The sequence below is a fragment of the Cydia pomonella genome, chromosome 7, assembly GCF_033807575.1.
Source record: "Cydia pomonella isolate Wapato2018A chromosome 7, ilCydPomo1, whole genome shotgun sequence".
Classification (NCBI taxonomy): domain Eukaryota; kingdom Metazoa; phylum Arthropoda; class Insecta; order Lepidoptera; family Tortricidae; genus Cydia; species Cydia pomonella.
Genome location: NC_084709.1, coordinates 13,645,543 through 13,789,721, shown reverse-complemented (window position 1 = coordinate 13,789,721; position 144,179 = coordinate 13,645,543). Strand labels below are relative to the sequence as shown.

General features: G+C 37.9%; 4 protein-coding genes and 3 non-coding genes across 11 annotated transcripts; 3 read left to right on the top strand and 4 right to left on the bottom strand.

Annotated features, from left to right (window-relative positions):
* Positions 1 to 35,036: 35,036 nt before the first annotated feature.
* Positions 35,037 to 36,009, bottom strand: LOC133519867 (ubiquitin carboxyl-terminal hydrolase-like). Its single transcript, XM_061854027.1, has one exon. The coding sequence runs from the start codon at positions 35,809 to 35,811 to the stop codon at positions 35,128 to 35,130; it is 684 nt and encodes a 227-aa protein (XP_061710011.1). The 5' UTR covers positions 35,812 to 36,009; the 3' UTR covers positions 35,037 to 35,127.
* Positions 36,010 to 42,522: 6,513 nt separating this feature from the next.
* On the bottom strand, positions 42,523 to 141,574 carry LOC133519864 (dedicator of cytokinesis protein 4). 5 transcript variants are annotated; one of them, XM_061854019.1, is made up of 36 exons: positions 141,383 to 141,574; positions 139,398 to 139,481; positions 135,413 to 135,606; positions 127,935 to 128,083; positions 100,310 to 100,424; positions 97,904 to 98,191; positions 90,489 to 90,701; positions 89,229 to 89,328; positions 86,659 to 86,894; positions 85,837 to 85,996; positions 84,798 to 84,921; positions 83,895 to 84,046; positions 81,476 to 81,644; positions 71,406 to 71,540; positions 69,361 to 69,607; positions 68,793 to 68,979; positions 68,331 to 68,578; positions 67,618 to 67,779; positions 66,413 to 66,541; positions 62,977 to 63,121; positions 61,089 to 61,317; positions 60,548 to 60,565; positions 59,758 to 59,914; positions 56,963 to 57,076; positions 55,920 to 56,048; positions 54,685 to 54,879; positions 53,904 to 54,045; positions 53,384 to 53,544; positions 53,022 to 53,129; positions 52,540 to 52,853; positions 52,315 to 52,404; positions 51,860 to 51,959; positions 48,372 to 48,550; positions 47,985 to 48,082; positions 47,074 to 47,235; positions 42,523 to 46,363 (listed from the first exon to the last, which is right to left on the bottom strand). In XM_061854019.1, the coding sequence occupies exons 1-36, from the start codon at positions 141,417 to 141,419 to the stop codon at positions 46,188 to 46,190; spliced, it is 5,646 nt and encodes a 1,881-aa protein (XP_061710003.1). In that variant the 5' UTR covers positions 141,420 to 141,574; the 3' UTR covers positions 42,523 to 46,187. The 5 variants fall into 5 exon arrangements, with proteins under 5 accessions (XP_061710003.1, XP_061710005.1, XP_061710006.1 ...); XM_061854021.1 differs by having other exon boundaries at positions 42,523 to 46,357; XM_061854022.1 differs by having other exon boundaries at positions 48,378 to 48,550.
* Positions 64,963 to 65,155, bottom strand: LOC133520227 (U2 spliceosomal RNA). Its single transcript, XR_009799731.1, has one exon. It is a non-coding gene; the product is annotated as a U2 spliceosomal RNA (small nuclear RNA).
* Positions 72,217 to 72,420, top strand: LOC133520228 (small nucleolar RNA U3). The gene has a single exon (XR_009799732.1). It is a non-coding gene; the product is annotated as a small nucleolar RNA U3 (small nucleolar RNA).
* Positions 82,467 to 82,628, bottom strand: LOC133520226 (U1 spliceosomal RNA). The gene has a single exon (XR_009799730.1). It is a non-coding gene; the product is annotated as a U1 spliceosomal RNA (small nuclear RNA).
* Positions 91,851 to 93,799, top strand: LOC133519865 (uncharacterized). Its single transcript, XM_061854025.1, has 2 exons — positions 91,851 to 92,365; positions 92,760 to 93,799. Exons 1-2 carry the CDS (start codon positions 92,107 to 92,109, stop codon positions 93,797 to 93,799), a joined length of 1,299 nt encoding a protein of 432 aa, XP_061710009.1. The 5' UTR covers positions 91,851 to 92,106.
* LOC133519866 (innexin inx3) lies at positions 107,972 to 127,132 on the top strand. The gene is made up of 9 exons (XM_061854026.1): positions 107,972 to 108,244; positions 112,765 to 112,937; positions 121,452 to 121,666; positions 122,426 to 122,548; positions 123,072 to 123,167; positions 123,496 to 123,606; positions 123,929 to 124,065; positions 124,560 to 124,707; positions 125,400 to 127,132. The coding sequence occupies exons 2-9, from the start codon at positions 112,775 to 112,777 to the stop codon at positions 125,583 to 125,585; spliced, it is 1,179 nt and encodes a 392-aa protein (XP_061710010.1). The 5' UTR covers positions 107,972 to 108,244; positions 112,765 to 112,774; the 3' UTR covers positions 125,586 to 127,132.
* Positions 141,575 to 144,179: the final 2,605 nt, after the last annotated feature.

Genomic DNA, 144,179 nt, shown 5'->3' with positions numbered 1-144,179 from the left:
AACGGAAAACTCAGGCTCGACATCGGGACTGATTTCGGGCCCGATATCAGAAAGTGTGGATGTAATTGGCCCATAAGCGTTGAGTAGCGTAAGAGTTGCCAAAGTATGCAGTGCGTCAGGTTTAGTAGATATTAGTGATTTTCAACCATACCTTGTTGCGAAGTTAACTTGCACCTTAATAGAAAATTTCTCTTGGCGTGTTAATATGTAAGTATACCCCATTTCATTTACCATAGCGGGATTTCACTTGAGACAGTCATTAGGCGTAAACAATACGAGTAGTGACATCACAGGATACCTGGCAAACTGTTATTGCGGCGTCGTGTCTTGCATGTAACTGTCCAGTCTTAGGTATGAATACTTCCCGATTCGCCAGATTCCTGTTTCGTCGGATTCTTGTTTCGCCGGATTCTTGTTTAGTCGGATTCTTGATTCGGAAATATTAATATACAATAAAATCACCCAGGCAAAGGAAACATGCAGGTTTTAACCGTGGTACCACGGCTTTAGTACCACGGGGGACCACGGGTAATTTTTTTCCCCGTATTTTCCCCGTAGACCCCCGCTGCTCCAGTTTTAAGTTTCAATCGGACATGCCCTTGAAAAGTTAAGATAAGTTTTTATTTTGGTGCTTTGTTTTACTAAAGCTAATAAACTAACCGGCCAAGAGCATGTCGGGCCACGCTCAGTGTAGGGTTCCGTAGTTACTCTTCCGTCACAATAAGCTAAACTGGAGCTTAAAGTATAGTAAATTGTTAACCAAGGGATGAAACGGTACCTTTCACCCGAGTTAAATAAATAGGCAAATTTGCATAATCAGTACCTAATTAAAGTAAGTCTTTTTACTATGAAGGGAAAACTTTTTGCGATAACTCAAAAACAGCTAAACTGATCATGTCCGCTATAGTTTTCATTTAATGTCTTTCTTAAGCTCTACTTCCACGATTTTATTCATATTTTTTGGACCTATGGTTCAAAAGTTAGAGGGGGGGGACACATTTTTTTTTTCGGAGCGATTGACTCCGAATATATTCAATTTATCAAAAAATGTTTCTTTCAAGACCTTTCCAACGATACCCCACACCCTAGGGTTGAAGCGAAAAAAAATTTCACCCCCACTTTACGTGTAGGGGAGGTACCCTAAAAAAATTTTTTTTTTTTACATTTTATTGTACGACTTTGTCGGCTTTATTGATTTATATATCCATGCCAAATTTCAGCTTTCTAGCACTAACGACCACGGAGCAAAGCCTCGGACAGACAGACAGACAGACAGACGGACATGGCGAAACTATAAGGGTTCCTAGTTGACTACGGAACCCTAAAAATGTAAACAATTAAAGCCATTTTAGTTCATACAAAGATTTATTTAAGTCTCAGACATTTTGGACACAATTCACTAACAATTGGACCGAAGTGTTTATGGAGTGTGCGTTTCTAAAAATAAGAAATACAGCAGCAAGATGTTGTTATAAGAAAAATGCAGCTACATTGCCCCGATGTTACACAGTTGCGTCGAATTAATATGACAAAATATCGACAAGAAAGGGGCATAGTTAATGACTACGTCGAAGGAAGAATAACAGTCATAGAATGTTTAAACAGGTTATGCCAATTATATTAATTAAGTTACCTAATTACGTAATTATTAATTAAATGAATAACAAATAAACATTTTTATTAATGTAACGATGTGTCTACCTTTTATTTAATAGATAGGTAAAGCCGCGATATTTCTATAGTATTTCTTAATCAAAAAAATGTGGCGAATCAAGAATCCGACAAAACAAGAATCCGGCGAAACAAGAATCCGGCGAATCAGGAAATATTCTTAGGTATTGATATTTTTGTGTTATTATTTGATCATTCGCTGGCTTTGAAGAGCAGAGCTCGTAAAGCAATTGTTAAACAATCAACATTATGGTTCTCTTTGTGCAGTTTCTAGTGGAATCTCGCCATGGTAAATGAAATGGGGTATAATTAGGAAGGTTTTTTTGGATAAATGTATTTTTCTAATTACATATATAAACACTGCCATTGTTCGGAAAGTAGGGAACTGCTTTAGTAACCGTCATAACTTATTAACCAGACTTCTGGACTTAGTCTTATCAAACACTTATCAGTGCATTAATTAATAATCAATAATTAATGTTTAAACATGACCCTAATGAAAACAAGTTAGGAAGAAAGGGGACGACAAAACGAGCGTTGCATTTGCGTTGATGTGATGAAGTGTTACACTCGGTGGCAAAATTTGTTTAATTCTTGTGCCTTGAAACCCTCGCAACACTCGAAATTCAATTTTTTCAACCACTCGGTTTTGGAATCATTCGCTTATAAGCAATATTAGCACGAACGGTTAAACAAGAGCATATCCTCCTTGTAAAACAAATAACTATTAAATGGTCCTAACTCTTATAATACTAAATTAAAAATTCGAAACAGATGTAACGAAAGGGCATGTGGAAGGTTTGTATCAATTAGTGTTAAAATATTCTCAATAATTTTAATATTCACAGAGAAAACGTGGTTTTACGCGGTCGTCGACTTTCAACTTGTGGGGAGACTACAAGTAGGTACCCCGGGAAGAAAGTGCCTAAGTACTTAGTCAAGTAACCCTTCATCTGCAGTAATACATATGAGCATCATCAATGAATTCTGAGCTTAATAGATTCGTCACTTAGTTATAAGTAGCAATAGTTTATAGCATTACGAAAGAGGCCCGAAATCTGAAAGGTTTGTCAAGATGATATCTGCCTAAAATGCCTAGTCATTGTGTTGACGATTGGGTTGTAAACACTGGATCATTTGAAATTTTATCAAACCTTAAATCAAAGCTTGTCGGAAAAATCTTCATGCAAAATATAATGAGTGGAGTACTATTGTCTGAGTCTTACTGCCTATTGTCAGGCGTGCCTATTGATACAAAGTTAATTAGGTAGCTATCATCGACGCAGCCTCCCACAATAGTCTGTTGCAACTCGCTGCGTTTGTTTTTCATAACAATTGTTGTTTTTACAAATTTACATGCGGCCCCGGCGCGACGCAACAATACGAGCGGAGGAGTCGTGTTAATACCACTGAGAATTACCCGGGAGTGGATTGTCGCGCACTCGACTACAATAAACAATACAAAACGAAGCTCGGCAAAAACAAACTATACAAAAGCCAACAAGAAGAATAGGAAAATTGCTTTTGTTTAAAAAAATCTATTTGTTCGCGTTTCGAGATGAACGCGCCTACGGTGCGTCGGCGGCGGGCCAATCGCCGGCTGGCGCGCCGCCCCCGCGCGCTCGGCCAATCGCGGCGCGGCCCACCGCCGCAAGAGCAGTTTCCTTTTTTAAAACTTCGCCTTCGACTTCCATCGGATTTCCCGCCTCGACTTCTTTAAGTTATGGACAGTGAAAAAATCCGTTGATTTATTTATTGAGACACAACTTTTTGCCACATTAAATTATGATGTTGCCTCGCCTGAAGACTTGGCTCTCGGTGAGCTCTTCAAAGTTTTTTACGGTTTCACGAATGGCAAGACAGAGTGGCCGCTATATTATAATTTAATTGAATTTTTATTGAAGCTTACGTGTGTGCAATGAGCAAGGAAGCGAGATGAATCTATGTGATTTGCCACTTTCTTCGGTCAGTTCCCACGTTAACTGGCCGATCAGCAGTCGGCGCACATCCTCGATGCTCACGCGCATTCACGACTGTCTTCGAGGTACAGCAACGCACGTCTTTTTACCTGTGTCACTTGCGCTTTCCACGTCCCTAAAGTATGATAATAATTTCTTTAATAAATACTCATTGAAAATGACATTCGGAAGGCGCCTCAAATCAATAAATGGATAGTGACATCACCCATTTCCCGATGCTGTAACGCCGCGTCAGCAACACTACCGCGATAACGCTTCGTTTGCCATCCTAATGTTACTTCTACTACTCCTAGTCACCACCAACTTGTTATAAGAAAAAGGAATGTCTAAATGAAAATTAAAAGTAGGGGAAAAAAAACGTCAATTAGCAAGTACAGGTTATATTCGAACGGCGACTGCAGCAACGTTACTCCTGCAGCGTCGAGGCGGGCGATGTCACTATCAATTCCCTTCACAAATTACACGTTAGTGTCATGGTTAGAATGTTGTCCGTCACCCATTTTATCAAGTACTACACTTTCAAGACCTTCTTCTACTTACTTTCAAATTCAGGAATAAATACCAGCGTTTGGACCATTTCATTCCAATTTTAATCATTGACATCGCAAACGTTGACATCAGATACAAGACTGAATAGCTTCAATGTCGTAAGTTAGGTATTGATTTCCGTGTTTCCTAGCAAACAGACGTCGTATTAATCTTCATGTCTGCTTTCTGGCCAATGATGATGAGATTTTATCGACTAGATTATGACTATTACTCCCCCTTACAAGCTAACCTCTTACAGATATTTGCCCCCAGTAGAAAACGTGTAGAAGTGTTGATATAGTTTGAACTCAGCACACATCCGGCTCGTTTTAGATCAGTTGCAGCTTGTAGGTATGTAACTTCCGGTTATATTCATTGGGCCAGTGAGTTTCGGCTTTTCAGTGTCAAAGCCTACTTTTCAATACTAAACTTGATCAAATCTACTTTTGCGATAAATTTCCCGTTGAAAGGGTTCAGGCCAGATCTCTGTCTTTGCTTCCCAATTCTTTATGGTACTGAAATTTTCATTTGTGTGGTCATTCTTACAACTTAATAACACCAATTCACAAAACATACGCGTTAATACAATTTCTCGGATTTAGAATGTCGTAGCAAGCGAGGAGCAAATTATTAGCAAAAGGATCATTCATACATATTTCTTAGTATGGTTAACTCGTACGCGTCTTACCTGTAGACATAGCACAATTAAAGAAATCTAAAGCTAATTATTTCCCTACACCCGTACAGACTGATGTATCCCACATTATTTTGGGTACTTGAGACTCAATAGGGAGTATTACTGCAATGTTCTGCCGCCAGAGTGCAGCACTAGCACCTTTCATAAACCATAGAGTAACTTATACATACATTCTCTGCATTAAAATGTTATTTGACATGTTTTTACAGATAATAGATTAGATTAGAATTTCGAATATGCAAGAGTGATAGAGAGGTTAGATAACGAAATTTCGATTTTCTTGTTTCACGGTAGGTGTAGTACAATGTATACGGTAAAAGAGTAACTGACTTTCTACTCCCACATATACTAAACACCTTACCTAAGAACTTACTGTATAATCTCATTAACACTGAGGGAAACCATGGCAAATGTATGTCAATACTAAAAAAATACTACCTAAATCTAGAGAACCTAATGTATATTACATATAAATACAGAGATTTAATGTTTAAAGATAAATTAAATTTACTGATCACCTGTAAGAGCTGTCGTTGTAAATTTATTCTACTGTCTCATACATAAGGTCGGTATTTAAACCCTTGATCTGACAACAATAACAGCTTCGACAGGAAAATATAACTACCTTACGCTGTGGGAATGTAAAAAAACTTAAAAAATAGTTATTTGTTTTACAAGGGGGCAAAGTTGTTGTTTAACCGCTTGTGCTAATATTGATACCTGAGCAAGCGAAAGATTCCAAAATTGAACCACGAGCGTAGCGAGTGATTCGAGAAGTGGAATCTTGAGCGTTGCGAGGGTTTCAAGGCACGAGGGTTAAACAAACTTTGCCTCCGAGTGAAACACAACATTTTTCACCACACCAAAACGCGAGGAAAATACTAACTATGAAATACCAAAAAAAATCAAACCAAATCAAATCAAAATGAACTTAACCCTTTACCAGGCTTACAGTTCATAAATGACAATCGAATGTCAGTCTTACTCATCGAAAATAGAACACATGTTCGAAGAGCCGCATGTGGGAAATATATCCCTTAGCCTGGTAAAGGGTTAATTAAACATTTATCATCGAAAATCATTATTTAAAAGTCAATTCTACCAGCTAACATAAGGAAACGATTCAAAATTTGCATCCGATTACTTTGCCCCACATGTGGATAAAATGCAACTTTCTCATTAGTTTTTAAACAATCAAGAGGGCCTTTACCAGTTGGTGTGGTTAAAAGAATATAGTACCTTTTTATTTCAAAACTTTTTCTCATCCCAACCGTAAGTGACGTTCGAAACTCATTATTTATTATTTTATTGAATAAATATTATCTTATCGTCATTTGACATAAAAAAATTCATGTTGATACTGATTTTCCAAAGTCTCTTAGGGCTGTTATTACCTACTGGTAGGGTAGTAAATAAACCACATTCTACATTTACTACAAATATATTGTACCTAATACATTTTATATACCTATAATGTTTCGTTAACTTGACAGCCCTTTTTCATTTTCTGTAGACTTTATAAAAAATATTCTAGATAGCCCGGAACATCGATCAACTATTTCAATTTGTATTGTCATATCTCCGCAATAATCAGGTATTATCGGCATACCTTAGCCATATAATTATATTATTTGACACGTTTACTAACAAAAATCAACATATTATCACCGTAATATCGCTCTGTAGTTTTTCTATTCAGTCAGTACCAATAAAAAAAATACTTTTATAGTTCCATTAAAAAATAAGGTCATGTTAAATATTTATACCTACACGCAATTTGTCGTCGAAGAAATGATTGCTGGGAACTGTGGATAAAGGAACCAATAATTAGAGGTTAATCAGCTCTAATCCTACCACAAGTTGCCTACCACAGCTGTACGTCGGTAAAAACTGTTTACATTATATAATTACGAATAACATAGATAGCTGTTCGATAAAAAAAAACTGTTTTTTTTTTCAAGTTTCGGTAATATCTAAATAAAGTAGGTAAATTAAAAAAATTCGATATACTCATAATTACAATGTATGAATATTGCCCAAGCTGTCATTTACTTGAATAATATAATTGCTATCAATGTTAAATTTTTAATCTATTTTATTTATGCCATCTCGCGCATGAGAGGAGGCCTGTGCCCGGCAGTGGGACGTTATAGGCCGAATTATTATTATTTATTTATTTCTAGGCGTGTTTATAAAACATAATTTAGATACATACATCTAAATCTTAATTTAGGCTTATATCCATTCAACATTTCAATTAATATCAAGCACAACATTCATTAGTGATTATAATAGGTAACAACAATAACTGATAATTTAGGTGAGATGTGAGATCTTTCATGGACTAAGTTCGCATTAATACTTAATGTAGTGAGAGTACTTATTTATTAAGCTTTCTCTTAAAAACAGTGTTTTTCAGTCTATACCCGTTTTATTTTAGGATTTTATTAAGTGAGAAAACAATAAACAAGTTAAATATGTACGATGCTACAAAATTATAAAATTAAAGAATTTATAAAGACTTTGGTATTGCAGAGATTTTGTATGTCTAAGGGATACTGATCTACGATGCAAATTAAAATTGGTGCAATGAAACATGATTATTGATTAGGCATTAGAAAATATCAGCTGAGTACCTAATCAGCAAAAGCTAAGCTAAGCTACTAAACCTAAATTAAGTTATCTAAGCTGCTTTCTGTAAAATATGGCTATTGTAGCCGTAATTATTGTGATGAGATTAGGTTAGAATTAGGAAGAAATATATGTTACAATGGTGGTTAAGAAACACCAGAAAAAGTACCGACAGTTTGATATTTTACGTATAATTCGTTTAATTATTACAAAGTAGCCAACAATAAAATAAATATATTTGAAATTTTATTTATGTTAACATTTGGTAATAGTTTAAAATGCCAATGAGTAAGAAATGTTATTTTTACGCTTATTAGGTACTCCTAAGTAGTACCTAACTACCTAATTTACCTATGGTAGTATGCATGTCAAGTAACATTCATAAAAATTATTACAAACAAAATTTGGTTCATTGGCACTATTAAACTCTCCAAAAGTTTACTTTAAGTATTTGCTGTGTTATAAAATTCAACATTATTTTAATATTGAACCTCGCGCAGAATGAAAATTAAGTCATGAATATTATTCAAAGTAACCTGAATAACTGTTCTTATTAGTACTTAGTCCGTTTAGAATTATCGTATTTTATAGAAACTGTACCCGCTGTGCGCTTACCACGCCACCACGCCATAAAAGTTATAAGTCACTAAATCACGGCATTCATGAAATAGAAACATTCAAAAATGAACGCCAAAGTAAAACCAGCGACAAGTTAGCCGAGCCATTAAGCCGATTAACCGCCTTCAACAATCACAACACCCAATTAAAAATCAATCAATAAATAGCAAACTCGCTATCTTCATCATCTTCTCTCGAAAACACATATCATTTACCTAATTAGATTGGGCGTTAAATCGCCCAACATCCATTTATAATCAGTTCATTTAAAAATAATACAGCATAAAAAACTCGTCAAAGATATTGTCAGGAGATATCGGCCGTACTCTGTTCGCAGGCTTCGCTTGAAAAAACTTAAAAAAACTCACTCGAGGCGATCCGTGACTCTTTTTTTGTTTTATTATTTTTAATTCATATTATCGTACGGCTATCCCCTTTAATTTTGTTTTTAAGTATGGGCCTCAGTGTGCTGGCAGCTACGTTTATGGATATTCTGAATTCCGTGGCGGATCGTCCACGGGGCGATTTCGTTTTATGTAAATGCGAGATGGCGCAGGTGTAACCTACGCCGTAATCGTCACAACCGACAATTTGGCTACGCATAGAAACTAGAACAAATTACAGCGGCTGCTTGAAATGAGTACATCAACGCTGTTTTTGTTTTTCATAGAATCAAATCGCCCAAATCATTTTTAAGCCACTTACTTTCGGCACGCAGGTCACTGACTTAAAATGAATACTTAATTAAATAGGCCTTCCTACTAATAACCCCGAGTCCCTGATTTGGTTACTATAATATAAAATTATATTAGTCGCATATTTGTTTATTAACAGATTTACAGTATCATGTATTCATAAATGCCTTTACATGGATTAATTTATATCAAATTTTAGACTCAATTAAGTTGATCTCTTTACCTCACTGCTTAAATGTATTCATCACATCTTTTGACGTTACGCTCTCATCTGTTTATTAAATAAAGTGGAGAAATATATCGGGACACATCCTTATTTCTATGGTAACAAAGTTGTATTAGATGCTGACTGTATACCAGATGTAATATAGAAGAAGAATCTAGTCTAATGCTAATCTTATAGCTCTTTGTGCTCACCTAAATAGCTTTAATCTACTCAATATAGCAACTTTTTGAATAAACAAGTACTTAAGGAATTTCAAGTTCAGGTTATGATGTATCTGCCCCACTAGTAGTAAGCACACGTCCTACCCCTGACGTCAATATTTTATTTTTCTTTACACAACACAAGACTTTTTAGTAAACACTCAATACTTAAGGGGCTCCCTGGCGCCAATGACCTTTGATCTGAATCCCTTAGTTTTCTAATGGTTTTTGTAGCAGCAACGGCTTTGAAGTCTTTGAACAGTATAGTATCCCATATTTACTTCAAAGTTCACTGTCTTCAAAATATTTGGCATCACAGTTGAACAATTTTAGGCCAAAAAACTGGAGTTCTGGCCATAATTTTTGTGTTAATTAGTTTAAAATTATATCTCTGACCAGTTTATAGACACGTCAAAGACGAACCCAAATACATATGTAGATTTCGTATATGTGAGATCCTTCACATCAATCGAGTTATGAAAAAGTGACAGTTTGACAATGATTAAAAAAATCATAAAAAAATAAGTAATAATAATAATAATATGCCAGCGGCACCCTAGGTTAGGTTTTTTATCATGTGTTTATATGTTTTTGTATTGTATTGTAAGTGTTTTTATATTTTACTTTTATATTCTTATTGTTAAAAACCTAAACTAAGACCCAAAATAAATAAATAAAGGGAATAATAATATTATTATTACTTATTTTTCATAAAAAATAAGTATTTAAGTATTAGTTTTAAGTATTAGTTTTTTTATAAAAAATAAGTATTCATTGATTTCGAAATCCGGCAGACAAGAATGGAAATAAAAGATTGAAGAACCGGTAGCCTTTTGTCTTATTAATTGTATCTGTAGTGCAAATGTAAGAGTAACGGCTCAAAACTTGTCAAAAATCGATGATAACCGCGGGGTGCCCCTAAACTAAATTTGTGATCAGTACTAATAATATTGATCACAAATATTGGTGGTAAACAAGTTCTTTTTTCTTAGTTATCCCCAGTGGTAACCTCTTTTGTATGTTGTCAGCAAAGTGAAGTTAGTGGTAACTACGTAGATTTTTTTTTGTTGACAAAAATTTGTTAAAGTAAATCTTAGTATGTAAATACTTTCAATTAAATTTAAAGCGATCATGATCGGTTAAGCCGTTTTCGGGTTTTTGCAAAATATCTTCCCTTCTAAGTGTTGCGCTTCCCTTTTGTTTCTTATGCATGTACCTGATACTTACTATTAGCCCTCGTTCAAGGCAGCCTATTGTGTTGGACGGATATTTACGAAAACGTAGACTGAGCATGGCTCGACATGCTCTTGCCCGGTTTCATCTATGAAAACAAAGGCAATGTCGACTTACCACGTAATAAACAGATTTTCTTTTAAAAATCCAACCTCTTTATCATTATCAGAGTTATTTACTTTAAGTAAAACCATTATTTTTTTAGGAAGCAGTTCATTGAGAGGGTCAACTTTGAACTGTTAGTTTGACAATCTAGCATGCAAATTCATGCCCGCCCAGTGTGGCTCACCTAAAGCATATGCAGTAGATTATATAATCTCTTATTATTTTCAATCGCACGATACAATTTGTGTGTGTAGTTTATAAGAAATTATAAATTTTTGTCCCTATTCACCTCGCCATCCCTATTCACCCCGGTAGACGGGACCTAATATATGACATGCGAAACACATTATACTTACCTACTTACTCATTGAAGCGTGCAAGGTTTACGATAAAGCATGATAAAAATTATTTGTCAACAATCTCATGTGCGTACTTTTAGAATAATAGCTATCGATAGTCATACTAACAGTACCCACCTAAAAGTCAAAAACAATAAGGCAACTAAAAGCTATATCAAATGACAGAACATTCCCGGTATATCGCAGAGATGACTCGACTGCAACAAAGCCCGCATAAAGCATACATACATTTAAAATATTGGTAATGCAATGTTAACGAGATCGCGCTTATGTAAAGATGAATTTACTCGTATTTTGCATTTAATAAGGGCCGTACATAGCGAGAGCGCGTGGCCAAAGGCGAGAGATGGATCCGCAGATACGTAGTATGACTCTTCGATGCTGCCTCGAGTATGAAATTATTGGAAAACACCATTCGTGCACGATGCATCTGCCTCAGACGAAGACGGCTAATGCTCCTCGCGAACGGTCCGAGCCAAGTAGGTTTTAAAGATAAATCTGTGCGATAGGAGAAAGACTTAACTTAGTTCTGTGTTCCTTGCATATAGAAGATCCTATCGGATGCAACTGAAATGCACAGTTCGCGAGGAACTTTTGCCATCTCGAACGATAGTTTTTTGTTCGTTTTCCGATCAGCACGATAGTTTTTCAAATTTAATTAGATAGACCCGATCTAAATATGGCGGCAATGGTGAGCAAAACTTCTAGTATTGTATAAATTAATGGTTAGTCAATAAATGTGTATAAAGTTGGAACATTTGAGGCCGTGCAAGTGGTTGGACGCGAGCGCAAGTGTCGAGGCCCGGGGCCGGGGCGGGCCGCAGCACCTGTACCGTACATTTGAATATTCCTCCCAAACCGATATTTCATGTGATCGGGCTCGTCTGTAATTAAGGTTGGATATAATTCTGCCTCGGATTGAATGTTCACGCCTAGGCGTTAGGCGATGGTGCTGCTCCCTAACACATTTAAAAGATTCATCGAGTCGTATTTGTTTTGATAGCTTTTTAAATAAATATAAAATTATACAATTTACTATTTAATATCGTTATCTGCAAAAAACTCGAATTCACATAAGTTTTTCTAACTAAAGAAAATAAAAGTCAAATGTCATCATTCTTGACATAATGATGATCACAAATATAGAAATATTTCATATAAAATAGATATTGTAATGAAGACATTAGACTACGAGTTCTCTTTCTCTGTACATACCTAATCCTACTTTAGTGAGAAAGGTAGTTCGAAATGGGGTAAGTTCCTTTGTGCTATTTTTATTTTCCTTAGATAAAATTCATATTCAAAAATCAACAATTAAGATACTTAGAGACTCAATTGTGCAATGCCCCTAACGTGTATAGTACCGTAAGGCTATTTTCACAATGGTAAGTAAGAGTATAGCAAACATCTGAAAATGTATGATAATATCGTGAAGATGTAATACCGAGCTACGGCGGCGGGCCCCGGCCCGATAGAGCCTCGTCGCATACAATAAACATGCTCATAAATAAATAAATAAGGCCGAATTTAATAGCAAGCTCCGACCTAAGTAATGGCCGCCAGAAGGCAGTGTTACATATATTATAAGTTCGGAATTTTATAACTTTTACGCACATTTCTTAGCGTTGTATTAAAACGTTTAAACACTATAATTTAGGAGGACGGGTCGTACCGACGGACTTTTTTTACAAAATCAATGATCGATCTGGCTTAGTCATGTTCAATTAAATAATTGATTATTGTTAATTATTAGGGATCGAACACATACTCTTTGCATTACCTACAACATTATAAGTACCTCTGTTTTATCTCATGTCATTTGTCACCTTGAGCCATGATTAAAATGTAAGCCTATAACTAAAGCCAGAAATATGTTAACGTGTAAATTCATAAATCATTATGTCTAGAGAGTCAGGCCAATCTTTTTTCATAGAGTCTGTGCCATCCAATTAGCTGCCAACTTAGCTTAGTTTGACTGTCGGTAGTTCACGGGGTAAAAGATATTACTACAGCTTCCAGTTTCGTGGTTAGTGTCCGTTTATCGTTATCACCTCATACAGCCCACTTTGCTTGTGTACGCTTTTGCCTAGGTGCTAGAGTGCTGGTAGAATGCTTAAAATAAAATTGTATTGAAAAAACTAAAATGAATGATTTAAGCAAAAAACTGTTTACAATTTTTACATGCAAATAACAATCACAATGAAAAAATTAAAGATGATCAACTTTGGCAAACGTGGGACTCGAACCTACATCTTTTGATTGCTGGTCAATGTGGTACGTCCCACAATAAAAAAGGAAATAAAAATATTAACATGTACAAAACTATTTCATGAAATATTGAGCTACAATATCATCTTTTATTAATGAAGCCCTGCTAAACGGATACCATCTTCAAACTTAAGTTTATTTATGCCAATATTACCAATAGAATTGTTAAGTAATACATTATGACACCTTTATTGGTCTCAAGAGAATTCATTAGTGATTATTACTATTGTTATTCGGCGAGTATATAATAGCGTTCGATGTATCCAGTGTAATTAACGTATATTTCCGATTAACGTGAAGTCATTCAGGCTAAATCAGGCATAGAAAAAATTAAGAATGCTGTTTATTATATCCACGATGGGCTTCAAATTGTGTTTAAAAATGCCTTGCCACGTCGACGTGCCGATAACGATGCGCTCCGTGCGACTTCGGTCAAATAAAAACCACTTTTAGTCATTCCAATACATGCAATTAAGCTAAGTTTTCATCACGTTTGCATGACTTGTTTGCGACGTGTTTTACCAGTGACAACTTTGACTGTTTTATACAACCTGCCAAATGCGAAGCCACTGACGTGCTTTAAATAATTAAACATTTTTGGTAAAAACGGAACTATAAAAAGCGTCGTGTGGCAACAATGGACCGGCGCAAAATTCTTTTAATTTGCAAGCTTGTACGTTGGAGTGTAAATCACGTGTGCCTTGTTTGTCGGCACTCACAAAGCAGATTTGAATAAAAAAATACATTACACATGGGTTGCGTTGCGACGATGCGCTTGCGTTGGCTAGGATGCCTTCACGAGCGGCGCGCCGGCGCAGCGGCCATCGCGGTGTGTTCCGCTTGTGTTTACAGAGTACGTACAATTTCAGTCAACAATTTTATTACAAAATGAAAACTGCACTAAATGTTAGATTACAAGATTGGAGCATAGATGATACTAATGATCTAAGCGGACTGCCACGATCTTTAATGAGAAGGTGAAAAAAAACCGATACACTGAAAAAAATAGATAGCCGAACTGGTTTTGTAACTTTACTAAATAACAAAACTACGGTTATAAGAAAATAAACTTTGCATAAATTTACAAACTTATTTTGTAGTGTATACCCAGTACCTGAACACTGATAGCCAAACACGGTTTTGTAACATATAACACATAGTTCGCAAGTCCCAATTTTTGTGTAAACAGTAACCAAAATTTGGTTACAGTTATGCAAACCATTTCTTTCAGTGTAGGTAAGTAGATTTAGATTTGAACTTGCGGAGTCCATCTCTGTCCTATTGAAGTGACGATCGTGACCACGCGACAGCGACAGCTACCACACAAAAATTGCTGTCACTATCAAAATCATCGCGTATCGGGTATCGCGTTGTGTTATCACAGGATAACGGGAACTTTGGCTACGTACGAATAGACAACAAATAAAAGTTTATATAGGGAATTTTCCAATAAAAATCAAACCACATGTTTTCTTTCAGTTTCCTTGAAACCTGAGGGTTTCAAGCATATACATATCCTAGAATAGAGTGTAGGCTGCAGTGGAGTGATCCATCTTGCTGTGTTTTTCAAAGGCATACCACATGCGGGCATGTCGCCGGTGAGGACTTTATCCGTCGAGCATGTCTTTGGCGCGCGCACCGCGATCTAGATCCCGCGGCGCGGCGCCGCGGCACGATGCTATCGCAAAACGTCCGCGACAATTCGCACCCTTGAAACTAAAACGCCGCAATCCACTATAGATCCCATTGTCAGATACGACGTTGTTCTTCTACGACGAGAATTGTTAAGGCCGACACCGCGCCGGCGCCGCAACAACGCGAATTATTCCCGACTATTCCCGATTACTCCCGACCGTCTCTGTGCCGTCCGCAATCACTGATGACATACCTATTCCCTCTACAAATAATTGATATCACGAGTTAATCGTGCGCACAGAGCAAATCTCTGAGACCGTGCTAACTTGCAGATTATTGTGCGACATGGTAGGTAGGTTAGGTATTATACACTTAGTTCTTGTCGGCAGTTTGCAAGCTATCAAAGATACAAGATCTAGCTATCAAGATTTAGTTGTGAGCTATCAGAGCTCTTTCGGTTATGGAGTACTTACCAATTTTACGTCGCTGTAAAGCGTTCCTTATGCGGGGGATTTCGTAATTTTACTTTGATTATATAAAAGAGATTCCAAAGTTTATAGATTCATTACAAAATCACTATAATTTAAATTAATATATAAATATCTATGCTCCGGGTGCATTTCGAGCTTTCAGGCCCGCTACTAAGATCACTTTAATTATAGAATTTCATGTGTAACTTGCAACTACTAAGTATATAATATTATTATTAATTCGAACCTATTATTTTTAAAGATCCTGTTTTCGACGCCTTAGATTTATGGTTTATTTATAGAGTGTTGGCTACTTTTTATACTAAAAACATATTTGTTATTAAAGCTAGTTATTAATTTAGTTTAGTATTTGTATAGCTACTGTAATACCTCTGTATATATCTATTATGTAAATAAATTGCATATGTTTTTTTATAGAGTAAGTCATCATTCGCTTGCCCTTATCCCATTCATTTGGGGTCGGCGTAGCATGTCTTTTCCTTCCATATCTTTCTGTCACCCGTCATCTCATCGTTCACTCGCGTTCGTTTCATGTCATCTCTCACACAATCCATCCACCGTTTCCTAGGTTTTCCTCTGCCGTTCCATCCCTCATTTTTATAGAGTAAGTAAATAAGTCATTTGAAAATGGTAACCAAAAATACAAAAAGTAATTAAAGTACGATAGACGTACGTTCTTACATTTTCATCAAACATAGACTATTAGTCTTCCGTGGCTCGTTTGCGTGTGGAAGTAAGGTAGAGCAGCGAGCGTGCAAACTCTGCGCGGACGCGGCTATCAGATGCGGCGTGAGGGCACGCCCAGTCCACGTTCCTAGAACATCCGTAACATACGACAATGTACAAGAACCTTATTGCAATCATTTTAAGCGCCACAATCGAGTGGCATAATTCTGAATATTATAGGACATGAACGCGTCTCCACGTCGCTTCGCAGGACGTGCGTTACATCTTTCCCGAAATTTTACATCTATGAAGCACATTCTTTTGTGATGCCTCATATCCACGTATTTATATATCTTGTACTTAAAGGTATATCTATTTTAAACTTGTTAGAATGTCCATTCGTCCGCTGTGAAATTTTAAATCTTTCAGCCAGTTAATATTTCCTATTCTTCGGACTTAAAAAAGGTACTTCGCTATGTAGTTTAAAAAGATTAAAATTAATAATCACAATACGAATTCGAAGTAGGGAAAAAGCGTCACGCGCAGCGAGACCGCCGGGCGCGCCGAAATCCGCGCATTCCCTTTTTTCGCCGCGCGCACTACACTGATCCGACGATCGCCTACACAGATGCCAGATTCGACAATCGTTCGCATTTGATACCGACTCCTATTGTATCTGCTTTGGTTCTTATAAACGATTTTGATATTCGTTCGCGCCAGAATTCATATATGGTAGCTTCACTCGTTTGAAGCACGGATTTATTTAAGTATATAGGGAGATTAGGTTAAGATATAACTAAAGGATTTAATTACCAACGAAGCATGACAAGGCGGCCGTAGCCACCTAAACCTACATTTCAATAAAAAGTCTGACTAGCAGTTTTACTAAAAATCAAGGAAAACCCTTGCTTTACAGTGCGACACTGCCAAACAAGTACCCATCTGACTCTTACAAATCTAGTACAAGCATAGGTACTTAGATATGATACCCATATGAATATGGTCCCTAAGAATTCCATTCATTAAAGTACTCAAGTCATTAAACTGCAACTTCTAACTTATCTTCGTTAAAAACGGCATAAATAAAAAAATATTTGGGGACAATCTTACAGAAATCGACCTAGTCCAAACTAAGCAAAGCTTGTACAGTCAGCATCAAAAGTAGCGGAACAAATAACGCTTCATAAGTATCTATCTACCATTCTGTAACGGCTTAACAAAAAGTGATGTAAAAGATATAGTTTTGAACGCGAATTTTAGAAATTTATCTATATTTGGAAAAGTTATCTGGGATGTCAGATACTTTTGGCGCATTATTTCAACCGCTACTATTGATGCTGACTGTACTATGGGCACTAGCCAACGATATAGTCGTATATAGATAAATACAAACTTATATATGTACATAGAAAACATCCACGGCTCAGGAACAAATATATGTGTTCAACAAAATGACCTTATGTGAACTCGGGACTAGTGTCACTACTCGTACCTACTAGTCTCAGCTATTCAAGGTTGCATCCGAAAAAGCTCGAGGTTCACTTGGCAATCTAATCTAAAAATTGGCAGACACCGGCCACCTCCGGTTTGTAAGCTTCTTCAAAGCCTTTGGCTACTGGTGCTCACAGGCAAATAAGTGCATATTGCAAAATAAATCCAACCAGTAATCGAACCCATTTCTACGCTGTACCCAACTACCGCTCGACCGCAGTCCGGTTAGAATATGAATAAATTGCATAAATATTTATCGGCACGCATTATACCGGCACCACCGGCGTCTAGAGGCCAAAACAACGACAGAATACGATACAAATACAAATACATACAACATTCCGCGGCGACATAATTGTTTTTGCAGATTGGCCCGGCATGCAGCGCCGGCGCACGGCTAGTGCCAGTTTTGAGACGATATTCTTCAACGAGAATGCCTGTCTATTATTGATTTCTTGTTATAACTACATACTAAAAAATACTAAAATTGTGTAATGCTTTTCTTATTAGTTTTGGAAACCTTAATTAATAGGAGAAGAAGGGAAGGTGAATGGGACATTTTGAACTTTAGGCAAAGTATTTATTTATTGAATAATTCGCTGGAATTATTTGAAAAATTATAGATGGTCAGATATTTTTATTCCATGCATTACTTAACTTCTTAACTTTCTTACATATTCACTTATTTCGTCATGTAGTGCCGATGCCTTAGGTGAAAAATTCTGGTTTATTATGGTATGGCCCATGTATGGCCCTATAAAAAAGAAATCTTAGAATGTTGATTTTGTAATATGACGTAGGTAATAGGTATATTGCATTATACTTATTATAAAGTTAGATACATTGCAGTCAATCGATTATTGTAATAGCGTTAGAGTAGAGTCGTATTTTTGCTTTTTCACAAGCTTACAAAATTTAGATAACATTTTTACGACTAACGTTAAAGCTACTTACTAGCATAAATTACGTGTCTGAAATAATTCTGGTATCTAATCATAACTAATTTATTATTCATAATAATCATTACATATAATTTTAATCAAGGTCATATTCGCATGTTTTTTAATCTATCACTATTTTGTACAATAATTTTCGCAAATATTTAGATACCACATTTACACTCACTTGACTTACTTATTCACTCTCACTTCGCTTCACTTGAATCAAAAAATTTTAGAATATGTCACACAAAAATTTAATTTCAAATGATTTTCCTCATTGGGTATCACAGTAGTTGTGTTTAAATGTGTATTACCGATTGCAACTTAAGTGCAATAGGTAAGTACCTTTTTTATCAGCAATATCAGCATATTATATCAACGTGAAAGTTTAACTGACTAATATTTTAAAAGACAAACTCGTGAAAACGATTTTACCACCAGTGAGAATTGAATAGGTCTATTTCTATTATATAGGTACGAGTAGGTAGGTACCTAAGGAGATAGAAAGCTGAATCGCAAAATACAATCACATACGGGCCTCGATGTCATGTCAAACAATTTCGCAAAATAGAATCACAGATCTTGTTCAAGCATTGCAATTGTAAATCATAAGGCTCGTTGGTCTATCCGTCGTCCTCAGTTCCGCCCGGCGCCCTGCTGTTTACGACAAGCCACGAATTTACGAGCCTCCAGCCTTCAGCCTTTCTTCGCATTACTTCAACAAAATATCGTGATTTATGTAAATCTCGTATAAGTGCGCTTTTGTTTTGAGACGCGTAGCGTGCCTTGGGAGACCTATTCAGTTATTGAAACCGAAACGTACTTATTAAACCTTATCGTTGAAGTTGCTAATCTTATATTTACGATGGTATTTATAATGTTGTTTGATTATTTCTTATCAGTTTTGCAAATACAAAAAACAAACTTTCAATAAGTTAAAATATCTCAGGATAGTGACTATCAATATTCAAAACCCGTGAACAACTCGCGCCAGGAATCCACGCATATCCATAATTCGCGAGATCCGCCACGTCCAAACTTGCACGACGCGAGCACGAATAAATATTCCTTTTATTCCAATTTGTCAGCTAAGCCACTCTCAGCAGCGAGTTATCTTCGTATCCAACGGTAAGCTCCCGCCAAAACAATACGGCTGTATCGTTAAAAAACGTGGTCGAATACAGCATTTATCATCGGTGATTAAATACCATTGTTTCGTATCGGCAGTCAGGGGACCCCGGCGTCGTGGTCGTTTTGCGTCGACCATGTCTGCATTGTAGCTGCGCGGAGACAATAAGTCTGTTAAATTGGCCCCCTATACTCGTTATATTATGTGCCAGCACAGTTTGTATTTATGCCCGTGCCCATGCCCGTACCGACGCATGCTCGTGCTTGCTTGCCTTTGTCTTGTAAATTCTTGAGAGGCGAAGTTTTCATTGAAATTGGAATCATGATTTGTACTAATCAAACAATAGAAGACATGTTTTGATTTATCTGTTAGTTGTATATTTAGTATTTTCTCATACCCTGTTTGGTTCTCTTCACATATCAAGTTAGCTTTACCTCGATGCCTTCTGGAGTCTTCTCAGTCGCATCGATTAGGTACTCTGGCTGGATAACGTTGGTTGAGGTCAGTTTTAGGATGGGTGATCGATTTGAGTTACTTAACGCTTTGGAAGGTAAGTCTAGCCTTTGATTTTGGTTGTAATCTTAGACAGTTTACCACTACTACTACTACTGCAATTGGCTCTTAAAAAGTTTACCGACCCCTGTGCTAGCGTATCATAAAAAAGTTGCACGCATATTATGGGTCCGTATTCCTAATGGAATGAAACACTACTTATTGAGATCATAAGACAAGTAAAGCCGACACATGTCATAAGAACTTGTTATTGGAGTGCGCCTATTTCTCTTATATGCTGTAGCTGTTTACAAATTACGATTATATTCTTAAAAGGTAGTAAGAAATATTTGAACACCATAGGTATATGCAACTGACGTGCTTGAGCGCCTGAACATTACGCGGCGCGCACAGTCCGCAGGTGCCGCAGCGTGCGTGCCCAGGTTTCCCAGTTTTTCCACAGATAGGTCGCGACAACGTCAAAGACTACACATCTCTCTTATACCGATAATACATATTTATTAACACCTGACTCAAAAAAACTTGTAAGCCTTTAAACGGCTACGGCGCAACAGCACTAAACCCATAATGAACAGAACTTCTTTGAAATAAGAAGTTCTTTCGCACATGAATCAACGCATAAATCCTTTGCTTATCTTAACGACGTCAAATTCTAAGCTAAGAAAACCTCTTTCAGATCGGCGCACATTAATTATAGTAAAATCAAACATATGAGAAAATATGACATAAATTATGATGAACTTCAGCTTTAAATCAATCAATAATAAAAATATGAACGTCTGTCATAACTGAGTCCCAATTAGGAGCTCGTGCGGTTCATCTCGATGCTCGTAATTAATTTTAATAAATTAATTACAAAATATGAACTAAACGAAGCGGAGATCGCGCCGTATCGAGAGCGCGTCGCAAAAAGGGGTATGTTGGAGTTGGTAATAAAAATGTAGTTCAGACAAATATGTAAGTGCCAGTTGGGAGAAAAACCTAGCTCGCTCGAGCGTCGTATTAACATGGTTAATTAATTTATTAATTAGCATCAATTAATCGTGCAGAAGCGGCGGCGGTGATGCGCCTTCGATGCGCGCTGATAGTTTTTCCGACGCAGGTAAGTTTTTTGACGGCGATTAGCATGCTGCTATTCGAAGTCATTGCTGTGATCGCAGGCGCCGCGCCGGCGTCTGATGCTGCGCGTTAACTGGATATCGATAGAATAGAAATCTTAGAAAAAACTATTCAAGCTGGAAAAACATGATATAGTTATTAAGAAACATTGATTTCTTATTTAATTTTAGGCACCTATAAATAAAAAATACCTATATATAAGAAATCTTGAAATACGAGTAGGTATTAAATTATAACCTTTTCCCAGTACAAAAAAGCTACAAATAACTTGCTTTATTTGAAGCCAGCTGAAGGATATCCCATGGATAAAAACCGTTCTTATAAATCCTGAATTGAGAAAGCTGTTAACATGATGTATGATTGACTAGTTTGTAATTACTGCAAGTAAGTAGGTGCCTATATTTAAAAAAAAGCTCTTACAATAGCATTAGGGTTATTATGTAAGCACTAACCTTTGTAATGATAGTTAACAATGAAGTGGTAAGGAAATGGGTAAATGTTTTTATTGTGTTAGATATGTAATAAAAGTTAGAAAAAATAAAAAAGTATAAGGTACCTAGTGGTTAATTTGTATACTTTAGTTGATTACTAACTTATAAATTACAAAATTTAACTAACTACAGAACTGATTCTCTCACTCTTTCTTGATGCAAGGATTAGAGTCACAAATGAAAATGTTGCTACCGTTTTCAATTGCCACTATAATAAATCATATCATATTATTTATTTATTCACAGACAACAATTATCCACACAATATTAATTACAATTAAAATAGAAATTACAATGAAAATTAAGTACTAATTAGTTATAAATTAAATTAAAATTCATAACATTTGCTAGTCAATTGCTGGCCCCCGTACGTGAACACTTACATAGTGACTCATATATATAAGAGCTAACTTACTAACTCGGCGAGGCAGGGGTCCTCTCAGCAACCTAGATTTGGCTCAGGCAATAGTTTTTACGAAAGCGATTACTATCTGACCTTCCGGGCCATAACAGAATTAGTCAGGTTTCCTCACACTGTGATGTGCGACATGGATTATTAGAGATTATCAATTTGGTACTTCAACCTACACTTTAAACGGCAACATAAATCTACAGATGTGTAAGTTGCGGAAAGTTTCCAAGAAATTGAAAAAGTTCTAGGAAAATCAAAGGAAACAAGGGAAATTTTCATTTTGGAAATGGAACAAAAAATGTAAAGTTTCCGATATGCTTCCATGGCAATTTTGAAAACTTTTGAACGCGAGGAAAATTCGAATACTAAAACGTTACACAAAATCAAACCAGATTTGGTTGAATAAAGAATAAAGATGAACGTCATTAAATATTTCTCATTCAAATTCAAAGTCAATTCCACTAGCCAACATAACAGCTCAAAATTTGCATTAAATTACTTTGCCACACATGTGGATAAAATGCAACTTTCTCATCAGTTTTCGAACAATCAAGAGTCTTTACTAGCTGATGTGGTGAAAAAAAAATTACCGGATGCCACCACCGCAAACTCACCACTCCAGTTGAAAATATTCGCAATCGATGATGCGTCGGCCGAAGTGGACATTGACAAATAAAGAGCTGTCAACACTGTCGGACGGACGGACGGAGCCAGTGGCCCGTTATTAATAACCAGATTGGAGATGCTTATTTATTCAAGCTACCTGTGTTAGTGTCCGGCATGCGTTCCTATGATGATTATCAATTGAAAATTTGAAATATCTAATTACATTTTTTTGAGTTCCGTATCTTAAATAAAAAGGGCTAACGAGGGTTCATCTAAGTCCTAACTCTGATAGCAACGCAATGCTATGCATAAGTAGAAATATAATTATCATTTTGTAAATTACTCCAATGTGAAGCAATCACTCGATCGAGCTAGCTAAATGATAGTTTTATTTTCCAGATAGAGATCGCAGCGTAACGTTATAGTCAGACCAAGCCAAGTCTGCAACGATATTAATAGCACACGCAGTGCAAGCGTTATTTTGAACGTCACACTTCTTTGAAATTATGACGTATAAATAACACTTGCACTGCGTGTGCTATCAAAAACGTTGCAGACTTATCTTGGTCTAACTCTAGCGACCTAAGTTAACTGTGGGTAAAATATCTGGAGCTAAATTAGAACCACTTCCTAACGTTCGATTGACAATAATGAAAGGTCGGTACCTAACAATGCAATATGATGAAGTAATCATGGAAACCGAAGGTGGTTATATGATCGAGGTTATAATTGATACGTGATAAAATAACAGCACCTCATTGAGTTTGGGTTTGTTTGTTACAAGAAAAGTACAGTCTGCGCTAAATGTGTAAACATGTTTTGTTTTCTGATTTAAAAAAAAACCTAAACTTTAGCTATAGGTATACCTTCAATACAGTGTAGGGTTGACGTTGACGTATGTCATGGTGAACACACGTGACATGTAACCTCAAACGTGGCCGATTTATTTGTTCGCCTGCCCACGTCGGTCTAGGGTTGCCATACGTCAGAATTTCCCCTGACATATCAGGATTTTTGGTTGTTTTTTCAGGATTTCTGGGGGACTTTGCGAGTGTCATGGTTCTATAGAAACTCCAATAACCACTGGAAGCCAGCTAAAAGATTTTTAGATACATATGGCAACCCTACCTCTATCCGACGCAACTCTCACGTCAACGCTGAGCTAAACTCCACAAGGTCGCATTTTTTATAGCATTTTTACAGCCGATTAGCATAAAATTTTGCGTCTTGCCATTTCGTTTTTATTGTGTTAGGTACTTTATGTCCCGCGTTATAAATAATATAAATATTGGCAATTTCATCCTCGCTAGTACCTATCTCGCGATTAGGAGCTAGCGTCGCATTTTTTAGACTCATTTATGGATCGTATACTTGGTTTATCGACGCTCCGCTCTAGATAACGGTATATTGATGGCTTTTAGATTAGGCTTTCGGTAGGAGAGCGTAATAAGGCGGTGGATGATCAATAAAATTAGCGCGCACAATGTCCCCGCCACAGCCGGTTGGTAAGTGCCTATTAGCTGCTCGGTTTATTCTCTCGCCGCCGGAATGCTCGAATGTCAATCGCACGTTTAATAAAATGATGTTCAATAAAGTATGGAGGTTACGGTGGTGTGAGTGACCGCTCATTTGGCTACCGTCGCGTATCAGATTCGGTAGCCGAGGCTCTATCTCGACCATTACCTTATCGTCACTTATCGATGGCCCGTACGTTCCGAAGCGAACGTCCCGACGTATCTGTCGATGTTTAAATATGATAGATAATCATGATGCTTTTATAGCCGGGTCCCAAAAAACAAACATTGCCCGTCTATCTGAATGATCTGTGTTGGGCTCCGTAACTAGAGGTTAGAATTCGAAGACTTCAAATAAAAAACAAGGCATCGTTAAAGAAATTCTTTGCATGTTCTTGGTTGAGATATGGACACTCTGAATCTATTGAAATACGTTTGCGGCTTCTGAAGCCCCAGAAGATGAAATATTAAAATAATAAGTGGTCATCGTTACTTAGAGTTAATTGTAAAAACAATCCATTCCTGCACTATTGTTCTGATATAATAATGTTGTCCTACTGGGACAGCTGACGATAGTGAATATGAACCGCTGAAAAAGGTAAATTTCGAGAAAGATCCCATTTATTTAATTATCTCTACATAAGTACTCTCAGAAAAGTAATTTTCAAGTTAATCAAATCTGGTGGGTATACAGATTGCTGGACAGGTGATGGAGGCAGACATGCATGTTACCGACTTTTTAAATACGTTTTTAATTATAATTGTCAGCTAATTATCATGCATTGGATCAGTAATGGGGCGCGAGTGTCGCGGTCGGCGGGGGGCTGCGCGGGCGCTACCGGGGCGGCGCGGCAGCCCCGGGGGGCGCTCCCACGGTCCCACAAGACTCAAAACATACGAAGAATGTTGTTTTTTTTTTTCATAGACATCTATTTATTCCTAACATACGGAAGTCCAAAAAATTATAAAGCAGTAAAAAACAAAAGAATGGTAAAACGGTGACAGTTCACAAAAGTTATGATGCTGTTAAAAAATTTCGTAGAACAAAAGATTCATTGTGTTTGGTGGTTCTCCTCGATGATTTACCATTCTTGATTTAATAAATTATGTCACATAGAGGCTGTTTCTGTACCCCTTATAGTAAATGCACACAATTGTAATGCGTAGAGGCGGTTCCCAGAATCGTCTGCCCTAAGCCTCGGGAGTAACGAGCCCGGGGGACGGGTCATCACTCATGGCTTTTCACTTATAATGATGTTAAAAATGTTACCTAACAGCCGTTCGTGTCCACCCATTGTAGCACTGCTCAATACCCAAACAACAAAAAAAAGAGACACTTTTAAAAAATGACTCCCAATTTATTTCAAGTATAAAAAGTCACATTTCCCATGACACCGGCCTGGGCGATCTGCCTGTTGCCGTCCGAGCGCCATCCTTCTTTATTATATTTATTTTCGTATTCGTTTTTTATTTGAATCACTTTGACATTTTGGAGTCGGTCATTAAATTAGCCTTTGTATTTAAATGAACAATTAATTACTGTGTGAGGTGCTCCTGGGCTTCTGTTTTGTGATAAGATTGTGCTGCATGGTTATGTGATGCACGATGGTGTATGCGTGTGGAAATGGAAAGGGTGGACTGTCCAAAACATATGATGTATGTAGGTATGTATAATAACGTAACATCAAATTGGACATATTCCTCCAAGGAAATTAAGTATCATTAAATAGTACAGTTAATTTGCAACAAATAAGTCCCTATCAACTGTTCAGCCAAATATGATTACTAAATGAATTATTTAGGTTGGGACAAAATTACACAAATCGACCTAACCCAATAGTAAGCTCAATAAGACTTATTCGATAGCTAAAAACAACGATATATATTATAATAAGTAGTTAAATATACAGGATGATCGATCCAAAACGGTCAGTATGGAGAAGTCAGAAACTATGAGAGATAGCCACATCTGTTCTTAGGAAATATGGCTTCGTTTTTAAATTTAATAACAATGACATTCTATCTTTTTTTTAATCGCTCATACATAACCGGGAATCGAACCTGGTCAATCTTTATATAATCTCGTGTAAATAGTATTTGTTTGCATAATTGATCCTGAAAGTATAAGTAAATATAAAAAAAGATTGAATGTCATTATTATTAAAGCCATGTTTCCTAAGAACAGGCGTGGCTATCTCCCATAGTTTCTGACTTCTCCATACTGACCGTTTTGGATTGATCACCCTGTATATTCGGTATTATAAAACACATTAACTCTAAAAAAATGTCCGTGCTTATCACGGAAATAAATTTGAAGAGCTTCGTAGGGCTAGGTTTAGGATTAAATAAATCAGGGTCTCATATAATAATGAATAAGGGGCAATAAGGCTCTGTTTCAAAGGACCCATACTTGTTTAGGTAGCATGCAGATTAAATATAGTTTGCTCTTTTACGGCTACGCTTAATAAAATTATAAGTACCTCTACTAATAAAAGGTTTAGGCTTATTTGTTCTCAAGACGAATGAGACAAAATTAGCCTTTCAATTTAATGATTAGCCGAGCTTTAACTCAAAAAACGCCACATATCAAAATCAAAGTGCTCAGTCACTCAGATCAGTTCCCATGACCGATCCCTCAATAGCACAACAATATAAACCGTCGGGACAAACAGGTAAGTAACTGATGTCCGACATTAATCCTAATGTAGCAACCTACTGGTTAAACGACGTTTAATCTAAACAAAAATATTTCAATGCGCCCAATAAAACTATGGAGCGGAGAAAAAACCTCAACCGAGTGGGCCACGGTGCTCGTAAGGCATTCGATGAGTATGACTTCTGAGAAACAGTGCCCGCGAGCACTGTCATATCACGGAGGTAGGGCTGCCCGTCGAGCAGGTGTCGATAAAACCATAGAGAGACGGGCTCAAGTTAGGTACTAATGCTTATAAATAGCTTATTAGATGTACAACATGACACAGCTCCGGGCCTTGTGCAGCAAATGAGGCTATTGGTATGTGAATATATTTTATCAATAGATATCTCGAAGCGCCTTATCTAGATTATAGTCGGATTTGTATAGGCTGAATACCTAAGAAAACTTTTTCCACGTTACTTTTTTGTCAAATAACAACCTAGTGAAAATGTTCAGAAAGGCCAAAGCTGGCAAAGAAGTAGAACATTGGCCTTTCAGCAGATACGTACATTATAGCATGTAGACTCCACTAGCGAGAAATTTCTGTTTTGCACTTCGTATAAGTTTGGCTCTCGAAGTTTTCCTCTATCTGGGAGGATCATGAGAAGACATGGGCATGCGTATTATATGCCAAAGAGGAATAAAATGACGGATAAAGATGGTTTGGGTGCGATTCTGTTCGCTGACCGTTTTTTATGTATGCCACCGCTCATATGTCATGTGCCATTTCTTAGCCTAAACAAATATCGACAACACCATAGATGTACCAAACCATCGCGACCCTAGTCGCGAGCGCGCGCGCACGACAGATGATCAGTCATGCGCCAGATGCTGCGCGATAAGCCCGCGGTAGCCGTTCATTAATCTACCCGTTCCCCCTCCTCCACCCCGCCACTCACCAATTAACCTGACACAGCGATACGTACACAGATTCGAGGAATCTTCGGGCTAATCCAAAACTATTTTGTTAGGATTAACTGATTGGTAGTTAATATGCGTTAGATAATATAATGGGTATAAAATCAGACGAAGAAGGTGTAACCTATAGATTTCATAATGGTTATGTTTACTATACGAAGTTAAACACTCAAGATGGAACTTGCTGACAATTTACTATAATATTCACTTACCCTTTGTAAGGTATAAACATGTATAGAAATCTAATAAAATACCGAATTTTATTATTATTTTAACCGTGCGACTAAAGTCCATGTCGCGGTGTGATGTTAACGATTATTTGACTGATTTAAATAAAGGTATTTAACCGTAACGACTTTAATATTATGCAGATCTCGCATCGAGTCAAAGGTGCCCAGTGCGCGACATTCTCGAAGTGGTCCAGTAGCGACCATAACGCGAACGTCGCCCGGCCGTTACTTGCCGAGGATTTATCAATCAAAAGCGGAGTTTATGAGTCCTGTCGAGCTAATGCAGTAAACGCAGTAAATGCTGTTTGTTTTAAATGGAATTAATTCGAGCTATAATTGGGGGAAGCGCCGCGGGCGGCCAGTAGTGGCCTGATAAGTACTCTGTGTACCGAGTTACCGACGGATATCCGAAACTACAAGTTGCAGCGATATGCTTCATGAGAGATTTATTGGGCGCCAATTTGACTGATTAGAAGTTGGAATAAGATGTATTAAGTAAAAAGCAGATTGATATTTCCATTATTAGTATAAAACCCTCCATTCCATTATTAGTACTTTACTCCGGGGCAAAGACTGTTGCTATATAAATCGCAAGTCAGACCCCATATGGAGTATTGCTGTCACCTTTGGGTAGGAGCACCTGCATGCCAGCTTGGACCATTCGACTCAGTCCAAAGGCTCGCTGTACGAATCGTCGACGATCCCAAACTCACAAGCGGTATTAAACCTTTAAGTCTAAGGAGAGACTTTGCCTCCTTGTGTTCTACCGCCTGTACAATGGGCTGTGCTCTGAAGAATTGTTTGACATGATGCCAACGGCCGCTTTCTATCACCGCACCGCTCGCCGTCGGCAGGGTGTTCATCCTCACACCCTAGAACCTAAATGGTCGCGTACTGTGCGGTTTAAGAGGAATTTCCTCCCGCGAACGCTTCGGCTGTGGAATGAGCTTCCGAGGTTTTCCCGAGGGCCTACAGTATGGGTTTCTTTAAAAAAGGAGTGTACAGGTTTTTAAAGGCTCGGCAACGCGCATGTAATGCCTTTGGTGTTGCGGGCGTCCATAGGCTACGGTAACTGCTTACCATCAGGCGGGCCGTATGCTTGTTTGCCACCGTCGTGGTATATAAAAAAAAAACACGTTAATGGTGTCGCGCCGTTGGCTATTCAACTCTTATTTAGATCCTGATATTCCTCTGATATTGACATAACAAACGGTATTGTTTTATAAGTAGAAGTTAGGATCCGGGTGTAGATTACAACTGGGCACATATTTAGGATTTTCCGTGTTTGTGTTATCATCCGTTGGCTCGATTTTTACTCAAAAATTGATGAAGAAACCCTTACTAAGTGGTTCTCATTATCTGAACATAATTTTATGCTTTTCTCTATCATCATCATCATAGAAGAGTGATGAATAAGTAAACCATTCTAAAAAACATAGACTTCGAAGGGAAATACTAAGGCGTTTCATAACCGAGAAAACTTCATAGCCATGCAGGTTTCACGTGACACCACCTATAAAGAATTTAAGAAATGACCAGATGAAAAAACGTCATGATAACATTAAATCCAATCTCACGTCACGAGCGGACATCTACCTACATTTAATTTAGACAATTTACCGTTTCCGCGTCGTGCCTTACCGCTGCCGTTCGTGGAAATCGTAAACGCAGCGCCGGCGCAAGATATCATCCCACTTCACATCTTTACTTTTACACCAACCTAACTTCCTTCGACAAGACTTCCAATTTTAAGCTTTATTTAAACGGCGATGGGTTGCTTTTCTAATCATCTAGTCTTAAAAAATAGGAGGTTGAGTAAGCAAGCAGTAGGCTTTCTACATACCCGTATATTCGGCAATGGAGAAGATGTTTTATTCATAAAGACGGTAATGTTCGTTGCGAATCCGCGATGTCGTACAACTATGATAAATTCAGCGACGATTTATAAACGTTCGCGAATTTCTGGTGGGTTCGTTGGAAAAAGCTTAAGTCCGATGGACCAATAGAGTTAGATGAAAGCTGTTCTACTGGGACTTAGGCAATGGGGAATTTTCAGTGAAGTCATTGGTATATACAATATACAATATATTTTCAAAAAATTAAAAACAAAAACATTACTTGGTACTCATTGGCATATTGGCCTATATTTTCTGAAGTCACTTCCTTTTTACAAGCTTTTAAACCGACTTCAATTTCATAGAAGTATGAGGTTCTGTATTCGGTTGTGGCTATTTTTTTTATGTTCTGTATTCGGTGATCGTACTCACCGATTACTCCGACACCCGTGGTCCGATTTAAGTAATTATTTTTGAGCTGAATTTTTGCATACATATGTAGATCGGACGACGATGTAATATTGTGATGATATGGAGCTGATCGGATGATGGAGACAGGAGGTGGCCATGGGAACTCTGTGATAAAACAACGCAAACTAAATTGTGTTTGGGTTAGAATTGCCTCAATAAATAATAAATAAATAAATTATCATTTATTTCGACCATCTCTTTCATTTTATTCTATTAGTTGCCTGTGGAAAGAAAAGTACAGTCAGCGATAAAAACTTGTACCAAAAATTATTTTTTTGTACTAAAATTTAGAACTCAACTACCCTTCCTTCGAAGAATATTTAAGTAGAAAGTTCACGTAACTACCTACTACTCCCCATAATTGGAAACCATTCAACCACTCGCTCATTCAGACACCACACCAGAAATCAATACACACTGCTTAAACGTTTCCTAGCCACATGATTAGTATTACACCTAATACGCAGATGGACAAGAAAGTTAAATCATATGAAATATAACGTCTTTACTACTATTTTACACTGAAGTGGGCCTCGAGCACAGACAGCTTATTAATACGCACTCGGTCAAAAGTTAACCGGGCTTAAGTCGCTCGCATCGCCCACGAAGATTCATCACAATCGTCATTATTCACACACAAATTATGTAATTTCAATAAATGGAGCTTATTGAATAGTGATGAGCGTCGGTAGGCCTGCGTAGACTCCCCGTCGCGAGCCCCGCGCTGCGACCCCAGCGCCTACCACCCGGATAATACCTCCTGATTTCATTAAATCCATTGCCTCTTCAATACTGCTATTCAAAATTTTAATATTTTACCCGTCTGCAGTGGAAGACGTACAATTCAAAACTTTGTCAGATTCAAGTCTCATATTTCAATGGTAGTTAACTCTCCCAATAAGCACTTAGATCCTCATTGTGGGTGTTGTGTCTAAAATAAATGTGTTTTGTTTGAATAAATCGAGCGGGTGCCGGCAGAGGTCGCGGCGAGTGTTAATGAAAGCCCACTTTAGGTACTTTGACTAATAAAAACGATGAAATGAACTACATACTTACACTACTTACTCAATAATACGAGATAACGGTTTCTATAAAAATACGAACAAAAAAAAGTTCAAGGGATTTTTCGTTGATAAAAGTAGATTATAATTTTTGGAAAGTCCAATCCGCCATCTGCCATCCACTTTTAAATAAATATTTAAGTACATTTAATAGCATTTTGTTGAGGTCGCCTTAATATATATATTTATATAATATAATATATTTAAGTATTTGTTTGTAAATGTTGTGGGGTTTTAGAAAAAAGGTGCACCATTTACTTTTTTTTCGCAAAACTAACAAATTTTGAGTAATTTCCACACAGAATCTTTTGATTCTGACGTGACGTGACGAACTTCCTATTGATAAAAAGTGGCCTAAGTTTACCATAAAAAAATAGGAAGTCAGATTGTGTGTTGGTAGGTATAGATTGTTGTTGCATTGTCGAACTACCTTCTCTTTTCAGTAAGATTAATTGTGACTTAAGAGCTATTTGCAACTGGACTTTTGATTTCGGGTTACAATTGAACGCTGAAAAATCACAAGCCATTGTCATTGGCAGTCCACATTTTGTCTCCAAACTAACTGATATGGTGTTACCCAATAAATAATAATAAATAAATAATAAATAAATATTATAGGACATTATTACACAAATTTTCCCACAGTAAGACTTGTGTTGAGGGTACTTAGACAATGATATATATAATATATAAATATTTATAAATACTTACATAGAAAATACCCATGACTCAGGAACAAATATCCATGCTCATCACACGAATAAATGCCCTTACCAGGATTTGAACCCGGGACCATCAGCTTCGTAGGCAGGGTCACTACCCACTAGGCCAAACCGGTCGACTTTGATCTCCCTTTCCTCTACTGTGAAGAACTTGGGTATCATCCTTGACCAGACACTCATGGACGCCGCATATATCGGAGGTCAGTAGGAAGTTGTGTGCTTCGCTACACTCTCTAAGGCGAGGCAAAACTTTCTTCCTCTTTCTACTAAAATCTGTCTTGCTCACTCTCTACTGCTGCCACTCCTCGATTATGGGGACATTGCTTTTGTGGACCTCAGGGAGGAGCTGCTTGACAAGCTGGAGCGTTTGCAAAATGTCTGCATTAGATATATATTTGGGTTACGAAAGTATGATCACGTGTCTGCCTTCCGCTCGCAGCTTGGCTGGCTTCCGATACGTTGTCGTAGGGATGTGCATGTGCTGTCATTACTCCTCAACGTGTTATTTAATCCCGCATCCCCTACGTATCTATCAGAAAGATTTAGTTTTCTGACTACTGTTAGCAGTCACCGTCTGCAATCTGGTGCAAATCTGACTTTAGCCATTCCGCCGAAAAAGTCGCGTGTGTACTCTAGATCTTTCACTGCCTACGCATTTAAGCTGTGGAACGATCTACCAGTGGATGTAAGGAAAAAGTTGTGGTTATTAGACTCCTGATATTAGAACTGAGTACTTTATATATATATATATATTATATGTTTATGTATTCATATATTTATTTATAATATACATGCTATAATATGCATGTGTTGGGCCCTAAAAGTGACGGATGAAAAGAGATTGCACGTAGCGGAAATGAGAATGTTAAGATGGATGTGTGGTGTCACAAGAATGGATAGGATAAGGAATGAGTATATAAGAGGAAACCTGAAAGTTGCAACCATAATAGATAAAGTAAGAGCGAAACGCCTAGCGTGGTATGGGCATGTGATGCGGAGGGATGAAAGTCATGTGACGAGAAAGGTATTACGAATGAATGTGGAGGGATGGAACGGGAGAGGAAAAATAAAGTGACATACATACATACATATATTGTAAGTAAGAAAATTGTACACTAAAAAAATGCCCATTAACAGTGTCTCTTTTTATCCATGACAAAGCGAGGGAAAAAAATTAGGAATGGGAAAAATTTCGTAATTTCTTTTGTTGTGTTGTGTTTTAAGAACGATAGAACTAAGCGAAAAATACCTTCAATAAAAAGACTCAACTTATATGAATAAAACGAATAATACTTAATCTGTTTTCACTACGCGTTATGACTGATGACCGTGGCCAACACGGTTTGAGGTTGTGCTTATTTTTCCCTTCCGTAATATTAATACTCCGTATCCATAGTTATACTTTTGCTTTAGAACTCTTGCTATGCATTAAGTTAGGTATTTATTTACTGATAGGTAGAAAACACGAACTGAGTTTTTTTTGTAGTCAGAAATTGTTTGCCTGATTTTTATAAGCGTTTTTAAACTTACAAGACAGTGAAGGCATCAGCGCCTGCGGTCATGGAAATCCGTGGATAATCTGAAGCAATTTGTGTTTTTATTTAATTTAAAACTACCCTTAAGTTACATGTTGTGTTCAGGAATTGTGGTTTTCAGAAATCAAAAACAGCCGACGTACAGTTGTTTCTGATTTATATGTAAGCGTAGCGTTATTATTATTGTGAAGCTGTGCATACTCCGATATTCTATGGATTCTTGTTTTAACCCATGAATTTAGTTTAATATAAACACGATCCTCATTCAAGATGCAACTGCCTCAAGGAATCCATCGAATTCCTCGCAGCGGCCGCGTATCGATCACCGCTGTACGCGGAGTGTAAACGTCAACAAAACGTCGTGCGCCCCAACCGTCACACTTATCAAAACAGTACAAAACGCGGGTTGTTATCGATAGGGATCACCGCGACAAGCCTCTAAATTCGTTTTTTGTGGGTTGACATCGCGCTAATAATACTCATGAGAAAAATGCGCGCCGGACCCCCGTCATCCTCCTTTTGTTTTTAATTTCTACCTCAGTGGCACCGATTTAATTGGGCTCAACTCGAGCGAGCGCACCTCCGTATTTCACCTCGGCTCGCTTCATTTGAATATTTAAAGCATTTTGGGTCCCCACCGTATTATTTTCTTTATTTACACATATTTATATATTTATTTCAGACTCGGCATCATTTATTTGGTGACGTGACTTACCGATGTCGCGTCCTTCCCAGTATCGACATAGTTAACGCGTTGAATTCTCTCGCGTTCCATTTAAAAGTTTGAATTTCTCCGTAGTTTTTCTTTTTGTCGCGCCGGTTGCGGCTGCGGAGGCGCGGCGCGGGCCCGGCCGCGTGTGGCGCGCTGCTCTTCGTTGTTTTCTCGTTCTCGCCAGCCTTTATCTTCAACAAGATTGCTCGTTTTTAAATGAAGTTATATCGTCCCGATTGAACACCGGACCAAGAAGGCGAGGCGAATTTTTAATTAGTTTCCAAAGATAGAGAATTCTAAGGAGGAATGCAGGAGCCATGTTGCAAGAGTGCGCCGATTTCTTAATTGAGACGTGAACATAGCGTTTCGAACACCGAGTGGCGATTTGTTGAATACGGGAAGATTAATTATGAATGGAAGTCTTAAATCGACGGCCGGTGCAAGCGGCCAAGTTGCGCGTATTCGCTAATGAAGAGAATTAATGAACGCCATTTTTCGTAGTGCCATATCGAAGAATCGCGTGACGATGACGCCGGCAAGTGCACGTCACGACTGCCGACGATTATTTCATTAGCGATGATACTTTCATCGCAAAAGGATAAAAAAGGGTTCAGTAATGGCTACACTAAATAAAATTACTTTAAACACATCATAATACGTGTAATAAGCGCGTTTAATTTATAATAATGCATTAGGGAAGAAAAAGAAATAGGTATTTAAATGAGTGCTATTACTGAGCCGGCACTAGAGCCACAACATTGAAGCCAATGTTGTCGGGTTCTCTTTCGATAAATTCACGGCACACCTTAGCGGCGTCCTCCAGGAGCCCTTCTGCAGTGGTGGGTCCATGGTCGATAGGTCGGTCCTTACGCCCGTCCAACTCGTACAGATGGCCGTCCTTATGAATGAAGGTGACGAAGTGGTAGTTCACAGGTTCTTCAGTTTGCTCAGCTTCATGGCTAGAGCTACGGACTAATTCTTTGTATGCCTCGAGGATCGCAGTAGATTTCTCCAGCAGCTCTCCTTTGGCCGCGGAGTTCAGGCCTTGGGCTTCATTAATATAATTCTTCAGAAGTCCATCACCAAGTTGTATTTTATTGACGTTGTTAGCGATACTGTGTACGAGCGCAATTGTGCCGCACACGTTACTTAGGACTTGTTTAAGGTGGAAAACATTTTTAGGGGGCTCCTCCTCCGTGGTTCGCAATGCGGTCTCTTCTATGGTACGGTGCACTTCGTAAGCTTCCGAGAGCGGGAACAACAGGACCACGGCAAGAACAGGTCGCGGCACCCATCCCAGGGCCTCGTCTTCTAGCCCTATAACGTCCACCATCCGCCAGTTATCGGGCACCCCTAACTTTTGTAAATACTTGTTCATGGTATCGGGATTCGACTCCATTGGAAGTGCTTCCATTTTTATTGCAAATTAGGTGTTTGTTATCGTGAAATAGCAGCAAAATATGAACTCTTTTTTTTCAGCAGTTTAAAATTGTCAATGTCAATCAGTTTGTCCTTTATATTAATATACTGTTTGCTTAGAATGAGGCTGTCAGGTTTGATACAAATTAAATCCAACAAAAAGGTATCGATATTTTATGCGCCACTTTTTTACAAGAATGTTTTTATTTGATTTTTTGTTAGTTCTACTCAGAATCATGAGCTCTTTCGATAATCCAGTAACTTTATACGTTAGCGTTTACGTCTAATCCGATAGTTCCGATTTTATGCAGACTTATTTTATTATGTTGGCCCAATGGATAATCCAACTTTAAAAGTAGGTATGAATATAATATTTTCGTCCCTAAACTATACGGAAATGATATATAACTGTAGCAACTAGGGCACTAGTATATAATTATAAAAAATATAGCATAGATTGGACCTGGTGAGCTGATCCTTAAAACCCCTTTTGAGTGGTAAGCACAGTACGATCTCGTGGCCACAAATCAGCTCTGTGTTTGCACCTAAGAAACAATCGTGCCCAGCGGAACCGCCTGAGACAAATGTGTATACTCACTGCACTTACTACTAATTCAAGTTCGAAAAAATTATAAACTTTGAAAGGCTTTATCTCAGAAACTATTAGGTCTATAGAGACAATTCTAGCAAATTTAGACTACTTTAAAAACTCCTTAGAAAGTACTATCAAAAACTATTCCTAGGGTTAGCTCGGCTAGTAGGGTTATAGTCGCCTAAATCTTAAAAAAAAAAAAACAGAAATTTTCGCGGGTTTTTTTTTTAGATTTTTTATAAAATTGCGTTCGACGCTCGAGGTCACAAACTTGGCTTATTCATTTAGCCAACATCATAAACAAGTCTGCAAACAGAACAGCCGGATTTGGCGCAAATAAATTTCATTACAAAAGGCGATTTAGTCTGCTTAAAACGACATAACTCTTGCCGAACGTTTAATCAGAGAAAAATTTCAAAATATATAAAAGGTCTGAAAATTCATTGATTTTTAAGAATTACACAATAACTTTCAAGGTCAAAAACAGAGACTGAATTGAAAATATTGGAAACAAGAGCATTTTGTCACTATTAACATAAAAAAGAAAGCCTTGTTTAAAGCAAGGTGAAATGACATAGACATAGACATAGAAAAGTTTTATTTAACATCACAAATATCGCATTGATACATTTGAACATCTTAAAACTACTAAAACAATTTAATATTAAGATGCGTTGACTGGCATATAAACAGCGTGATGTTAAAAAGGGGCTCGACTCAGCATAAATGTACTGCAACGCTGGTTTTCAGTCGGACCCTAGTAATAAAAACAAAACATAAGAAAATACATTTCATTTTTTTGTATATATAAGTTAGGGCCGGTACAGACGGACTGCAACTCGACTGCAACTTGTATGGGAACTGCACGTCGACGTTGCAGTTGGAGTGCAGTCGGCATGCAGTTCCCATACAAGTTGCAGTCGAGTTGCAGTCCGTCTGTGCCGGCCCTTAGAATAGGATATATAGTTGAGTGTGAAGTGCATTTGTATGTATTAAGAATATAGTTAATGAATTATGTTTGGCTGGGCTATTATAAGAGATAAGAAGGTATAGCTCTACAGCCAAGAGCGCATTTTGGTAGTGCATTTTGAATCTGTAGAAGGTGTCGCTTAAGTCATGTTTTAAAACTATTAAGACTATTAAAAAATCTGTAATGGTTGCGGGATATTATTCCAGCACTTAGTGGCTGTGTATTTAAAACTACCTCGAAAAGCAGAGGTGCAGTGATGAGATGCTACCAATTTGTTGCTGACCGATCTAAGGCCATACTTCATAGCAGTGTTTGAGCGCCAGGTGAGCTTTTCAAAGAGGTACTCGGGTTTTGAGAACTTTAATACACCAAACAAAAATGAAGATAGATGGAGTTCTCTTCTGTAAGCCATTTTGACAATTCCTGATGCATTTAAATAAGGACTCAGATGCGCTCGCGGGGGAATTCTAAAACAATAATGCGCACATGCGTTTAATGCAGCAATTAAATGGGTTACTGCGCGGTGTGAGAGGACAAACTGTTTTAAGTAAGGCATGGCTACATTAAGTAGGTAGTACCTATAACCTAATGGTGTGATATTTAACGCCAAGGTAAATAAATACAATAAAATGGTACTTACATGCAGCAAAACAAGCGTGGATGGTCACGATGTAGCGTCTACCTATAAAACGGCAATAAAACTAATGAATTCAGAATCATTTTATTTTTTATAGCTGTGAGATGGGCCCGCTTACAAGAACTGAAAACACATTTCTAAGAAACCAAATAAAACTAGGAGGTACCATTTGTGTAAATTATAATTTCTCAAACTTGTAATAAAATGTTGACATGACTTACTTCAAATACCACAAAAGATCCATTTTATACAATCAACGGTCGCAAATGTATGAAAGTCCGACTATAGCCTTTGTCGTTTTTTTTTCCATATAATCTTTAAAAATCACAAATATTATAAAGAGAAATTAAGCATAGGTAATTTGAAAAAAGCTTAGATTTTGCTAAGGAACCGCATTAACATACTAAATAGTAAAGAAAATATATATTTTCGCTCAAAATTTAATTTTCTACGGTATTTTTATTGCAGTTGTGCTGTTATATTTCAGAGTTCCTATCATCTGCCGTGTCAATCAATACATCACCTAGCTAAGTTTTCCAAACTTCTTGAACTTCAAACAGGCACAAATAGCGGGTACAAATATTTTTTGATGCGATATGTTGTCCAGGATGTATATTGGAATAGGGAATATTGCGCAAAGCTCTGCGTAGGGGGCGCCACTAGCACAAACTAAACAAACCGCCTTGATGCATCAATGTCATATTTATTCGTAACAAATAATGTGGTTTACCCTATGGTTTACGGTTTGTGTTAGTGCTGCCTCTAGCGGCAGAACATTGGAGCATTACTTCCTATTGCGCTATTATATTTTAGAGTTCCTACGGTCATCTTCTGTGTTCATCATCAAAACTTGCTAGGTTTGCCAAACTTCTTGAACCTCAATCAGGTACAAGCAGGCGGGTAAAAATATTTTTTCAGAAAAAACCTGATTACTAAAACAATAATTAAATTCTTGTTTGATAATTAATGACCCAGCAGTGAAAAATAATTGACTTTTCGTAGCCAATTCACTACGAACACGAAAAAAAATCTTATTTCGTAGTTAACTACGAAACTCGGTTATGAAAACAGCAAATAAATTCTTCTTTGATAATTAATTATGAAACAGCGAAAAATAATTCCACTTACGTAGCCAATTACAAAATCGTAATTATGAAAACGAACTAAAGGAAATTGTCCAGGATGTATAAGTATAATAACTTGCAATAACGAATGGGCAGCTAGGCATACCAACCTACAGAAAAGGTAATAACCGCTCGCACTATACACATGCTTTACCTAAATCTGTCTCGAAGACAAAACGAAAAAAAAATTATGGTTTACAAAACTTACCAGAGCAGCATTCTATTTCAAACAATTATTCCTTTTCTGTCAATAATCGTACTTGGTGCGATCGAGTTCACACGGATCACAGTAGATAGCGCATTGATGCGATCTTATCACCGTATTGACACCAGGCATAATTGATATTAATTGCAAGATGCAGGTGCTTTTTGCCTCGTCACGTGCTCGACGGTTTACTTATGAAAATTCGTTTTTATTAATTTGCTGTTATTATGCGTTCAACTGCTCCCATTAAAGGTGCACGTTTAGTTTCGAGGACAAATCGCAACTACCCGTAAGTATTCCTATACTTTTAATTTTCAAATATATATTTTTTAATTTTCAAATCTTTTACTTGCTTTGCTTGCTCAGACCGCTTACCATGATTTGCGGTGTCAAGTGCGACTTCAACTATCGAGTCGCGCGCGATAATACAAAGTCAAGGTAAGCGGTCAGGTAAGCACTAAAGGTAAACAAAAACGTTGCCCCCTTGTTTCAAATAACTATTTATTTTCTTCTTGTTTAGGTAGCTACCGTTCCTCAATCCACCAACAGAGCGGCAGCTAACGTTCAAGAGGCTTCATGACACATCTACCTTATAAGTTATCACCCGGGAAGAACATAGTCTACTATGGATTGACTAGTATAGGTATCCTCCGTGATCATCATTGGCCACACCATCTGTTGTAGATGCTTGTTGCGGCGCTTGTGGGTTTATGGCGCTGGGCATCGCCGTTGGTGGCTATAAAGTCCTATAGCAGCGCGACATTTCTTTCCGCATTTCTTTCCTTTACACTTAAGTTCACTTATTGAATCTAGAAGCGTAGGAAAAAAAAGTGGCTACATGGAGCAGAAGATAATAGATTACCAAATCAATGGCGATGGCTGGCTCCAAAATAAGTATAACTTGCACGTAACTCCGATTACATTACACCGTGTTGTAACACCGGGTCAGAGCTTCTCTCTTATTAAGGCGTCACATTTTGTCAAACAACGTCCATTAGGACAGCCGGGGCGGGGCTGCAGGTAATAGTCATCATTAGAGATAACTTAATATTAAAGACTGTTAATCTCCATACCACGAGTATACCTACCTAAAGCGAGTGTGAGCTCTACGACTATAGTGCAGTTCGAAAGAAAGCAACAAATCCATGAAATGTGTGTCTCACTTACAAAAGTTGTTATTTATCTCATCTCATATCTCACTTACCTTACTCAAAACGAGATGCAATTGTTGGCCGGTAATGAGCTTGATATTGACACATGCCTAAGTCATTCCAGAAACCCCAGCTTACATGGCTATCATTAGTTAATAACGACCTGAAAGGTCTAATAAAAATAAAATGCTCGTAAAAATAAAAGTTAATCTTCATACAAAGTCGTGTGCCTCGTACTTAATTGTTATAAGTAAAAGGAAGCTCCTTAATTGAACTGGTTTAGAAATGTGTAATAATGTAAGAAATATGCATGTAAAAATGCAATTCCGTCTATTATTTTAAGCCTTCGTAGAAAGTTCTCTAGATCGTGTTGCCCTGTTTTTTCTTTTCATATGTATGACACGTCGATAAGAGACACACTTGCTTTTCAAGTTTTCATTTTAGTGCAAAATTGGTACAAACAAATGCAAGATGACTAGGTTGTAAATGTAACCAACCGAAGTAATTTTAAGACGAAGAAAATAAATTGATTCAGGACACTTACAGACTTTACATTATTAAAACACTTATAAATATATACACCGTGTTTTTTTTTCGTTAATTTCTAGGGCGCATTGCCGAGCTTAAATTAAGTAACTTCTTCAAAGACACCGGTATCTAATTAACTCCATTTCGGCACTAAATAATATTTTTTTTTTAACTTATAAGTACCTTACTATCGTATACACTTGCCTTAGGGCCTGTTTATATATTAATTAGTGTTTAGTACGAGTGTATTTGGTACTAAACGTAAGTACACAATCTCGAACGATCGATGTTCGAAATTACATTGATATTTAACAGTTTTCAATTGTTTGGTTGAATCAAATGTAATGCGTGTGTTACAACAACGCTTTATGCAACATATAATTATTTTTTATAAAAAAAATATTCTTTATTTTTGAAAATTAACTATGCCATTTAGTTTCCTTAAACGTAATCACCCTTACCCCGGAATTAACAGAATTCAATAAAAACACGGTATATGTAAAACATAACCGTTTACATTTTTTGTATCTAAAATACAAGCAAACAAGACACGCGACTTATTAACACTATTAACAGTCTTCATAAAGACTTGTCTCTACTCCTCACGTACCTAAGAACAAAGGTCTGCAGATGACTTACTTAAGTATACATCCAGGCTCCACTTAAAGAGCTTGTAAAGAAAATTATAATGTTTGAGTAGCATGTGAGTAGCCATTTATTTACCTTTTTCTGCAATTATAGCTATCGACGTTTTAAAACCTGTTGTTGGATGGACTTAACAGTGCATCTAATTTAACTCCTTCGGATAAGCTTCATGATTATTAATGAAACAAAGTTCTATTTTATGAACTTTATTTGACCTAGCTTCGGAAGAATAGGTATCTAAAACCTTAATTTTGTACGTTTAGACATCTAATATACTTGACGAAAAACATTTTTTTTTTCAATTACCCTATAAATAATGTAAGGGTCGGCAATACGCAGGGACACTTCTGGAGTTGCAGCCGTTCATTGGACTGGGACATAGCGAATTGACAGTCGTTTACTTACAGAAAATGACAAAATACGCATTTTTAAGGTTCCGTAGCCAAATGGCAAAAAACGGAACCTTTATGGATTCGTCATGTCTGTCCGTCCGTATGTCACAGCCACTTTTTTCCGAAACTATAAGAACTATATTGTTGAAACTTGGTAAGTAGATGTATTCTGTGAACCGCATTGAGATCTACACACAAAAATAGAAAAAAAAAACCATAAATTTTGGGGGTTCCCCATACTTAGAACTGAAACTCAAATTTTTTTTTTAATCAAACCCATACGTGTGGGGTATCTGTGGATAGGTCTTCAAAAATGATATTGGGGTTTTTAATATAGTTTGCGCGAGAGACACTTCCAAAGTGGTAAAATGTGTCCCCCCCCCCCCCCCCTCACGCCCCGTACGCGTTTGCAACAATTTATTTGGTATATTGTAACACTGAGATTAAAATCAAACAACTTGTACGATCCATTCTATATATTTATTTCGACCGTTTGAATTACAAATGGCTACATGTCTTCACTATTTAATAATTTCCATTTAATTTAAGACTAAGCTTTGTACTTAACATTGCATTGGCCTCCACTAGACGCTAGTTTTTACACCAATCATTCCATCCACATTCTACACCAATCATAAACAGTGAAGTTCAAGTTCGTACAGCCAAACAAAATGTTATTATTATTTTATAATATCATTAATACTGATTGCGACTTATATCAGTTGGCGATTTGTAGGTATTTCTTGATTGACTTTTAATGTATAAATATTAATGTCAATTAATATTTCAAACACAAACAGACAAATCGTTATGTCGCCTCGCTGCTTTTACACTATTTTAATATAACGCTGAAACATATTATTGACAATACAAATAGTTACTTTAAGTGCAACATTCAATCAGTGCCATATAAATAGCCGATAGGAAGTTTGAATAGTCCGAAGAAATCTTAGTGGAAGACCGTAGCATCTATGCGAAATAATCGGTTTATTTTCTAAATAAGGAATCCAAAGAATAGTTAAGATTATAAAAATAGCCCAATATTTTTTTGGTTTGATTACAAATAAGGTTTTAGCTATATGGAATAATGATAATAGTCTATCCTAATGAGATAATTCATTAAAGTAATACAATAATCACTTGTGTACATACAAACTATCAATAAGATCAGTCAAATTCATCCCAACTTAGGTAACTTAGTCATTATTAAAAATGTTAAGCCTGACACTATGCACAATAACATAAATTCACATTTAATTGAAATTTCATTGTATAATCCATGAGTTAGACATATTAAGCACCGGGCCCAAAAAAACAATCCATCCTTGTAAATCTATTTTTAATAAATTAATTTAAATAATAACAGTATTTTTCCACTGCCAAGGCTAAACAAGGATAAATATATATTTTTTTATATTATCTTTCAGTTACTGGAAAACAAATTTATTTCTACTTGTTTTTAATTTATTTTTTTCAACATGCATGATTCTGCGCATAATATGTCTGACTGCATTTACAATTAATGATTTATAAAAAATAGATATACTTTTTTAAGTTTGTTTCCAACCTAATCTTAGACGCGGGCTGATGGCTTTACTTACAATATGTTGAACCGTTTGAAGGTTCCTGTCCTGCTTACAGCAGTACCACGTAAATTAGACGATTTCGGAGGCATTAGTACGGCACTTTTCTAGTAGATGGTATCTTGGCATGGATCAAGTAAATCTAGTTTACCACCTTTAACAATTTAGCTGCCTAGTTAGCTCAGACAATTTATTGTCTTTTTCAAAACACTATTGTTGTTTTACGTATTTCGAGGAGCTTTGATCATCATCGACAATTTAGATGGCTCAAAGAAACAAACTTAAAAAAATCACATTTAGGAACACCTTTTATTACTTTGTTATATGATGCTGAACATCAAATGGTGTTCACTGCTTACTAACTATACCAACATGCATGTACTAACCAAATTGTATGAGTTACAAGTGTATAATAACATATGAATAAACATGTATGTATATTGTTCGTTGAAATCGTCAACTTAACAGCTAAGTCTTAAGAGTACAAGATAAAAAAACTACAGTATCGAATAGAAACGTATCAAAATATCACGTTATTATGAAAACCTGTGTAAGAAGAAGTCAGAAATATGTGTTATTTGCATATTTTATGTTAAATAATCCCTAAAAATGTTTTTTGTATAAATGCGTTAATTTAAAGTCATCTCAAATAGAAATTCATAAAACGTTCGAGATCTAAACTTAGCCGAAAAAATTAATGACAATCCTATTTATCTAAAACTAAATCACTTTTAATTTGGAATATCTCACATCAATATTTCAATATCGTTAGAACATTAAATGTAAATAAAACGATCGTATAAGTTCGTCAAAACGCTATGAGAAGTTCATGTATAAAATAATTAAAACATTGCACCATTTTGAGGTCTATAAATTGTGGACATTGTCCATACGTTCCATAAAACGAAAGACATTGTTATAACACTGGGTACTCGTGATCAAACTCGTAATGAGTACTCGGACGTATAGAACATACGGGATGCATAGTTACCCTTCATTGATTGCTTTGCTGCCAACAGAGCATTCTCAAGCAAATGTTAAATGTTATATTTAAACCCTATTGTATAAATTTAATGCTGCCAATTTCTGAATATTATGAAGACTTCATTATTACCTATATTGTTCTGAAGCAATAAAAAAATGCGTGTAAACGTATCCAAACTGCTGTTTAATCAGCCTTAGTGGAATGGTACGAATTTACTTGAGCTACTGCGGAAATTTTAATGAAATTAAATAATATTAGATAGTATTGTCACAAAGTAAAACTTTCTTATAATTAACTACATAATTGATTGCGCGGTAATAATTTTATATAAAATGATTATAAGAAAATCTGCATTCAAGTCGAACTTGATACCGTGAAACCTGCCAGCGTTTACGTCTCTGAAATACTGTTTCTCACTTCAGCGTAATTTTACCTTGTACATTATCAAATGCCTTGGTTTATTAAGTTGTTAAAAGAGTATCCATATTTTCGTGTTTGAGAAACAATTATTAATATAAACGGCCAATGTACTCGTACCTACGTTAAATTGCATACTAAGTACCATTTGGTAAATGTACATTTTACTTCAATTGCTTTTTTCTTATTAAATAATTAATTAAAAATACTTAAAAAGTTATATTATTTTACCTTCAACGGTGTAGTGTAGAAAAATAATATAGCTACGTTAAAATGGTAATTAACGGGCATCGGAGAATATTTCAGCAAACAAGTAACAATAGCTTTTGCAGGTTTGACGGTGTACACGTAGTCTATACATATAAATTATATTTAAAAAATCTCCAATAGAAATACATTTTTTCTCAAATAAAATAAAATATTAAAGTAAAATGTAATAATAGCATTTGTGCACATTATAGTGAGAAAAAGCTGCACAAATACTGAAACAATTCCTATTACAAATCTCCATGTCATAATCTTCTTATATCTACTTAATAAATTCTCAGAGCTACCAGTTAAATGCTTTGCTACCACAACTTAAAATAGCGGAATTTCACGTATCTACAATAGTGGAACGATTTATTCGATTTTGGTTATGCATCTCTGAGTTTTTATTTTATTCTGTATCACGTATCATATGGCCCCGGTTGAAAACTAAAGGTCTAAGAAATAAATTGCCACAAATCACACTTCGCAGCTACATCTCTAAAATGAATGATATGCACGCCTATTTAAATAATACATTTACTAATGCTATATTTCTAGCGAATACGATATTACCTAGTAAAAAGGAATATCTCATAATACAAGCTTAAAGTTACGAGTTGCAGGATGTGACGGAGTAAACTTGAGAAGCAATGAGCCGCCTCAAAATCATTGCTATATATTTTTTATAGGCGCTAATCGTTCTAAAGATTCTAACGGGAAGCAACTTTGAACTTTAATCTCGATGTCACAGGATCTAATTTGAAATATAGTTTGGCAGGATATTTTAGATTAAAGCTTAAGCTGGAGCTCTAGCGTATTCAAGGAAGCTCTAGCCTTGTTTTTTTTGTGAAGAAGAAGAATAAGTTCTCCTAAACAGCTCACCTAGTAGGGGCCTAGCAGTTGGTCTCGCCGTTTTCATGGTGCCCAGAGTCGAAGCTGCTGAGGTGGCCGAGCCCCTTGGGCGGGATGGGCGGCGGCGTCTCGCCCTCGTCGACGCGCAGCGGCTCCGACATCATTGAGATTATTTCCTCGTAGCGCAAAGATTCCACAGTTAGGTCGAAATCTGAAACTAAATATGTTTATTCGTTTCACAGAAGCGGATTCGAGTATTTCACCCGCGCAATTTTTTTTTTTTGAGGATGGAATCATTGTCAAGTTATTATTCATTAGTATAGTAGTCCAAAGTCTATTAAAGTAAGGCTGTGGGTTGTAAACACCTATTACGGACGCACTAAAAAGTTATTGATTTCGACAACTAAGTGATTTTGCTTATTTCATGACGATTAAATTTTACTTTTACTATTTACGGTAATGCCATTTTTTTACTAAGTAAATAATAATTATGTATCGGCAAACCTTCCATGACATCATATCACAAATTCTAAATCAGGATTATATATCCAAATAAATAACTACTACATAATTACGTTATGGTCCGAAAGGTGGAAATTGTATTTACATTCCCAGCCCAGCCCAACTGGAAGTGGGAATATGTAGGAACTGTTATATTTATTCAGGTATAAGGGTAAGATGGAAACGGATAGGGAACCAATGCGCTGACATGCTGATGTAAAAGGTAGTGTGACTTTTAATCTAGAGGACGTGGGTTCAAACTGCGGCGCATATAGGGAGCAAGCACACCCCGAGCTCTGTAGCTGCTATGAACCATGGCAAAAAGCCGAAACAGTGCGAGGAAGATGATGAGCGTAAGATCTGGACGGGTGTCGGCGGTGATCGTCCTGCCCCCGGAGGTGAGGGGCGGTCGGGCCCGGCACTGACCGTGGTGGCGGCGGTGGTCGTCGGCGTTGGTGTAGCTGTGGTCGGCGGCGCCCACGCTGACGCCGGAGTCGCGCGCGTCGTCGGCGCGCAGCTCGGCGCGGGGCTCGTCGCGCGCGCGCCGCGGCACCGCCGGCGGCACCTCCGTCCAGGACCGCGCTGAACCTGCCACAACATCAACAATAACTAACCCCCTTATTCATAAACGTCTACTAAACTAGACAAGCCGCTAATAATCGTTTGTCCCTTTCCATAATATCGATACGTCGGAAAGGGACAGACGATTATTAGCGGATTGTCAACTTTAGTAGACGTTTATGAATAAGGGAGTAATAGTATTTCATACAAAATAGCTCCGCTCGACTAAATATTGATCGAATCGCAATGAATTAGCGACGCGATGTCGGAACGTTGATTTCTTTTGTAACTATGACGATAGTATTTTGTGCAACAGGTACATAATAAGAGTCCTTAATGAGCCGAGCCTGAGAATGCACATAAATCACACAATATTTTTTCTAAGACAGCGTCAAACATCTAAAGTTATAAATAAAATCAAAGTAGGTCTTGGCCTAGAAGCCAAAATAAAATAAAAAATACAGGTGTATTGTATGCATATTCCTAAGCACAAGTGCTTTCAGTTTAGGATCCTATACAAGGGCCGGGCCACGCTACAAATAAAAATGCTGAAGTAGAAACAACAACGGCAATCCAATACTTTCCGGCCTCAGTAGTAATGTACTTATAAATAAATTCCCACTGACTAGCCCATTTAGATAAGACCTCAAGAAGTATAAAACTTGCTTCACTCTGAACGCAACGTGCTGCCCACTCCTAAATGTATTTTCCGCCTAATGCAAGAACGTAATCGTGTACTGTGCCGTGTGAACTGTGGACAGTGTAACGACATGTACCCGAGACGCGCGGCGGCAGCGGCGGCGCGTCGCCGGGCTCGCTCCACGACGCGCGGCTGTGGCGGCGCGGCTCCACCGCCTCGCCGTCCAACGACTCGCTGGAAATATTACACTTCATTTATATATCCGCTGTGACGAGTAATACGTGTCATAATTGCCATAAAACATGGGAGATTGAAAACTTGTACAGGTGAGATAAAGTTTATGAAGTTGTACTGAACTGCTGAAGAGTAGAGCGTAGATTCCCCCTGTGTTCGAAAATCAGACAGTCGCTTTCGTACAAATCTACGTGCCAATAATATATTAATAGGATTAAGTTGTCAAATATGACTTCACACTCTATTAGGATGTCTCTGGAAAAACACTAAGATAACGAGAAGTTAATACCGATACTTGTCGAGTGGAGGCCGAGTGGGACTCCTGGGGTCGCCGGACTTGGGCCTCGATGGTAGAGGCGGCGCGGACTTGATCATGGAGTCGTCCCCGTCACTCTTCTCGCCGCTCAATGGTAAACTCGTTGACATTATGCTCTCCGGCCGGTGCTCGACGCAGTCCTCTAGTGAGTACTGAACAAAGTTACATTGATTGAGTAAGATATGTACAAGACAATTTCGTGCTTCGAATTTGACAGGTAAACGAGATGGCGCTATTAGGAGCGTGCATGATGGCAGCGCCGCTTAGCGTTCGCAACTAATTATTATTATTATTATTATTTATTTATTTAATATTAGCACTAACAGATAAACCTTACATGCTAACACTCAGATTACATTTAGGTGTATTTACTTCTTAACTTATAATAGCAATATACAATACATTTCTTTTTTTTTTTTTTTTTTTTAGGTAGTTTGTTACATATTTAATTTTAACAATTTGAAATATAATTTAGTTTATAAAGGCTTAAAGTATAGGTATGTTTATTTTGTGTTGGAAGGTAATAGGTAATTATATTAGAAGGTAATAGAACTTTTTGTGACTAGCATCTCCAGGTAATGGCTTGATGCAACCAAAAGTTTTGATTCAGGGGTAAAAAAAACATCCAGGGAGCTGTCGCTGTTTAGAATATTGTTTATAAGCGTCAGAGCTAGGTGCAGGGGGGAGGAGGAAAGAGCGCGCGTGCGCGCCGGCGGGACGGCTAACAGGCCGCGTTGCCTCGCGCGCAACTGCATGCCACTCGTACGCGGGACCCTCAATGGGACTAGGGCAAGTAGTTCCGGATTAATTGTTAGTCCTCGGATCAGTTTTAAAAAGTATTTTACTAAATACATATGCCTTCGAAACTCGAGGGACGTGTAGTCTACCATTCCGAGGACGAAGAGAGTTGGGTAGAGGTACGGGTAGCGTCCATACATTTTGTGGTACAAAAAGCGCACAAATGACTTTTGTACTTTTTCCAATTGGAGCGTATATTGGTGTTCATGGGGATTCCAAATGGCGGAATTCGTTTCCAACTTGCTGCGCACATATGCATTATATAAGACGCTAATAGCGTGCTGGTTGGTAAACAATTTGGCTTGACGAATGACAAATCCTAAACACTTTCTAGCTTCATTGCAGAGCTTGGCAATATGTGGGTTAAATGTAAGTCGAGCGTCAAACCATGTGCCAAGGTCTTTTACTTCATTTACATATTTCAAAGATTTAGCGTTAAGGGTATATTTAAGATGTGTGATAGGCTCTCGAGCACGTGTGTACGACATCACTGAGCACTTATCCTCATTGAGGGTGAGACTATTCTTTTGGGCCCAGACATGTACAGAGTCGATATCCGATTGAAATTGGATGGAATTGTGAGGGGTATCAATAGGTATTGCCAGCTTTAAATCGTCGGCGAACAGCAAACAAGTCGAACAAGTGACTACTGCCGGCAGGTCATTAATGAGGACAAGAAACAGCAAAGGGCCGAGGTTGCTGCCCTGCCCTATACCTGACCTCACCAGGAATTGTGCTGACCGTGAGTTCTCATATTGCACGAACTGTTGCCTGTTTGAGAGATAGCTGGCCACAAATTGGAGCAGATCAATAGAAAAACCAGCCATACACAGCTTCTTGAGTAAGATATCGCTATCAACTCTGTCGAAGGCCTTCTGGAAATCGAAGTACGCAACATCTACTTGCTTCTTCTGGTCTAGGTTCTTGGCTATTAAGGTCACAATATTAAGCAAGTTCGATGTTGTTGAACGATTTGGCAGGAACCCGTGTTGTTCGTCGCAAAACCATCCGTTTAACTGTTTGTATATTTTTGTGTATATAATTGACTCAAATACCTTTCCGAATATTGAAAGTACTGCGATCGGCCTATAGTTATGGATGTCAGACTTGGGTCCTGATTTATGAATAGGCAGTACTTTACTTGTTTTCCATGCCGACGGGTAAGTTTTATTTAGTAATGACAAGTTAAATATATATTTTAATGGCAGGATGAACGCTTCACGACAATCTTTGACAATAAACTGGGGTATTCCATCTGGCCCCTGAGTATGTTTGGGCCGTAAACGATTTATGGCTAAGCGAATATCTTCATCACTGATGAGGTCAATGATGAGACTAATGGGGAGCTGTCAAATAATGAGCTCAACAAAATAAAGATTATTCCTTAAAAATGTTTACTATAATACCAATGTGCAGAATCTTTTCGTTTTTAATGTTAAACACACTTGACTTTTGCTTTACTGAAAATAGTCAGAATTATCTGTGTATTTTATATTATTTGATTAATTTTCTTCGTCGTTGTTTCGTTACAAATTCAATGAAAAAAATGTATGTTTCATTATGTTTTGATGGCCCACTTCGTGATCCTCTCCCTGGGGATACGAATGATGCTTTCAAGTAAAAAAGTTTTGCCCTTCTTCAACTCATTTTATGTTAAAACATATGTTATTTCGCTTATCAAAACGTTTGTTGTGACAGACGACAGACAAGTCTGCGTGCCAAAAGTATGTTTCTGACGGGCTTTTAGTAACTGTCATTATAACTAATATTACAATTACCTAATGTTGGTACACCATATTAGCCATACTATTTTATTACCATTCAAGCAAAACTCTGCGTTGACATAGACTAGATAAAAAGTTTAGCCGTTACGTTGATAAGCCTGAAATAATACTATATGATATAAAAGACCAAGTTCTAGCTCGATGTTGGAAATATATAAAGTTTACTATTACTGTTTCGTCCAGTATTATTGCAGTTTACCATTTATCAGCTATCGTGACCTATTTTTATCGTAAATATGATTTTAAAGCAAAAAACGTGAACAAAATAACGGAATAGTATGGGAATTGACAGAAACACACGTAGTAAGTTTGCCATATTTGGCCACATCAAGCGCTGTGATCGTTCCGGCTTCCCCCACCACCCGCTTTGAACGCTTCCAATACAGCTCCAAACATTTTGCGGTAACTTCTGACTGTCACAAGTTGACGCTTGATAATACAGTGACCGCACAATATATGGCGCAGTACAGCGCCATCTGTTTTGGATGTCAAACATGGTTAAACTAAGGGTCACGTTTTTTTTTCTTAGACTTTAAGACTAGAAAAATAACATAACTTATGTACTGGTCCGAAACCAAATGACAATTGATTTCAAAAATGTATCTTGATGACTGAATCAAACGAAAAATCACGTGACCATTTACTTCCATACATTGTTTATGTTTTGATTGGCGTTCTCTATAAACGGTACAGCTACCCGCTACCCAGTACCACTGGGTAGCGGGTAGCTGTACTAGACGTGTAGGCAAAAGGGAGCGTGCGTGAACTGCGGCATTGTAACTTTGTATTGGCCACAAGATGCACCACACCTAATTCTCGTAACGTTTAGAATATTAATAATAAATAAGATTGTATGAAGTGGATGAATGAATTACTTACGATAGGTTTGTTATAGAGATGGCCATCCTCATAGAAATTATCGTTCTGTTGTATACTCTGCGATCGTTTATCCATTTGCGGCACTGGTGGTAGCGGGGTGCTGAAATATAATCACAAAAGCTATAATAAAAAAAAAAAGTTTGATTCATGTTCATTCGTCAGTAGGTTTGCGTCCAGTCTACAAGCAATAAGAAGTATTAAACAAAACAAGTATAAACGAGGCGCTAAATTAGAAATCATATTGGATACGTCTCTGCGCTATGCATTCCGGATAGGTGGGCGTGTGGAGCCACCAAGTGCCAGGGGGAGGCGGGCGGGAAACTCAAACGAAGATGGCACAACTCGGACACCTTTCTTATCGGAAGTTGGCCAAAAGAAGCATAAAATCGGTAGTCGAGGGAAGAGGTATTCGCCAAGTAACGGGACAGTCAAAGAGGCCAGGAAAAGGTACTTACTTGACAATGCTCTCTGACATCTGCCGCCTAGCTCTAGCCAAGCCGGGCCCCAGGTTTTGCCTCAATTGATTGAATCGTTCCACGAGTCGCCTGCAAAAAGACCAATTTCATTACCTTCATATATTTACGTGATTACGACACAAACGCACGCGCAAGTACAGACTTCGTTTGCAACTATCACAGAGTGAAATTGGCATCGTTAGAAATGTGAATGATTGAAGTCACCTATGCAGAGGCTTGACATCCTCCGGCGCCAGCCTCCCGTGCAGAGCCAGGCCGGCGTCCACGACCGCCAGCTGGTCGGCCACGAGGCGCCGCAGCCGCGCCGCCGCGGCCGCCTCGCGGGGCGCGGCGCCGCGCGCGAACTCGGCCGTGAGGAAGGCCTGCTCGTACTTGCTGATGCCGCCCTGCACGTTGGCGTCGATGGTGCCCTGCAGCCGCATGGAGAACGGGTTGATGTTGCGCGTCGGGTCGGCGGTGTATTGCGATATGAGGCCGCGGAGCTCGCGCTCCGTCGACTCCATGGTTTCGCAGGCGAACTGGAAATTGGTAAACGATGTAGTGCAATTTCAATGTAGATAACTAGACATACTGTTTACGGTGGGTGCTTCGTAGGGTGCGCAACGTAGGCAATGAGTGTTGCATTATGCGATGGTGCGATGTGGCCTAACTAATAGGCGTTCTTATACATTTCAAGTTTTACTTACTTCAACAGGTGGAATTTCTTCAACTGATCTTGAAACAACTTCAGACCACCTCAGAATTCCAGGAAGCGTGTTTTCGGTGACCAATGTCGTCCTTTCAATCCAGAGACTCTGCAAATGAAAAATAAAGGAAACATTTTATTATAAGGGTAGATTGTTTGAAATTATGTTAAATATTTAACTTGACTGTGTGCAGAGCTTCGCGTACGTTTCGCAGATATTTACTCAAAATAAACTGAACATAGAAAACTTGACTGGTAAAAAAGAAATGTCTCATATTGTTAGAATAGCAATAAGAGAAGCGTAGATACAACACAATTTATCCGAACCGTGACCTTCGACAGGGAATGCGACAGGGAACCCACCTTGAACTCGTTGTCCTTGTCGATGGGCGGCTTGTGCAGCGGGCGGTCGCACAGGAAGGTGTTGACGTCGTTGCAGGCGTAGAAGCGCCGCGCCTGCTCCGGCGCGCCCGAGCCCCACTGCCGCCGGGCGGCCACCGGCTTCACGTTGCAGATCTGGATGTCTGCAAGGCCCATATTTAACTAGATACATTATTTCCAGAGAACCATTTTATCGTGCATAAAGCCTCAGTGCGTCAAGAACCTCCGATATATTGTCCACAGCATGCGACAGAAAGAAACTACTTATGCAAAATGATCGAAATAAAGAACAGGTTATAGTTATAAACGTTGACCTCATCTTCCATTGGTATGAAAGATTTTCGGACATTAAAAATTTTCCAATTTTTAAGTAACTTCATGAAATATTTTCAGATAATTTCAAGGTCTTACTATGTGAAAAGTCATAGTTTCATCACCAAAGAAAAAATATCACCTTCCGACATTTTGTATCAAAAGGTGTAGTTAATGTGCGCGTACTTACATTGCGAGTCGTTAGCAATGATTGAGTCGTCGGGTGGTGTGTTACGCATCATAATGTGTGCAGCGACGTATTCGGACTGCAGACGCTGCGTAAAAGCGCCAATGCGCTCGTAATCGTAGCCGCGATAGACGAACTGCTTGTTCTGTAAATACAAATGGTACATTATTGCAGAGACCATGAAAGGGCAGTTCATGGGTGAGTTTCGATTTTGTCGGACAACGCAAAGTAGTATTCGCACGATCATACATGACGGTCTTGTAAGAAGAAGACAGATGTAGTCCTTTCCCATCGTTTTCTTTTTTGGAAACGTACGAACGTGTCATGCTATTTCAGTCAGTCTCAGTACAAATTGTTGACTGAAGTTGCATGACAAATACGAACGATCCCGAGGAAATACGATGGAAAAAAAATATTCACTACATCTGTAAAGATATCTTACTATCTCACTCTATCCTATAGCTTGAAATGATGCTGACCGGGTCGTGTAGACGCGGCCCGCGCACATAATTATTGGCTGTTTGCGTTTTTCTTAGCAGATGCGTGTTTTTATATAGTAAAAATACAATACAGTAATGAACTTCCCATCCGTTAAACACGATTCGAAGCATATTGGTGAAAAAGTGTTTATAGTTTAGCAGTAAATTTATAATCCTATCATGAATTCAATCTTCCCTTCCGGACCCAGAACTTTATCAAAGTACTTGCAGGCAGTGATCGAGTCACATGTAGTTTTAGATCGTACAAGTTTGTAAATGCAAAGGGAAATATATTCATGACTCACCCTCACAAACAGCGGGCATCCTTTTCCATAGAAGCCGACCCTGAAGTACTCAGGCTCCGGGCGAAGTTGCGTCAGTATTGAGTCCAGGAAAGTCGCGTGGGTCCGCAGACAGTGAGCGAGTCGTGCGTAGTCGCAGAGCTTCTGTTCATAAAGGGTTGCCAGTTCTCGCAGTAATGGTAGACCTTTTTCCCAGCACTGAAAAAATATACCAATTTTCTATGATATAAAGGACCATGCGTCAAAATGAGCCCAAAACCAACAAACATGATAGTTGGGCTATTAAATATGTATTTAAATCTACTTCATTTAATTCTATGGGCACCAAGCGAAATTCCATTGCAGAACTGAGATAGTAAGTAAGTAAGTAAGTAAATATTCTTTATTGCACCAACAATTATACATTTTACATACATGTAAAACTACAAATGAATTTTAAAGGAAAATAGAACCAGGTAACAACAGGTGGTCTTATCGCTAAAAAGCGATCTCTTCCAGACAACCTTTAGGTAGCAGGAAATAAAGATAGATATTTATATTTTAGTCAAAATGTCATCACCCTTATTACCCAGGCAATAGAGTCGTTCGCTGGGCGAAATTCGCCGCGCTCGCAGCGCAAACATCTACCCTGCAGCAATTGCTTTACTTACTTGGACTCTATTGCGCAGGTAATTAAATTAGGGTGATGACATTTTGACTAAAATACAAATCTCTCAGTTCTGCAATGGAATTCCGTTTAGTGCCCATAGAATTAAATGAAGTACATTTAAAGACCTATTTAACGACCTAACTCTCAGCTGTATTGGTTGTTGGGCCAAGCTCCATACAAAATTGCCCATGGTCCTTTATAGGACTAGTGATTGTAGGATCAAAACAAATACACAGGAACGATTAGAAGATTTGTAACTTTCAATAAGGTTAAGATGGTTTATATTTTGAGCAAGGCAACTCAACTGCTCAAAAACCTCTGCTCAAAATTTAAATCATCTTGAAATGCTCGTTGTGTACGCGCTAAGATATAATTATAAATATAAGTATGGGAAGGCCCTGTGCTAATTCAAACAGAGTTCGTCTACGATAACTCTGCACCTACTTGTCAAGATAGCGTGGACGCGCCACGACAAACGTCAACTTTGTTGGAAAAAAAAACTGGATTTATAATTGCGCTACCATCATTTGACGCTAATAAGTTGTACAATATGCTTTAACATATTGTAGTTTATGACTTAAGATAATACCTTTCCCCGATCAAAGTACTGTAAGACTTGATTGTATAGGGCTTCTTTTCGCTTCCATTCCGGTGTCTCAGGGTATTCTGGATCAACGCCAACTTGATCGCTCTCCCAACTCAATGTTTCTGCGTATAACTGCAAAATAAAAATTACCTTATATAGTTTGCCCCAAGGACTCTCATTGCAAAAAAACATAGGCAGAGAGAATCATACTGTCTTTGTCTTACCCTAGTTCTAGCATCCAAAAGAAGGGAATGAGTATATTTTTACTGTCTGGCGAGTTGTGTTTGAAATACTACAGTAGAATGTCTAAATTGATATTTGTTCTCGTAACATACAAGATTTTATTGGACTTCGCCATGTTTTTCAGTGGTACTTATTAATTTTACTGGCAAGAGTTTGACAACAGAAGGTGAATGTCATCAAATGTCACCGACGTAAACAATAAGAAAAGGTTTCACATTTATAAACGAATTTACCAATAAACATTGTTATAGATGCAAAAAGGAATATTTTGAATACAATAAATCAATAAAAGGACGAAGGATTGCATAGCATTCCAATAAACATTGTTTTGAAATTAATCGTTGACATGTATGTGCGCACATTATGCCCATATGTAAGGAAGGTATTCCACCTGTTCAATTTCTTGGTCCAAAGTGTATTTGCATCTCACATTTTGCTCAATGAGTGAGTGAGGCGCAATGCACATTGGACAAAGAAATTGGACAGGTGGAATACCATCCTAAGCTATTTGTGCGACACAATCTCAGGGTCAAATTTTAATAGTATAATAATCTTCTCAAGGCTTTAAAAATATATGTAGAACATTCGTCAACAACAAACCAACAGATGTAATTTTAATACAACAGATGTAATTTAAAAATGTATATGATAACTGAATAGATGGCGCTACGAGTCTAGAGTAGTTTCGAGTCATTTTAGAATTCTAAAGATGTCCATTATTTTCATGCTTCGCTTAGTGATATATGAACGGTTTGTACAGCATATTGAAACACGAATTCGAAGAAACTATGCAGTAAACTTACCAATAGCGTGCACCCGGCTTCAACAAAGTTGTCCGACGCAATGTGTAAATCGTGCAGTTTGTAAACGTAGCGTAAGTACATCTCTTTACGGTCGATCTCGTTCTTGTAGAAGCTCTGTAATATATAAGAGAGTAAACATAAAAAAAACTGCCGGAAAAGTGAGTGCGTAAAAACGTGACATATTTTTTAACAAACTTTGTATAAATAACACGAATGCAATGTAATTCCGAAGAGCGGCCATAGATGGCGCTAGTAGTCGCATGTGTTTCAATACGAAAGCGCGTGTTTCGTATGTTTTTTTGTTTCACCGTCCCACTGCTGGGCAAATTTGATCGGAACATATAACTGGGTTATACCTTTCGTCTGTGTTTGATAAGGATCCTGGCCGAAGTTTTCAACCATATCTTTGCATTTTTACGAAAATGAATTTTTTGCTCTATACGGCACGGACGAGGTTTGAACCCACAATTTTATACCACCACTCTTAGGAAAGATAATGTGATTATTTAAATCTAGAAAAAATTGAGGACCATAGGGAGCGTGCATGAACTGTAGGAGGCAGCACAGGAGCTGTCAGATTTTTGGCGCGAAGCGTATATGTGATGTTTATTGTTCCGATGTAGCCCACAAGATAGCAGAACCTACTATGCACAAGAAAACACTTGACGTGTAAATGTGCATGTTTATGGTTCCGATTCTGACCACAAGATGGCAGACCCTCCAACGCGCACGGTCTCTATTAATTTTCAACACTTACACACTTAGTTTTCTGACTTGAACATAGATGGCGTTAGTAGGCGCAGAAAGTACTGAATTATTTTTTATGAAATTGAAAAATTATAATTGTATTCTTGCACACAGCTTCAATTACTGTACATACAGTAATTGAAAAGTTACGTAAATTATTGCAGCCTCGATTATGAGGTAACGATTGTCAAACGCTATCTGCACTACCGTTTGACAATTTAGTAACTGTTCATACAAAACTTAAAACACCGAATTGGCTAGTGAAAATTGGAACTAACCAAGGATGCGTCTTTACCATTTGGGTTCGTCCAGAAATCATGTGATCATATTTGGCCTATTTTTCTTCTGGACGACTCCTTTCGTACAAGTTATATAGCTCGAAATAGAACTTCAATGTACGATTACTCCTTTGTATGGTGCATTGTAATCTGTATGAAATGCTTAATGTAACTAACGTATTTAATTTGATAATTATTACTTATAACACGTCGGTGGCAAACAAGCATACGGCCCGCCTGATGGTAAGCAGTCACCGTAGTCTATGGACGCCTGCAACACCAGAGACATGCGCGTCGTCGGCCATGTCGAATGGGTATAAGTAAGTTATCCTTAAAAGATAGACATTCAATATCGCGGACTTTTTTGTAGACCCATGAGAGACAACCCCACCATACATTGTATGTTGTTATAGCTCAAACGGATTAGGCAGCGTTTTCGATTAAAGCTCCTAGCCAGCGGGATTTTTTCCGACAACATCGTCAATGTTCAACCAATTTACACAAAACCTTATCAAGTTATATACCTAAACCTTCCTCAAGAATAACTCTATTGAGAGATGAAAGTCGTATGAAAGTAGTTTTATAAGTTGTAGTGAATTGACGTTTTCCCCTAGATTTGCTATGCTAGGTTGCGTGACAGTCGTGCACATATCGAATAGGATCATGTACTTTAGCTCAAACCTATGACTACAACCGGGGACAGAGTTTTGCACGTGGTTTAATTTAACTTACCAAACCCTTTGCCTATCAAAACTCATTCAATCTGATTTTAAAGCCGCACTCGGTTACCCTTGTTTTCTTAGAGTCGGATCAAGATAATTGGCTACTTAACAGTATTTTGTAAATAATGTCAAACGATCTTGATTTTTCTGAGGATCAAATGTCTATATGGGACTCATGGAATTTAAGCAAATGACAAAGGTCAGAAATGAGAGTTAAAGTCTGACGCTTCCACTCGACGATTGAAACGCCTCTAACAAAATGATAATGTGATGTGACGTCACATTATATAAGTCTGTCCTAAATGTATGGAAGATCAAGGAAATTGCCATTTTGACCCTGATATATATATATTGCGTTTATGTGTATAGTTGTCATACAATTTGACGACCGGTTTGGCCTAGTGGGTAGTGACCCTGCCTATGAAGCTGATGGTCCCGGGTTAAAATCCTGGTAAGGGCATTTATTCGTGTGATGAGCATGGATATTTGTTCCTGAGTCATGGGTGTTTTCTATGTATTTAAGTATTTATAAATATTTATATATTATATATATCGTGTCTAAGTACCCTCAACACAAGCCTTATTGAGCTTACTGTGGGACTTAGTCAATTTGTGTAATAATGTCCTATGATATAAAATAAAATAAAACAATTTATTTTTCAATAAAATGTAAGGAATCGAATGGTACCATTTGTTTTATATTTTTGAAAGACATAAAAAATATTCTTTTTTTTTGAGATTTTGGAGCCTTGTATTTTTTATAATCTCAATATAATTTTCCACTTTTTCACTCTTCCACTTTTCACTTTTTCACTTTTTTATAATGGATGGCTCATTTTCTATCCATTTAACTAAATTTTGTTATAATATTCAACATGTGTCAAGTACCCAATTCTGCTTGAAACACGTCAACTGACACATGCGGCTACCAACTCAACTCAATATCAATAGTCTAATAACATTAACCACCTTTGTGCATTCGGACAAGGTTCACGATGATGCGCCACGCACGATAGGCGCGTTCAAAGGACGTAACAAGTGTACTTACAAGTAAGTTGACGGTGGCAGCCATCCTCTTGTCGCGGTGCTCGGCGCCCTGCATGACGGCGCGATAATCAAGCAGCCGCTCCAGTAAGCGCGTCACGCAGCCTACGAATGCCGCGCCAGCCTCACGCCAGCCCTCGGTTGATACGCGTTCCATGAGCCTGGCAATGGAATTAACTATTTAACAGCTGTAACTATTAGTTTCGAAGATTCCAAACAAAATAATGTTCTGTCATGTTTGGAATCTTTGGTTTTGAGGTCTTGATTTTCGTTTCCGTAATGGTGAATATTCGCACTATAGACCACACAAACTTTGAAAGGCGTCATAATTGGTAGACAATAGACACAAAAGTCATTATCGGCCGCGAGTTACACAAAATAAATATATAAATGAATAAATATTTTGGAGACAGTCTTACATGGATCGACCTAGTCCCAAACTAAGCAAACCTTGTATTATGGGTACTAAGCGACGTTAAAGAAAACACCTATGATTCAGGAACAAATACCTATGTTCACCACACAAATAAATACCCTTACCGGGATTCGAACCCCGGACATCATAGGCATATATATTGGAAAATCAAATTTGTCAGTAACTGTACAATAAAAATAGTCATCCCTCTTTTTGGTATTATGATACTAATGTCAGGAAAAAACAGTATGATTAACTCTGCTAATTGCTCCACTGACAAGCGGCTTTTGCCAAACTATAATATTTGTATTATGAAGAGTTAAGATTGAAATCCATTTTGTGTAGCTACAAACTGAAATTATACATAATCAATACTTACACAGAACTTAGATGCTCCCTGCGTGGCAATAATGTAGCATGTGCAATAAATTGGTATTTTATGAAAGATGACACGCAATATAAGAGTAGACAGTGAATATAAAATAGCAGACCATTATTTATAAAAAAAAGTTTCGAGATCGCAAAATAAAATAAACAACTTACTTATATATGTACAATCAAGTCATAATTCTGCTGCAGTTGTTCAGTAGCTTATAATGTCTTTAATCCCTGGATTCTTAGTACATGTAACCCATAAGAACAATTTGAAATTAGAGCAATAGTGATACCTAGTAGAATGCACAGAGGCGAGATGGGAAATGTTAGTAGCTCAGTTGGTACTTGGTAGAACGACGGGCTGGTATCCCAATGTCACGATTTTTCTTTACTTGTAAGCATAGCACAGAGGCGTGCCTACAACACATGATCAATTTGCTAAAAATATTTCTACGGCAGAATACGCCTCGCAGCTACCGTTAGTGGTTTATTCCCTTTGGCATCCAACGCTGTCAAGAATATATAATCAGATATAGAATACTGACACGCAGTCGAACAGCCGGCGGTAGTGGTCGTCGGCCTTGTTGTCGGCGACGAGCGAGTCGAGCTTGTCGACGAGCGCGGCCTCGGTGCGGCGCGCCGAGCCGGTGGCCTCGCGCTCCATGGCCATCAGCGACACCAGCGCGCCCAGCGCGGCGCGCCGCAGCTCGCCCACCAGCGTGATCTCCAGCAAGGCGCCCACTGCGCCCGGCACTAGGTGCAGTTGAGCCGCGCCTGACAGATTTAACATTTTACTCCTATAAATATCCGGAAGTGTATGGATCCGGTTAGTAAAACGAAGAGGCGATTTATTGGCCGAGGATAAAGGCAAGAGAAAGCTGTAAGATATTCTACTCTGTGTTTGACCCTTGAGGCATTTGCTCTAGAATGTCGCTTACGAAATGTTCTTGCCTTTTAGGGTAGCTATCTCAAACAAACGCATAAAGCTCAAAACTATTGTTAGCTTTATATAATTAATAACAAATTAATTACATATACTTGTACTTTATTAATAATAATCTGATTTATTTAGTAAAAGAAGTGAGTGTAATGATTAAACCAAGACTTGACAGTTGGCACGTCGACCAATCAGGGCACTGCTAAAATGGTGGCACGGCGTTATGATTGGCCGACAGTGATGACGCTTGAAGTAGCGGGAATAGTCGCAACGGCCGTAGGGCAGTCTTGATTTAACCAGCAAAAGGAAAAGAGTTCTCAAATTAAACACTAACCTGCATATTACATAATTTGTTTACAACTACACGTTTTACGTTATAAATTGCATACGAGTAAGGCAAGCGTTTGTAATTGGTGAGTTAAATGTGTGTATAAACACAGTGATAATAAATAGTAAGTACTTAAATCCATTACGATATTTCATTTATTTACTTAAATTACATACCTTTGGCAATTTAAAACCATTAAGTCAGCCTCCTGCATTTACACTATAATACAGATTTCTTAGCCAAATGATGAAATATCACCAAACCAAATATCGCGAACTCAACATTGCATAAGCGACAATCTCGTAGAATGCCCCTTTTCACGCCACTGTTCGGCTATAGATGGTCTAAAACCAAGCTGGAAAGTAGGCAATAGCTGCAGCACTTGAAACACCACAATGTTTCATTGTTTTCATCATATTTCATTGGTGATCATTGTTATGATCATCTGTCATTGTCATTGGTGATGGTAAAAGGTCTTTTTTTGGTGCACCTTTTTCCTTCAAAAATAAAATGAGGTTATTTATACATAGGACCAATTACTTCTATAAAAAAAAAAGAAACGTCAAAACCATTCAGTTAACGCTTAAGGCGTTTTTACTTTTGTAGCTGTTTGAGGTTTTTTTAACAAAAACGTTGCTAGGTTTAGAGTCGGTTTAAAGCAAACAACAGAAAAACGCCTCTTAAAAGTTGTAAAAAAAAGGCTTAAAGGACTCGCATCGAGGCCATAATTGTAAAGAAAAAAAAAGTGATAAAAAAAGTAAAAAAGGCGGGATCGGAAAAAACTTACTAAATTGGATAGTGTGAATTGTGTTTGACAAAAAAAAATACTATAAAAATGAGTTCTTGTAGTCAAGAACATATAAATGTTCCTGGCAAAAATACATCGCATTCTTTCAACAATTGTCCTCACGCCAGTATAAATATTAATTTCTATTAAAGTACTTATAGTTACGCAAATGTTTTCTTATTTCCTCACAGTAGTCGTGAAAAGCACTATGTAATGCCTCGGCCGGAATCGCTAAAGATGGACTCGTATTATTTGAGGGCCTCCACTAACGTGTCGGCCCTCAAACTCACTCGTTCATCTTTGAGCGGTTTTCCGGCCTTCCCTATAATGTACTATATATTCATGATGAGTTATTTTTCGAAGAGCTGAAGCAATACTTACCGAGCCGGCCCCACACGGCCAGCACTTGCAGGCCGGCGGCGGCGCGCATGCGCGGCCGGTCGGGCCCGCGCCCCGCCCAGCGCTCCGGCGTCAGCGCGCTCGACGTCACCAGCGCCACGCCCAGCTCCATGTACCCCGACCATAGCTGATTCCAAAATTAACGTTCACTTTTTTTTAAACCCTGCGCCAGCGACCGTCGGTCGTGTTTTAATTTATCACCACTCGTTGCGAATTTCCTATGTTCTGCACTTGTATCATAAATAACTATTTTTATACATGTTCATGTCATCAACTGTCGGTCTTTCCACCGAGATACATCCGGCTGGCTATTTTTTTAATTCATGCTACATCTAAATTCTAAAATCTGACAAAGTATCAGCCGGGAGACGATGACTGAAGAAATAGATTTATGCGTGTTTGGACCATAAGGAAATATGGCGATGTACAAAAATGTCCACTTGAATAATTTCATTCCTGTATAATTTTGACAAAGTATAAAAACGTCCACATGAATGTTAGACGAAATATAAAGATGTTGTGACAATAGACTAAAAGAAAATATGACAGAATATAAAAATGTCCACATGTATGTTAGATGGAATATAAAAATATCGAAGTATAAAAATTACCCTCCGGCCGCGATGGCAACCGAGTTTGGTAACCAGTTGCCAAAAAGTATTGAATATTCTTGTTAGACAACCAGTTGCCAAAGACGAATGACTGTTCCCGTTACATAACTGTTATCTTTCTCCTTGTAGTTTCGCAACCAGTTGCCGGAACAGAAAAAAAAAATCTTGTTACTCAACCAAAGTTGCTAAAGGATTAAACACATATCTAACCTTTTTTGGGCTAGATGATTGTATTCGCCGTTTTACGTTTTCTTTCTGACATCATTGACATCTATCAATCAATGTGTCCCATTGCTAGAGGTTATCGATTAATTGCAGTATTATGTCTATTGCAAACCAGATTACACATAATAAATAAGTCGTTTCTGAAGCAGTCAACATGTCGACTTCAAATATATATCCAAATACATCAACAGAATTATTAGTTCAAGAAGAGGTGGTGTATCAATGTTGTACGATGGTAGGCGTTACAGCCGTAAAAAAATATATGTAAATCAAAACTCATTTTGGAAATGTAGTGCCACAAAAGGATGCCGCGGAAATATTACTTTAAATACTCGCAATGAAATAATAACGCAAAAGGCACATATGGACGATTGTAAATGTGATTTTGCGAAAATGATATTGTTAAAGAAAATGGATGATCTCAAGATGAAGAGTAGTTGCAATTTTGAATCAATCCCTAAACAATACGACAATATGATACGTGAGTTAAAAAATGTGGGACACAATCTCGTCAGCGATGTACCAAAGTTCAGTAGTGTGAAAACTGGCCTCTATAATGAGCGTAACAGAGTAGTTGGGACCAAAAAAATGCGTTTTACGCAGATCACAGACGTTATAATACCCATGAAGTATCAACATTTATTTCTATGTGAGTATGAAGATGGAGATTTTAGTACTTGTATGACTATCTTATTTGTTCCCAACCTAACAAGAAAAAAATGCTACCATTATATTATAATAGTTATGTTAGTGTTAGTATGTTAACATGTTGTTGATCTATACATGTACAATAAGTTCAAATATACTACTTCAATATGCATTTGTCAACGTAATTTGTTTAGTTGGTAGTAGTAGCCTGGGAACATCACTTAAATAAATTGAGTCTAATGAAACAACTGAATGAAAACGGCCTAGAATTGAGATAAAGTAAAGCGAGAAACATAATTAGTTTGGCCAGAGTCTGTCTCACTTCAAGCATAGACAGGCAGAATCATACTGTCTTTTTCTTATGCTAGTACTCTTACTACCAAAAAAGGGATGGGTATAGCATGTTATTTCCACTGTTATTGTGATTTTAGGTTTGCTTGGAAAACTGCTCCTAGCTCGAAGTCCGAGTAAACTTTTTAATGTAGTTATGTGGGCCAATCCCGGCGGCACTGCAATGCCGGGCCGACCCGTGACGGGAGTGGAGCGAGCCCCGAACATCCCGTCGGTTTACAAAAATCAGTTTAATATACTGGTCCCTCAGTGAGGGAACTTTCAGATATTAAGCTGAAAAGAACAGATACTACACTTTGATCTTAGCCAAAAGGCCGAGAAGCGATAACGAACTAAATTTATTTGAAGAATGTCATTGAATCAAGAAAAATCTTAACACCGCGATGTACGATTCCCATTTGACTAGCGCAGCGACATCTAGCGACAAATTTGGTAACAAGTTTCTTCTGAAGCCGTACCACCTAACATTTTACCTATTAAATTCCATTTTAAATTTGGTGTAATGGTAATCTATTACCTTCCGACTTGATGGGATGGGTGGTATTAGGAGGGAAAGTTGATTTGTTTTTTATTAGGAAAGGCACAGGATTAAATTTGGCATGTCACGCCGATTTTATCTCTCAATTACCTTCCGTTTAATAACCCTACCAAATCAGTTAATATAAGCTAGAAGCTATCCCAAAATGACGTCTAGTTTTCTTTCAAACATTATCTATTGTTTCATAAACCTAGCAAAAGTAGAAGGATTGGTTTGGATGGTAACAACAAGTTCCTTTTGAATTGTTCTCCTAAATTTTGTTTTGTTAGCCTACTTTAGTGTCCCACTGCAGGCCTCCCTTCGTTTTCTCCACTCGACTCGCGTTTTTCCGCCATTTTGGATGGAATGCGTACAAGTCGTCCCGCCATCTCCTTTTCGATCTGCCTGCACCCCGTCCTGCACCGTCTATGGTGTTCCGTGGGTCCCACTCAGTAACCATTTTGGCCCACCTTTCCGGGTGCATGCGGCAGACACGTCCAGCCCAGTCCCACTTGAGGTTGGCCGTCTTGACGCCTACATCTACAACTCGAGTTCTAGAACGTAGTTCCGTGTTTCTGATTCGATACCTAATATACTACTCTCTATATTACCGTTTAAAATTTCCTTCCAAAATTTTACCGTCTAAAATTTACTTTTTAAATTTGGTGGGTAATCAAAATACCTTTCGATTTGATCAGTACCATTAGGACGGTTTTTTTTTGCAAGGAAAGGCTCTTAGAATTTCAAATTTAGAACATCACGCCGGTTTATTTGTCTCAATAACCTACAGTTTTAAAAACCCTACCAATTTCATGGGTATAAGCTAAAATCAAAAAAGGAATTTCGTCTGGTTTTTACCTTTCCTTCAAACATTACCTGATGTTTCAAAATGTTAAAATAATGCTAACTCTTAACGTATGAAGTCACTTGGCGCAACAACAACAACATCAAACAACAATATCAAATATTCAGAATAGATGTTACGAACAAGCACATACGAATAAATCTAATTCGACCCTTGACGGCCAACTTTATTTCGAATTTTCGATAAGTTTCAAGGACTTACTTGAGAATCAAATTGCGGAGGTTCATCGCCCAAGAACCTCTCCAATAAAGGCTTAGCCAAATCTTGTAATGCGGAAAGCAGTACTTTGCAGCTTTGTACTCTCAACACCATCCAGTCGGCCGGGAAAACCTGCGTGAAAACGATATATTGTGACAAAAAGGAGTAAACTTATAAACAAACCTTTTATACAATACTTATACAATTTAGTTCCAAAGAGCGGCCATAGATAGCGTTAGTAGTGGCTTGTTTTTATACGAGACGAGAGAATGCGTTTTATTTGGCTCAGTATATTACTTTACAGGGTCCCACTGCTGGGAAAGTCTCATTAGAAAATAATATTTTTATTTATTCAGTCGACCGGGAAAACCTGCGTGAAAACGTTACGAGTATACTGTGGCAAAAAGGACTATTTATAAACAAAGCTCAAAGTTTTTATACAATACTTATGCAATTTAGTTCCAAGAGCGTTTCGATAGGAGAGCTTGCGTTTTGTAATGTTTTATTTTCTCAGACTATTACAGTGTCCCACTGCTCAGAATGTTTGATTAGAGAATAATATTTAGAAACTATTCCGATTATTTAAGTCTCCTAATAACAGTGAGAATAATTTAACACAATTAGTATTCTAATATAAACATAGATGGCGTTACTAGACCTAGAAAATACTGAATTATATTTTTTTGGAATGGAAAAATCCTGATCGCAATAACTTATTTTGCTACTTTCTTCAAGTGAATGCACACAATAGTGCGACACAACTTGAAAACCGCTTCAATTCAAACAATTCAGTTTCAACTAGCGGCCTTAGATATTTTATCTGAATAAGGTTTTAGTAGTAGGTAAAGGTTCAAAAGCTACAAGAGACCGCGTTTCGTAATGTTACAATAAAATAATGAACAACTAATAAAAGTAAATATAGTGAAGTTAGAATAGCTTAAAACTATAAGTTTACAACCATTACCATAGATGGCGCTAGTAGGTATAGAAAATAATGAACTACAAATCGGAAAAGTGTCATTTTGTATCTTTCTTCTACAGAATCGTAAAGCTGAAATTATACTATTTTTCGAACGGCATGCGTACGGTAACATGGCATCTTCATACAATTAATAACCTTAAAACGCATAATCTCGCAAAATAGTATTGAGATGGGATCTGTCACCGTTCCCATGTTTCTAAATAAGATTAAAATTAAGCTCACTTACATCCTGTTCAATAAGGTGTCGGAACACCAAGAAGGCCCGCATGAGGAAATCCTTGAGCGGCTTTCGGTCCTGTGGGTGCGGGGCGAGATGGCTCCACAGTCTTTGATAGTGGGCTGGCTTCAGCAGCTCCATGCAGCCGAGTAGACCGGCCACCATTGATCCCTGGAATATTTCGTGTGTCATAATTACAAAACACAACAACAAGTACAACAGTTGGTATTGATTGACGAGTAAAAGAAACAAGAGATTACCCCGTAGAGCTATTAAACTGTCAAAATTGTGGCCGCAATTATTTTGCACTAATTTACAGATCTTCAGTGTTGATATCTTTGATATTGCTATGAACTTGGGAGGCTTTTAAAATCGATATGTGTTATTAGTAATAACTTATTACTCCCACATTTGTATATTAGTACGAGTGACATGCACATCTATCAATTACAGATAATATTAAATTTATTAAGTTAGAATAGTGTACAAACAGTACTGGAGAATTCCCTCGAACCAAATGCAGCACAGTTACATTCAGCGTGTTCAGACACAGAACATCTGCAGTTGGGTCGAGTTAACCCGGAACGACCGCTCATCCGGGTTTTCTTTCTTCCACAGCAGCCAGACTAGTTCAACGAGCATTTCGGCGCATTGAGAGAGCTCGTTCCGCCGCGTTAGGTGAAGCAAGATGATGTTGGTAACGAACAGGCAGGTATACAAACCAGTACTGGCGAATTCCCTCCAATCAAATGCAGCACAGTCTCCACAAGTACATCCAGCGTGTTCAGACACAGAACATCCACGTCCGGATCCAATTCGTCCGGATCAACCGCTTCTTCCGGGTCTTCCTTTTTCCATAGCAGCGAGACTAGTTCGCCGAGCATCTCAGCGCATTGAGAGAGCTCGTCACGCCGAGCGAGGTGGACTCGGAGGTGGTGGCATGCCGTTGTTAGGACTATGTTGCGGGCCTCTGGAATATGGAGAGTATATTAATGGAGATTGCTATTACAGTTTTTCATGTAGCCAGGAATATTGAATGAGCCAAAATAATTATTTAGTCCACATTATCGGTTTGTGTCTCGCCACTGGAACAGTGTTAAACCACTCGACAGCTGTGACCACTTCTTGATAGGCCATGATGTCGTTAGAGCTAATGGCAAAGCTTCAGCTGTTCATGAACGTACCGGGATCCTGTCCCAGCGGTCCCTTGAGTATCTCCTGCGCTGCAGCGAGCCGAGCCTTTGCCAGCGCCGGCGGCGAGTTGGCGGCGGGAGCGTCCAGCATGGCCGCCGTCACGCGCGCCGCCTCCACCGGCCCCAGCGCTGAAGCCACTTCTTTGGCCACGCTCGCCCATGATGTCATTAGGGCCACCTGGAAATTAAACCGTGCCCTTTATTACGCAATGTACGTTAGGAACAACATATTTGTCCGAAGTTCGAAGCTGCTTCAATTTCAGGATTCAGAACATTCATAGTGATTAATACCCGTGTTGGTGCTAGGTGGTCTCTATGCGGATCCGCGAGTGCCTTAGGTTGGTATTCCAGCTGTCCAATATCTTGGTCCAATGTGTGTTTGCGTTTCATATTTTGCTTAGTGACAGAGTAAGATGCAATGCACATTAAGCGCATGGAAGGCTGCCCGCACATCAGGTCTAAAGTTGCCTTCATACCGTCCGTCAGTAGTCCGTCCGAATAGCCATCACGAGGACGACTAGCCCTTATTCTAATTACATATGGTCTACTATGTATGTACCTGTGCAGGCGCTAGGTGGTCCCTATGCGGATGTTGCGCGAGTGCCTTAAGCGCATGTAGCGCTGCCCGCACATCGCGCCTGAAGCTGTCTTCATACTGCCCGCCCGTGGCGCGCGCGAACAGGCGCCGGGAGCGGACAGCGAGGCGGAACACCGCGCCGAGAGAGCGGAGACACTTTCTGATTGGTTCTTGGCCTTCGGCGCCCGCTGCCCATTCGGCGCAATGTTGCACTGAGGATAGCAGACCTCTGGAAATAAAGACCGGTCTGCACTGAGTACAAAGTATCATAATACTAATGGTAACATAACAGCAACTTGGCTAAAGGAACCGTAAAAAATATATTTACAGTTGTGTGCAATATAATAGCAACAATAAATAATTTTTAAGAAAAAAAAACCGACATCAATGAGGGAGACCGGTGAAAGAACGATTATTGTTGATTTTAGATTTCATACAATGAAATTAAAAAGACAGCGTCCTACGCCTAATTATGGAGGTAACATGTGTTTTTTTGCCACTGCACCCACCTTGACACATTTCAGATTTGCTCTATGGTTGACTGGTAAGATACCCGCAATAGGGTATTCGACTGTATTTAAGATAAATTATTTCACACCATGCATGAAGTTATTAAATAATTATTTAAAAAAAACTAAATAGGATAGAAATATAAAAATGTGCCTTGAAAACCTAACTGCTTGGCAAAGAGAACAAATTGCCAAACGTGAACTATGCATCATTGAAGAGTTCCGTTCTGTTCATCATCAGCAGTTCCACTTCATCAAATGTCACTTCTACAAATGTAAATACTTGATTTTTTAATGAAAATACTAAGATCACTATATACATGCCTTTAACATTTGAGGAGTTCCCTCGAGTCCTCATGGACCCCATCGTCAGAACTCGAACTTGACAAAAATTTGTCTTGAAAATCTAATTTACTTAACAAACACAGCGAAGAGGAGAAATCGCCAAACGTGTACTATGCGTCGTTGAAGAGTTCCATTCTGATCATCATCAGCAGTTCCACTTCATCAAATATCACTTTTTTAAATGTAAATGCTTGATTTGTCAAAGAAAATACAAAAATCACTATATGTATGCCTTTCATATTTGAAGAGTTCCCTTGATTCCTCATGGAGCCCATCGTCAGAACTCGAACTTAACAAAAATTTGTTTTGAAAATTTAATTTACTTAACAAACACAGCGAAGAGGAGAAATCGCCAAACGTGTACTATGCGTCGTTGAAGAGTTCCATTCTGATCATCATCAGCAGTTCCACTTCATCAAACGTCACTTTTTAAAATGTAAATGCTTGATTTGTTATATATGATGCTGAATCTGTATATATATATCAATTCAAACAAAAAAATAATTTTCAAAATAGGTTCAGAAATGACGGAGTTATGGAGTAACAAACATTAAAAAAAAAACACAACCGAATTGATAACCTCCTCTTTTGAAATCTTGAAGTCGGTTAAAAAATGAAAATTAGGGGAAGATTATAACTTTAGATCTAATATATTGGATCTTGTTTTTATAATTCTTCTTCATTACTTGACATTATTTTAAAATTAAGTGTAACCTTTACTTAACTAATACTGAACGTAAAAAAATCATGAATCAGCTTTTTACATAACTCGCGGAAATTCTTATAAAAACGTAAAATCCTACGAAAAAAACACAATTCACTACTGTACTATAATTGTAATTTTGTATATTGCTTATTACTCCTGGCAGAATAATTATAAAAAAAGATCCAATATATTTGATCAAAAGCTATAAGGTTTCCCCTAATTTTCATTATTTCATATATTTTATCTTATGTATTTTTATTATTTTGCACACAACTTGACGTGTGTAAGTACAAAATTAGTCAAGCGGTCTTCGAGAAATTGGAAAAGATCCCGGCAAATTTTGAAATTTTAAAGTATTAAAACCCAAACGTAAAACACGAATATTGTAAACAAAGCGATAAAATGTTGCTATCTCTCACCAACATTAGGGTTGATAGAAAATAATTAGTGTAAAATTTTTCACTTACTTGTACACCAAGGCAGCTGAAAAGTGCTCTTCGATGTAAACATCCAGCACGGGCTTAAAATGCTGGAATCGGCTCTCGTCTAACAGACTGCAGATGGAAACTAGCACCAAAAACACTGTTCCCGAGTGCGGCGTACTGAAAATAAACAGAATATTCGCATAAAAAAACTTGCATAACAATAACAATTTATACAAGCTAATTGTAACAACCGATGTAATTTATCTACACTCTTACTATTTGTCATTAAAACATTGAGTACAGGGAAACCGCTCGGCGGGTTCTTCCTCTACAAAGCGGGAAACCGGCTACGAGCGTAGCGCTATGAAAACGTTGGTAACGAATGTGTTAATTAGGCCAAAATCAAGTGTTTCGTATTACCTCATATTATGTTATACTTTATAGTAATACATACGGGACTGGGAGTTACGTTATTATTACGTTATATGATTAAATATGTCAAGTCACGTCTGAAAATATCGATAAGAGAAATATGCCAAAAAATGTATACACTACCTTAATATATGGGCAATAAAGTCGCGAACACATATTTTTGGCACTTTTTTCGTATCGATATTTTCAGAAGTGACCGTTACATGTGCGGTATACTGTTATAGATATAGGCGATATAGCAACTACGTCTATTACGTAGGCTACGTAGCCCAGCATCTAAATATAAAGTCCACGTGGTGCCCACGTTTACGTTTACCTAATTCCACGGAAGATGTCGCTGTTCCGTCCGCGTAGAATCCTATTTCACGGTGTTAAGATTTTTCTTGAGATCATGACGGTCCCCGTGTGAATTCATTGCGGCAAGACCTTACTTCATAGGATCATTTCTATAGTAAGCTCTTCACCAGGCTATCACAATACGTGAGCTAACCCCATCCACGAAGATGAGATGTGGCGCAGTGCCCTGAGCGTGAGGAAGGCGATGACTGTCTAGTCATCAGCCATCGATGATCGTTCACTTCTCTCTTCGGAGAGAAGCGTGGGGTACTGTCGCTATCTGAGTGGCTGGTTTTTAACACCTTTAATACATATTCTTAAATCAGTTAGAGGCGGAATCTATACTTTCGGCCAAGGATCGGAACCGGTTTTTAGCAAAAACTTCGAAATAACCATATATTTCGGTTTATTTTATACTCCAAATGTAGGACTGTTGTTTTTAGGTAACGAATTCGTATAATTAGATTGATACAGAAAGTTTCCGATCCCTGATTTCGGCTAATATGACCAAATCTGTGATAATTCGGGGCACATCCTAGGCATTTAATTTGATATCAATAAAAAAGATGTCGATATACAATAATCAATCTTTGAAAACTAGCTCCTTTCAGGCATATTTAACAAAATATAACATATTTAATAAGGTTTTTCTCGAAATTGTTTATGTACCTAATGGTATTTTGATGATTAAAGGATTTCTCTTTTCATGTACTTTTAGCAATAAATGATGATGGAGTAATGTTTAAGAAATAATAAATAACAACCTACTTTTGCGTAAAGTTGACTTCCGATTATGTAAACTACATTACTAGATGTCACTACAAATGGATATAATTTTAAGGCATGAATACAACATTAAGAAGGTTGTATATACCTAATTTGTCAAGACCTTTATTTATTTATTTATAATGTTATTACCTAGCAACTGATGTTTGCTGTCAATCAAAAATAAATAAATGTCCTAAACAGATTTAGGACTTTGGAATGTTCCACGGAACATGGCGGATCGTGCTCCAGACGTTTTTATTTATTTTTTGCATTCTGCTGTTTAATGTATAATTTTGATAGGATATTATGCAGTGAATGGCAAGCGCAATGGGTGCGGTTAAAGAAGAATTCTTCTGGAAATGCGAATAACTAATTCTTTGGACATCATTCGGTGGTTCGTGGTCTCGGCCGCCATTGTGCTTTGTACTGCTGCTCCAGCTATCCTCCAGTACATCGTGAAGGACTCGATGGATGACTGAATATCGACGGCTTACTGTTATATATATATATCTAATACACTTGACGTTGGCAAAGTGTCCTGGTAGCAGAGAAGCCACTGTTACGAATAAAAAAAAAACAGATTTAAGAGCGTATTTGTTATCTATTAATTTTGAAGTGGTAAGCTGAGTAAAAATGGAGCAAGCATAAACTCGAGTACCTAGAGATTCAAATAGGGAAATTAGACTCCTAATGTTACAAAACCTGTGTAGTATATCACAATACTACATGTAGGTAGATATAACTAGTAAGTTAGGTATAGATATAGTTATGTGGGTATGCCGCTCGCGCTTAACCATGTTTTTAGTTGAGAATAAACCGCCAATGAAGTCACATCGTGTTTCTTTATATCGCCCTATACATACATATCATTTGGCGCAGTCGCGAACCTACAAGTTATTTGTGTAGTGGACAGTGCAAGTGAAAGATTATGTCTGTGGGAAAATTAAAAGCATTTGATATTAATGACGGGAAGTGGTCGACATATTGTGAGATCGTGGAACAATACTTTTTAGCCAATGATGTAGATGACGCGAAGAAGGTTCCTATACTGATAGCATGTGTGGGTACTGCCACATACGAGTTAATGGTAGACCTTTGCAGTCCAAAGAAACCAAAAGACCTTAAATACGACGATTTGATCGAGTTAGTCGCGTCGCACATCCAACCGAAGCCATCTTATCTCGCCGAGCGGTACAAGTTTCGTTTAACAAAGCAAACCGAAGGTGAATCGGTCGCCCAGTTTGCCGCCTCGTTGAAGCGCCTCGCTACAACGTGCGACTTCAAAACTACGTTAGATGACAACCTGAGGGACCAATTTATATGTGGCCTTAAAGACGAAACAACCCGTCAACGCTTGTTTTGCGAAGAAAATAATTTAGATTTCAAAAGGGCCTATAAAATGGCGGTATCGTTGGAGTCCGCTGCCAAAAACGCTGCAACTGTTGTAGACAAAAAACCGTCTAGCTCCAAAGAAGACGATCTTCATGCGGTATACACGGCGCCGGCATCGGGACAGGGGCGCGGCACCAGCGGCGCGCGCTTCGCTCGGCGGGGCGGCGCGGCGGCCGCCACGGCTGGCCGGGGGCGCGGCGCGGGCACCGCGGCGCGGCCGACCCGGAGCTCGTGGGGCCCTCGGCAACAGTGTATCTGCTGTGGCGAACAAGGTCACGACCAAACCAGATGCAAGTTCAAGGAATACGTTTGTAAAATATGTTTAAAAAAAGGCCATTTAAAAAGAGTGTGTCCCAACATTCGTGACATGAATTATACTACGAATATCAACATGGAAAATAATTGGGGGCAAGATAACGGCTCAAATAGCAACCCGGATGAAGACTGGGAGCCAGGCCAGACTGGTGATTTTGAGGGCCTATACCACGTAGAACTGACGGGACGGGAGCCGGTAATTGCCGAGGTCATCGTCGACGGGAAGAAGCTGCAGATGCATGTTGACACCGGTTCACCAGTTGCTTGTATTAACGAAAATATGTACAAAAAGTTGTTCGGACACCACACATTGCATAAAGACGATTCGAAGTTACGTGGATACAATCGTGTACCAATCCAGTCTCTCGGATTCATACGTGTAAGTGTGGCGTACTTAAACATTAGACAAGAATTGGACCTACATATCATCGTGAACGGCGGTGTACCATTATTAGGTAGGGAGTGGATAAAACCATTAGGTATGAGCATCATCGTCACAGACTCAGTGTTAAAAATCGACAAAAGTAATAACAAGTGCATTGAAGTGTTAGAGACGTCAGCGTTGATGCGTGAACATTCCGGCGTGTTTAGCGAGTCCCTTGGAAGGCATGTGAGCGCGCGCGCGACGCTGCGCGTGCGGCCGGACGCGCAGCCCGTGTTCCGGCGCGCGCGCCCGCTTCCGCTTGCGTTGCGCGCGCCAGTCGACGCCGAACTCGAGCGCATGGAGCGCGCAGGTATAATTACGCCGATCTCTTCCTCTGACTGGGCTTCATGCTTGGTTGTCGTGGTCAAAAACAATGGTAGCCTTAGAATTTGCGGGGATTATAAGTCCACCCTCAATCCGGTATTAGAAGTAGACAGATATCCACTTCCGCGTGCCGAACAGTTATTTAATAATCTTAATGGGGGAAAACTATTTTCCAAATTGGATTTGAAGGAAGCATATATGCAAGTTGAACTCAGCGAGGAATCGAAAAAGTACACAGTAGTAAACACACATCGCGGTCTATACATGTATAACAGATTAGTATATGGGGTAGCGTCAGCAGCGTCAATATTTCAGCGCGTCATAGAACAGGTAGTGGCCGGAATCCCCAATGTGACAGTTTATCAGGATGACGTTTTGATTACCGGTAATAGTGAAGCCGACCACATTAAAAACTTAAAAAGTGTCCTAAACCGCTTTGAAGCTGCGGGGTTGACTTTGCGCAAAGAGAAATGTACTTTTTTCGCAAAAGAAGTTAAGTATTTGGGCTTCATTATTTCTGAAAATGGGGTAAGAATGGACAATGACAAAATTAAGCCTATATTGGAGGCTCCGGCACCCGAAAACACGTCTACATTAAAATCCTTTTTGGGCATGGTTAATTTTTATTCGAAATTCATTAAAGGATTCACAGATATCTTGACGCCGCTATACCGATTGTTAAAGAAGGGACAGACGTGGGAGTGGGGCCAACCGGAAAAAGAAGCCTTCAACAAAATCAAAGTCGCATTAACGAATAGTCCAGTCTTAACTCATTATAGTGAAAGCTTGCCACTGATTCTATGTTGTGACGGGAGCCAGACGGGGGTAGGTGCCGTCATACTGCACCGAACGGCGGAGGGTGAACGGCCCATCGCATATGCATCGCGCGCGCTTAGGGTCTCCCCAAACCAGTCGACGCGGAGTCGGCTTTCGCCGAGTGTTTTACACCACACTATTCGCATTTAGCCGATCGACCGTCTCCGCGGTTGGACACCTGCGTTTAGCAGTCTCATCCTCCTTGCGGCCGTAGAGACGCCCGATCGCCTGCGACTTGCTATCGCAACAGTTGTAAAGCGACGGTCGGCTCTCCCGTGCTCCGTCCTGCCGTCGAGACGTCAGACAGCACACGTACAGCCGTTGAGCCCGACGAACAGATGTAGGAGAGCGGGTGATCGGCAATCGTAAATCTCATTTTTGGAGACTGGTTGTTAGTAACAACCTGAGTTTGAAATTGAACAGACCTGTAAGATTATTTTGGTAATTGTTACATATTATATAATAACCTGTGATGATGGATATTTTACGTAGACGGGCATGGAAAAAAAGGCTTACCAGCATTTTTATCGTAGCCTACTTGTTGGAAGAGCTAGAACAGCAGCAAAAGCGGAGGCGACCGTGGGATCGTGGTGGGTGGTGGGATTCTTTGTGGCAATATAGATTAAGTGAAGGTGAATTTAATTTACGATATCCTCGTTTGAGACTCGATCCAAAAATGTTTTACGATTATTATGGCCGTCATCGGCTCTGTTCGGCCGTCGTCAGCTATGTTCGGCCGTCGAAGACGCTGATCGGCTTCCGCCAGCTCTGACCGGTCCTTATCGTAGGTACTCGGCCGTGATCGGAGCCGTTCAACTCTTTCCGGCACCGTACGGCGGTATAAGGAGATTTATGAATGCGAACGTGTGCGGTAGGCTGCAAACAGCGTCGTACGAATGCGAACAGCTTTACGGCAAAACGCCGTTTTCCCGTCGAAAGACGTCGTTTCGCGTGGGCCGAGCCGATTTACGACTTATTCGCTCTTATTGCGTTGACATAAAGCTTTTTCCGTACGCGATTTGCCGAAACGGCGTCGACTAGTTTGGGGAGACCCTTAATGCGGCCGAGCGTAATTATAGTCAGATTCACCGCGAAGCACTTAGTATCGTCTTTGGCATAAAAAAATTCCATACGTACTTGTATGGTCGGCAGTTCACCCTGCGTACAGATCATCGTCCGCTGGTAAGCATTTTTGGGTCTAAAGCAGACATTCCAGCCACTGCTGCTGGGCGGCTCATTAGGTGGGCGCTATTGTTGTCGGGCTACCAGTATGACATTGAGTACGTAAAATCAGCAGACAACATAGCAGATGGACTGTCTCGCTTACCATTACCCATAGTAGACCAGAGCGATGCCAGTGACGATTGCAGCTTTGTACAGTTTATAGAAAATAATTTTCCAATTCGTGCGCTCGATGTCAAGAGGGAAACTGCCGTTGATAAAACACTTAATCTAGTGTCACAATATGTCAAATCAGGTTGGCCGAAGACAGGAGTGGCAGCAGATCTGCTCCCTTATTATAGAAGACGAGATGAGCTCAATGTAGAAGGTGGGTGTCTCATATGGGGTTCTCGTGTCGTGGTGCCGGCGGCGCTGCAGGCGGCAGTGCTGGCTGAGGTGCACGGTGGACACCTGGGCATTGTCAAGTGTAAGAGTATCGCGCGGAGCTATGTCTGGTGGCCTAGGATAGATCTGGACATCGAGCAGCAGTGCAACTCATGTCGGGTTTGTGCAGAGACAGCGGATGCACCCCCGCGAGTCGCCATAGTGCCTTGGACCACGTCAATAAAGGCATTCGATAGAATACACATAGATTTTTTGTCATATAATGCGAAAACATACCTTATAGTCGTAGATAGTTATTCAAAATGGATAGAAGTGTTTCCAATGACTACTACAACGGCCGAAGCTACTACAGATAAGTTAAGGGAGTTATTTGCTAGATTTGGGATTCCATCCAAATTAATCTCAGATAATGGACCCCCATTTAGTAGTGAACAATTCGCAAGTTTCTTAATGAAAAATGGGGTCACACACATCACGTCAGCTCCTTACCAACCTGCGTCGAATGGGGAAGCGGAGATAGCTGTGCGCACAATAAAAAAATGTTTAAAGAAGGCAACGAAAGAAAACACTAACCCTAACCAATTTTTACAGCGCTTTTTGTTAGATTATAGAAACACTTAACACTGCACTACGGATGAGTCACCAGCTGCATTGTTGCTAGGGCGTCAATTAAAAACAAGACTTGACCTACTCAAAACCGGTCTGTTTGACACTATAGAAAAAAATAAGCAAACAAAAATAGCTCGTGGGCCCCAGAACAGTAGGTCATTCGAAGTCGGGGATTTAGTGTGGGCCAGAGACTTCCGTAAGGGTCATAAGTGGATTGAGGCTACGATTAAGCAGGTATTAGGCAACAATAACTATAAAGTTCAGACAGAGGAAGGCATAATATCTCGGCACACAAATCAATTACGCGCGCGCCACGATTACGGGACGGCGCCAACGGATGAGCGCGAGGCACGTTACAATGGCGTGACATCGGGCGTTAACGTAGCTCCCCTGGCGGCGGCAGGTTGTAGGATCCCGAGGGATGCACCAGCGCCACCCGCCGCCAGCCCCAGACCGGTGCGCGCTCGCATGCCTGTTATGCGTTACGGTTTTGAAGAAGCGTATCCGTAAACATGAGAATAATATATATTTTTTTCCTTATTGTCGAACACAGTTATATTTATATATATTATTAACATAAAAAAAAACCTATATGACATACCATGTCATCAAAATAGCCTCCTAAGGGTCACCATAATTACAAGACAATTACAATTTACGTTGAGTTATATTAAGTTGTGTTTTACAACTCGCATCATCTAAATTGAAACAATCGCTAATCTTTTCCATTTGGAAGATACTTACATTTTATTGAGGTTATTCGTACTACATGCATAACAGTAACGAGGTTAAACTATCATACCTCTCCATTGTTAACAATTGGCGCTAGTTTTAAGTCACCATCATTTTTTTTCCTTTATTGTAAGTAAGTACCTACTTGGATTACGGGGAGAGTAAATAGGTACAGTATTAGCCCTCACTTCAGTCATTTCTTGCATTTTTAGGGTTTAACTGTAAAACTATTATTATTTGTTATAACTTTAGTCAATAAGAATTATCGCCTAAGCAATTATGTAAACGCCACATCCCTTCTTACTTATAGTGTCCGCCATGTGTCATCCAGCAAACAGCTGTTACTCGCCTGACCTAGTTACACATATACTTAAGCATCTGCATGTGCCTATGTACAATACAATCAAGTAAGTACGTACAAGACAGAACCTATCGGTAAGGGGGGAAGTAGTGTAGTATATCACAATACTACATGTAGGTAGATATAACTAGTAAGTTAGGTATAGATATAGTTATGTGGGTATGCCGCTCGCGCTTAACCATGTTTTTAGTTGAGAATAAACCGCCAATGAAGTCACATCGTGTTTCTTTATATCGCCCTATACATACATATCAACCTGGAGGTTCAATATTTTAATAGTGCTTAAAGTAATGCCGATGCTGGGAGGATTAGGCATCTCGAAGGTAAGAAGAAAATACCATCTGCAAAGATTCGTGTGATTTGATTCCGCCAAAGAAATCTGAGCCGAACTAGAGCGCATCTTTGAGGTACGTGTGTAAACAACACATACGACCTATGCCTGAAATTCATCAGCTACAAGAAAGACCTGAATGACGGCATAATTACTCATGTGTAAATTTTGGAGAATATCTGGAGCAAACTGCTTACACAGCTACAGAGCTAGACGAAATTAACTCAAATTCTCCTAATGTGCAAGATACTAGACACTTTACCTCCGGAATATCTTGAATTAAAGTCCAATTAGCTGTTAATTTCAAAGCAGGAAGTTGAGAACCTTGCAAGTCAGCTAGTTATGCGAACTCGAAAGAGTATACTGTCAGGCTGAAATACATAAGTCACAGTGTGTATAAAGATGAACAAGGCTAAAAAGAAGAACAATTCCAAAGAGATTAGGAGCTGCAAGTACTTAAACCTACTCTATTACGAATGTCGTCTCCCTTCCGGGTGGTGCTCGAAGCAAAAACTATTATAGACCTGTTGTTTTTAGTGAATGTCTTACGACAGATGATTTTTTTCGGGACTTGTGTGTGGATTATCAGAGATGGCTCTGTGAAGTCTGTGAGCTGTAGACCTTGCGATAAGCTTAGAAAATGTAGAGAAAAACAGTTCGTTCAGTCATTATCACAGTGAACACTCTCAATGGTCTTATATACCATAGATATAGTTGTGTCGTTCCCGAGACCGTTTTCCATTTTGTATGGGGAATGTTCTCGTGCGAGAATTATCCCCATAGTAGACGGAGAACGTTCTCGAGAACAGTATAACTATAGCCATAGACGCTATTGGCGCGTAAGTTCTTTATGCCAACTTCCTCATTTTGAAGAAAATAAAATCTGTATCGTAAACAAAATATAAATTTAATAATGGAATCTGGTCACAAAATTTCACGAGAATCTGTTGAGATTTGCGACCTGTAGAGAACATCCGGACATACGCAAGCAGTTTGCCCGAGTTAAGTTAAGCAGTTTCTCCGTCGCTAATGCTTCGGTTAATTAGCTTTTCGATGACGAAAAACATCTTGAGGAAACCTGCATACAACCGCGAACAAATTCAATGGTGATGTCCCCAACCCGCATTGGGCCAGCGTGGGGAATATAGCCCAAGCCCCGCGTCCGGCTGTGGAACGTATATAGACTGAATTATATTTTTCACCACACCAATTGGTAGAGGCTCTCTTGATTGTTCAAAAACTAATGAGAAAGTTGCATTTTATCCACATGTAGATCAAAGTTAGCTGGTAGAATTGACTTTTAATGATGATTTTGAATGATAATTTTTTTATTACATTTTATAATTATTTGGATTTGATTTTTTTGATACTTTTGGTACTTCATAGTTAGTATTTTCCTCTCTTTGGCGTGGTGAAAAATGTTGTGTTACACTCGGAGGCAAAGTTTACTTAGGGTTGACTGGTAGAGAATACCTTTTGGCATTAAGTCCCGCTTTTGTACGATAAGTTTTCTTTTGTGCAATAAAGTTTAAATAAGTAAAGTTTGTTTTACCCTCGTGCCTTGAAACCCTCGCAACGCTCAAGATTCCACTTGAGAGAAGTGGAATCCTTAGCTTGCTGGGGTATCAATATTAGCACGAGCGGTTAAACTACAACTTTGCCCCCTTGTAAAACAAATAACTATATTTAAGAGGGTTACACGGTACCTGTTCCCGTCCTCAGTGGAAAAGAGTGCGAATAGCGCGTCGAGGACGTCTCTCAGGAATTTGATGAGCTCTTCACAACTGAGTCCGTCGCCCAGCCGCAGCACCCGCAAAAGCGTTTCTTGCACCTTCTCTGGCCGAGCACGCCATTGTAACAGCGCCAGGAGGTCCTCTGCGCAAATTAAATTTTTTTAGAATCATAAGGAAAGAAAGATACTTCTTCTTGTAAAGTTTCAAAGGAAATGTTGACATAATATAAATTAGTACAAATGATGACCATCAAACTTTATCGATCAAAATGGTGAGCTGGTCTGAAGAAAATAAGAATACCGTAACCCAATAACTAATTCATAAACTTTCTTAAAACACTAGTTTAAATAAATACATCAAATAGAGTGATAACTTTTTCTAAGCATACGAACGTATGTACAGACTGCTAAAATCATGAACTTCTAATCTGGCTTCACCTTCTGTATTTTGTCAAGCAAAGAACGCCATATCTATTCAATAGGGAATATAACGCAAAACTCTGCGTGGGGGAGCCACTAGTACCCCAAGGGTCTACTACGAAAATCTAACTTTCGTTATCTGCCTCGCTATCACTCTTGCATATTCGAACGATAGAGAAATCTAAAATTACTTTTCGCGGTAGGTCCCTGTAAACAAAGCACATTGGATTCGTAACAAGTCATCTATGAAAACTTGTCAAAAACTGATTAAGGCGTAGTACGTACAAGTTACTCTATGGTTTAGGTTGTGCGCTGGAGATGCACTCTGGTAGCAGATCATTGAAGTAATACTCCTGTACTATTATAAAAACGCTGGAATGTTATGCGTATGGAACGGTGTAGATATTTTTGAATAACACAGTTCGCCGCGATCCCATCCGATTTGGAACACAATATGAAAACAAAGCAACATACAATTTAAAAATCCTATGTATAATTTCACCAATGGAAAATGAGTCATTCAAGATACTTTTTAAATGTTACTGGGGGGACAGCGCGTACGCAGTCCCCACTACCAAAAATTACGCATCCGAGTTATCCACATTAGGGATAATCGCAAGGGTCAACCCAACCGCAGTGCAATGGAAGAGTCTCGCCCTGGGGGAACCGCCTTCTTGATCACGGTATCCCCTATGCCAGGTAAGTATGATTTCTTCACGTCGGGCGAGAGGGGTCACTAATGCAGGAAAAATCTTAACACCGCGAAGTAGGATTCGAGGCGGGCGGTACAGCGACATCTAGCGGCAAATGTAGGAACTGTACCCCTAGTGTAACTAAATTCGATTTTGAAACGTGACGTACGCGTTTGCGTTTAGTCTCATTTTGTATTGGATTTAGAAAGAGCGCGCCAAGCGGGACGTTTTGGAAACTCAAAATCCTATACAAAATGAGACTTAACGCAAACGCGTTCGTCACGTTTCAAAATCGAATTTAGTTACACTAGGGGTACTGAATACGACTACACTTGTAGTAAATCCAAGAGTTTACTGGTACGTAAATGCAAATAAAATACGATATTTATTATTTATCGAACGGCATAAAAAATCACAAATAAATCGAGAAGGTAAAATTCAGGTGTGTCACAAGTTTATATCCAAGGTGCTCAATCATTGAGCTGCGTCAGAAGTAAGCGAGAACAGGTCATCGGGGCTTCCAGGGTAGGCTCTAAGGGAGCACTCCTGTACTACGTGTTGGACAGCTTGAGATTCGGCGCCACAATCACATCTGGGCAAGTCGATCCATCTACAAAGATGTTTAAAATGCGCGGCATGGCCGAACCCTGTCCGCAAACTAACTATTAAGCTTGCACTATTCATATCGCGGGAGGCTGAACCCCTTCACTTTCATACCGGATGGGATTAGGCTACTAACAGATCGGTCTGTCTTTGACTGGTTAAGGAACTTTAACTTTATACTTAATTTAAAATAATAAGGGGGCACTTCATACTTGTATAGGAATGCATTATTATTAAAATATTTTCAGCGAACAACATGCCTAAAATCTTGTTCAATCACTTTTTTGAAATACCTGAAAGGTTTGGAAATACTTTATACGTTTTTTTTTAATTCTTAGTCAAAAAACCTGCAAAATTCGTTTCTCCATCCCTTTGCTTTCAAATCTTATGGTCAAAAAATAAGGAGTAATTTTAATTCCAGAATAAGTGAAGATACGCTATTTTATACAATATTTATTGTATCTTTTTTTGTTTTATACAAGTATTGTTAAAAAATAACCCAGACTATGAGTAGTCCAACATGCACTCGGCAGTTTTTTTTATTTTTTATTTACTGTGTATTCTCTGTAATTCCAGTGATTTGTTTAAAATGAATCCTTCTCTTATAATTATTGTGATCGTGCATATTAACAATGACAAAAGTAGAAACAACAAATATAAAAGCAATGAACAACTTACCATTCTGTGTCAGTTTAGTAGAACATAAAAGCGTGCTGATGGTACAGTTTTCTTTGGAACTTCTTTGGAAAGACACCACGACGCCGTTAGTGGGCGTGCGGGCTGCGTCAGCACTACACGAAGGAAGCGACAGGTAGCTCGCTGTGGCTAGTCTGAAACAATTACTCTTGCTTGACAATTTAGTTCTTAGTATTTTTGAAATACGATCAGTGTTTTGTAAATAATCGCGTATTTGTTCTATCGTATTTTGTAAAGTTAGTGGTAAACAAGAATACGGTACAACTGATGATAGCGATCACCGCAGCGTAAGAACACCTGCGCCCCAAGAAGCAAAAGGTTGAAAAGCAAACTTAACAATGTTAAGTGTCCCAATAGATGGCGTTAGTAGTCTAAGCAATTTCCCAGTCTTGTCGTGGATGTACGAGACTTAGAATGAAATAGTCATCTATTTAAACCTTGGCTAAAGAGTGACTTAGACTTGGCTATTTAAATACAGTATTTTAGATGTTTGCCAAATCTTAAACAACTATATATCCCAATCCTATCTGACCGTCGAGTTTAGCTATATACTTTTCGCACTCGGGGTACACAATAGCCTGTGCGGAAAGAGAAGAGTCACTGAATGTGAACTGTCACTGAATCACGTACTGTTACTGTTACTGTGGGCTTACACAGTTTCACTTTAAATATTTGTTTGTTTGTTTTACTAATAATATATCTATATATTATTTTGCAACCAACGGATAACTGTTATTGGCCTAATACTATGTAAAAATACCTATGTAGGTTGTATATCTACGGCTGTTGTTGTCCTGAATACCAATAAAAGAAAAAAAAAATGTATTGATTCCTTTATATTCCACGAGTCTTCTCTTTCCGCACAGAATATACAAAATGAATTACTTGGCGGGATCGTCGCATTTGTACACGTAGAGCTCGTGTGCGCCGTCGCGTAGCGTGGCGCCGCTCGCCTCCATCAGGCGGGCGAAAGAGAACCCGAATAGCTTCCGCTCGTTCTTATCACGTGCTGCAATTTATGCGTTATACATTAATAAAAAAATTTAGTCAGTAAATGTTATTATAATGTACATGAATCTTTTAATGATAAATATGATTAATAATGTTAATTTATATGCATGTTACTTTTTAGTATAATGCTGTGCCCTTGCAGGGTGTCCTGCATATAAACCCACCTACTTATAAGCTCCACCTAATAATGTGTAATGTGATATGCAATAAACATTTTGAATTTAGGTGTTTTTAGAATATACTTTTATTTATTTATTTTTTCACCCTTTATTAGATTATGTAGGTTAGAAACAATATACCTTTTGACCATCTTTTTGGAATATTTCTGCAAACCAGAATCATGAGGACAATTGAACATCAAGGAGGCTTGAACTCACTATAGATCGTGTCATTCACGACGACGCGGGCTTTGACTCGTATTATCATGTCATTAAAGGTTAGATTTGACAAATCTGCGCGTCATCGTAGATGGCACGAATTATACCGTGGCTATTGTTGGTACTTTAAAGGCATCAAGAAATATCAGCTATTAATTAGGTAAATTCCGAAGATAAACGTTAAAGAACTAATCTAAAGTTATAGTGCCACCGAGATAGTGTTTTCAGAATGCTCGCTGCGTATCTGGCAACTTCGTTAAGTATTTTGGCAAAATGCAAGTCTGTCAATCTGCGCATGGCATTGGGAAAAGTGTCAAGGTTTTGACAGCTGAATTAAATTGGGATGTACGGATACATTATACAGTATTCCCAAGACTGTCAACCATTATGGTTTGGCCACAGAATTTATGACAACTGTAAAAATGCTGCACCATCTATTAACGGAGTATTTAGTTTTTATTAGCCTTGTTATAGAGTATAGACTATTTTTTGGATTTTCTGTCATAATAATGTTAATCTAGATTGTCAGCACTCACTGGAGCAGTGCCGGAACTCGATGCGCACATGGGCCAGCGTGAAGGTCTCGAGCGGCACGGTGAGGCGCAGCTGCTCGCCCCACGCGGGGCTGTTGTTGTGGTACAGCACGAGGGATTCGTACAGCGTCGCGCCGCTGCCGCTCGCGCCCCATACACAATCCTAAAACATTCATTAACTTGCTTTATTTACGCTTAAGTTATGAAAAACCTAATAATACACAACAAAAAAAATGATGCTTGTTTGAAACTTTAGGACGACTAGGGCCATCTTTTGATGGACTTTGTTTTGACAACACTGTTCCAAGCGGTTTATGTAAAACATTCGTGTATTTAGCCAATTTCGTAAAGAACTATTATAAAAAACGTATGCTGTGTAAAGTACTGCTAACCCACCTCTTACCGAGAATGTAGGTAAAGCCTAGGAGCCTCAGAAATTACCACTACTAGCGCCATCTGTTGGCGGACTTGGTTAACCTTGATTGTTTGTGCGTTTCAGGATGGTATTCCACCTGTCCAATTTATTGGTCCAATGTGTATTTGTATTGCATATTGCAATGTGTATTGCATATCACATTTTGTTTAACGAGAGAGTGAGACGCAATGTACATTGGACAGATGGATTACCATCCATAATAGATACAAAATCAGTGTATTTTGCAAAGTCTCATTCTATCAGGTAAGAAAATACGCGATATTTCTAACCAAATAAAGGTTTAAATTTACTCTTATCAATCGTCTGTTTAGGCTGGTAATTTTCAGGAATGACGATCACGTTTGGCTGTCTCTGCCGCACCAGAGAGCCATAAATAAAGTTTTACTCACACTAATAGTCTGTCCTGTGTTATCATGCACCGTGACCGTAGCCAGCACATTCTTCGCTGTACTCTTCCCTCCCCTTTCAAACTCGGCCTTTTCTAAAGTCAAGTACAGGTCATTCCGGACGTCTCCGGGCATGATGACGTCAGGGAAGCCCCGTTTGGCTGTCACAGTCGCGCCTGAAGCCACGGCTTCGTTGATGCTGCCTGCGTTGGTTAGTAGTCTAAGTGCTACTACTATGCCTGGAAAGTAGAAATAAGATTTATAGAAATCATTTGATAATGTTGAAATATACAAAAATACTGTTTTCATTACGGTCGCATCCAAATTGTAGAGTCGTCATCAGATATATTGGAGCGGCCAAGGTAGTCTAAAATATTTAAACAAGCAGTTTAATACCTTAACAATAAGCGTTGCCACCTACAAAACGACAGCGAGTTGAGTATTTATCAAAAAAAGAATTTGTCCCATTTATTTATATTAGAAGTACATCAGATTAATTTTTGACAGTATTTTCACAAATACACAATATAGTTTATAAAATAAAAAATAATAAAAATACTTTTATTCAGTAACTATGATTTGGTATACAGTAGCTGTGCTGGTGCCTCTTTGTAAGTATTTAAGATACTTGTGTTAAGAGAACACCGCTCTTCCACAGGATGTTTTGCTTACAATATAACATGTTCGTATAGGTACATATATTATCTTTCGATGATATTGCATTTTAGCATTTTACTTAATAAAAACAAAACAATAGAATTATAACAACGATTATCTTTTCGTGTGTGTCTGTGTGTGTGTGTGTGTGTGTCTGTGTGTCTGTGTGTGTATGTGTGTGTGTGTGTGTGTGTGTGTGCGTGCGTGCGTGCGTGTTTGCGTGTTTGCGTGTGTGTGTGTGTCTCTGTGTGTGTGTGTGTGTGTGTGTGTGTGTGTGTGTGAATATATTATATTAATTTAACATCTCTTCAATTTCATTATAAGTCAGGTTTTTTAGCCAGTTACATACTTTGTTCTTACACTCTCTATACACGCATGACTAAATGTCAATATCGCTATTAATTTTATTATATACTTTAGCTGATCGAAACTCATATTGTCTTTTAGCAAAAACTGATTTAGTTTGTGGCGCAGAGATTGCATTTGGTTTTTTCCGTTTATTAATATTATTAGTGTTAATTTTATAAGTTAATGTTTTGTGGCGTTTTAGGACTGCATTTAAAATGTAAAGTCTTCTAACTGACAACAAATCACAGACCTCGTAAAGATCTTTAGTGGGAAATCTAAAGGGCTTAGAGTACATCACCTTTAGTAGTGACCTCTGAGCTCTCTCTAGTTCAAGAAATTTTATCTTTGTAGCCCCGCCCCAAACCGGTATGCAATAGCTAAGAACAGATTGTACCAAAGACACGTAGATCTGTTTCATCAGATCCTTGGAAGCCACTTGCCGCAGACTCTTAAAAATGTAGATTAATTTTCGTGTCCTGGACATTATCAGCTCAGTGTGCACATGCCAGGTTAGTCTCTGGTCAATCATTACACCAAGGTATTTAGTGGACTCAACTTTACTAATAACTGAGCATGAGCAGCAAAACTCAAGTATATCGTGACATGTGTGTAGCCTAACTGTGAAATTAGAGTCCGGTTGTGTTCTGTCATACTTTGTGAAACAAATGTAGTTTGTCTTATTAGTGTTGAGTGTTAACAGTTTGGTTTGCAACCAGCGGCCAATTATAGCAAGTCCTTGCTCTGTTGTGTCCCTGACTTCATCCCAGCTATCACCCCAGAATACTATAGCAGTGTCATCAGCATAGGTATAGATGGATCCTTTGTCGATGTTTAAATTGCACAACTCGTTGATGTAAATTAGGAATAGTGTAGGGCCCAGAACACTACCTTGAGGGACGCCATAACTTACGACACATTCATTGCTTATATAATTTCCTATTTTCACACGTTGTTTCCTATTATCTACATAGCTACTTAGTAACGACAGGGGGACACCTCTGATACCTATAGTTTCAAGAGTATTTATTAGTGTGGGAACAGGCACAGTACCAAAGGCTTTTTTGAGGTCAAGGAATACCGCGATACATTTTTTATTCATGTCAACCTTTTTTACAATTTCAGTAGACAGGGCGGTTACAGCATCCTCGGTGCTAATACCTTGCCTAAAGCCATATTGGTTCTTAGATAATATTTTCTATTTGTTTAAATAATTCATTAGTCGTCGTAGTTTGTTTGCATAAAAAGATTATCCTCATTTTTGATATCCGTCAGATACCACACTAGGTAGAACCTATCCTTCATTAGTTTTTTTTTTCTCCAATATGCTCGGAAATATTCATCTTATTGTAGCAAAAAAAGTGCAAAAAGTTCTTTACTATGGTAAACTCAAATTACAAAATCGAAACTCATCCACGACTTCCCGGCCTCTGCAATAATGTACTATTATTACTCCGCAGACTGTAGTAATATAAGAACGTGAGGTCACAAAACATCAAGCTGGTCCCTCCATTTGCAGAGATGAATAGCTTTCAGCTCGCAAAAAACAGGCTAACATATGAAATACGTACCATAGTTCGGTTGTCCAGGTAAAACATTACATTTATTAGTCTGCTTCCGGATCAGCATATCGTGTAACTGATGAAAGTCTTTTTCTTCGCTTTGGTATACCTGAAAACGATAACGCATCCCTGAGGCAAATTTTCAAACTATCATTTTTCATACCAAGAGTTAAACTCTTAACGAATATAAGTGTTGATTTGTTATAATTGGTTTTGAAAAATGCAAACAATAAACAGCGAAATCTAGAACAATAATTTGGTAATTTTGACATCTATGCGGCGTTTTAAGGAAATTGTCAAGGCTGTCTATTTGTTTGTGTCTTTGATCCTTATGACTGCCATAGACAATATTATAATGTTGGTAATTAATTAGATACAAAGAATATATACAACGAAATAAACAACGAGGACACGTAACCCAACAAGGAAACATTTATTGGCCCTAATAAAATCGGCACAAGTCGTTCTTTTATGTCTTTGACAATCAGTGCGGTCATATTAACACAGGTCAACTGTTAATAGATTTCGTCACTGTTAATTTGTGAAGCAACAAATAAAAGGCCAGTGATCAAACATGTCTACCAAAAGCGATCAGAGGTAGACTTTTTTGTTTTTGAAATAAAGTTCCTGAAATGTTTGTTAAATGTGTTGATGATAGAACATAAATAGGGCTCGGAATAGGTACAATCATTGTGGGTAGTCGATATACTTACTAACTTCTCGCGCTTAACATTCGAACTGGGTGATATTGATAACATTATATTGTTGCCTACTCGTAGCTGTATAAGTCATGTTTTCACGGTTGACCATACCAATTCCAATCAACCCATACACCAATAGGGTACGAGATAATATCCAATAGATTTATTTCAGAAATGAGTAAAATATTTACTGTTTTAAGATATTTACAAAAGCGTAGGTAGCATTAAATTTTCAAGGCTACCGTGGCAAAGTCGAGGCACGATACAAATTACCATTACAGTCTCCTAGGTTTCTGAAAACCTACACGTTTACGATCGACTGCAGGTAACGCAGACAACCCCACACGCCATCGGTGGCGTGCAGCGGGCCATCACCCCAAGCCTTAGGCCGGCGCCCCACTGCTGCGCACGCTACATCCACGGCCCACGTTTTAATACAAACCGTGGGCAAGCCCACGAAATTTTGTATAGGAACGTGGGTCGTGTACATAGCGTGCGCTGCAGTGGGGCGCCGGCCTTACGGACTATGGTCCAGCACCGGCCAAGCGTCCGAGTCTTACTACCTTACCTTGAAAGTGTACTCTTTCTCCGTCGACCCCTGCACCGGCTGCCGCAGGAACTCGGCCAGCGGCAGCACGCCCGCCCCGAGCGGGCGGCGGGCCACCGGGCCGCGCCGCTCGCCCGTGCCGCCGCCGCCGCCGCCCGCGCCCGCCCAGCGCCCGACGCGAATTACCCACGCGACCAGCCATAGTTCGCGGGAGAGATCCGTCGTTGACAGGTCCTGGGAATTTACATGTTGTAGTGTTAAGAAAAAGCAGGGAACCAACCAAATAATAGACTGATTTGATTACATGACAGCGTGATAATAAGAGTATCTCTTTCAATCGCGCGGTGTTAGAAAGTGACAGGTGCTTTGTCACTTGGATAACTCCGTCCATCATATACCTGCTGATTCGTACCTATATTTTTGCCCATAGCATCCACTGTTTAAAATCTAAGTAGAAAAATTATGATACCCATCATATCTATAGCAGAATGACTGAATCAAAAGCATTTGTCTCCTTTAGGAATCAAAATATACATATACCTACTAATTTGTAAATACCTTGTACAGCCAATATTTTATAACGACCATACAATAATTTATTTATTTTCTTTTCCTTAATACCTCAGCTTCTACTAAGATGTTATTCCCTTTTCACGTCAATGACTACACATAATGGGAATGAGATTTACCTTAACCACAAACAAAAAACTCATGACTAACATAAAATACACTTTGTTTTTTTAAGTCCGTTAATTTCAAGAGTACATTCCTGAGTTTAAATTATGCAACTTTCTCAATAAAATCGGTATTCTAATTATCTCCATTTTGGAGATAATCAACTATTTATTTTTATCTGGTAAGGCTCCTACGCGCGTATACCCTTGCCAGAGCCTGTATACATATTGATTAGTGTTTAATATGAGTTTATACATTTGCTACTAAACGCACGTACTATTTCGAACGATCGATATTCGAAATGTCATTGATATTATGTCATAGTTTTCAATTGTTTGGTGGATTTAAATATAATGTTCGTGCTGCAACAACGGTATGAATTACTGTTAACGAAAAATATAAATAAATATTATAGAGGCATTCTTACATAAATTCACCAATTCCCACGGTAAGCCAAGAAGGCTTGTGTTGTGGGTACTCAGACAACGATACAAATAAAGGCATCCATGACTCCGGAACAAATATCTGTGCTCATCACACAAATAAATGCCCTTACCGAAATTCGAACCCAGGACCATCGGCTTCAAAATAACAATAAAAATAACTATGCCATTCAGTCTCCATAAATGTACTAGCCATACCCCGAAGTTCGTTAACTTCGGGGTATGGCTAGTAATTTTACTGTACCTACAGTAAAATTCAGGATTAATTATACTCAAGCTTGTCCTCGAGGTTAGCATTTATCACATGTAGTAACACATACGGTGTCGCCATTCACGCACTTTATTTCGGAGACTTAGCGGCAAAAACATTTGCTCAAACACTTTTTTTTTTTTTTTTTTTTTTGGCGGGTATATTGTAACTTATTTTACCTGGCTTCTACCCGAATTCGCGCCATCATTCACATTTCAGTGCTCCGCCACTCCGCACGTGAAAAATTACGCCGCGAATAAACGAAATAATCATGGGCAAACGTACACGTACGGATTCAAATGATTATGAGTGCATTGCGAGAAAAGTTAAAAAACTCGAACGCATGTTAATTCGTGCACGGCGTAAACGTAGTGATCGACAAGGATCTGCCGCATCGCCGTCGCCGTCTTCCGGTTCACAATCGTCGTCGTCCAGTTCATCTTCGTCGCGGTCCAGGTCAGCTTCACCACGCCCGCGGCACCGCGCACCCTCAAGACCTCGTTCGTCGCAGGAGCCGATAATCATTGAAGGTAAAACGCTCACCTAACCGTTCTTTCGTTCGAATAGACCGTTAATAGTCGTTGCAATTGACATAAAATTAGGAATGCGGGCAGCTCATGGGGCTGTCACTTACCTAATATTGTCACGCAAGGTAGCATTGCAGTCGGCACTAAGGCCAACATCTCTGCTACTACGACTGCGTCATTGGATCATTGTAATTCCTAGACGTATAGAGCGTTTCTTTTCTTCAACGGTACAAAGCATTGCAGTCCGCATTGAGGCCGACATCTTTGCTATATATTTATTTAATAAAATATAATATTGTACCGACACCCGTTCTTTTGGGCATATAGCAATGCAGTTAGCATCTAAGGCTAACATCTTTGCTTTTTTTTACTACAACGTTAGATCGTTGTGTTTCAGACGTGCCCGACAACGAACAGGAATCCAGTGTAAGGGTCACCCACCCCGCGCCCGTCCGGCCAACGGAAAGATTGGCCACACCTCTTCAGATGCGCGCAGCAGAGAGCCCAGGCGCGCCTGCTCCACCGCTGACGAGAACGTCTGCGCCTGTTTTACTTTCGACAAGCGCCGAGCCAGCCCCGACCCCACAACCATGCGTCGCTCAGGAGGTAAACAACTCTCCAACATCGTTGCCGCTAGGCGAGCCAGCTATGGACGCCTCTGCTGACGCAATGGATCTCGACGAAGATCTCCTTAAAATATTAGGGGACGACCCCTCTCAAGTCAGAGTCTACGGCAAGGAGATCAGACCTGATCTTGCAGTACGCTTGCAACATATAGCTACTAATGGGCTAGGTAAAGATACATGTAAGGAACTTTTAGACAGGTACTTACCTCCTGCTAATAGCGCCTTGATTGATGCACCTACCCTCAATCCTGAGGTAAAAGCCGCCGTCCATGAACATGTCTTTAAGAGGGACAAAAGCATAGAAATACGACAGAAACAGATTTCATCTGCAATTTCCGCCTTATCAGAGAGCCTTACCTTGCTCTTGACTGAACAACCAAAGAACACAAAGCTGATACAGCTATTAATGGACTCTTGTAAGATTCTATGTGACAGTCAGCACGCAGAATCGTTAGTTAGGAGGAATTTTATTCTTCATAACTTAAAAAAGGAGCTTAAAGACGAATTACAAACAACCAAAATTGACAAGTTACTCTTCAGTCAGGAACTTGCTGAAAAAATAAAAGCCGCTAAGGCCATAAATAAATCTGGAGATGATTTGAAAGCCACACCATCGACCTCAGGTCTGCAGGCTAAGAAGAATAATAATAATAAAGTACCCCCCAAGAATTTAAACTGGCGAGGTCCTCCCCAGAATTATTACAGGCCGAAGGGTACTCAGAGGACGAAGGAGCCTGCACTGAAGAGCCGTCGCGACAACTCCTCGAGAAAATCATCGCATCCGCATCACAGGCGCAGCACCCGCCGCTAGATATGGTAAAGTTTGCCGGCCGCTTAGCTGACTTCAGCTATCAGTGGTCACTTCTAACTAACGACAAAATTATACTCTCGTGGATACAGGGTTATCAAATACCCTTTTCAATGCCTGTCGTACAGCGTACGCCACCTGCCCCTAGGGCGTATTCCGATTCAGAGATAACACAGTTCCGACATTCTGTTAGCGACCTCCTATGCATAGGCGCCATTTCGGAATGTCAGAGCTGTGAAGGCCAATTTATATCCCCAGTTTTTTTGGTACCTAAACCGAACGGAAAAATGAGATTTATCTTAAATTTGAAAGAGCTAAACAAATTTATAAATACAAAACATTTTAAACTTGAAGACCTACGCACGGCCTTGAAATTAATATCTAAGGATAGCTATATGTGTAACCTAGATCTCAAGGACGCGTACTTTTTAATACCAATACATGGACATTTTAAAAAGTACCTTAGATTTACTTTCGAAAATAAATTATATCAGTTCAATGTCTTGCCGTTCGGTTTAAACACCGCACCTTATGTTTTCACTAAAATTATGAAGCCAATCATCAGTCTGCTTAGATCTTGCGGCTATCTGTCCACCGTGTACCTTGACGATTTGTTATTGATATCTAGGTACCCTAATACATGTCTAGAAAATGTATCAGACACTATGAACCTTTTACAATCTCTAGGTTTCATTGTAAACCATGAAAAGAGTAATTTAACGCCTCATACGAGTTGTAAATTTTTGGGATTCATCATAGACTCAAAAAATTTAGAGGTTACTTTACCACTGGACAAAATTGAAAAAATTAAATCTGAAATCAACAAATTCCGTAATTTGAAACGTTGTAAAATTAGAGATTTTGCTCGTCTTATGGGTTTACTTACTTCGGCATGCCCAGCTGTCGAATATGGTTGGCTTTACACCAAAGAACTAGAGCGTTGTAAATATTTAAACTTGATTGATGATGACAATTATGATAAGTATATGACTATACCGTTATCAGTTCTACCGGATCTCGAATGGTGGGCGCGTGCTATTGCATATCCTACTAATAAAATTAAACAAAGCCATTATTCTCTAGAGATCTATAGTGATGCCTCAACTACGGGATGGGGGGCCGCCTGTGGTAACGACCGGGCTAGTGGGTTGTGGAGCGCCGAAGAACGCTCACAACACATAAATTATTTAGAGATTTTGGCCGCCTTTTTTGGGCTTAAAGTTTTCGCAAAGTCTTATCATGACTGTCAAATTCTTTTAAGAATTGACAATACAACGGCTATTTCCTACGTTAACCGCATGGGTGGTATACAGTTTCCACACCTTACAGACGTAACAAGAAAGTTATGGCAGTGGTGCGAAAAAAAGAACATTACTTTGTTCGCATCTTACATAAGCTCTGCTGATAACATAATCGCAGACGCTGAATCTCGTCGAGTCCATCCAGATATAGAGTGGGAACTGTCACAATATGCGTATCATAAAATTGTAAAAGAATTCGGATCTCCGGATATAGATATTTTTGCAAGTAGAATTAACAAAAAATGTAAAAAATATATTTCATGGCACAGGGATCCCGATGCCTTTAAAATAGATGCATTTACAGTGCCGTGGTCGAGTTTCTATTTCTACGGGTTCCCGCCTTTTGCAGTCATTCTTAAGACACTAAGAAAAATAATAAATGACAAAGCTCTCGGAATTATCGTAGTCCCACTTTGGCCCACTCAACCGTGGTACCCATTGTTTCAAAGCCTCTTAGCTTCTAAACCTTTATTTTTCAAACCGAATAAAGATCTTATTATATCTCATTCCAGCAACCGAGATATTCACCAAAAGATTACCCTGGTTGCAGGGATCTTATCAGGACGTCAATGATGAAGAAATTTGTACCAGAATCTGCAATATGCATCATGCTGGCCTCTCTGTCAAATAGCTCACTAAAACAATATGATTCTTGTCTCAAGAAATGGTTTTCTTTTTGTATTCCAAATGTGATTTCTTTTTTAACTGATTTGTACGACTCTGGTGCTCAATATGGAACACTAAATAGTTGCCGGTCTGCTCTTTCATTAATCTTAGGTGCAGACATAGGTAATGATAATCGTATGAAACGTTTTTTCAAAGGCATATTTCGCTTGCGTCCACCTTTACCGAAATATAGCATGACCTGGGACACATCTGTAGTTCTGAACGCTCTTGCAAATTGGTATCTAAATGCAACTCTTAATTTAGAAAAAATATCGAAAAAACTTGTAACCCTTCTAGCTTTAACAACAGCACATCGAGTTCAGACTCTTTCCAAAATTAACTTTAAGAACATTGAGTTTCATGTCAACGAAATTCATATAAAAATTCCAGATTTAATAAAAACTTCGCGCGTTGGTCTTGCACAACCAACTCTTGTTTTACCATATATCCGAGAAAGGCCGGAAATATGTCCATGTGCTGCTTTGCATTCTTATTTAGATGTAACAAAAACTCTTCGTAGTAGTGATGTCCTATTTGTAAGTTTGAATAAACCACACAGATCAATAACTTCCCAAACCTTAAGTAGGTGGATTAAGAATACTTTGCAAGAATGTGGTATTGATATATCAATATTTACAGCCCACAGCACAAGACACGCTGCGACGTCTAGGGCTCATAGGAGTCAATTTAGATGTAATAAGGAAAACTGCTGGTTGGAATGGTACCTCCAGCACGTTTGGACGCTTTTATAATAGAATTATTGTTAAAAATAACAATTCCTGTACCTTGGCAAGAAGTATATTAAATGATTCATTGTGTGACAATTAACAAGGTGATAAAATATTGTTTAATTATTTTTTGTTTGATCTTACAGTTGTCCATAATTGGACTAAGAATATATTCTCTTTATAATGATTAACCTGACGTTTTTTTCATTTCAAGTATCATTCCTCTCAACATCTACATGTGATAAATGCTAACCTCGAGGACAAGCTTGAGTATAATTAATGATTAAACGAACTTACCTGAAGTGAAGTTCGATCATAATTATACGATTAGCTTGTCCGAAGAGGTTAGCATCCCACCCTCCCTAGGTAAACCCCTAGAGAATTGAAAAGAAGGAGTGAAGATTGCCTCTGAACTAAATGATGGCGCGAATTCGGGTAGAAGCCAGGTAAAATAAGTTACAATATACCCGCCAAAAAAAAAAAAAAAAAAGTGTTTGAGCAAATGTTTTTGCCGCTAAGTCTCCGAAATAAAGTGCGTGAATGGCGACACCGTATGTGTTACTACATGTGATAAATGCTAACCTCTTCGGACAAGCTAATCGTATAATTATGATCGAACTTCACTTCAGGTAAGTTCGTTTAATCATTAATATTCTTTTAAACTATACTCCATATCTTTAGGTATTTAAATGAAAGTAAACAAAATCTACCCTCAAATGGCTCCTTAAGCCACTTAAGGGTAGATGAAAACATTACATGATCAAATAATGAAGGTTAAAGTCAGGTCGTTCAGTGACAGGTCCAGGCGGTTTTGTATTTAGTTGGTTAACCAATAAATGTTATAACTACCCGACAATGTACTGTATTGTTTGATTACTTTTATTAAATACCTACAGATACAGAGTATAAGTCTGTGGCAAACAAGCATACGGTCCGCCTGATGGTAAACAGTCTCCGTAGCCTATGGACATGCCCGTTGCCGACCCTAACTCTCCGTACCCTCGTTGAGCTGGCAACCTTACTCACCGGCAGGAACACAACACTACCTGATTCATATTGCCGTAAAACTCCGAAATACTTAAAACAAAACCGTTTGCGCGAAATCTATAATTTCAGAAAGAAGTGTATCATTTAATCTTTTCGAAAAAGTAACAAAATGTTGGTTAATTTCTCCGCCGAAGAAGTCACTCATGCGATAGATGAGGTGTTGATTCTACTTACTATGACAAACTGAAACAATCTTAATACTTACCTATTGCAAACAAGGTGCTATTCACGTGCAGCCTATTAACATAGTTTGAGAAGCCGTTCCTCGCTACCGTGACTCTGAACCTCTCTGGCAAAGGCTGTGCTCTTCTCGCATCATGCAGCCATTTTAGACTTTGACGAGCTGACGCAATGTTAATACTCACTGCAAATAATGTGCTATTCGCGTGCAGTCTGTCCACATAGTTCGAGAAGCCGTCCCTCGCTATCCTGACTCTGAACCTTTCTGACAAAGGCTGGGCTCTTCTCGCATCATGTAGCCATAGTAACAGTTCCGCTTCGTCCCCGCCGGCTGTATGGCCGAAGTCCCGCATGCTGCACATGAGGTGATGGCTTTGGACTGTGGTGGTGCCGTTGGTGAGACTCGTGTTTGTGAGGGTTCCGGAGTTGAAGCTGCTGCCTGATCCGCCGGCACGGCGCAGGGTCCCACGCCACTGTAAACAGTAACACATGATCGAGAAATCATAAGTTCTTGACAAAAAGGTTTCGTTTAGGAGGCGCGAGGAGGTTTAAAATAATACTGCATTTATATTGGACTTTTTGCGTCCCTGTTTCGATAATAGATATGTATATGATTGACAATAAGACGCGCTAAGATAATTAACAAATTAAATAAGAAAACGATATAAGCACATTGTATATATTGTACATAGACAAATAAGTAAGCCGTGGCAAAATGCCGGGACAACGCGAGGAAGAAGAAGAGAAATAAGTAACCATAGAGTGCTCACTCCATACAACAGTTTTCTTGCCAAAACGCTTATTATTTTCGTTGCCAACGTCAAGTAGTGAATTTATCAGTACTGCTGCTTGGCAATAAATGTCGCGACGAACGAAAATTCTACTTCTCAACAATTTTCAGCTAAAATTTTAACTCCTTCTCCTTGTAATATTAGTTGCAAATTGTTTTCGTCTGTCGCGACACTCGCGAAATCTAGTGTCAAGAAGCGGTACTGATAAATCCGCTACTTGACGTTCTAGCGTCAGCGTAGCGACATCTATGTCGACTACGAAAATAATAAGTGTTTTGGCAAGAAAACTTATGTATGGTGTGAGAAGTCCATGCTTACTTATTTCTCTATGACATTGTGGAATAGCGTGTGATCCCGTATACAAAGAAATATATATCTAGATATACAGGCTGATCAATCCAAAACGGTCAGTATGGAGAAGTCAGAAACTATGAGAGATAGCCACATCTGTTCTTGGGAAACATGGCTTCGATTTTAAATTTAATAATAATGACATTCAATCATTTTTTTAAATCTCTCATACATAACCGGGAATCGAATAACCTGCTCGTCATGTAAACAATGTTAGGTATAAATTCTGCGAGTTTTTTCGTTGTTATTGTTGATAATACGAATCTCAAGTCACAAGGATCGGAAGAAAAACCCGACAATAAGATAATTACTTTATTTCAGTAAATGTTCAAAATGGTAACCATGTACCCGGTTGCAAAGATTAATTGTTTTGGGCAACGAATGCATTATTGCGTTTCGTATTTTTACTATTAAATTTAAAATCGAAGCCATGTTTCCTAAGCACAGATGTGGCTATCTCTCATAGTTTCTGACTTCTCCATACTGACCGTTTTAGATTGATCACCCTGTATACTCGGGTACGTGTACTACGCAAATTCGAGCACAAAAGGATTTATCCTTTGTCTGTATATGCGCATCCGCTGTGCATGTACCAATGAATTCACAAGCGGCCCGTCGAGACAATAACATGTCTTAACAAATATGTGAGATTTATAGGACGTGTCATTCATGAAGACGCGTACCTTGAGTCGTATTGTCATGTTATTAAAGGTTAGATTTGACAAATCTGCGCGTCATCGTGAACGACACGAACTATACAATTGCCAATCCAAATTTATTGCCACAACACATTCAAGACAGTGTATTTTATTCATCTGTAGCAAGGTGACATTTATGATGCTAACAATAGACAAAATTATTAAATATTACACGATGTTTATAGTAACAAATTCTTAAAACCAACTTGCGTCTAATGCGTCTTCAAGTTGATAGACCGGCACAGGCACAGACTTTTATTAGTCAAGTAATTCCCATTTAACATGTAAACCAAGATATATGAACCGCCGCGGCGCGCTCGGCACTTTCTACGTTTACCCTGTAGTTACACCAGATTCATGTACTCCGGCTCTACTGCCGCTGTTCCCCGCTGTGGCGCCAGCTTCAGGCCCAGTTTTTTTTTAACGAGTATAAATAAACTAACAAATATGTACCGCAGCGACGCGCTTGGCACTTTCTACGTGTACCCTGTACAGTTCCACCAGACTCGTGTACTCCGGCTCTGCTGCCGCTGCTCCCCGCCGTGGCGCCAGCTTCAGGCCCAGTTTTTTTAACGAGCATAAAAAAACTAAAAAATTCGTGCCGCAGCGGCGCGCTTGGTACTTTCTACGTGTACCCTGTACAGTTCCACCAGACTCGTGTACTCCAGCTCTACTGCCGCTGTTCCCCGCCATGGCGCCAGCTTCAGGCCCAGTTTTTTTAACAAGTATAAATAAACTAAAAAATACGTACTGCAGCGGCACGCTCGGCACTTTCTACGTGTACCCTGTACAGTTCCACTAGACTCATGTCCTCCGGCTCCACCGCCGCTGCACCCCGCCGTGGCACCAGCTCTAGGCCCAGTTTCCTTTAACAATTAAACGAATACTGTAAAATATGCCCTATAAGTGCCCCTGCACTTCAAGAGCAATGAGCAAAGTGGAGCAATCATGAAGAAATTTGATATTGCACCGGGAAGGTACGCAATGTACAATAATGCTATGAAGGAAGTTAAAACTGTTAAAAGAGAGGGTGGGGTAAAATTACCATTTTTTATGATATAGGAGGTAAACGAGCAATCGAATCGCCGCGATTACCGTCGTTCATATACACCTGCAACAGCAGAGGGGTTGTAAATGCGTTGCCGGCATTTAATGTGGGAGTGCGCTCTTTTCTTGAGGTATCATGCGTAACAGCTCGTACTACGAGTATATTTCTAATACAGATGCTCGGGTGCAAAACTTTTTGAACAACAAGCAGGAGAGTACAAGTGTTTAGCATCAGGTGTTCGAGTTGCTTAGAATTGTAGTAGTAAGTAGTAGTAAAACACTTTATTATACAAAAAGAAACATAAAACAGAAAAAAACACACATAATTTGTACAAAGGCTAACTTATCCCTTTCAGTACCCCTAGTGTAAATAAATTCGATTTCGAAACGTGACGTACGCGTTTGCGTTAAGTCTCATTTTGTATGGGTTTTTGAACAGCGCGCCAAGCGGGACGTTTTGAAAAGTCAAAAATCTCATACAAAATGACACTTAACGCAAACGCGTACGTCACGTTTCGCTGTCGAAAATATTTACACTAGGGGTACTGGGATCTGACGAAAGGGGGAATTTCCACGGCCAAACCAAAAATGGATCCTTATTTATAAATACATATAACAAATAACTGCGTCCTTAACTCGGCGTTTAGATAATAATATGATGGTATTGGTTGCGTCTCTAGGCGTAATAGGCCATAAAATAAATTGAAAAATTATAAGCATTTTCCTGCACGCTGCCTGGCCCTTATCCGGTCCGTCGGCGTCAGTTAAAAATTGACAATGGATTGTCAATCTTACTCAAACAATATAAACTACAGTTTTGGAGGTTCGTATATGATCATTAAAACGCCGCTGCTCAGATAAGGGTTAGTGCTGATGGATTACGTCAGTTGAGACAAGGGCTGTAACCGCGAAAATCGAAGTTCGGCAATTGCGGGCATTTTTCTCTGTCACTCTTATTACGTCTTAGTGAGAGTAAAAGAGACAGATTCCCGCAATTTGCAAATTTCGGTTTTCGGGTTAGAGGCTCTTCTACCATGACCGAGCTTTCCGTTTTCTTACTGGAAAAGGTAGTCCCTAAACAATCAATTGCCTTGTTTACTTGCGACTTTGTTTTCTACGATTATAGCATTTTATCTTTTGATGTGTACATTATGTTACATACATGAAAATATTTTTTTTAGTATAAAGAAAAATAAGAATTTTAATATTAAAAGGTCATATAGAATAAATGTGTCAATTTTTTTAAAGAAATAAAGAAAGTGAACTATTTTATTTGCCAACACATAAATACAGACAAATAGGTATAATACAATAGTACATTGTGCAACGAGGGGTGTAAGTGAAATTTTGGATACGAGGGTGGTAATTCCCGACAGCCGCAGACTGAAGGGAATTAAAAACCCGAGTTTGCGAAATTCTTACCCCCGGAGTTACACACAATGTTTTTCATCAGTTTCATCACACATGCGAAAAAAAAAACAAAATTTTAAGCGAAATGATTCTTAAATACGGTAACATAGGAAACAATCGTCCGCCATTTTGTAATTTCTTGACAGGTTAGGCTTTGAACACATTCCTATCCGGCATTCAGCCACGATTGAAAATTATGTAAAAATATTTTAAACGGCTATTACATTAATCCAATTAACTAATTTTAAACATAAACAAAAAATATTAAATTATAAACGTCAGTATTTTAAAAGTAAAACTCATTTATGCTACTTGGTTTGTATGAATAAGTGACATAATTTAAAAAAAAGTTATAACTCCCTAGGGAAATGAAAACAATAAAACAACTACGCGTGCCAGTAAAAAGGCTCAACATTGTGCTACATACACAGCACGGTAAACATTGAAAACACATTTAGATTAGGGAGTCATAACTTTTTTATTCATTTTGTTACACATTCATACGAATTAACTAGGTATACCTTTACCAGGCTGACAGTTCAAAAATGACAACCGAATGTCAGTCTTACTCATCGAAAATAGAACACATGTTTGAAGTGCTTCATGCGGGAAATATATATCCCTTAGCCTGGTAAAGGGTTAATTCAACCATTACAGTCGACGAGTAGAAAAAGTGTATTTTACTATGCTAAGTACGTTCCATTTTAAGATTATTTGGCATTTAATATACTACCATCTATTGGGCAATGAAACTCAAAAAGGTCTGCGTGTTGTATCTAAACCGCATAGAGGCAAGTATCCCTACTCTCTCTAAAGTAAGAAGCCTGTGATCAAGTCGTGGGGGCAGGTATCAGGTGACCGATTTTAACGTCCTCGGATTTTCTGAAACTTATTTTGTTGTTTTGGTTAAAGAAAACCAAATGTAATTAGCAGAAGTCTTATTCACTTGGGATGCGAACGTGTCATCGGCGGCAGTCATTCACCGTGGTCTGGGAAGCCCAAATGCACTTACCTAATGAGGAAAAAGCAGGTCAGAATACCTACTTCTTACACTTGCTATTAGTTTTATGTATTAGGTGGCTTTAAACGACTTCCTTCAAAGGAAACCGGAGTTAAAAGCTTTAAAACGCAATCATTTCAAAATAGTTCATATTACGACCAAACTCGATTCATTTGGCTCACGTATAAAGAACGTTATGTGTTGAATTTAAATACGTGTAAATGTAGCTTCGCGTTGGACAGCATTCAAATACCAATTTGATATGCAAAAGCGGTCGTATCGAAATTCTTTATAAAAAACCGCAATGTAACCTGTCTACGAAAAGGCTGTGAGAGCGTAATGAATCACTCGACAAAGTCTCGAAGAATTATTAAACCGGATAGCGCTTTAGGTTGGGCCAATAAAAAAAGAGAGGGTAAATATTTAAACACTACGTTGTTAGCTCATCGAATCGTATTTATCGCGGATACCTATTTTTGACCAGATAATAAGGTATATTGAGTTTTATGCCATAAAATATTATTAACTCTATGAAATCAGGATGCCTGATGCTTGTACCTAATTGTCGAATGTACCTATGTACCTATATTCGGATGTTTAATCTTATATGTACCTCTAAACGAGCAATTCTTGTATATTTCTATATTTCGGGGATCTCAGAAGCGGCTCAAACGATTTCTATGAAATTTGCAATATGGGGGTTTTCGGGGGCGAAAAATCGATCTTTAGGTCTTATCTCTGGGAAAACGCCCATTTTTGAATTTTATATGTTTTCCGAGCAAGGCACGGTCTCAAGCAAACAAAATTCCATGTGTAATCTTACTGAAAAGTAAAAAAAAGGGAATTACTTTTATATTCCCGCATCTCACCTCTAGTAAGTGGTTTGATGCAAAGTGCTAAAGGAATATTCTTTTAAGATGACTAAAAAGAAGTACGTGACTTTACCTGCATTGCTTTTTGCAGATCACTTCAATATGACTCCGCGCTGGGTCATCGCATTACGTTACCAGTACCTACATGCCTATAAAATAAGAAAACGCACAAGGAGACCTGCCTATAACAATGCAATATACTTTTAATTACCAATATAATTATTCTGTATATAATGTTTACTTATATCGGTACCATGAAGTGTTTTAGGTGTAGGTTTAGCAAATATTTTTTTAGAATATGGTTAAGTATTACTTATTAGCACTATGGTACGCGGCAACAAATACCCCTAATTTTTATTAATCTTCCTGTCCGTCCTAGTACAAAAAGACTATGCGCCTAAAATTGCTAAGTAATTTATTTAAGAAAAACTATTTTAAAGGCCAAATGAGGGGATAATCGGTCACGTAACCGACGTTGTAGTTCGAGCTTTCAATCAAGTCGCGTATTGGTTGGCACACCGATGATTTCTTCTTTGCACCATACCAAAACAAAACCTATCACAAAGAAATAAAGTTCATTATAGATGGCGACATTCATTAAATCAAAAAGGCGCTGGAACAGGCGAATACCAGTCTTAAACCTTTCACGATTAAAGTAACATTTGTGTAGACCCTTTAATTGACCGTGTTTTATGTGAAATCGTGGAATTATTAAATGTGATTTCGAGAAAGGATGTTAAATAGTCATTTTGCAGAGTGCCAATTTACGTTAAATTGGCCACAGTTTCGCGGAGACACTGAGACTGAACACTAATTGATACTATCATGATTTCTTAATCGTATAATCAAGGCGACAATTAATGAAGTCAAGCTTGTTCCCACGTAAATAAGCATGTAGCAAAAACTAAGTAGATGACTCCTTTCGGCTGTCAGATTACTAAATCTGGCCAATGACCCAATGCAAAAAATAACAGGTATAAACGATCTTGTATTGAATAGATATAAGCAAATGAGCATGAACCTCATATTTCCATTGAACACTAGACCGTGATGGAGGGCAAATATTTGCTAATTATGTGCTCCACTAACTCGGCCGGTGCTCATGCAAATATGATCGGCGATCAGAGCCTTTCCGTCGTCTAGACACGCCAAACTAGACCTGTTTCTATGGCCATATTTAGCCAAAAACTTGAAATCTCGAATGATGATGATGCAATATTTCAAACTATTGAATTTCAACGAATTCACAAATCATAATTGGTAAATACTTGCGGTTTATTTGATTGGATACCTACTCAGTATGATGGAGAACTGAGTTGTTAAAATAGGGATTTCACATCAGCAAAATATCCAGACGCAGACGAAAAACCAATGTCTATCCAATTTGCGGAAAAGTTAAATTATGGAAATCATTACCACACATTCCTGTTAAAAATATATACTTATACCAGGGTATGACTTATACTGAGATTAAGACTAATTGTCTCGTGGCATGGGACCGATCGGTGTGCAACGGAAAGGTCGCCAAACCAGTTAGTCAAGCGACACTGGAAGATGTCTGGCAAAGCTTGCGGCATACTTGCCGCCCAATCTAAGTGGTATTATCTGAATATGTAGGTATAGTTGTTGAATTAGTAAACGCAACCACGAAGAAGACGAAACAAGGCGATGGCATAATCAAAATTGGGTGACAAGGGGCGCATTTTGTATGATAGATAGATTAGACAGATAACACTTTTATTAAATTGCTGCAATTACAATGATTAGGCATAAAGCTACAAGTTGCAATTTTACTAGTACAGTAAGCTTCAACAGTAACAAATGAAAGATCGAGCCAATAGTATCTGCCACTCTGGTATACTCTTCCATATATAGATATAACTACATTTTGCATTCAAGAGTATCTGTCACAGACTAATTGTTCTACATAATAAAGACATATCTCATTTTATTAAGGGTCCCCAGCAAGCTGGATTCTCCATACAAACGTAGTTACGGTCTCATTTTAAAACGACTAGCTAAATTGCTTTAAAACTTTGTTTCTACAATAGCATACGGTATATCTAGTCTTGTAATTAGTTTATGTATCTTCAGATAACACAGATAAAAAAAGTCAGCTAATTTAAGTTCTTCATACAAATCCTGTTTTTGCTCTATTTCGTTTGTTTTATAAACTGGAGCTATATAAAGTAAATAATAATTACATGACTAGCTATACCTCATCATTGTATGTGCAAAGTTTCATTACAATCCAACACCTAATTTTAAAATGAGAGCGAAACTCCGTTTGTATGGGATAGTGAAATTCGGCCGAGCTTGCCGGGGACTCTTAAGTCATTACCATTAGAGACTAGGCTAAAGTGTGTAGTGACCAAAACTTTCCTCGCCATGAGTCAAACGCATGTCAAACACCGTTTTACCTACACCTGCAAATTTGTAACTTACAGTTTTATAAAATCGGGTCTTATTGGTACAGTTTAATAGAAAAGTCATCAAAATGATGATAAAATGATTCAACAGAACGGGCAGGATAGTAAATTTCGATGCTAGTGCGGAATGTAAGTCATTCCTACACGAGTACCGAGATATCGGAGTGTGAGTGAGTGAGTGGAGTATAAGACTCGGGACGAGTGAAGAATGACATTTCCGCATATGTATCGAACGCTTTGTATTTAATACAGTTGCGATAAAATAAGAAAAAAAAAACCGTTTTATGCAGGTTCTAATATATAATTAATATTATAGGACATTATTACACAAATTGACTAAGTCCCACAGTAAGCTCAATAAGGCTTGTGTTTAGGGTACTTAGACAACGATATATATAATATATAAATATTTATAAATACTTAAATACATAGAAAACACCCATGACTCAGGAACAAATATCCATGCTCATCACACGAATAAATGCCCTTACCAGGATTTGAACCCGGGACCATCAGCTTCGTAGGCAGGGTCACTACCCATTAGGCCAGAGCGGTTGTCATAAGCGATACGCGATAAGTGTTCTTGTCAAGTAATCGTATAATTTTTATTAAAACATTTGTGAATGTTGCACTTTTTTTTAAAATATTTTATATAAACATTCGAAGAGGCCTAGCAAAAGAAAATTATCCAAACCGGATCTGTCTAGTTTTGTAAGACGTCTCTTAATATCTGCTATTTTATTACAATGTTCATACGATTTAAAAATAAGTCTCCGGGCTAAAAAATTAATGGATCGTAAAGGAATTTGTAACACTTGCACACAAAGGGACAAGGTGAACAAGGTGCACTTAGTTCATCGAGCTTTCATAATGATAAAATGCGGTTGTTGCGATTGGCTCACAAGTCATGTATTAAAATTAATGACAGGAAATATGAACACAATTAAATAATAAACCGTTTCTATGATAAAGTCGTCGTTGTCGTTTTAAGAGTAGAAAATAATAATGCATCTGTATTACGTAAAATCTGCATATTGTAGAAAACCAAAAGTCCCGAATACCCTTACTTCTCTCTACTTTTGTTAAAGGACTGTTTATGCGGCCGATCGGAAATGCCGGGTTTTTTAGAACATGTGGTCAGATTCTTATACAATGATATGGTCCCACCGCGGACCCACACATTTGGTGCAAGATGTAAGTTATGGTAAATTTAAGAAAAATAGTGAATTGACTAATTTTAATAAAATATGATCATAGTACATTTAGCACCTTTCTTTATTTTATTTCCTTTTTACCAGGGAAAGTAAGATATGTTCATCAATAAGCAAGTCTTCTAGCACGTAATATAGAAGTCGAACGGCTCATCGAGACAATAGCCCAGGGCAATTACAAGTCTTAAAAAACCGGTAATCATACACTCATCTAAAAAATGGCATAATGAAACTTCCGTCATATTGCTCGTGGAGAAAACGCAAGTACGGTGCGCAGCGCGGTCCAACGCTCGACAGAACTGGTTCAGAGCTACTGACTACTGTACTACGGTTTTGTTTAAGACAGAGCGCAAGCGACGGTTGCGAGGTGTGAGTGACAAGGACAGGTAGCATGGCTGCGCATACGCAAGTTCGGTAGTGAAAAGGCAGGAGGCCGGCGGACCGATTGCACTGATCCCCCAGTCAGTGTCTCGACCCGCGTGCAGCTGGTGTGCGAGCCAGCCGCCCGGACCACCCGTTTTACTTAACTCATTTTAAATCGTTTCATTATGAAATACTCCGAATCTAAGAAACCAGTGTTCAATTAATATGAGAACGTGCTATTTAAATTAAATGTGAGACCGTATTTTAGTGTTGTGGTTAGACTCTAAACGTGAAATTGTAAGTTTTGAGAAACCGGAGGTGGCGCTAGAAAAATAACTGTTAGGTTTAAAACAGGTAAGTTGTGTCACAAAAGCTTGGTTTTAGGGACGGCTCGAGACGCGCAGCTCCTGTCTTCGGTGCGAGGAATGCAGTTTGACAGCATAATGGACATATGCGGGAACAAAAGCCTTGTGCATAGTCATCCCTGGCTTTTTTTTCGCTCGCTTTCTTGTGTTTGAGGAATGTTGTACGACAGTGAGTAATATGGAACCGATATGACGTGTTTATGAGATGGTAGAGGTAATGCTGCGAAATGAGCATAATCTGACGTGTCAGGGTGAAGTATCTCGCAGGTAGCGGCGCTGTCCCCATTTACCTGTACGGCAAGCGAAGGGGAAGGGACGCAGTTCCCTTTACCGGGAATATTTGTTTGTATAGAATAGACAAAGCAACTCTAGCTTTAAGTAATGTATGTGTTTCACACCTTGGCCGAGCAAATCATAAATTAAGAGATCATTGTTCTCTTAGAAAAGGGAGGTTGTGTACAAAACTAACTTCTCACGCCCCGCCGACGATTATCGAAAAATCGCCCACATGCCCCGAAACAGGTAAACACTTGAATTTGTGGCAGCACGTGAATTGTCACGGTCCACGGGGCTTTATTGAAGATGTTCCGGCCAAGGACAGGCTAAACAACATATAAACTGGGCAATGTTCAGTATTACCTGCCCATTCATAGCTAGTCATCTGGATATAGGCTATTAACAATGTGTGAAATCAGTATGCAACGATTAAATAAAGTATATGTAGATGCATACCTACCTACATAAGGAAATAAGTACTCATAAAGTTATTGTAGAAATAAAGTTTAGTTATCTCTAAAACTAGGTACTATTTGTTGTTCTTAGTTAAATATCATTACAAGATTTTAATATCTTTTCTTTCAAGGGTAATCATACATCGGTTTTATGTCAAGGCAAATTATGAACCTTCTAACAAAAAAAAAATAGACGAAAACCAAACAATAAACATACTAAAAGTCTGGAAGTGGAGATACGAGTATATCTACCTTTCCAATGGAAAATAATTATCAAATTTTGACAGTCTTAAAACCTGCATTATGAGCAGCAACACATTTAAATTTCAAATGACAACCAGTGGCGTAGGAATTCGTTTCCCATCGCGCAGTGTGCGAGGTTCTCATCGCTCTGGACAAAGCATCTTTAACAGGTCACAGTCATTGGACTCATGTCACGGAGTTTGCACCACGCTACCTGCATAACCAATGAATCTGGCGCCTGGTGATAACCCCTCGATAAATTTTAATAGCCCCATTTTACCCACGAATTCGCAGTTTAGTATTCAATCTGGTGACTTGCGTGGTATTTACTCGTTATTTCGTATCTGGCTAAGTGCGGGTCTCATCGATAATCGTAAGTGAGCAGATAAGACCCTGCTCATTCCGTACGCAGCACATGCGATATCAATTAACCCGCATGTTCCACAATGCGTGCATTTGTTTGCAACCTTAAGCAACTTTGACCTTAACTTGATAACAATTATCTTTTTCATGATATACTGTAAAATATTGTTTGGTATAGTAATTTTATACGTATTTTTATATAAGTCGTCAATATGAAGCCTTATAATGTGGTTTATGATTGACTGGGCACCCAATCTCCTTGTATGACACAAGCTTCATCGAGCTATCGTAACCGCAAAGTACTTATCTATCGTTTCTATACAGCTTCATATATCTACGTAAGCTGTAACCTTATGATTATGACGAAAAACAGGCGTATTCCGTACGTAACATTCAACAACGGATGCGTTAGAATTGATATCGGGCTAACTTAGCTTATTTCGAACATGACTATGAAAGGCAAGTGCGAAGGCGCCCTATCAGAAATACCTAAAAAGTTCCCATATGAAGCGTGTGATACTATACGCACATGATTTTTCTACGAGGTAAACAATGAAGGAGTAACCGGAACAAGCATACGCCGACAACATAGTTAATTGTAGTCACCGTCACTGACTGGGACCCCAACCAAGCGAAGCGTCATACTGCCACTGTCATTCAAAACTTGATGACAGTACAAACGTTTTAGGCAAACAGATTAAAGTCTTAAAAAGGCTTAATCGTGATCGCAGTTACGCATGCATTTCATCAGAATTGTCACGTCTCCATTCACTTGGAACTCGCAAATCTCCAGGTTGCTCAATAATTTCAACCGACCTCGTCGTTCCTGTCATTAGTCACGCTTTTACCGCTCTCTTATTAAGCCTGCAGCTTAAATAGCCCGTTATTGTCCGAGAGGTATCGATATTGTGTTTTGTCGGCGAGTGACTCCAAGATTCTTTCCCACGTACGGGTTGTCCATATTGTGTGAGACTGTGTAGACGTGTGATGCTCGGTCGGACGCTCTCATCTGCCGCAATTAGTGTCCATTCAGCGGCGAGTCGACGCGTGCCGGCGCTCTTATATAAGTACAGCAGCTGATTACTTTTAACTGGTTATCATTTTGTTAAGTCAGCAACAAGTACCTATGTGGGTTGCTTGAGCTGTGAAGGTGCTCTAAGGATATCAGTTTATATTTAAACATGAATAAGTCGGTATATTCATGATAGTAATGTTTATTGCTTATCGCAAAATGCTGCGGCCAATGAGATACACTTAAGATTTAATGAGCTTTGGTAACGAGCACATTAATAAATACATATATTACGAGTGACAAAGCAGGTTCAGGGATGGATTCTACCGGCAGCGAGTGCGCCTGTGCCTGTCATAAACCGTGGAATGCTCCCGCACCCCGCGCCCGCGCTGCGCCCGCCCTGTGGCCCTATTATCGGTCACCGCGTTAGCAAACAATGTTCATTTAGGACATGTCACTCCGTCGATACATTCAGAGATATTTTTTGAAGAAGTTGACAGTACGGCATAATACCTTTTATATGTTTTTTTCTGGTCTTGGACTTAAGATTGAGCTGACTTAGCTACGCTGTGGACTGTAAAGAATTTCCGAAAACTAATCGATTGGCAGATCGCGCCGTGCGAATCGGGCAACGTTTGTCGCCGCGCAAACTGGTTTTCGCGTAAAATTCGCGTTGCCAAGCGGTGCATCAGCACAGGGTCAGGAGAGTAGGGAGGGATGAGGGGGAGGGGGCGGTTGGAAACGCAGGAGGCGCATGAGCAGCGGCCGGTCGACGACCCGCCGCATGCCCTGCGCCGGCGCAACATTCGCCTCTACCGCCGACTATTCTAACACGAACACGACCAAGACGTTGGCGAAATTCCTCACAGCAACTACTAGCGTTGCTGTATTGCTTACAGTGAATCGAAAAGCAAACTTGTCCTTAGTAAAAAAAAACTTCCCGCCAGCACTAAATCACATACAAGAGACAAAACAAATTTTTAATTAAGTCACAAAAAATCTACTTAAGGCAAGGTCACTACATCTGATAAAGTTATTTGTTACTGATGATTATTTCCTACCACTTACTACCACGCTTACGCAAGACTTTTAATTATAATCTTATGCAAACAATGATATTCGATTTCAATTGTCCATTAGCCTATGCCCCCTAGTAAACGACCTAGATAATTTAAAGTGCTGGACATGCGATATAGCACAGGAACAGACTTGGCATGCCAAGGTTGGACCCATTAACCACAAATTGTCTCATAGACGTATTCATTTATGAGGTTATCTCAGAAGTAATACAAGAAGACGTAACGGGCGGATTCTAAATAAGTAATGATCGAAATGATGATGCTTAAGGTGTTCGGGCCGGGACGAAAATATTAGTTTATAAAAAGCGATAGACCCGAGCGCCTAATGCGAAGCGTGGGCGAGAGGTAGCCGCATCGTTAAATAATGCTGAGAGGTCATTGATTGGGAGACGGCCGTGGATGCTGCACCTATGAGAGCTACAACTTACATTCAAACTGTAACTTACGATTTCTAATATACTTTTGTTTTTATGCCCAAATACTTTCAACAATAGAAGACTGAAAGTTAAATTTAAGATGCTAGCAAAAATGTTGAACGGCAAACAACGCTACACTACAGCTATTTAACACATTGATCCCAATCATATCGGACGGAATAAAATTTACCGTTTAAAGTTCTAATTTAGTATGGGTAGCGCATGGCACTTGTCACGATGAGGATGCTATAGCCGCGTGTATTTATTTATAGTCCCCTTTACTACTGAATTTGTTTATATAATTTATTAGATTGTAGTATCTAACTAACTGACATAAAAAATAAATTTTCAGCTCCGACGTACTTACTTTATTTTATTTTTGGTAAAATTATTAACGAACTTAATATTCCGTGAAAAATAATATTTTTGTCAATAATGAAATACGATTATGGACTTGATAAGCTTGGCTGTTTTGAAAGTGATGTTCAATGTCGTTGATTACCATTAATTAATTAAGCGTCAATTAGACAAAATTAAAAAACATATTTTATTTTAAGATTAGTGTCAATACATATTTGAAATTTACTCACCCCCTCTCTTACTCCTTAGTCATTATATTATTATGGTCACTATTCATGTTGTACATATTTCTTCATTTGTTTCAGCTAATCTAAGATGGCGGTGCTTGGTATGGTGTCCGCGGTGGCGGGCTTCGTCAAAGTCCGCTACCTGATCGACAAGGCCGTGATCGACAACATGGTGTTCAGGATGCACTATCGCATCACATCCGCCATGCTGTTCCTGTTCTGTATACTCGTCACGGCCAATAACTTAATTGGTGAGTTGCATTATTTTTACACGTCTGATAGGTTTGAAACTGGGGGCGCGTCCCATAGGAAAAAGGCATATAACCCTTCCCGATATTTAGGGGCCGCGATCTAAAATACTCGGGATCCATTGACCTAGTTGGGAAGTTTGGGGTCCCTGATTCAAAATCCGAGTGTTAGTACTGTTTGTGATGAGCACGAGTATCTGTCTTGTTTTATGTGAATTGAAAGGAATAAGTAATATTTTAGGACCTAAGTACAAATTTAAATATACGTTACTATTGCTAGCCTTACACTAACAGTAGTGCTGGTGTCAATATTGAATTAAAACGAGCGTAATTTATTGGGGAATAGGTATACTGTTGTATTTATCTATTTTCATTGGCGTTTGCTGGTGTAACTTTATACAAGAAGTTGAACTTATCTAGTTTAAGCAAACTGCTAGACTTACTCGTGATTTAAAGCAACCTCTTACCCTCAATGAGGTATCGACAGACAATATAATAGTAACATTTTAACCAAAACCAAACACCGCAAGCAAAACAAACATTAAAGGGAATAATGTGAAAGTAGAAACGTCATCACGCTTCAGCAACATTACTTTCGCAACATGAGCCAGACATAGGTACAGTGAAAGTAATCAATATTCCTCTAACACATATCGCAAATCTGTTGACCTGATGAACTAGACATACAACAAAGAATCCTCTCATGACATGAAAGATAACAGTCCGTTGTAACATGAGTCATTTTCAGGTCATTCAGTAGTGGTGCGGAAACGTAGTACGTAACAGTTACCCAAATTGATACGTCATCGTCATCGACAAATTGCTCATACAAACAAGACATAGCCGTTCAAATACGTATGTTAGAGTCACTGAAGCGAATCGGGTCAGTGAACTGCAGCTAGTTAAGGATTTGTCGTGCACCGTCTCAGGTAGCAAGTGCTATTGTTTTGAATTACCGAATCATTCTGTGACAGTGTAAGTACGGAAACTTGAGATAATCATTCACTGTAGCGATTCCATTGTAAATTAATATCCCGTCAATTATGAAACTATTCCCTTCATGAATATTAACAAGGTGATGTCTTTTGTTTGTTAATGATAATTACCTTGCGCATAATCTACTTGGATTGGTACAGGTAGACTTGTTTTATAAGTAAGTATAGTGATTTTTTGCAACGTTCGTCGTTCGTGTATAGATTTTTCAGTGAGACGAAATCTTAAACATGTTTACTTAGCCATAAGGCTCTGGAAATATACCAAATACATCCGTATTAATGTCGTACTATTAGGTACTAGATAATTTGCGCACCGCTCGTTGTTAAGGGACTACGTAATCTACATTAAAGTTGGCTTCGCAAACTAAATCAAAAAGAGTGCAATAAATTCGCACTACTTAAGGTGCAGTTCGTTCAGAAAACGGAGTTTTAAAAAAAAGTCGTAGCGTTTTTATATATCATAATACGGCTGCCATGAATTTAATTAGCAATCTTGAGGCTTTTCCGAGGACTTTTGCTCTATAGAAAAAATTCACGAACAATAGGTCTAAAATGCACTTTAAAAATTTGTTACGAATATGCACATATGAAAATTTCTTCTAAAAATAGGCAATATCATGTCATGTTTGAGGAAATGTACCGATTACTTTATCTTTTTTTTAAACGTACAAACAATTAAAAAAAAATGTCCCGCATTTCTATCTCGCTCAAGCTCAGTGAGAATGAGAAAACACGAAATTACTGGGCCGTAAAGAAAAACGCAATATTTTGAGCCCTATAAAACAAATAATTAATCAGTTATCAGGAAAACGATCCTAAATTGTGACAAATAATGTGTATTCAGTCGGCAGCATTATGAATCTTGCCCAGATTATTATTACTTCACCAATACCTCCAACTCATTTATTAAATTAGAGAAATTGGTGCCAATATATCAAAGCGCACGTCCAAGTGGATGTTCTATCAGCTGGCTACTAGTAATTAGAGGTTGATCTGTAGCGCCGCAGTGAAGTGGCAACAAAGGCGGGAACTCGAGCATACGGTGTTTATGTTCGCGTTATCGCATACCCCTCGTTCAGCCGACGTAAACAGATTCGGTAATAGCCACTTATGAAATACTATATTGTCGTATTATTGTTTGTAACATGTTGCGGCGCGTATACATGTTGGTCTTGTGAATTATGAGTTATGACAGTCTTTTTAGAGCTGAATTCCAAAATATTACATACATAGGTACTCCTAATTCGATTTCAACGCAACGCACAGTGTAACTTGTTAGTTCTATAGAAATATGCTTAATGAAGACTATAGGATAGCAAGTTAGTATCAACATCGGTAAAAAATGCTCATTGATTAGCTCGATAAGTTCTATTCAAAAGTTCCTATCAAATAATTACCTAATTTAGCAAATTGCATGAATTAGCCGTGCAATTTAGAATGATAACAGACTCGCCATCTGCAATTTGTCTCTAAGTGGCTGTTAATTAACCTAGCTATTCGAATTGACTTTATCCACTCTAAGTACATAATACTTTGGTAACACTCTTAAGACTCACATGACATGTAAATTTTGGAGCAGGTAATTTAATAAGTGGGCCATCTTAGATGTAGATATTAATATAGATTGCCCCCGACTTTCGTATAATGCGTTAAAAATATAAATAATCAGGTCGACTGATAGGCACTTCACATATCTCAATAATATTTGAGGAGTTGTCCTGTCAAGTCATTATCAAAGCGCAATTCTGGCAAGAACATCTTGTTTCAAATAAAATATCAATTAGTTACTAAATACCGGAGAATAAGATAGTAAACATGAACTGGATTTGAGAATCTTCTGCTGTTTTTAAAAGTCTGCTATCTTATGAAAGCACTAACCTACATGTGCAATATGAAACGCTAACAATCACATTTGTAGCGACAGTCGGTAATTTCTTTTAAAAGTTATGTTGCATATTATACCTCCAAATGCCACTTGCATTACAGTTGGTAACGCGATGTTTAGAATACTTTGCCCTTACAAGATAGCAACGTTTTAGTTCGTGATCTCTGCCCATAACACGATTAGGTATAAACATGCACATTTGTGCTCCAGGTGTTAATAATCAAAACAATTGATATCGTGTGCGTCAGCCGTTGCTGTGTCGTCTACATTTAACTGGATTCATAGTCAAGTAAGCGATACCGGGTGATATGTTTGGGCATCGAAATATCAAGCAAGCAAATGTATTTCGTATCTTATAGTATCCATTAACGTGTTTTAAATATGTGTAGGTATTACCGACCTTTCCAAATATTGTGAAAATATAACTGTGGCTAACAATCACACATATAGGTATTATGTCCAAAAATACAATATAGCAATTAAAATTCAGAAGTTATTATGAATAGGGTTTATTTCATAAACGGACAATGAAGATGTTGCAATGTCCATCACCAAAACAATCATCCTTCCATTGTTACCTCATGACCTGAATTAAACCAGCACGAGTTTTTCATAAATTATTCGAAGATTTGCAGAATTATATAGATCCAAATGAATTCCTAGAAATGAGGACCAGACTTCTTGTTGAGAATTGATTACCTTCCTCATTATTATTTAATGCAATTATAGTTACACGGCATTACAGCATAAAAATACCAATACGCTGAGAAACTTAAACTAACAAAATATTTCATTCCAAGAAAAACATTATTGAAAAGTAGGTACAAGATACACAGGAAGAACAGAAGATAACACATCACATAACAGTAGTAGTATTATACACCGACTGTGGAAGGCCTATCTCATATAAGGTACTGTTTAGTCATAGGTTTTTATTGTAAATAATAAATATTTAAAATTCATTTCCCCTACATTACAAGTCTATACGATGATGACGAAACAAATATTTATTAACGTCTCGTCAGTTTTGCCGGATGAATATTCGTATTAGATGAAAATATATGTTTCTCGTAGAATACAGAATGCTTAAAAAACATAGATAATTAATTTGAGATCCTTCTATGTAGCTTGTTTGTTTATATACGAGATCAATAAGACAATAATCGTCAAAAAAATCCTAAAAAACATATTTTATCTAACATGCCTAATTGCCTACCACCTTTTAGACTTATCAGAGTTGTGAAGTCATTCGGACCGTTCAGACAAGAAGTTTCGAAATACTTTTTATACTAGGTAAAACCTTGATCACTGTTTGGATTTGCAATGATGAAGTCGTCAATAAATTTCATACGTTGCAAAGTTCTCCGTGACCTAATAACAGCCGCCTGCAGCTGTGCAACCTGCGAGCGGTCACCTACGGCGATTAAAGCCCTTATCTCGCGTCTTATGTACACAGACGATGCAATTACCATAACAAGAATAACCTGAATCGATTGCACGGTGCTGAAGGGTTGGTGTTATTGGAAACATATTGTAATGTAGGGTATGTCTGGCTGGTATAACAATGCTTGTTATACATACTTTGGGAGAGGCGGGTACGATAGTATTTCAATACGAATTAAATAAAAGCTACAGTCATGGAAGCGGTTTTAGACAGGATCAGCCGAAAAGAGATACATATTATCATCTGCAATCTGCACCAACCAAAATTAACTCTTAATTATGAAATAAATATTAGCTTAGGGTGAGGGTACGTCGTAAATGTTTACTTCGATGACTTAAGTGTCGCTTACGATCAAGCGATTCTGCTGCTCGTTTGCGTAAAAAAACATAACTTCGAAACATTAAATCAATGGACATTGCGAAACTATCAAGCTATTTTGTCTTGCACTTTTCGTTAATTCGCTATTGCATTACTTTCTGTAAACTTTGAAAATGATATACCATTTCCTTGAACTCCTACATGACATAATATTTGCATGCTATATAATTGATGTGTAGTTTCAAATATAATTGAAATCTGAACCAGTACAAATACGTTCCAATTCTTAAAACATTACTTTGTGGTAGTTTGATGATTCCTACTTTTTCCTTATCGTCGTCTCGTCGTCGTTTCCTTGTGAATTTAGTAGCAACTAAGACGCAATTAAGACTCTAAAAGCCGTGTGGTAAATGGATTGTCAGCCGCATCTACTACACTGTTAAATTAGAGACCACAATAGTTTGCACCGACACACACACACACACATGCATACGTCCGGCTAACACAGCTTTTATTCCATTCAATATTTTCTTACATTCACGCGATAGGCGCCATACCCATCTTGCAATAACTGTTTATAAACCTCTCTAGTATTATCTCCTAATGATTGTAAGCTTCGCTCTCAGCGTAACACCGAAGTCGAGCACGCGGGATAATAAATAGCGAGCGCTGATGATAAATGCTCTAACTAATGCCCTAAATGCTCGTTATTGCTCAATCAACGCGAGGCGAGTCAGTCAAATTCACACCTAGGCTGTTATTAGTGAGTCATGTTATGTCGGCCAAGACATTGTTTTGAATGTTTGTTGAACTTTCCTTGTTTGCGAAGGATTAAATTCTTACGGTACTTAAGCCACGGCTCCAAATTAGAATAATTTTTTAACCGTATGTTAAGTTATTGGTATTAAGTACCAACATGAAAACCGTTTTTTTTGCTCTTCCTAATTATGGTTACGGCGGGTACCTTTAAGACTTACATTTTTGAGTTACTTAAGCGTACAATAATATAACCAAGCAAAAGGAATTAGCTAAGTTAAAATTAACGTCATCAGCACTATTAAGACCAAGAAATGATTATAGTTTTGTTGAAGCTGCGTTCGCTTACTGAAGTTACCGAGATTTTTATATCCAGAAAAGGCAGACAGGTTAGTTTAGCAACTGTAAGCAACGACAACTTTCTGTAGGCAGCATGACCTATCCATAAAAACGTTTATAGCTACGATAGTTGCTGAGAACCAGAGATCAATGAACTCTTAGCAAACTAAGAAATTACAGCTTTATTAGGACTATGAAGTTGTTTGATTGTTACAAGATATTCTATTTTTAACGCCGCTGTATTTATTGAAAACGAATGCACACCATCAACATTTTAAAACATGAACGTTGACATAGAAATTTCCGACCGGCCTAGTAAATATTGGTCGGCACTCGGCCGCCGGAGGGCAACGCGCAGAACCCACATGCTGCTCATATTTATCACAGCCGATGTGGCATTTATTTAACTTTAAGTCGCGGCTTGACACCATTCTCGGAAACAGACGCAGCAAAATAATTTTCAATAAAACTGTATGCAAACGTTACTAGTTTACCGCGTTATAAAATACAAACAGTATCCGTATTCATTCAACTCTTGAAATATTCAAAAATGTTCTTTTTTTATACAACAATTGTGATTTCTTGTAGTTGTGTTGACTACTTGACTTTAAACGTCAAGTACTTTTGGTTTCAAATGAACAAACGAATTAAAAACTGTAGCTTTACTCTTTAACTGCCTATTTAATGTATAAAAATATATCTTCATTCATTAAGCCCTTGTCTTAATTCGACTGTTGTTGTTAATTTTAAATTTAGTTATCCCGTATTTTATTCTTTTTTAATGAGGTACTAAAGTATTGGTTTATGAATTATGTAGAAACACTAGTTATAAGAAACATGTACCGTGTGTGCCCAAATAAACATTAAAACATTTCTAGTCCGCTATAGATAAGAGTAGGATAGTCGGACCAAGCCAACTTTGCATGTCTGAATTTTCTATGACATAATGTAACATGTCATCATAATGAAACGTGTATAAAGACACTTACATATACTTAGTTCTGTCAAAGTCGGTGCAGAGTTCACTTAAACGGACTTTAATTAACATATCATATTTATCTACAATCTCAAATCCAATCCTTGCCTCCGATGCATTAAGATCGTGACTCCAGTAAGTTCTAAGCACATTCGGTTTGCCGCCGACTGGACATAAACGTTATATTTATAAATTTACGTACATTCTATAAATACCATGGTAACCCCAGCGGGCAAGGTGATCGAGTCACGGGCGCAATTGTGACGGCAGGGCAGCTGCAGCCATTACAGTATTACTGCCATCCGCCGGTGCAATGTCGAGGTCGAGGGAAGTTATAATTGCACTATTGCACTATCGGAAATACAAGTGAACCACAAAGTATTAAATTAAACTAGTTCGCCAGAGACGAATCGGCTAGCACGTGTAATACGTGTTAAAACAATTTGCTAAGATTGTATGGAAAACGCATCTAATGACGTCAATAAATGCAAAGATCACCAGGCCGTCTTCTGTGCAAGTTTTTGCTCGATTAAAAAATGTTGAATGCGCCAAATTAAGAGAATAACTTATAAAAATGTTTGTTTCTGATATTTTTTTATTATTGTTTAAGAAAGTAATAACTTAGCATTTTTTATAGGAAACAAGTCGACCTATTATTATCAGTATAAAATTTGACAAACTTTGAAGCTTGGAAGTAATATCTTAAATTGCATATGTGAATATTGCATATATATTACGTACAATATTTTTACCCAGCCACCCGTAAAGATTGGCCGATTTAATACGTGTGTTATTTATGGATGTACCGCCAAAGCAGTTTTAAGTAAATTGTAAGAAGCTCGATGAAATAAAAGGCGCTTAATCATAATCGTACAATGTCGAGGTCATCGGACATAATGATTGCAATCTTACGTAGACTTCACGGTTTCATTTATTTGTGTCTATTCACAGACTTCTATTAATATTCTATGATGATGCCATAGTTTTCGTCATTATAGTTCACATACTTTGTTAACCGCATGCGGCACAAAAGGTACTACTCTTAGAAACGGCACTGTTCTACTGAGACACTGCTCGGTTTATTCTTCGTGTCCATATAAGTAAAGCGTTATTTAAGTTCTACCTAACCTACATCTATGTACCTACCCATAAAAGGTTGACAGTGTTTTAATGCTTTTGGTTCTTTTCTGCCATTGTCAAGTCACGAAATACAGGTGTATACTTCCTTTTTGGTGGGACTGAATATAAATGTTGTCTGTCGACTGACCCGTTTGTCTAGTTGCGTTGACCTTTATAAAGTGGCATAACTAGTACTAAGATGTACGTCGTATGATGCGACACACATTATGTAATTACTAACTAAAGTCGTTATTACTGCTGATAAATTGTTTGTCTCGTAAGTATATTGATTTAGGTACTATTTTGCAGTTAAAAGTTCAATACTCGTAGGTTGTTTACTAATATAGTAAAAACATAATTGTAATTTTTGTGACTAGACGCTTGAAGAAGTGATCCTGACAGTTCCACTGGCGTTCTCATTAATTATTTAATTTGTATTAAAAAGTAGATAAAGTAGTATTGTAGGGATAGTTTACTGCAAACAGGGCTAACGGCATTTTTTTCGTTAGTTTCGACTTGCAATTATACGTGCTCAATCACTTGACGAAGTTTAACAGGTTTGTCTACCATCGTTCACACTATTAATTTTACTGCAACCACAAGGTTCACCGTCATTTAAGTTAAGAGTGTTGCACTAAGCCTGTAAGTAGCATTAAAAATATTTATGATGTATTGTTTCTTTCAGGCGACCCAATTTCCTGTATCACCGAAGGCTCGATTCCACAGCACGTGATAAACAACTTCTGCTGGATCACATACACGTTCACGCTGCCGTACAGCCCGGCGGTCCAGCACGCCCATCCCGGCGTCAATAATCTTGGAAACGAATACGCTCACGAGCCTGATGACAAACGCATACATGCCTACTATCAATGGGTGCCGTTTATGCTTTTCTTCCAGGTAAGAAAAAACTAACAATACATATTTGACAATAGTAGTTTGGACAGCCTCAATTCATTTGTTGGCCTGTTGGTCATCCCTAAGAGTGGGCCAGTGTCAAGCATTACCACATTTATTTATGGTCATTATGTGTAAAGCAACTCAATTTACCTAATTTTAAGTAGATACACGTGGGCCCCAAAATAACTGTTTACTCACATACATTGTCGAATTGGACAAACCGCCAAGTGAATTTGTGGTGGACCGTACTTACGTATAATTTTAACCTTTGATCGCAAACGACCATTAAAGCAAAGTACTTGTATGTTTTTAGAGGGTTTTGCGTAAGGTCGCTAGCTCCATCATCTTAAGTATGGCAGTTTAATATCTATAAAAGTGTATACCGAATATATTAAGTTCACCTCTGTCTACGCACCATTAATATGCCCGTTTTTGTAAGACGCTCGAAGACATACATAAATGTCGCATAAATACGTACACAATGATGACGACATCTTATACCTATTGAATAAACATAAAAAAACCGCTTAGTCAAAAGTTCAATGATGAACGTGAAAAGGCCCTTCCCATGTCTACATATACTGGATAGACGTCTAATCTACGTAAAACGATAAAACTTAGTTTGAGTTAACTTAGTGCATGACTACATGTCTGAATATTCAAGGAAACTGCATGTAATCGTCAAATCGTGCAAATATGTGCATAACCAATTTTTTGTCATTATCTGCTGTATGACTCATTTGCGTTGTAAATTGTCAGGGTCTCCTATTCTACATCCCCCACTGGATCTGGAAGAACTGGGAGGAAGGCAAAGTGCGTATGATCTCCGACGGTATCCGTGGCACGGTGGCCAACATCTCTGATGACAGGAACAAACGACAGGTAAATGTTTAAAAACCAATTTGCATCATAAAGTCCACTTAAAAACAAGTAAAACTGTTCACTATGTACAAAAATTATATGTGACCCGTGTTTTTGCTATTGAGCGAGTTTGAAGACGAAACGCAAATTAACCTTTAGACCGTATCGTATTATTATAGTGGGAAGGTTTACTAATTACTAAGTAATAACTCATTAATAGGTACCGAATGCCCATAATGGACACAAAAAGAAATTTAAACTGCATCAAATCACCAAAATTAGTATGAACCGTTTGTATTATCTGGCATTCTAACTGTTATCTGCATGACGAACACTGAAAATATAGATACAAAACAAACGAACCCGATCTGATTATGATTTAGATTTGGCATTGTTCTAGTCCATGCCACCACGTGTTTGGTAAAACACAAATTCGTTATTATTTTAGTGATTGTGTTTAGCCTTGGCCTGTTTTTAAAACACTATTGTTATCACGACTATGCAAATATGAAATAATGTTAAACAAATAATTATCTTCTTTCAGAACCGACTCGTCGAATACCTCATAGACACGTTGAACATGCACAACACCTATTCCTTTGGATATTTCTTCTGTGAGGCCTTGAACTTTATCAATGTTGTAAGTATGGACCATTCACTTAACTAGCACTTAGTATAGTAGTAGTACCGTAACAAAAGTTGCTGGACAGTTTACTACTTTGTAAAAGCAATATACAGATAAATATGTTGTCCAATTAGAAATAACTATTACGTCTTTCCTTTGCAAATATTCGTGTTTTAACTCTTTCCTTAGTATAGAAAAATAAGAGATACGCTGGATCATATTTGCGATAATAAGATGCCAGTGATTTTCCAAAATAAAGCGAATAATTTTAAATCCGTATCTACCTACCATCCAAAATTGACTAAGAACAAAATGCACTGACATATGCACTTGATAATTTCAGGTTGGCAACATCTTCTTCCTAGACAAGTTCCTCAACGGCGCCTTCTTGACATACGGAACTGATGTAGTGAAGTTTTCGAACATGAACCAAGAGCATAGGACAGATCCTATGGTAATATCATTTAAAACCTGTTTTATCCCTATTCTAGCAATGCAAGTATCATGAGTGTTGTGTTATCGATTAAACTTCAACTTCTGTCCTCTAAATAAGTAATCAATATCGACAATTTTAATGCAATAACGCAATAGCATGACGGGATACCGATTTAACAAAGACTCAAAGATATTAGTTGACTAAACTGTGATTCTAAATTGTAAATCAATTTTTAAGTGGATTCTGATCGTTTATATTTCACACTCTACCCGACTACAATTTGCATACTCATACTTGTCTGCCTATTGCATTATGTTAACATTATTGTTGTTAATTCCAGATCGAAGTCTTCCCCAGACTGACGAAGTGCACATTCCACAAATATGGTGCATCTGGTTCAATTCAGAAACACGACTCATTATGCGTCCTTGCCTTGAACATCCTAAACGAGAAGATATTCATCTTCCTATGGTTTTGGTGAGTACGTCTCTTAATTACGAGTAGTTTAAAGATAACTCTAGATATGGCATAGTATTGAATTGATACTTTGATTTTTATTAATTAGCAATTTGACATAATTACAAGCACAATTCATCATCCGACAAATACAATATGTAGGTAATGGTATTCTATTATATTTATATCAATATATACTTATATATCATCTTTACTTATAGCTCCGACCCTTTCGATCACTTATACTAAACCAATTGTCTGATTATACGACTTTGAAAATCATCAATCAACCGGCCTGTATGAGCCTGTTAGGACAGCTTTAGGTATCATCCTAGAATTTAGTTTTATGAAGGACTGATGAAATAAATAATTAGGAAAATAATACAGACTGCAGGCAGATTCTACAAACGCATTAATCAAGCGGACGATGCCCTCAAAAACACTGAGATAGGACGAGCACTTGCTATTCATATCTAGATACAAATATCACTGAATGTACTATTGACGTGTTTCAGGTTCATCATCCTGTCAGTAGTATCGGGGCTGGCGCTAGTGTACTCTGCGGCTGTGATTCTCCTGCCCAGCACCCGTGAACAAATCCTGAAGCGTCGCTTCCGCTTTGGAACGCCGAAGGGAGTCGAGGCTCTTGTCAGAAAGACGCAGGTATGTCAAGATCATTTGTTAAGATTATTGTTCATAAAGCTCACGAGTTTCCTATTTAATCTCTAATGCTTTCATCAATTACAATCTTAGATGCATCACCTGACTTACATGTTACAAAAATCAAAAATAGCTTGTTTTGAATTAATTACGTTGAAGATGGCAGGATTATATTCACGCTACTGCCCTCTGCACAACGTTTTACATACATTTTTTAGGATTATTTATCATTCTATTGATCATCAAAGGGCGGCCGATGGGTGCAATATGGTGACGAAAGCATAAGATTGATAAGACTTAATAAGTTTCGAGTTATATTTATGTATAAAAATATATGCATTTTTTGTTATTATATCATTGTAAGTTCCAAATAATGATGAAGTATCACTTTACGAATACGCACCTCTTACATCTGTAGATGTAGAGAGGTCATTTCCCCTGTATAAGTGTATAGTGAACTATAAAAGGAATGGACTGAAAATATAAAGAAAAATTACGATTAATTATTTCAAGAATAAAACGCTATAACTTTTTTGAAATTATGTTGTCTTTATTTAAATCGATTGTAGTCGTATTCATATTACGTATATCGTTCAACATTATTTTGACGTAATTTGCATCCGTCAGCCGCCCATTATTGATCATGCATATGTTTACCATAAAAACCAAGCTAAACTTAAGCATTTTTGCAACAGGTGGGCGACTTCCTGCTTCTGCACTTGCTCGGGCAAAACATGTCGATGCGGGTATTCGGCGAGGTCCTGGACGAGCTGTCTCGGCGGCTCCACCTCGGATCCAACCCGCCCTCCGCGCCCTCCACCATCGAGATGGCTCCCATATACCCGAATATAGACAAGTTCTCCAAGGAAACAGAGACGTAAGCGACGATTCGTTTAAAGTAGTACACAATTTTGTCCAGTAGTCATTTGATATTTGGCATAGTGCCTCTGTTAGACTATCAAATAATGGGCAGGGTAAGATATTTTTATCTTAATTCTTGGTAAAGAGGCATTCGAAAATTCGGAAATGTGTATTACTTTATATTGTAACTCGGTTTATTCATTTAAACCCTTAGATATTGCAGGTAACGAAAATAGACGGTTCATGACATTCCTTTTTATTAGAATAGAGAAGATGACGAAAACGATGACTGCGCATGCTAACAACTAAGCCTCGGTTTGCCTTTTTTCTAAGCTTAAGCTTTAACTTTGGGTCTCAATCAAATAAATTAGTGTAAAATATTTTTTCAAAATTGTACGTTTTATTTTGTGAATAAAATAGTTAATAAATTGAATTTTATAGTGTGAAAGGATAGATATAAGGAGTGATCTAATTGTTACGATATTTTAATTTGTGTGAGACTGTCGCGTAAAAGTCGTTGATATATGTGAACTAACACAGTAAAATTATCGAATTCTAGTAGTTAGAAATTCAATTGTCGTTACGAAACAAAACTGTTTGTTAATTTTGTGGCTAATAAATAACTCAATAGAGACGACTCTGCTAACATAAACGTAAACTCGCAGGGACGGCCTCTCACAGGATGGTTTAGACGGAACATGTGAGAGATATTAATCTAGTTCAAATATAATACAATAACTCTTTTTAGTTTTAAAATAAGCATATGAAGACTTGTTCTAAGATGCAATTAGTGGTATAACTAAATAAATGCTTTTATCTCAACACTTTTACACTTTAAGCTAACGAGTAATTCCGTATTTTAACATTTTACACCTAATAATTGACGATATTATAGAATTAAATTTACACAAAAAGACGAATAGACATATCACCAGCATGAAATGATAGAATTTTACTTTTTACTAGTAATAGGTACAAATTAATTACTTAAGTGGTAGGATTTCGGTGCAAATTATAAGGTACTAAACGCGTAGAGAATATTTTTGTACTCAGGTAAGTTACTCGAAATATTGTGCCATTGTAACAAATCCTTGTTATGCCTTTTTGGATGAAATTGGACACCAGATTTGCATTTCCTGACTTCCTACGATACTTTGTACAATGTTTTCCTTTTTTATGTCTCGAATGTTTTATGCAAATGATATACTTAGTTGTAGTTTATATTATTTTCAGTCATTTTAGCCATATTCTTAAGGGTAAGATATCAATCATTTATAGAAACTTCCTACATCTCCACTGTATTTTCCATATTGGATAAAGAATAGAATAAGTAGTAAGACGTTACTATTTCAGTCTTAGCAGTATGCCTGTGACATTAACTATATTATTTTATTTTACTACATAAACAAGATTTTGTTTATATTCTTAAAAATATGGTAAATACCTGTAGCCGATCATTGCGTACAATTATGTAAGAAAGACTGCTACTGTGAAACTGTGTGCACAATTTCACGTAGTTTTTATGTAATTTGGTTATATTTTCTTTCAAATAAACGAATTAAAAGTTTTAATCGTATTTATTTCATGTTAATCCCAATACACCACCACCGATTATTTTTAACACAGCGTTGTCTTAAAAAATAAACATGTTTTAGCGAGCTTATGGTAGTAAGTGGTAAATAATAAACAAGTTTCCATCGTTCAGATCGTATCTTATCTAAATGAATAAGATACGCATGAATAAATACTTAAGGGTAAGGAGAACACTACTGGTTACAGTAGAAGTTCTGTTTAGCGTGAAAAAGTTCTAATAATTTATCCAATATTCAATATGCTATAAAATGAAGGCCGGTTTCTTCAGTACATTTAGGTACATCAGTTCACCCGCTATGTTTGAAAATACTGGTCATAAGTATAGGTACTTCACTTAAAATTCCCGAAGTACAGCGACAAGTCTAAGAAGACCTAGCGCCCCGGCTGCTCTTGTGTAAAACACCTAGTCCTAGCAGTGCCGTAGGTCGCTGAGAACTTTTCTCATAACCTTTGCCACGGCACTTAATCAGTTGATATTTCATCCTGGGACCCATTTCTCAAACAGTACTATTGTTTTTTTTTTATACCACGTTGCTAGTCAAACAAGGTTACAGCCCGCCTGATGGGGGGATTTGCGTTTCGGGGTATGAAAATGGCCAATATTATTAGTGTTAAAGTCTGTGCGGAAAGAGAAGAGTCGTAGAATGTATGGGCTTCCTTACATTCCACGACTCTTCTCGTTCCTCACAGACTCTATCACGATTTGACAATTCGTGGACTAAAAATATTACTCTAATATCGTTCGAGAAATAGGCCTAAGTAAGGAATTCACTTACCGATTCCCCCAGTCGAGTTTAGCAACGAGCTTCAGCCGCAGCGCCCTGGTCTGATCTTGGGTAAGAGTTCCAGCTAGCAACGCCCGTCGGCCGCTGAGCAGTTCTCTCATGACTTTCGCCACGGCGCTGAACCGGTAAGTCTCGCGTTCCTGTGAATTCGAATTTTTTATTTCAATGTACGGCATTAAGTAGGTTCCTAGTCAGCACAAAACATGAAGATTTGTATGTCGCTTATCAAGATACGAAAAAAGCAAATCGATTGAAAAATGAAACTAAAACCGCCACCTTCTAAGTCATAAGAACTTAAAAATGTTGCCTATGCCGTTCGCGTCATAAAAACTAATCGAATGATACTTTATTCACCGAAATCGGTTGAGTGAATTTGACGCTACGGTGGAAAATAACACAAAAATGCATATACAGGCTGCTTCCCGTAATCGGGTAAAAACGGAAGTAGAAACTAGTCGTCAAGAGGTAGTGACCCCTACTCCCCTCACTAATGTGTTAAGGCCCATACACACGAGCTGATATATTTTTCAGAAACAATTTCTATAGTCTCAGAATAAATTCACACAATGACATGACATTTTTCATACAAAAAGGCAGGTCAGACAATATCTGAACTTATTCCGAATAGAATTTCAGGTGTTACATTTCAGAAAAAAAAACTCTTATGTGGTACGCCTAACAATGTGTATTCCCATTAGTCCCGGTTGGGCACATATGGGGTGAATTCATATAAATAATTCCCATTTGTCCCCGCTTCATGTATGGAAGCGGTCACGCGGGACATGGGAATACACCTGTTTTAAGATCATTCAGGGCTGAGTAATATTTTTACGCCATCTAGATTATTGCCAGAAAACTATTACAACATAGAGTACTCTACGCTCATGTAATGCTCCGAGATCTACATTTCTGTTACGTGACAAATTATGACTCATACAAGAACAAAGAAATAGAATAAGTTAAAATAACTAATTATAAAAAAAAACGCGTTGTGAATGTGTAAAAACGGAATGTGCCATGTTCCGTTAAGGCTTTCGCAATATTGCTTCAGTGCCTAAGACTAGCCAATGACTGCCCTTATAACCAGTTTATGGCTGACCGGTTTTTATTATTTCTTGTTGCATATTTTTCTTTATAGTCGGGGGGAGTTACAAAGCTGGACAAAAAAAAAACACGTATATAAGAGCCACCTTTAAAGTCGCGGACATTCGGAACAAAACGCGCGAAAGCAGACGGCGATGGTTTGGACATGTTCAACGCCGTAGCGATGACCATATTACAAAGAGTGTAGGTAACCACCGAAAATGCTGGGGTCACAAGAGGAAGAGCAACCATCGCGAGCCGGACTTCTGGCCGAAGGGTGTGGTACTTCGGCGGTTCCGCGGCAACAGAAAACTGTGTAACCGAAATGTTTTTTAGCTTTAGGAGTTACCTGATAATAAATTATATTTAATTTAATATTCCTTCCTTTTTCCTGGTTCTTGAAGATGTTTTTTTTTTTTTCGTTTAATTACATATGATATGAATTATGTTTAATGCAGTAAAGTACCTTATATGTTTTTTAGGGTTCCGTAGCCAAATGGCAAAAAACGGAACCATTATAGATTCGTCATGTCCGTCTGTCTGTCCGATTATGTCATAGCCACTTTTTTTATAGATCAGATTCGATATGCGCCGGCCGCTTCTCTCTCTTCTTCTCACCCCCCACCCCCCCGACATTATAAGAGATGATGGTAAGAGACCGGATGGAATGACACTAATTCCGTGGAAGATGGGACGGGTGCCGGTGTGGGACGCCACCTGTGTAGACACCCTAACCCCGTCTCATCTTCACGGCACTTCTGATAAAGCTGGCGCGGCGGCAGAGGCGGCCGAAAAATTAAAAAAAGATCAAATATTGGGGTCTCGGCGCCAATACCATTTCGTACCATTTGGCGTCGAGGCCCTTGGTCCGTGGGGTCAGAGAGCCCTTAACCTGTTTAAGGAAATATCGGAAAGGATTAGAGAGGTCACCGGTGACCGCAGAGCTGGCAGATTCCTCGCTCAAACAAGTAGTCTTGCGATACAACGAGGAAATGCTGCTAGCATCTACGGCACCATGCCGCAGGGGGGTACTTCTTAGTACCTATTTTATTTTAAGACAAGTCTTATTTATTTTTAGATCTAGGTTTTAAGTTTTGTAGTCTAGTATTTATATCGTGTAATAATATTTTTTGGACATAATAAACGTTAGTAAGTATATACTTTTGAAAAATAAAATCGAATCGGTTCACACATGTTATGACGAAGTTCTAAGGTAACGCTCGAATTGATAATCTCCTCCTATTTTGAAGTCAGTTAATAACAACGTTAGCTACAAGGTAAGTATCTTTCGAGCATGTTTCAGACAAACAAAAACTACTAGAATATGCAAATAGCATTTAGCAAGTCATGGCTTTTGTTCATCATTTGTCGTCCATAATCACATGTTAAAGTCGTGAATAAATTATGTATTTAGAGAGGCTTAGTTTGTGATTTCGGGTTTGAGTTGAGTTTGTAGGTTTAGTTGGCGACAGAAATGTCATTCTAACGGGTGATAAAAAAATGAGAATGATTTTCTGTAGACTTATAAACAAAGCTGTCTACATAAACAAAAAATGCTGTTAACAAAGTTGTTGCTAGTTCTTTTGAGATTCTTGAATTTCATATTTTTTATTTCTTCAAACATTTGTTTTTGTTAGACTGGAGTCGAAACAAGAAACTGCGAAAACGAGTTGTACATTTTAAAAATTCAAACTTAAACATGGGAAATGGGACACACAGTGGGTCATTTTAGTACAGAAAATGTACCAGTTTCTACTATATATATAATTCTTGCATCCTTGACTATAAATCGCAAAAGTGGTAGTGGCTGGCCAGTGAAGTTAATAACCAAGGTAAGCCTGAATTGACTCCAAAGCACTTTTAATTATATGAATTTCATTAGCCAACGAGATGTCGCCAAATTTTTTAAGTGTTACTAACCGTATATTTGTCGATCATTAAAAAAGATAGGTCTGGAATGCTACTAGAAGATAAGAGCCCCGGAATACACTTATCAGTAAAAATCTACCATAATGGTCTCAATGTCGCTAGATGACTCGAAATTGCAAAGGGAAATCATTCAGTTTGGTTGATGAAAGTTAATTTCCTTTTGGCAAAACTGATATACCTGGAAATGGTTGATACTATACTAAGCAATAATTCTACAATACCAGGAAATATCAAATACATGTATTATGGACAAGTTTGAGCAGACAAACATTACAATTCCAGGACTCCGATAACATACCATTTGTATGTAAGTAAGTCCGAAATCCTTCCACAATGTCGGCTGATTGATAGTTTTTTTGGCTGTTTGAGTAGTTGAGTGTCTAAAAAAATTGGAGAGCTGAAAATTGTGCCCAACTAATAAAAATGACTAAGACTTGTCTTCCGAAAATGGACAAAAACGGTGTCCAAAGGTCTTACTCGAACTTTATATCTAAACAACATGAAAAAGCTGACCACGGGCCCTATTCTAACATCCATTAATGTTATTGTAAATAATTATCATGTATATATTGCCTAATAATAACAAAGTATCGTAAAAAGTTATATGAGAATTTTTTCACAGCTCTGAAATAATTCTCATTTTTTGGTTATCACCCGTTATATGATATAAAATATAATAATATGAATAATATACCAAATGTTATTTATAGAATAGGAGCATTCCTTTTTCTTGCAATAAAGTGGGAAATAGCACCTCAGAAAGTTGGACTGATGTCTTTTTGCTTAGGTATTAGTGTATAGTCAACATCAAAAATAAACGAATCAAACTACGCATCAAAAGTAGGTACCTATCTGACTTTGGGGACCTTTTACATCTTCAAATTCAATGTATTTATAACTATAGAGACTATACATTTCTGTTGTATTATAGTAATTATTTATTTTAAGATTATTATTATAATGTAATGTTTACCCAGGTATTGGCTGTTGTATTTATAAATGTTGTTATGTATTTTTCATGTCACTATAAGATGTTGCTATAAATGTTGTAATTAACTTGTAAAAGAGCCCTTGAGGCCTACCTGCAGAATAAATTTTTGAATTTTGAGCAAGCCAAAAAAAATGTAATACTCTGTGCTCATTTGTGTGATACTGGCGATACTAACATGTTGTACACCACTGGAAAGGCTGGTTATTAAAATTTAAATTTAATTTTTTTAAGAAAAAAAACTGACTTCAATTTTGGATTTAATACAATAAAATTAAAAAGACAGCATCCTACACCTAATTATGTAGAAAAGGAGGTAAAAGGAGATTTGGCACTGCACCCACCTTGACACATTTCAGATTTGCTGGTTGAGTGGTAAAATACCCGCAATAGGGTCTTCTTCTTCCTCGCATTATCCCGGCATTTTTGCCACGGCTCATGGGAGCCTGGGGTCCGCTTGACAACTAATCCCCAGAAATGGCATAGGCACTAGTTTTTACGAAAGCGACTGCCATCTGACCTTCCAACCCAGAGGGTAAACTAGGCTTATATTGGGATTAGTCCGGTTTCCTCACGATGTTTTCCTTCACCGAAAAGCGACTGGTAAATATCAAATGTTCCGTACATTAATTCCTAAAAACTCATTGGTACGAACCGGATTGAAAGTCCACCAGGGCTTAATGCGCTATTGCGAGTATTCGACTCTTTTTAAAATAAATTATTTCACACCATGCATGAAATAATAATAAAAATGGCTATCCTCAATTCCTCATGGAATCTATCATCAGAACTCGAACTCGCCAAAACTTTGTCTTAAAAATCTAATTTGCTTCACAAACACAGCGAATAAGACAAATCACTAAACGTGAACTATGCGGCGTTGAAGAGTTCCATTCTGATCATCATCAGCAGAAGCAGTTCCACTTCATCAAATGTTACTTTTTAAATGTAAATGCTTGATTTGTTGATGAAAGTACAAAAATCACTATAATTATGTATGCTCTTCACATTTGAAGAGTTCCCTCGATTCCTCATTGATCCCATCATCAGAATTAAGTTTTGACATAAACGGGACCAATTTGTATATATATAGATTCAATCAAAAAATAATTTTCAAAATCGGTTCGGAAATGACGGAGTTATTATTATAAACACAATTGATAACCTCCTCCTTTTGAAACCTAGAAGTCGGTTAAAAATGGAACACCCAGCTAACCAGGGTCGTATCTTTTCTGAATGAATCTGGCGGGAACTTATCGCGGCGATGGAGCTCATTCGACGTAATTTTCGGGTTATGATTTATTATAACTTCAAAAAAAACTTTAAAGCCTCAAGAATGTTTTAAACTTTCAGTTAAAACCTTGGATGAATCTGCGTGTTTGAGTGCAATAGTTTTCAATTGGTTTGCTGAATTCAAAAGAGGGCGGGGTAGTTTTGAAGATGAGCATAAGACGCCGGCTACCAACCGCAGTTACTCATGAAAATGTACAAGCTGTAGAATAAAATATTTGTAAGAACCGGCGAATTACATACGCAGAGCTTGAGCGAGAACTGATGGGCATTGGATCAGCAGCATTACAAACAATTACTCACAAGCAGCTGTTTCATCGTAAGCGTTGTTCAAGATGGGTGCTAGACGGAAGGATTTGAAATGCAACTTTGTCCCACGTCTTAATATCATGAAGCATGCCGCTAGCTATCAGTCAGTCTTTCTGTTTAACAAGTTACCAATCGAAATGAAATCTATTTTAAATAGCAAATTGTTTAATGCAAGGCTCAAACAGTATCTTTTGAGAAAATCCTACTACTGTATAGCAGATTTCTCATCAGATGATCAATGTTAGTGTTTTTTTTTCTAAGACACTTGTCTACATTACTAAAAGCAATTGTTAATGTTTTGTATTATTGTAATAGGAATTTATTCAGTTATTTTTAGTAGACTGACATTTGATTTGTCTTGAGGTTTTCAGTTGTAATTTCTAGTAAGTGATTGTTAAATTGGAAGTGTACCTTTGAAGTTGACCTTGTAATTGTAATTATTTATAATTATGTTCAATATTTATTTTGATTTTTAATATAATGTAGATAATTTTAATCATTAAGTAATTATGTTCGACACAATAATTATTGTTGAGAATTAATAATAAAAAAAAAAAAAAAAAAAGTGCCTCACACACACAACGACATGCAGAAAGAGGATCGCGTAAATTTGTAAATTTCTGATAGAAAAATTCTGATAGAAAAATTCGGCGCCGGCGAGAAAAAAACGTGTACGACATACTGACAGGTGACGAAACATGGCTAAATTGACTATAGAACTACGATCCTGAAACAAAGCGGGAGTCGACGGTATGGTGCTCTGAAGATGAACCGACTCTAACAAAATGTCGCTGAGCGCGCAGCACACAGAAACAAATTGCTACCGTGGTGCCGGGGTATCAACGAACAGTGAACTCAGAATGTTATGTCACCGTTTGTGTCCCAAAAGTATTATCAGACTGGTGCGACAAGCGGCCAGTCAGGAGCCCGGCACTTGCACTGGCACCACGACAACGCCGCTTCACACACTTCAGACAGAACACTCGACTATTTTGCTTCAAAAAATATCTCTATCCTGCCTCATCCACCATATTCCCCTGACTTTGCACCCTATAATTTTTACTTGTTTCCGAAAATTAAAGAAAAGTTAAGTGGAAACCGGTATGACAGCAAAGAAGATGCCCTATCTGCTTATCACTATTGAAATTTCGGAGGCGTCTAAAGAAGAGTGGTCGTCGGTATTTCCTAAGTGGTTTAAACGGATGGAAAAATGTATACGTGTTCATGGTGAATACTTTGAAAAAATAGATACTTATACCTCATACCTGTATTAAAGAATAAACATTATATTATTTGAATATCTACATTCTTTTGGCATTACCCTCTAATACTATTTTCTAATAAGTAACTTATCAAAAAGAAATACGTATCTACATGTAGAACGTATCTAAATTTAGACTGTGACAGAAACTTTAGTGTTGTTTAATATAGAGGAAAACTCTAATGTCCATCCAATCCAAAGGTACACTTTGCAACATAACAAAAACGTACACACTACGTAAGGTTTTTCCAGAGGGGCACACGTTCCCTTAAAACTTAACTCTGCTATGCCACTTTTCTGTGTGAGCCACACGGACACCACGCAGAAAGGAAACACCCCATTTCTGACATGTTTTAGGTACTTTTCATAAAGTTAATCAAACATGCATAACACATAGTTTCTTCCAGAGTCACGCCCATTCTCTCAACACAACAGCAATCTCGCGAACTAGAGGATAGTCTTTAAACGCGGCAATGGCCGCTGGTCCTTTTACCGTGCATGACCGGACTAACACCACGCAGAGATGAAAAATACCCATATAGACATGTCTTTCATGTCTATTGTTAATTTTATTAACAATAGTTAATTAAATTAACAAAGCACACTCACCACATAAAGTTTCTTCCACAGTCGCGCCCATTCTCTCAGCACAACAGCGATCTCCCGAACTAGAGGATCGTCTTTTAGCTCGGCAATGGCCGTTGGTCCAGAACCCTTTACAGTGCATGGCCGTACGGACACCACGCAGAGCGGAAAGATGCCCCATGCTGATCTGTCCTTCGTGCTGAAGCCGCGACACCATCCTAGAAAAAAATATAAATAATTTCAAGATGTATGTAAATTACGTATTTATGTAAAAAGTAGCTTTACCAGTAAGCTTTTATATATGTTAAAAAAAAAACACGGCCTAGGAGAGACTTGACCTCGCAACTGCGGGATACCAACCCACCGCTCTAACAACTGAGCTCATGCGAGGTTTATGGAGGACATGGAGGTGGATTCATACGAGTAAGTATATTAAAAATTAAATCAAATTTATCTTTATTTTAGACCCAGAAGTCCATATATGGTTAGGAAAACATATATCCATTAATTATGGTTTCCTGAGATTCTAAAGAAACAGACTTTTCTTAGACTTATATTATACCTTTCAAGCTTCCAGGATATTCTCAATCCCAGACATTAATTATCATGAAAATATTTCCTTGTGAGACGTATTTATTTCCTTTATAATAAATAAAATATGATTCATTGCTTAATAGGCCACATTTTTTCTTAATATATAAATACAAAAATTTATGGTTTCAGGGGATTTTACTTAAAAGAGGTCGATATTAGGGCTCCTGATATCCGTGATACACGCCGATCCGTAGCTACGGGTTCTTAAGCCCGGCGGTACTAAGATCACGAATTTCACGAACACGGCAAGGTACGTACCTCGTACCTACGTTCGCGTCCGGATTCACGTGACACGCCGTGACCGTGACACGCCATGATACGTAGCCCGTACCTGCGTTCGTGTGCGGAGCTTCGGGCTCGGTTCCGTTGGATAGGTACTTATCGCACGTCTCGTAGGTTCGACACGCCCGGGAGAAAAATAAATAAGGACTAGGTATTATTGAATTGAGTTACCACTTAGTATATTGAATACGGGACGTTCGTCGGACAAACATTTACGTGTGAATTAAACTTAAATTGTATTTTTTGCATCGATTTGAATATAATGGTTATATCTAAATAATTTGGGGTTGTTCTGTTTTTTGTATAACCAGCTATTGATTTTAGTCAAAACTAGCGACCTGCTCGTTGCATTGCACTAATATAATAATAATAAATAAATATTATAGGACATTATTACACAAATTGACTAAGTCCCACAGTAAGCACAATAAGGCTTGTGTTGAGGGTACTTATACAACGATATATATAATATATAAATATTTATAAATACTTAAATACATAGAAAACACCCATGACTCAGGAACAAATATCCATGCTCATCACACAAATACATGCCCTTACCAGGATTTGAACCCGAGACCATCAGCTTCGTAGTAAGTATCATTATAATTATGAACTTAAGCAACGCTGTGCTACTGGTTGTCATTATTAAATCAAAAGAAGACATTTTATTCTGTTAAGTATTAATGAAATGAATGAAACATACTTGTAAAAGCTTGCTACTATCAAAGAATATAACGTAGCCTAAATATAAACAAGGCAATCCTAATTCAAAGAAACAAAAGGGTAAATTTCTGCAAATCTTCGGTAGATATGATAAAGGTAATACAGGTAAACAAATTCAACAAAAACACATGTACGGGGCCACGGAAAAAAAAAGTGCGCAGCTGCAGTTCTTATCAGTTTCGGACTTTCGGCACATTAAAGAGTACTGTTTATTTCTAGATTGAAGGTAATAATGACATATTATTGTTAGAGTGTTTTATTGTATGACTAACAAGCTAAGCCAACATACCGGGTTTTTTTTGTAGATAAGAAGTGCAGTTGCACGTGCAGACAAAATGAAACAAACAATATACATAAGTAGCTGTGGGCTTTACCTTTTGTTCGTGAAGTTGAAAGAAGTGACCGCGATGTTTTGTTTTACAATTCGTGGTATTTTTTATTTAATCCCGAGATCACAGTTGGTCTCCTGACACACAGTGTTGTGGTATTATTTTAGCAACCCGCTTATTAAATTAGCTATTCATTGTAATTAATGTTTTGTTCTATTCATTTATTACTCATTAATATTTAAAAGGACTTACTATTGGAAATAAATTTTAATTCAAAAGTAATGAAACGGAATTAGAGCTATGAATAAAAAAATCACGATACATTTTTATTCGTAGCTCTTAGAGACCGCATCGTATCTTCACTCAACGTCGCGGGCGGACCGAACCGGCGTGTTCTGAAGATACGTGAAGCCGTGATCACGCCTACACGGATGTACACGGATTCACGTACCCTAATTTCACGTAGCCGAATTTCACGTGTGGAACGGACCAGAAAACCGTTGCCGTGAAACACGAAACCGGGCGCACGGCTACGGGTTCACGAATCACGGACACGACCGCGAGCCCTAGTCGATATGGAGAGTTTTGTTCAATTAATTCAAATCGTTTCAGGGCAATTTAATATGCAAATGGCATTTTTTCATTAAAAATAAGTTTCTCTGTTTGAACACATTTTTCACACTGAGAGTATAGGTAAACATAGAAACTCTGAATTAAAATAAGAGTAAATTGTACTTGATTTAAACAAGTATTATCTTTTTTGTGTTTTATACTTGTTTTGTGCAATAAAGTGTTTTACTACTAAGTATATTATCTTAGGTAAAATAAAACTAGAAAATCTGTATTTAAGAATATTATTTGGTTTATCTTCAAACTCAAATAACTTATCTCAGGTAAACTGTATTCCAACCAAACGCCTTATTCATAAGTTAATCACATAAATCTTAGAATATGCAAATTATAAATTTCACCAGTCTTAAATGCTTGCTTAATGAGTTGTTTGTGTTGTTGAGGACAAAGGAAGTAAACAGATATAATAATTTTCTCATTTTACTGTTTGCAAAGCTCATTATTCACGTGTAAATTAGTATATAGTCCAAGTAAATACAAAGCTTCAAAATCATACAGCTTTTTTGGCTTTGCCATAGTCAGGTAAAAAAGTTATGAGAAAGAAAGATTATATAGGCCAACAGTTCACATTCTGTTAGGTACTATCAGCCTTTGAAAATGTATGATTATTTAAGACAAATCTAAATAAATACATATAATTATCATGCCTTTATCCTGAAGAAGTAGGCAGATACAAATCACAGATTGGTAGTTACTAGTAGGTTACAAAATGAAGACACCGGAATCATCAATCTTCCTTGCGGTATCTGGCAATGGTGACTCCATCATTTTTTTACCCGGATTATGAAATGCCCTAATGTGGCTCGCAAAACCAAGCTTTGTCTTGAAAAAAGTTGTTATAATGTGTACCATGTTTAATATTTCCATTTTATTACATGCCCTGTTAGTATATTGGGTTGTTGGTTTGTTAGTTAAAATGGGTCAAATCTTGGAAGATAATTTGACCCACTTATCGATTTCAGATTGAGCTGAAAATTTGCATACATATGTAAGTCGGGTGACATTGTAATATTATGCTGCTATCAAGCTGATCTGATGATGGAGACAGGTAATGCCTTTATAATTGTCTCGATGAGTATTAGTTGCCTGTGGTAAGAAAAGTATAGTAAGCGATAAAAGCTTACCTGTACCAAAAATTTCATTTTTGCCAATAATTTATATATAATACATAAAAGTTGTATGACGGTAGAGTAAGCTCAAGCTAAGTTGGCAGCGATTTTGATAGCCCAGCCTGACGCTATGCAGCTTGCATTAAGTAAACGTCATAATTTCATTTTTTTCTTATATTTATATTATGATTGAAAGAAGTTTTTTATTTTTTATATAATTTATAATTAATACTTGGCCGAAACCTGATAAAGTAAACAAGTAAATAATATGTTTTTGGAAATGCTCAAGTATGCTTTAACCCCAAATGTATTCAAGGTATGATGAAGCTGATGTCATACCTGAGTGTTCTTCTAGTATCTGCACAGTTTCTCCAATTTCCAACGGCAACCCAGACCGAACATCTCCCTTCCAGTTGTAAACAGCTGTAATAATTACATGAATTATTATAACTTCACTAAATACAAAGAGTAGAGGGAAGTTCAAAAGGAACATTTGCCTAAATTTTAACTGAACTAGGCTTTTGTTATTTTTATCTAGTTCCACAAATTGAATATACTAGTGGAGTGGATATGAAATTAATGATTGATTTTTATTTTTATTTTATTATTTATTATGTACCAAAACCAGTATCACCAAACAGACACATTCAGAGTTAAGTTACAACACCGCATACAAATGAGTTGTTAACTTCAAAATTTTGCAAATTTGGTATTAAGAAAAGGAAATACGGTAGATATTTCTTAAGAGGGTCAAATGGATTTATAGGAGTTTGAAGTTATGCGACACAATCACAAAATGCTTTTGATTGGTAGCAACCTATAGACATTTCTAGATGTAATATCAACTGCATGATTACTAACAACAGATGGAGAGAAATTTATTTTTTTTATACTTGAGGGTGTATCCGTAATACTTGTAGATAGGTAACGGGCCATTCCATCTGATTTTGACAAATTTAACCGTTTATTTTTTTATCTTTTAATTTTGGGTCAAATTCCTGCTTGTACATAATGTGCTCTAAATTTTGATTCAGAATAGAAATCAAAGAAATCTTTCTTTATGCAACGTATAAAATGAGTTTTTTAATATTGTATAACAAAAGTTGGCTAAACCAACTATTAACAAAATGGTGGGCAACAAAAATGTTCACGCTTTTGGTCCATTTTTACGATTTTCAACTATTTTCTGTGACAACTCTATTGCCCTAATTCATCATCATAGAATAATATCTTCATTTAGAAAAGTAGTTGTGAAAATTAAGAATTATGAAAAATGGTCAACTTTGTCCCCCAAAAAACCCCCAAATAAAAACCTGAAATTTTCGGAAAATATAGTCTATGTCTTCGTTAATTATAACAACACGAAATATTATTCTTTTATTTTTACCTATTTAGGAAACATGATTTTTTTAGGTGCTACTTTTACAGAAACCTATCCTGTCTTGTCGTCTTGCCTTGTGTCTTGTACTTTTACAGAAACCTATCCAAAGTATTTTATGTAATATAAATGAAAGAAAATGGGTTCTTCATTGAAGATACGGTTATTATAAATTTTCTGTGTAAAAAGAACCATTTTGACTTTGATAATTTGTATATTACATGTCGGTAGAAACTAGATTTAACACTACCTATAGGGAATGTTGAGCCACATTATAATTAATTATAGCGGACCGGTGCAAACTCTTTGAAGAAAGAGCTTGAGACTTTTTTTATCAATAATTTATTGTGACATATAAAACTGGAAGGAAGTTTTTCTTTTTCGATTATGAAATTTCATCATTTAGTAACAACTTTATAAGCATATCCTGTTTATTTAATCATAGTTTTAAAGTTTCATGGGAAAAAGTGTATCCAATGTAATATTCTAAGGTAAAAACTTGCTTTTTGATTGAATTGATCAACATGCAAGAGTTATCCATAAATATATAGAAATTACTTTAAGTGCTACAAAGAGCTGTTATGTATACATTACAATTTTTTTACAAGTTATATAAAGGCTATACCAGTATTTCTTTGTCAAGACTGACATCTACAGTTCAGTAACCTAATTTAAAAATAAATCTTCACTACTCCGTATTTAGGGTGTATGATTTATTAAATAATATTTACAAGTTACTACTAATTTGTACATCATTATAATTAAAATTACTAAGCCTAACCATAGTCCGGAAAATGATTGAGATGAACGTAAACAGTGTATATATGACAATGTCTCATATAGTCGTATAAACATGAATAATACACATATATTTTTTACGTTTCCGCTGCAATTCCGGACAGGATGTATTATATTGCCGACGGAATACATAAAAGGCTTGTCTTACCGACTGCTAATTTAGGAGACTTAGTCGGCACCCACATTCTGTGCCGCAACAATATTAAACTTGTCGCGTTTTAGAAATTCACAATAACATCGTAGATAGATTAAGGTTTGATTAAGAATAATAAATCTCAAATATATAATTTGCTTCAAAGAAAGACAATCGAATCGACTAATAGATTTGACAACTATCTTCCGCGTGTTGCTACTATAAAAAATGAGCAGCCTTGTCTCTTGTATTTTGTTAAAAAATCTTATAGTATGTCAGTGTCTTAAACAGCTTCTACCACAGATAAGAACAACAACTTAAAGCAACGTGTATATATATATATATAGTCTGTCAAGCAAAGTCTGTCAGTAGCAATGTAAAGCAAACTGAAGTATGGCAACACTCACAGAGCAGTATTGCGCTAAGAAAAGCAGCAATGTACATCGAACCGAAACATATTTTTTTCCGCTGAGCGCGCTCTTCGTACGTCAACTAAAATTGCAGCTCGCGGTTTATTGAAGCATTTGGAAATTGTTATTATTATGAGAGGGACAATTTAAACTGGAGTAAAAACGATGTCAATCAATATGATAAACGAGATCAAAAAATACCTATTTGCAAACGGACTATGCTGGAGAAAATAATGTTTGAATCAAGTCATTGCTTCCGCAGGTAGCTGGATTTTAATATATTATCAGATTTCTCGGTTGGAATTCAATATTAAAGATATATCACGATAAAATGCAATACAAATGCTCCTTTATGCAACCTTCAAAAGCTAATTAGACATATTTAGGTAGGTACAATCGAAAAATATATCAATAGATTGAATTAAAATAAAGGTTTGTATGCTTAGTAAAAGGTGGACGCAAAAGGCGAGCGCTCGCATTCTTAACCTTTGGTATGCTTAGGAGCAGATCTGCTACATATATATTCAACTTAAACATGAAGATGTCATAGCTAAATAAATGTAAAGGTTAAGGCATTTGCACTTGAGTACTTTTTACCAAACGAGCTGTTAGTAGGTACCTATACTACTGAATTTAACTAGAATAAAACAATCCATTGTTTTATATAGGTAAATATTAAAACCTAGGTAAGTAACCCCTGAGCCATCACTGGCAGCGGTAGCCCTGGTAGGGTATCACTGTAACTATTCTTGTCACAATTGCAGGGCTTATTAAATATCAAATATCTGGACTATTTACATCATTTCATCATCATCATGGTTTTATTCTGTTTTAGCAAACTTAGAAGACAAATAGGGAGCAAAGAGAACATGAGCACCACGGTAGAAAGCTGTTTTTAACATCAGTTCAGAAACTGAAGAAGCCCAAAGAAAAGAATTATGCCACTTGTTAATTGTAAATTAGTGTATTTCTCTTGAACAATGTCACATTCACATACCAGTGTAATTTTGAAATGGTTTTACAATATATTTATATAAATATACAGATTAAAAATAAATAAAACACAATTGCAGATATTTTGGTGTTCATTTAATTTCAAGGCAATTAAGATACGGGTCACTTTAGCTTACTTACATTGAATTCAGGCCATTCATTGAAAAAATATCATTAAGTTACCAATGTTACTGGTCCACTCCAACCAAGCATCAGAATACTTTGTACCTAGTCACTTATTGCATCTTAAGCATAAAACAGATCTGTTTGAAAATTTGTAATTTCAAGTTTAAAGTTTCCATTCCAAGTTTCAAAATGTATTCTTATAGTAGTAGTTACACATAAAACTTAGTCTAAAGCAATTTGCCTAATTTATAGTACAGAGATATTCCAATATCTCTGAGACCACTCTTACATGCTAGCTTGGTAAGGTTTTGCTCACACTACTGTTTTTATACAGGCTAAAAATGTTAGATATTTACATGTATTGGCTAGATCATATTTTATATGTAGATATTTAAAAAAGTCATTTAGATATCAGGAGAATGCTGTTAAGAAATTTTATTAACTTTCACATTAGTCTATTCAAGACTTGTCAGGAACTGACACAATTTCAGGTACTCAAAATATTAATAAAAGATACCTTGACAATGGAAACTTAACAACTTCCACTCATGTGAGTAATATGGAGTTATATTGTTTCAGGATAAAAGAAGGTATGATTTAAATGTTAAAATATTTTTCTAAAATTATGCACACTGAATAAATTATTTTAATTTATTGAACAAACAGGTAAAGCGACTTAAAACTTCTTTTAAATAGGTACATACCGACTTCAGAAAGTATAAACTAGGATTTTCCATAGGTATACATGTGCAATAGCTGAGTGCATGAAACAAATCAGCCTAAATAATATATTTTCGTGATGATTAACAAACGGACAACTTTTACAATAATAATCTAAACTATTGTCCCAATTTTTTTAGTTTTTTTAATTAACAAGTTTATTTTTCGTCTTGTTTGCGTTGTACACGTATGTACGTAAACCGCCGTAGGTAAGTTTTGTATGAAGAGAAACTTTTACGAACGCCTTATATTGGGCGAGTTTTAATCCTGCAACAAACATATGGAAGTATTAGGTTGATGTTGCGAAAGAAAGTAGGTATAATCAAGGTTCTTAAACGTCTTAAGATTGTTTAAAAAAGTTACCTTTGAAAATATTTGAGGACTTCGTCTGTTGATATTGGGAACAATCGAATCAGTTGCGGTTTCGAGGGCACAATTCGTGGTCTTATTGGATATATTTAGGCATACGTTTTATCTTTATTTAAGCCTTTTAACCCTGAAACAGAAAAAACTGCACATTATCTTAAAAATTCTCCGGGATCTTGAAGTAATTATCATAACCT

Coding starts and splice junctions, on each gene's coding strand:
- LOC133519867 (XM_061854027.1), bottom strand. CDS start 35,811: ATGGAAGCACTTCCAATGGAGTCGAATCCCGATACCATGAACAAGTAT.
- LOC133519865 (XM_061854025.1), top strand. CDS start 92,107: ATGGGCAAACGTACACGTACGGATTCAAATGATTATGAGTGCATTGCG. Junction 92,366..92,759: donor GGAGCCGATAATCATTGAAG/GTAAAACGCTCA, acceptor GTTGTGTTTCAG/ACGTGCCCGACAACGAACAG.
- LOC133519866 (XM_061854026.1), top strand. CDS start 112,775: ATGGCGGTGCTTGGTATGGTGTCCGCGGTGGCGGGCTTCGTCAAAGTC. Junction 121,667..122,425: donor CGTTTATGCTTTTCTTCCAG/GTAAGAAAAAAC, acceptor GTAAATTGTCAG/GGTCTCCTATTCTACATCCC. Junction 123,607..123,928: donor AGCATAGGACAGATCCTATG/GTAATATCATTT, acceptor TGTTAATTCCAG/ATCGAAGTCTTCCCCAGACT.
- LOC133519864 (XM_061854019.1), bottom strand. CDS start 141,419: ATGTGGGTGCCGACTAAGTCTCCTAAATTAGCAGTCG. Junction 51,960..52,314: donor ATGTCAGAGAGCATTGTCAA/GTAAGTACCTTT, acceptor ATTATATTTCAG/CACCCCGCTACCACCAGTGC. Junction 48,083..48,371: donor CCTCCACTCGACAAGTATCG/GTATTAACTTCT, acceptor TAATATTTCCAG/CGAGTCGTTGGACGGCGAGG.